This window comes from Pangasianodon hypophthalmus, chromosome 14 (assembly GCF_027358585.1).
Source record: "Pangasianodon hypophthalmus isolate fPanHyp1 chromosome 14, fPanHyp1.pri, whole genome shotgun sequence".
In the NCBI taxonomy this organism is placed as follows: domain Eukaryota; kingdom Metazoa; phylum Chordata; class Actinopteri; order Siluriformes; family Pangasiidae; genus Pangasianodon; species Pangasianodon hypophthalmus.
Genome location: NC_069723.1, coordinates 8,550,016 through 8,662,836, shown reverse-complemented (window position 1 = coordinate 8,662,836; position 112,821 = coordinate 8,550,016). Strand labels below are relative to the sequence as shown.

Below are 112,821 nucleotides of genomic sequence, written 5' to 3'. Positions count from 1 at the left end.
CCGATGGCCGGCAAAAAAAGCAGTCATAAGAAATTTCACTATGGGGGTCCTACCCAGCTTATGCATCACTGCACATCATGTAATGGTGCAGAATTAACAAGCATCTTGAACCTAATTCCCTGACAAGACAAGCAAAGGAAAGAGGCCAGCTGTGATGTAGCGGGGACCTTTTATACACCACCCATGTGAGGTCAGGGTAACAGTCACGGCAGCTATTGGTGATTGGTGAGGAAATGAGCAAACAGGAACATTCTAGCTCTGAAGGAAACCACCCTGGAGGTCTGGAACAAAAGAAAGTAAACGAATTGTAATCTTCCATACCTTTTTCTGCATACTGGTGGTTTAAAGCTGTAGTATTTAAATGCATGACATTCATCAGAACTTCTTGGAACTTCAGAAAGAAGAGTAATTGGTATCTTATAATAAAATGTGATCTCATTATGAATTGCATTTGTATCCAGTATATTTTACTATTTGATTTTGAATATTTTCTTTGAAGTTATCACAATATTGCCTTATATTTAGCTCAAATTAACTTCATATTGAAGCTACTCAACAATGTGACCTGCAGTTCCGAATAACACTTCCTTCTGTCTCTCATGGTTATTGAAATGGTGCAGCCATCCTAACTGTGTGAGAAAAAGTATGAGAAAATATTGAAAGAAATGTTACATAAAAATAGAAATATGTTTCTAAGAATCCAAAGCCCCAAAAAAGCATTTAACACTTTCCCAACAAGTTAATAATTACAGCAGTGGCAATAATATTGTAAATAATAGTAATGGTAGTTATAATATAGAGCATTAAATTTGAAAAAAAATTAAATGACAGGGATTATTATTTTGGTGATCAATTTTTATATTGTCCTGCATAGTTATTGTCCTCATCGTTAACCACAGCTATCCACAGTATGCCTCACTACACTTCCACACCTTATACAACAGTCTGGTTTTTTGTTTGTTAGGTTGGAAATTTTTTTTTTTTTTTTTTTAGAACTTGCTGGAAGCTTGATACATTTCAAACTTATGTACTATTTCAGTGAACCAATGGAAATATGATGCAAATGCTACCATCTAGTGGACAGCTGCAGCATTTCCATGGATTTGATCTTGCACTTTTGTCTGGTTTGGATTGCTGTGGCAGGGTTGGGCATTTGTGCATTCAACTGTTTTCTTGATTCTGATTCTGACAAGTAATGTAATAGAACAAAACATGGCATGTTTTGTCAGATTCTCAGAATCAGATTCTGCTTCTGGGCATTCCTTACCACATATCTGCCACTGATGGTGTGAAGTTGTGGGGTGGGGTGATGTGTAGAATGTTCTTGTGTGAAAAAAAAAGTAAAAACAATACAGTAACTGAAGTGAAATTGATTGTTTTGTGTTTTGTGCTTGCAGTGAGCTACACGGGATGTTAGTTAAAGCATCGCTGCTGCACAACAGTAGACGGGTCCATCTGTTTCCTCAGAAGTGGTTAGAACACAGGAGGAGCAGGCACGTCACACCAAGCCACCCTCCAGGACAAGGGGCAGATCACAGAGCAGAGCAAGATGCAGAGGATGATCTAAGGCCCTGTCCATACGGATATGGATATTTCTGAAAACAGCTTTTTTCTCTGTTTTTAAAAATATCCCATCCACACCAACACCAGCATATCTCCATCCACACAACCTGATATATCCCATGAGCACACCACCAGATATAAAACTGTCATAAACTGTTACGTCAAACACCTCAGGAATAACATTAAGAGCGTGCATATTGAGCGGCAGAGAAGGCTAAATGTGGAAAATACCAACATGGCCAGAAGTTTCAAAAACTAAAACTGAACATGAGTACAAAACACAGGGGAAAAAACCTACATGTCATTGTTCTTCAGCAATGACACGGTTCGAACCTTACACCCTGACCACACAAACAAGCTCTTAGGAATAAGGCAAAGGGGAAGAAGTACTCCTGGATTCACGTCACAATTCAGGAGTTTTATCATTTCATAGATCTTATCTTGCATTGTGCTTTGGAGAAGCTGGAAAATATCCAGGGTTACTAGAGAAAAACTTTTCCTCAGTGCTGTCTCTAGTGAATATTATTCCAAAGGACAGAGTTCAGGGTTATCTCATGGAACCTTCATATGAGTGATCCAGAGGATGGTGAGGAAAATGACAGAAAAACTGAGGTGAGACCCTTGAGCAACCCCCAACTTCTCCCCGGGCGCTGCAGCAAAAAAAAAAAAAACAAGGCTGCCCACTGCTCCAGGTGTGTATGTGTGTGTTTGTTTACTACTGTGTGTGTGTGCACTTGGATGGGTTAATTGCAGAGCACAAAGTATGGGTCACCATACTTGGCCACAAGTCACTTCACTTCACTTCACTTATTGATGTGATGATGATGGACACTTGCAAGGCTTTACACTATCCTCAGAAAACCTTTCCAAACTCACACTGCAATGACTCAGTATATGAAGGCTAAACCACCCAATTGCAGGTTCAAACTTTTCGCCTTGGCTCACAGCATTAATGGCTACACAGTAGCTATTTGTCACCAATAGGCTGCAGGAATCTACAGTCTGGGCTAGGAAGAAATCAGCCCCAGCCTCAGGGGAATGTTTTGACAGTCCATTAGCCTGTTTCCCCTTTCACTCTTCTCTGTACTATGTGCCCAGAGAATGCTTCATGCATGGTAGATCATTCTGCTACCTCATGTGTCCAATCGAAAGACAGAGCCTCACATCCACCTGATAGAGCCTCTGGGATCATTTTTCTTCAAAGCATTGGACTCAGTCTGGTGACATTTCCTTTCTGTTGTCTCTCAACCCGTGGTTACATATAGCTGGTACAGATGTTTTTTGTCAAGTGATTAGACAGAGTAACACTCCCCCTAGATATCATGTCCACATGTGAAATACAGGTGAGGGTGTAATGTACATGAAGACGGTGGATTATTTACTCTATCATCCTTTGTTAGTGCATACTGGTCACTAATAGCGGGCTCTTGCACAAAGAAAGGCAAGAGGAGTCTACATGACACACAAGGGGTTTCTGGAGGCACTTACAATCCAGATGTGTGAGACTACGGTGAAGGTTCCTCCAGAAAACCAACACTCGGACCACCTGCAGCATGACCAGATTGGGGTCATACAGGACGCTAGGTCGTAAAACCTGTGTCAACAGTAGGGGGAAAAATAACAATACCTATATGTTGTTTTACATTGACCCTGTGGAAATGCAATAAATGTAATGTGACCATTTTAGAGAATTATCTCAAGGTAGACTAATCAGACACCTTTTGGATCATTTGGGTTGTGTTCGTTATTTTTCCATTTTGAAAAATTGCAAACTTTGGCTTTAAACATTATGAAAATATATGGTATTTCTCCTTTGCTTATTTTTCATCATTTCAGATTCATCTGGGGCTAAAATTAATAAATGATCTTGAATGACCCAGATGTGTATCAGCAATTTGGCTACTGGGTTCATTAAAGATTGATGTACTGCTAATATGGATGGATCTCAGTGTGTTTTTTAAAAATACACTATATGGCCAAAAGTTTGTGGACACCTGACCATAACACTCGTATGCATTTGTTGAACAACCCATTCCAGATCTAGTCCCCCTTTGCTGTTATAATAACCTCATAATAAACTCTTCTGGGAAGGCTTTCCACTTGATTTTGGAGCATGGCTGTGGGGATTTGCTCATTCAACCACAAGAGCATTAGTGAGGTCAGGCATTGATGTTGGGTGAGGAGGCCTGGGGTGCAGTCAGCTTCCAGTTCATCCCAAAGGTGTTTTCTGTGCAGGACAAAATATGAAAAAAATATGAAAAGAACTCTACAAACCTGAGTGCACCCTTCCCCTTCTTTTTAAATCTAAATTTCAGTGTTAATTATTCTCTTTTTATTTTTACACAGTGATATTTTCCCCAGCTTTAATTGCGCAATCAGTTTATTTTCTTTGTCGGCTTTAGGTTGAGAATGAACAGGACTAAAACAAACATGAGAAGTAAAAAGGATACGGACTTTTTACAAAACTGCGTTTTTCCTTCCTGTCCAGTTTCCTTTGCTGATCTGGCTGTGTTGACCCCAAGCACAAGGCACGAGAAGTGCGTGATTCACTTTGCTGATTCGATTCTTACTAAGAATGCTGTTAAGTGATTCGAAATTTTTCGAGGTTTCAATTCATTTGATTTGTTTGACTCATTGATCCATGACTGAGTGCGGCGAGTCAAGATTCAAGATTCTTTTATTGCCAAAATGTGGGTACAGTGTGGGTACAGTGTGGTTACAGTGAGTGTACAGTGTTGGTACAGTGTTGTTAGAGTGAGTGTACAGTGTGGGTACAGTGAGTGTACAGTGTGGGTACAGTGAGTGTACAGTATGGGTACAGTGAGTGTACAGTGTGGTTACAGTGAGTGTACAGTGTTGGTACAGTGTTGTTAGAGTGAGTGTACAGTATGGGTACAGTGAGTGTACAGTGTGGTTACAGTGAGTGTACAGTGTTGGTACAGTGTTGTTAGAGTGAGTGTACAGTATGGGTACAGTGAGTGTACAGTGTTGGTACAGTGTTGTTAGAGTGAGTGTACAGTGTGAGTACAGTGTGAGTACAGTGTTGGTGCAGTGAGTGTACAGTGTGGGTACAGTGTTGTTAGAGTGAGTGTACAGTGTGAGTACAGTGTGAGTACAGTGTTGGTGCAGTGAGTGTACAGTGTGGGTACAGTGTTGTTAGAGTGAGTGAACAGTATGAGTACAGTGTTGGTACAGTGTTGGTACAGTGAGTGTACAGTGTTGGTACAGTGTGGGTACAGTGTTGGTACAGTGAGTGTGACAAGAGGTGGCACTAGCCCCACTGAAATTTGCTTAGCATCCACATGTGCATTCCTACTGAATTTGGTGGCAGTTGATACATTTATTAGGTTGTCAGTCATCAAACTGATGCTATGTATCCTCTTACACACTTTATTATCACTGCTGCTGGTATTTACACGACAGTTACATGGAGAATCCACGATTACGGAGAAACCACATAAAAATCCACACTTAAGTCATGAAGTCATCGTCTGATGGACTAAAAGCAACAATGCTGCCACACTGTGTATAATTTGCTTACACCTGAATTTCACTGAATTTTCTCATTTGAATTTCATTTCTCGCCACACACTGAGCCAGGAAAGTTGGCAAGCCAGTACTGTAAAATGTTCATGAACAGTCAGTTCTTTGGAAAAATCAGTTTATTCAGCTGGGCTAAAAGTGTCATTCCGCAGTTTAAAAAAAAAGTGTCATATTTTGTCAAAAAAAGTGTCATTATTATGTTGAAACACAAAATTATTGTTATAATACAAATGCATGATTGAGTATCTAAATTTAACAGAATAAGATCATGCACAATTTTTCACGTAATTGTAAATGTTACACAACCATGGCATATTATGAATGTGAAGTTACAGCATTCACTGACGGACCCTATGCCTAATGCATTGCCACCTTTCCTTCAAACCCCCTCCACCCTAAAATTGGCCCAGACACCCCAGTGCATCCATCACGGCTCTATCACTACAATCCAATACCCTGCATGCATTACACAAGTATGTTAACTCATCATTAGTGGTATAGAGTGGAGGATTATGGAAGGGGACAGTACAATGCTCCCTGTTGTAGTTTATTTGTAAATGTATTTGTGTCATCGGGAGGTATTTTCTCCCAGTATTCCAGCTGGGAAATCAGACACTAAAAGCTTCAATGCTGTATGGATGCATGTTTACAGCAGATTTCATTTTGGTTGTGGTTGTGTGGAGTGTTCCTTTAACTGCACAATTTGTGGGTCTGTTTTTTTTTTCCCTCATACCCTTCCATATAATCTAGGCTGAATTTCCCAGGATCATTCTTCATTCAGGGTTTTGTAAAATAACTTGCAAAAAAAAAAAAAATCTCAAGATCCTTAAACTTATCAGAGTACTATGAAACAAGAAGAAAAGTAGCAGAGGAGTTAGGTTCTCGTGCTGGTGTGCAACATCTGGCACACTTCTCACACAGTGCACACTATGTAGTGCTCTAGTATGCAGTGTGGGACATGAGGAGGATTGGAGGACTTTCTGCACCGCCACACTCTTCACTCTTCACTCTTTCTGCTTATCTGACAGCGCGACGTTTTCCTGGAGCTTTGGACACGACAGACTGTTGAAGTGCACTCCAGCATTGATGTAAATGAATATGTGGAGATGGATTTCATGAAGCTGATCGGAACTGTTTTGGCTGTTTGTTGTCATCCAGGCTGCGCACTAAAAGGCTTCTCCAGTAAGTAAGCGGATGTGTAGTAGACTGTGTGTGTGTGTGTGTGTGTGTGTGTGGAAAAAAAAAAACTGACGCTCAATAGGCCTATTCACTCTTAACAGCTGTCATGTGATGTTTTTCCCAGAGTTTAAAAATGATCAGATGTTATGGTGCTGCAAGTTGCATGGAAGAGTGAGAGTAAAAGTCACTGTTGCTGTCGCTTGTTTTTAAAGGAAGTCCTCCAGAGGAACTTCGCAAGTCGTTTTTATTTATAACATGTGGGAGTGAAGTTTCCTTTATTCCCTGTGAAGGACTGGCCTGCTATCAGGACATGTTTTTAGATAGGCAGAGCTCGTCCTGAGACGCGCACTAGGCTACCAGCCTGCTTTCCCGTGCCAAGTGCCCATGTGTACACTATTAACCACAGCTCCAGGCTTCTCTGTGCTAGAGGAATGTGCGATACTCCGGTCACATATCACTGATATCGCCTCATATCACTACAGAAATATAGCTATTTATAATTATGGAGGACGAGTCCATACAATAATGTACATGCTTTTTTTTTTTTTTTTTTTTACATTATCACAGGATGATGAACAGTGATACCCAATCTGATCTGTACAGGTCCGATTCTAAATCCGATCTGATTTCCTAATCCAATCTGTACAGGAACTGATTCTAAATCCGATCTGATTTCCTAATCCGATCTATACAGGAACCCGATTCTAAATCCGATCTGATTTCCTAATCCGATCTGTACATGAAGCGATTCTAAATCTGATCTGATTTCCTAATCCGATCTGTACAGGAACTGATTCTAAATCCGATCTGGTTTCCTAAACCAATCTATACAGGAACCCGATTCTAAATCCGATCTGATTTCCTAATCTGATCTGTACAGGAAGCGATTCGAAATCCAATCTGATTTCCTAATCCGATCTGTACAGGACCCAATTCTAAATCCCATCTGATTTCCTAATCCGATCCATACAGGGATTGATTCTGAATCCGATCTGTAAAAGAACCGATTCTGAATCCAATTTGGTTTTTTTTAATCTGATCTCTACAGGGAGTGATTCTGAATACATTCAGTACAGGAAATTGATTCTGAATCCGATCTGATTTCCTAATCCGATCTGTACAGGAACCTGATTCTAAATCTGATCTGATTTCCTAATCCGATCTGTACAGGAACTGATTCTAAATCCGATCTGATTTCCTAATCTGATCTATACAGGAACCGTTTCTAAATCCAATCTGATTTCCTAATCCGATCTGTACAGGACCCAATTCTAAATCTCGTCTGATTTCCTAATCCAATCTACTATACAGGGACTGCTTCTGAATCCAGAATGTACTGGAAATTGATTCTGAACCCGATTTGATTTCCTAACCCGATCCATACAGGGATTGATTCCGAATCCGATCTGTAAAAGAACCGATTCTGAATCCAATTTGATTTTCTAATCTGATCTCTACAGGGACTGCTTCTGAATCCAGTCTGTTCAGGAAATTGATTTTGAACCTGATTTGATTTCCTAATCCGATCCATACAGGGACTGATTCTGAATCCGATCTGATTATTTTGATCCGATCTCTTCAGGAACCAATTCTGAATCTGATCTGATTTCAGGATCTGACCTGTGCAGGAATCTTTTCTGAAGTTGATCTGTTTTTCTGATCCACTCTGTACAGGGACTGACTCTGAATCCAGTCCAATTTCCTGATCTGATCTGCATAAGAAGCGATTCTGAATCTGATCTGATTTCCTGAACCAATCTGTTTAGGAACCACTTCTGAATCCAATCTGACACTCTGATCTGATATCTAGAGGAACCAATTCTATTTTCCGACTTTATTTCCTGATCCGATCTGTATAAGAACCGGTTCTGAATTTGAACTGCTTTCTGATCCGATCTGTCCAGGAATGCTTTCAGTCTGCAGGAAAGTTGGTGCAGAGTTTGTATTACAATGCCTAAGTATTTGCATTGTATTTATCTATGCCTCTGGTGTATGCTATGGGCTTCAGTGATGGCATGATCAGGGTTCCCCACACATCCTGGAAAACCTGGACATTTATGGACTATTTTTTCCAGTTATGCAAGCACCTGAAAAAAAAAGAGATGGATAAACGGCCCTGTAAATAGTGAATGAGGTCCCGAGCTACTGAAATAGTATCTGAGGTGGGGCTTGTATGCTTATATACACAAAATATTTGCGTAAAACTTAGTTGAGTCATCTTAAAGTGTATTTTTCTCTGAATGAATAATTCATAGTAGTTACTAAATAATGCACTTTAAGATGACTTAACCAAGTAAAAGGAATTTCAGGACCTGCTCCTCTGAGTTTAAGAGTTTAAAGATGTTGGCAGATGTGAGTCATTCTAAGTTGACTTTCCTTGTGCAACAGCTGTTATGTATATAAGTCATGGAAAATGTCCTGGAAAAAGATTTTCTAAAAAACAACGGGAATGCATCTGATATTTAATTTACTCTGGAATTCACTTTAATTTCTTCAGTGGTGATTTATGTCCTGCTGAACTTACAGAAACACTGTGGGTGTTAATTAAGCAGTTAAATATTGTAAACGTTTTGCTGCACAGGTCAGCGCATATGCCGTCGGGGTACGGAGAGGCCGTGCTATAAGATTGCTTACCACCAGGACAGTGGGTACGGGGTGAGCTTTGAGGAGGCCAGGCGGACGTGCAGGGAAGACGACGGTGAGCTGCTCAGTATTGAAACAGAAAGCGAGCAGAGGCTAATGGAGATGTTTGTTCGAGACGCGCCAGGCGCTAAAGGTGACTTCTGGATTGGACTGCGAAGGAATCAAGGTTACAAAGAGTCAGCGGCTGCAGAGTGCTCATCACAGTATTACTGGCTGGATCACAGCCAGGCTACCTACAGGTATGACTTAGGCTATACGGCTTACATTTCTGGCCCAGAATCTATGGAAACACTGCAAGGTCTAGAGCAGTGGTGTCAAACGTACAGTGCAAAAGTCCGAGACCACTTTGAAATATTTAAAATGAAGAAAGTAAGTGTTCAATATCTTGCATATTTAATATTCAAGATCATGCACTATTTCTAGATCCCTATTTAAATGTGAGTAAATTTATGATATTGACCATATTAACTGCTTTGTACAAAAGGTCAAATTTTCCTCTTGCCTAATCTCTTCTACTGAAGCATGTGTTCAGACGACACTCTGATGAATTTCATATAAAATGGTTCATAAGATTTTGCACAAACTTGTGGAGTCCATGCCAGCTCGAGTGCACACTGTCATTAAAGCAAAAAGGAGACATACCAAATACTAAGAAACTCTGAAATTCATGTAAATATTTCTAAGATTCTACTTTTCACCCAGGTTGTTGTCAGTAATATCATTTGTAATGAAAATTGTTGTATTAAATTAGAAAAGAATGCAAAGTAGAAGCATTTTCACTAGTACTCTCAGTCTTTTGGACTCCACTGTATGGCCTGTGGGCCAGGGAGCGGTCTGATAAAGGTTCTAATCCATCCTAGGAAATGAATTTAGAATTTTTGTCCTAAATTAAAATGGTCTTGTGGACTGTAACTGAATTGAATGATTTGAAAAAAAAGCTAGTCTCTGTTATTCCACTAAGGGGCAGAATAGAGCAGTAAAAACAGGCCATAACCTCAGATACTGACATAATGTAAGAATGATATATAATCATATAGCAAGCTGAAGATTTGACTAAGTAAACTAACTTAGAATTTTCACTACAACAGGGTTGAATGCATATGCAATCTTTTTATTTGTAAATAATGTTAAAAACTATATTGATTTTATTCCCCCACTTCAATATTATGGGCTATTTTGTGTAGCTTCATGACATACATTATAATCATTTAATTCAATTTCAGTTCCAGGTTGTAACATGAAAATGTGGAAAAGTTCAAGGCATGATTCAGATAAATGTTGGTGAACACATTTAATAGGAATTGTTGATGTGGTATTGTACACTAAAATTATTTTTTGGTCCAGCTCACGTGACATTGGACGTGTAAAACATTACCTAAATGAGTTTGACAGCCCTGGTCTAGAGAAAACTAGCCAAACTGCTTGCACCATAGCTCTTAAAGGAGCAGGTTGCAATTTCCTAGAGCCCTCTGTCGCCTGCAAAGTGAACGACAATGAAAACACTAACAAGCCTTCACCTTTCCCGAGCTGGCGCCAGTTTCTCTGCTGAAACTATGTGTACCTTGTGATTTGTTTTTAAGGAAACGGGGCAGAGCTGAGCAGCTCTGTTCCAACTGCTGGTGGAGCAAATTTCCGTCCCAAAAATGTAAACAGAAGCCTGAAATATAGAAGCTCGTCTACTCTTCTGCATAGTTATATTGTAAATCAGATTTTATAAGGTATCTTTGGAATTATATGATTGTCTAGAAGCACTTTTAAACATTACAAAAGCAATTACCTAAGCTTTAAATATGTCCACATGTCTTGTCATGGAAGTTAAGACAATTAATAATAACATTGTCTTGTATTGGAAGACTTGTAATAATAGGCATATTAAACAGTCTGGCATAGTAAGAGAGTGTTACCAAGCACTAGCTTACTAGAATATTTATTTAATCTCATTCTGGATCTGTATGTACATTAAGGCTTCTCAACTCCAGCTCTGCACTTTATTGTACAGTTTGCATGGTTTTTATTGCTCCTAACACACATAATAATTTTACTGGCTAATTACTATGCCCTTGTTAAGGTATGTTAAGAGTAGGAAAACCCTGACATTGTGCAGGACACTGGATCCCCAGTAAAACCATATATTTGCATTTGTGATTTGTAACAATAAAATGCAACCACACACAGATGTGACTGTGTAGGCCTGGCCTTCTTATACCAGAAAAGGTCAAATGAGAGATTACAGGAACTAACTTGTCTCGTGAATGTTTAACAGCATTAAATGCAACTATAAATGAATAAAAATTACAATGTGTAGTTCTTTAAAGAATTAAATTTGCAGTGGTATAAGTGGAATAAAACACATTAGGATGTTGGAAAATAATCAAGATTAGGTGGTCCACTTTGCGTCAGGCCACATCACACCACCCCATCATTGAATATTTTCCTATAACAGCACACCCTGTCATGTTGTATGCCTTACTTAAGCAGTCTGATATGATCAGAGAGTGTTTCCACGTAGTCAGTTACTGGAAATATACTGTATACACCAGTTGTTTTGGATTAAAGCTTCTCAACTCCAGCTCTGAACTTACACTGTATTGCACAGTTTGCATGTTTTTTCATGCTCCTAACACGCCTGATAAGTTTATAAGTTTATTGGTTAATTACTAATCCCTTCAGGTATGTTAGGAGTAGCAAAACCCTGAAACTGTGCAGTGCATTGGAGCCCCAATAAAACCATATATTTCCCAGTATATTTAACAGTATGCCTAACTTAAAAAAAAGAAAAAACATACACTCTTCTCCGAAAGTATTGGAACAGCAAGGCCAATTCTTTTGTTTTTGCTCTACACTGAAGACAGTTGGGTTTGAGATCAAAAGATGAATATGAGATGATAGATCAGAATTTCAGCTTTTATTTGCTGATATTTACACCTAGAAGTGTTAAACAACTTAGAACATGGCACCTTTGGTGGAAGACCACCCAATTTCTATTTGAGCAAAAGTATAAGAATAGATGGGATTAAAATTAAATAACACTTAATATTTGGATGCATGTCCCTTGCTTGCAATAACTGCATCACCAAACTGTTGCATTCTTCTTTTGTGATGCTTTTTCCAGGCTTGTATTACAGCTTCTTTCAGTTGTTTTGCGGGGTTTCTCGTCTCAGTCTCCTCTTCAGGAGGTGAAATGCATGCTCAGTTGGGTTAAGGTCTGGTGATTTTCTTGCCCAGTCTAAAACCTTCCACTTTTTCTCCTGCTGAAGTCCTTTGTTGTGTTGGCAGTGTGTTTTGGGTTATTGTCTTGCTGCATGATGAAGTTCCTCCCAATTAGATTAGAAGCATTTCTCTGTAAATTGGCAGACAGAATGTTTCTGTAGACTTCTGAATTCATTCTGCTGCTACGTTCATGAGTTACATCACCAATAAAGATTAGTGAGCCCGTTCCAGAAGCAGCCATGCAAGCCCAAGCCATGTCACTACCTCCACCATGCTTGACCAATGAGCTTGTATGTTGTATATCATGAGCAGATCCTTTCTTTCTCCACACTTTGGCCTTTCCATCACTTTGGTAGAGGTTAATCTTGGTTCCAGACCTTTTGTGGCTCATCATTGTATTTCTTTGTGAATTCCAATCTGGCCAATTCTAATCTGATTCTTACTGCTGATGAGTGGTTTGCATCTTGTGGTATGGCCTCTATATTTCTGCTCTCAAAGTCTTCTTCAAGTGTTGGATTGTGATACCTTCACCATTGCCCTGTGGAGGTTGCTGGTGATGTCACTGACTGTTGTTTTTGGGTTTTTCTTCACAGATCTCACAATGTTTCTGACATCAACTCCTGCTGTTTTCCTTGGCCAATCTTTTGATGTCTGGTTGTTAGTACAACATTTTTTTTTCAGGACATTCCAAATTGTTGTATTGGTTTTGGCAAATGATTTTGCATTGTCCCTGAGTAATTTCCCCTCTTTTCTCATCTTCAAAACGGCTTGCTTTTCTCCCACAGACAGCTCTCTGGTCTTCATGTTGGTTTATCCTTTTTAACAACAAATGCAGTCTTCACATGCGAAAACCAGGGCTCAACCCAAGAGTAGACATTCAGAGCTATTAATTGTTTAAACACACCTGGGCAACAAGAAACACCTCTCAGTCACATGGGCCAATATTTTTATCACTTGAAAAATGTGTGGGTTCTAACAAAAGGTGCCATTTTCTAAGCTGTTTAACACATCTAGATGTAAATATCAGGAAATGACAGACATTCTGATCTATTGTCTCATATTCATCTTTTGACCTCAAACCCAAAACTCTTCAGTGTATAGCCAAAACAAAAGAATTGGCCTTGCTGTTCCAATACTTTTGGAGGGGTCTGTATATTGAGTTTATGATTTGTAACAATAAAATGAACAGATGTGACTGTGTAGGCCTGGTCTTCCTATACCAGAAACCAAAGTAACTTCAGGGACATGAGATAAAAGTTTTAGACCTAAATTAATGCTGACCCACCCACCAGAAATCCCTATGTGCACTAGAGCATTGGCTACACAAAGGAAACTTTATTTGAAGACACTCTTGCTGGTGTAATTATCTTATAAGATCTTGTCTCTTACAATAGCAGCAGTTATTCAGGGTCTGTGTTATGTTGCCCATTGCAGGAACTGGCTGTTGAAAGAACCCTCGTGTGGTTTTGACCAGTGTGTGGCCCTGCACTACAGACCCAATGCGCCTGCTTCTCTCAAGGGACGCAATATGTTCAAGTGGAGTGATATCAGATGCAACAGCAAAAATAACTTCATATGCAAATATGCAGAAGGTGTGTTACATAGATTTTAATTTATTATATAGATTCAGAGCTGTTTATTTTAGTCTAGACTATTAAGATATTCTATTATGATATGTAAAAGAAAATGTTTAAAAGATCCTCTATCCCTGCTTCTTTCTAATTTAGAAATAGCTCCGGTTCCTACTCCTGTTGGAAATTCCACTGCTCGCTCAGGTAAAAATGATCAAAAATCAGTCTGAATGGTCTAGGTGCTCTTTTACTTATTCTCTTCTGCAATTGTAATCAGCTTACCACAACAGCAAATCATTCCACCATTCAAACATGGAACTTTGTCTATTCCCTTGTTTTCTCACTGTTTTCTCATTTATTTAGAATACAAAAAACAGAACTGCACTGGAACAACACTGCTCCTAAATGAAGCCAAAGCTCAATGCATTGAAATTTTGGTCTAAAATTGGGCCCCTTTGTTTTTTGTTTTTTTAGAGGAAATAATTTGAATGAAGTCCATTGGTCATCCATTACATCTGTACAGATCAGGACCTTTGTTAGTGGGGAAAGTGTTGAGCAGACAAACGTTCCTTTTGTTGCCACTACTAACATATAAAAAAAGGCAATTTTTCCTATGTTTTGATATATTATGTGATAATAATGACTTCATTAAGAAGTCATTACTACATTAATAATGAATACAGAACCCATTTTAAGCATACAATCCCTTCCAAATATATACTTACAAAAAGTATTCTTTTGTTTCTGCTACACACTGAAGACATTTGGGTTTGAGATCAAAAGATGAATATGAGACCATAGATCAGAATTTCAGCTACCACAGATCAGATTTTCTGATATACCATCTCATACTCATAGTTTGATCTCAAACCCAAACGTCTTCAGTGCATAGCAAAAACAAATGAATTGGCCTTGGTGTTCCAATACTTTCAGAGGGGAGTGTATGTCTTTTTTTAAGAATTAAGAATTATGTTAATTAACATGCTCTATACCATCCTGTATGCTGAAAACTCTTAACACACTAACACTAACACTGGCAATAATTTGACAGATGGGATACATATATCAGGGTTAAAAGTAAAATGGTTCCTGCACACAAATGATTAAAAAAAAACATTCAATGCATAAGCAACTTATTAAAGAAATAGAAAAAAAGAACAAAAGCAAGGGTGGAAAATACTTGAGTAACTGTAACTTGTTACTTTAATTATTTTTGCATCAGTGGGTTGCAAGTCAAAGTCTAGCGAATGGTAAATATTGATTATTTACAAGAGATTTTACTTCTGAATAATAAATCATTAAACTACGTAGTGTTAGTTATGCATATGACCAGCAAACTTACAGAGACTGAATGAAAGATGGTGTAGTCGCTTTAAAACAAAAACATCTAACAGTTTTAAATAAGTAAGTAAGAAATAAGTAAAAGTTACTTTTCATGTGAAAACATGACATTAACTTAAAAAGATTTTTAATGCATGAGTTCATTTAAAAGTAGCAACTTTTTTTTTACTGTTACTTGAGTACATTTTTGACCGCATACGTCCACTTTTAATTAAGATTTTGACAGTCTATCTATACTTTCAATTAAGTATCATATCTCAGTGCTTTTCCACCCCCGTCACAAAGGATAACAATTGATAAAACCATCAGGAATGGGCGGGGCCAAAGTAACAAGCAGTATAATTGATCGTAAAATAGAACGTTCAGGAAAATAGGTGTTGCAGTCAGGAAAACATTGTGGCCTTATAAATGAATGAAATTGCTTGCAAACATTAGATAAGAATAACAAACCTCATCCATCATAGCTTCTGTTCTTGTACCTGAAGCATGTTTGTTTTCACAGGTTCAAGCTTATCTTTGTACTAATGCATCTGTCACAGACAGCACAGCTGCTAAAGCAATGGCGCAAACATTCACATGAAAAACATTTTGCTTGCCTTGTTCACTCAGTGGAGACCTATTTTGAAAATGGCTCATACTGTATATTGCAATACTGAGCACCTTTAACATTTTATACAGTAAAATAAGCATATTTATTATTATTGATTTATTGATTAATGTCATGTATATGTTAAAGTTACAACCAATATAATGCACACTCACCATCCACTTTATTAGGCGCACCTATACACCCGCTCATTTATGCAGTTATCTAATCAGCCAATCATGTGGCAGTAGTACAATGCATAAAAACATGCAGATACAGGTCAAGAACTTCAGTAAATGTTCACATCAAAGATCAGAATGGGGAAAAAGTGTGATCTCTGTAACTTTAACCGTGGCGTGGTTGTTGGTGCCAGATGGGCTGGTTTGAGTGTTTCAGAAACTGCTGATCTCCTATGAATTTCACACACAAGATGGTGGAGTTTGCACAGTATGATGCTAAAAACAAAAACATCCTGTGAGAGGAGGGTCTGCAGGCTTAAATATCTTGTTGATGAGAGAGATCAGAAGAGAATGACCAGGCTGGTTTGAGCTGACAGGAAGTCTATAGTAACTCAAATAAGCACTCTTTACAACCGTGGTGAACATAAAAGCATCTCAAAACGCACAACACATTAAACCTTGTGGTGGATGGGCTACAACAGCAGAAGACCACATCAGGTTCCACTCCTGTCAGCCAAGAACAAGAATCTGAGGCTATCATGAGCAAAGACACCCCAAAACTGGACAGTTGAAGTCTGGAAAAAGACCAGGTAATTTTTTTTTCAGAGGGAAATCTGTCCATTTTTCTCTGACTTCTCTTATCCACAAGGCATTTCCACCTTCAGAACTCAATGGTTTTTGTTTTTAGCACCATTCTGTGTAAACTCTAGAGATGTTGTGTGTGAAAATCCCAAGAGATCAGCAGTTTCTGAAATACTCAAACCAGCCCATTTGGCACCATCATCCATGTCATGATCAAAGTCAGAGATCACATTTTTTCTTCATTTTGATAGTTGATGTGTACATTAACTGAAGCTCTTGACCTGTATCCACATGATTTTTTGCATTGCACTGCTGCCACGTGATTAGCTGATTAGATAACTGCATGAATGTGCAGGTGCACGGGTGTTCCTAATGAAGTGGATGGTGAGTATAACACAACTGTATATAACATGCTTACACAACATATGGGATCTAATGGGAAATGCTAAATGTCTGCATGTAATTGTAGCTGTAAGTACAGTTGTTCACTGTTTAGGCTATGTGTGAATTACATTTCTTAAATGGACACTTTCTCTTCAGCTATACCAGCAGTAACTCTCAAACAAACTTCCTGTCACACTGAATAATGAAAAGATAAACACAGGATTTTCTGAATCATCAATTAACGTATTTGGCCAGTTTATTATAGCATTCTTTTTTGGTCTGAACTGAGTAAAACAACTTTGTATGGCTGATGCCATTCTTTTCTCAGTGTCTCTTTCAGATGAAGGCATCAATGTCTCCTACATCCTCCTGGCTACTGTACCTGTACTGCTTCTGATTATACTGGTGGTCTCTGGGGTCTTCTGTTATAGAGTCATGGCTAGGAAGTGAGTGAAAACTTCAAAAACAAACAAGACAACTCATGCAACTATTTGCATACTAAGTGATTAAAGCCGTTTCACCCGATCAAAAAAAAGGCTCTGTCTGTTGATCGCAGTCCATTGGGTATCCCTTTGAGCAGATGGACTCAAAAACAAATCTTCCAAACATTTCTGATTTAGGGTAGTTTTACGCTTGCATTTAAAGAGGTTTTCTGCTTGTTAGCTAGCTAACACTTCTCGCGTATGTTCTGTGAACTCCAGATAAGCACCAAGGGAGCGCATACATGATGAGACCTTCCAACAAAGTGAGGTAGTGATGTATAAATCAGTATTTGCAATAAATACCATCTTTCCTTGGAACTATCACTGCACTGGCACCAGTTCTTAAAGACAAGGAACTCTGGAAAGGTGTTCAGACCATCCTTTTTTACACTACTGGGAGGGGTAATGTTAACCTTGTAGAACCTGGAGAAAGTACACAGTGACCAGGAGGCAGAGAGTCTCATAGAATGGCAGGGTTCAGCACATCTGTAGTACCAGGCACTGCAATCAACACTCTGTAGCCTCAGCTTCATGGAACACTGCAAGGTCAATCAGCTGATTGAGTGCAAGGTCAAGCAAAAGACTGGGTCATATGACATTGGGCATAAATCCCATATTCAACTACAGTATCACTTCAGAGGTACACTATATGGCCAAAAGTACGTGGACACCTGACCATCACGCCCATATGGAGGTGTTTCGCAAACTGCTGCCACAAAGTTGGAAGCTCAGAATGGTATAGAATGCTTTTGTATGCTGTAGCATTACAGTTTCCCCTTCACTGGAACTAAAGGGCCTAAACATGACAGTGCACAAAGCAATAAAGACATGGTTTGTCAGGGTTGGAGCGGAAGAACTCAAGTGGCCTGCACTGAGCCCTGACCTCAAAGAACACTTTGGTATAAATTGGAACGCCTACTGCACTCCAGGCCTCCTTTTGTGGCTTCTTCTCAGAAGAATGGAGATTATTATAACAGCAAAAGGGGATTAATTCCAGAATGGGATGTTTAACAAGCACATATAGGTGTGATTGGTCAGGTGTCCACAAACTTTTGACCATATAGTGTATTTGATCACCAATGCCTGCAAGGCGAGCTTATTGCAAAAGTGAGCAAAGGTGTCAGAGACGCCCATTTCAGTTTGGCAACTTTCACAGGCCTTAAGGGACTCCACAACATGGTGTATTCCCTGGGTTCCCTTTCCTTTGTACTTTCTAATGAACAAATGGGAGAAATCCAGAGAGAGCTGTTGTGTGTAGGGAAAACCGACTCCAGTCCCAGAGCTATGTGTAATACACAAAAATACAACTAACTTAACAGACTCAGCTCATGGTATGGTGAGGGAAAATTACTTAAGTACTCTAGCGGCATAGGCCCGCTAGACAGCTAGATGGCTGTGGATGTGGAATACTCAGAGGAGATCAAGCCGAGGGAGAAAACCGACCCACTAGGGAGGATGAGAAGTAAACGCTGCTTAGTGCTGAGGGAAAAAATTATACCCTGCAAGTTCCTAGAGATAATATAGCAAACAGCAATATGTGTGATAGCTAGTAAAAGTAGTAATGTTCATAGCTGAACTTGAAGCTGGAGTTCTGTTGTGTTCCTTGGGAAAAACCTGCTTGTAATATATAAAAAAATATGATGAAAGATGGCTGTATGACAATGGTATTTATTGTAAATACTGCATCATATGTTACTATGATAATTCTGTTTGGTTAGCTTATTCTAGCTAACTGGCTAGCATTAGTAGTGTGGATTATGAAAATCTAAAAATGCTCTTAGAAATGATCTCAAAATGCTCTCAAAAATGCTGTCAGGTCAGCTCATGTTAGCTAGCCGGCTAGAAATATCTGCGAATATAAATGTGAGTGTACAATATATGAATTCCAATGGCATCTCTTCTGTAGTCTGCAGTGTGTATGCAGACTTTATTGCTCAAATGAAGTAACTTGGATGAGTGGTGAGATGATCGTGAGATGATACCATATGTCCAGTCACCTTGCCCTAGTACTACTAGATGTTTCAAAGACCCTTGAAATCATCTTAGATATTTACATGTGAGATTAATAACTATATCTTTTCAGGAGAAAGGAACAAAATGACATCTACGCTGTGCCTGGTCAATGGGTGTCTACTAGTGGGCTGAAAAACAGCAGTAGCCCAGTCCCCAAGGATGGTCCCAGCCGGAATGGGGCCCAGCTAGAATACATGAGCTCAGAAATCAGCAGAACATTCAGTGCAACGGACTATGAGAATGTTCCGAGCAATACTGCTGGTTTTGTCACGAATGAAATCTACGAGGCATGTCGCACTCCGGCCACCATGGAGGCAGGATGGGTGGATAATGACATTTATGGATACTGAACCTGTCCAGTGATGGGACAAAAATTTAATGACTTCTAACCCACCTGGCTCGAATTCATCTCAGCTTCTTCAGTGTCTGTGCTTGGACTTTAATGCAATCTGTATTAACCCAATGTGAAGGACATGGGATCCTGTGAATGCTCATCCCCCAAGGTGGACAGTAAGCCCACTTCTCTGAAATGGACAGTACAAAGAAACACAAAGGTGTCATCACCTCATAGCCACTTCCTCTGTGCACGCCGGTGTCCGGGAAGAAGACAGCGCACACGGAAACTTACACAATAATGCCCTGACCTTTCTGCCCATCTGAACAACGTCCTGTCCTGTATCTCCTGTTGAGGTCCACTTTGTTTTTCAGACACTGTTAATTCTGCAGTGGCATACCAGTTCAAAGGCAAAATAATGGCAGTTTTGCTTAGCTCGGATATTTTAAGGTGCTAAAAAATCCTGTTTCCAAAAGCATAAAACTGTCAATGTTTCATTCTTTTCCTGTTGTGCTTAAAATTATACTGAATGAAATATCATCAAAAATATCTCATAACAGTTTCATTACAAATAAGATAAGGATTTCCGGATTTCAGGATTTACGCATATGTGGAAATATATCCTGTTGGTTATGTTTAATACCTGTTACACTATGATTGATCTTTTCCTTCCAAAATTCCTTATAACTGTTGGCCGTATGATATGAGCTTACAAGAAGTCAGTTATCATCCATTCTGGATAGTGTTTACAGTAAGGTTTTAACAAGACAGCATTGTCAACATTTTGCACCTTGCTAGGACTCAGATAATATTTGCAGCTAAACGTACGGCAAGCTTTTAATGATGAACTTTTACATATACATAGCTCTCTTCATACAGGCTGACTGTATAGTAATCAGTACATTATATATTTATATAACACCAAACATGCTATAAGCATATGTGTTGAATGCCATCATAGCATTTTATTTAAGTTTACCTTATGACTAATAAACAAGTTATTGGTGCATTGTGGCTATCAGTTTTGGGTATTTCTGCCTTGTCAAAAATACTAGTATTGTCTAGTACAAAACCGATGTTGCATTTTGTAAAATACTGGTAAAATGTACTAAAATAAAGATGTAGAACTGTTGAACTAACAGGCCTTAGTAGTAATGTAATAATGAGCCTTGCCAGCAGATGTCCCTGTCTAATAATGTCAGTTTGAATGCAAGTGTCTATTGAGTTGGACATGACATTGTGTTAGATACAGCCTCTCCTGCGGGTGCATGCCAAACCCACATTACTCAACACAATACTGTCAGTTATTATACTGTCAGTTATTATTCTGTCTATTATTCAGTATGGTAGCATGCAGCTTAAGACGTAACTGTACTATTGTTTTCAGTACATACCTTCAGGCATATGGTATGTTAGAACCAACTGCGGAGTGCATGACTGTAGAACAACACTGCATGAATGCTATTGATTAAGAATTTATACAGTAATAAAAGTGATCAAACTTGTATTCAAAGGAAAGGGCTACCCTAAAAAAAATAATGTTTATACTGAAATATTTGTGGTGTGTTTAGTAGTTCTGGTGATATTTAATTGGTTGATGCTGTATTTTCATTATTCCGGTGAGAAGTTAGTAGTTGTGTGCCGCGCTGATGTCACAGGAGGACGTCAGCTGCTAGTACTATGCTGTGAAATAGGAGAGAAAAATTCAACAACCTGAAACTTAAGGCATAATGGTCAGGTTTTGGCATTAGCTCCTTAAAAAGTGCAATTCTCACTCACTATTTTTTAACAATGTTAATCCAACCATCCATTTTCCATAAAGATTATCCTACACAGGGTCACCCTGGAGCTTATCCCAGGGAGCTTGGGGCACAAGGCAGGTGACACCTTGGAAGGGGTGCCAACCCATCACAGGGCACGAACACACACATTACAGACAACACATGTCTTTGGACTGGGGGAGGAAACTGGAATATCCAGAGCAAGCTCCCAAAGCATGGGGAGAACATGCAAAATCCACGCACACAGGGTAGAGGCAGGATTTGAACCCCCCAACCCCGGAGAAGCGAGGCAACCGTGCAGACCACTAAGCCACCATGCCCCCCTAGCAATGTTAAACATCATATTAATGAGAGCTCCAACAAAGAAGAAGTGGAGACAGCAGAGGTTGGACTTAAAGTTCCTGAATGCAATGCAGCTACACAATGCAGTTGTGCTGAGCTGACGCAGAAACTTGGCTCAGATACAAGATGACAAACACAGTAGTGGTATTAATGGCGGTATTAAAGGCATTAAAGGTATTAAAGTTGAAGCTTGATCTGTTTGAGCGGAGCGTACAGATGAGGTGAGAGAATTCAGTGGATGAAAAGATTAAAGCGCTGCTGCATCGCTTTGCTTAGGTAGAAATGAAGCCGGATCGCACTCACACCACTATCAGCAGGTAGTCAGACAGCATTGTGGGTAATGTTCAAGATGAATATGTAAGTTGTTGTGGTGGATTTTGCCTTTAAGCCACTAGCAGGCTATAGCAGGTTGTGTTTAGAGACTGCATATGCCTTGAGGCTTATTAATGCATGATGTTAAACAGAGTTCTGGGAAGTGTGTGGAGTGCAGGTTCAATGCAGGCTGATTATAACAGTGTAATCAGGTCTTGTTTGCAGTTGTGTAGTGGAATTAGGGTCACTGTTGTTAAATATTGCAGATGCACAGTGAGCTGTGAGCTAATTGAGAAACTCTGATCAGATCTGAGAGCATGATTTGAGCGCGTGTCACACTTGCAGCGAGGCAGTTGGAGAAGTTGGTCGCAGTTGTGGCCGACATTACTTCACTGCTATCCAACTAGAAAGCAAACTTTTTTTTTTTTTTTTTTTTTTTTTTTGAAGAGCAACACTGCCGCTTGACGTCAGCAGTGGCGCTGGTCGCCCTGGCGACGAGTTTGGCACTGAAGTGTGGAAGCGCTTCAAAGCCCCGCCCCTCTCCGGTACAAATAACCCCCCTCGGCTCTGACGTCAATGCACGTCAGCACAGAGAACACGATGCCTCCCGCGAGTCAGCTCGCGCACTGGCGCTAATAAGAGCTGAAATATTATAGCTCTATTGTATCGGGGGAAAAAGAGAGGTGGAGAAGAGGAGGGAGGGGGGGACGCTTTTTTGGCGTGACACGTCGCACTTCTCCCAAACCTTTCCCAATTTCTCTCTCGCCTTTAGTTCGGCTACGGCGGCTGGCAGCGGTCAAAAGTGGCCGCGCGCGCGCTCTGGCGATTCCGTTTCGCTCATAGACATGATTCTTGTTTTTAGTTCTGGCGGCTCGGTGCGTTCCGACCACCGCAGTGTTTTGACTCGAGGCTGAAGTGTGCTGTGTGTTTGTTTGGTTTTTTTTCTCCTCTGTGTCCTGCTGTAAAGCATGGTCATGGCTGACTGTGAGCCGAAAGCGGCGCTCCGCGGGCCGGTGCGTGTGGGCTTCTACGACATCGAGCGCACGCTCGGCAAAGGAAACTTCGCTGTGGTCAAACTGGCGAGACACAGAATCACCAAAACTGAGGTGAGTGCAGAAGCTCGAGCACTCGAACAACCAGCAGCTGCAGCACTCAGACACCTGCTCATACCTGTGCAAACTTCATGCACAACTCTCTTACTGCTACTCTGCATTTCCAGTGCAACTTACTATCACTATCACTATCACTAAACTAATGTCCCACAAGAACACAAGTTTCACATTTCAGCTTTATTGCCATGTGCAGAAAGAGCATCTTGCTTGAGCATCTATATACCATCAGATTCTTGTGCTACAGTTGCACACGCCTACCCAGACACAGTGCAAACAGGATAATGAGCTCTTATGTAGTACAAAAAGTAGCAAGCTGTAAACATTGAACACAGACAAAAGACCATGCAGGATTATTAATGTGCTCTAAGCAAGTCAAAGTAATAATAAACTGTAATCATTGAACCATGCAGGATTATTAATGTGCTCTGAGCAAGTCAAAGTAATAATAAACTGTAAACACTGTAAACATTGCATTACTCTAAATAGTAATGTGCTCTAAGCATGTAAAATGATGATAAACTGTCAACACTGTATGCAGTGAAAAGTGCATATAAAAAGTGATATAGTGGGAGATATTGCACATACAGTACCCTGAATATTAATGTAAACGCTTAGCAAGTAAAAAATAATAATAAACTGTAAACACTGAACACAGACAAAAGACCATGCAAGATTATTAATGTGCTCTAAGCATGTAAAATGATGATAAACTGTAAACACTGTATGCAATGAAAAGTGCATATAAAAAGTTACAGTGGGAGATAATGCACATACAGTACTCTAAATATTAATGTAAAGTCTGAGCAAGTAAAAAATAATAAACTGTAAACATTGTAAACATTGCATTACTCTAAATATTAATGTGCTCTAAGCACGTAAAATAATAAACTGTAAACACTGTAAACGTTGCATTACTCTAGATATTAATGTGCTCTAAGCACGTAAAATAATAATAAACTGTATGCATTGTAAACGTTGTATGCAGTCAAAAAGTGATATAGTGGGAGATATTGCATATATAGTACTCTAAATATTAATGTAAACACTTAGCAAGTAAAAATAATAATAAACTGTAAACATTTAACACAAAAAAAGACCATGCAAGATTAATAATGTGCTTTAAGCATGTAAAAATAATAATAAACTGTAAGCATTGTATGCAGTCCAAAAGTGATATAGTGAGAGATATTGCACATAATATTACTCTGAGCAAGTAAAAAATAATAATAATCTGTAAACATTGTAAATGTAAAGTATCCACACTGTGTTATTTATGTTTATAACCGATCTCTGTGCTCTGGAAATGCTCGTGTGCACTTTTCCTGGGGTCTCTTTTACTTTGCATGCAAATCCTGCTAGACATGAAAAGAAATCGACCTCACTGCCATTGTTTCCTGCACAGCACTTTATCTGAAATGTGCTCAGCATGTGACAGTATTCATTCCCCGGTCAACAGTTTGTGTGAAACCTCTACAGCCCCGGTCCCATATTTCCACTTTTCCATAATACCAGTCAATACCTGATACTGAGCCGATACTGCAATCCTGTCAGAACCTGTGCTGACTATTTGCAAGCTTCTGCCGGAAGCTTAAATGAATATTACATGCGTCCTGCGTTCATGTGTATGAGCTGTGTAGCATCTGTCAGTCAACACGGCAAGAAGTATGCCTAATTGATTGAAATGGAAAATGTGTTAAATCCGAGTCCACTACTGTGTTCCGTAGTGAAAAAGTCCTTGTGTAAAACACACAACAGTTTATTGTTGCAAAACTGATAAAGATGATGGAGCGTGTGGATATGTGGAGCCTGCTGCTGAATTGTGTGGCGGTTGCGTAAGTGTGATTTTGTGATAATAGCTGCTGTTTTGTCCATATTCATCAACAAGCCCTCACTGGTAGCTGAGAGCTTTTTATCTCCAGTCTTTTTGCAGTGGCCGTCAGACAGACTTTTTTATTTTTGCTTGATAACAAAAACATGCTCATGATATCCATCAGAACGTTTTTATGGTTTCGGACAACTCGGCAAGAATCACGTCGGCAGTGGAGAAAGAGAGAGAGAGAGAGAGAGAGAGAGCAGTGCATCAGAGAATGATCACAGCTAAGAGGACTGTAAGAATGTTGTGCTCAATTGACACATTTCTTGATGTGACCTGAATGCTGCAGTTCACTATCAGGAGTGTTTATGGCTCAGAATGTCACCCCATACAAAGCGTCAGCTTTGTCCATGAACCCTGAGGTCATTTGGTGGTCAGCTGGCCAAGTCACCCCACTTACCACTAATGATGACATCCACAAACTGACGGATTCGTGAAATGTGATTAGGACAGGTCTAGTGAGAATGTTAAGCACTGACCTCAGCTTAACTCCTAGAGCAAGCATTTAAATAATACTGTGTGTGTACAGTCAACTCTGCAGGACGATTCATTTTTCTCTTCTCTGATGAGGTCGCACACAGCTTATTCGGCTTTTCCTTTCAAATGAAGCAGAGATGAATTAATCACTCAAGCAGCCCCAGAACATTAAAACGCAAAGTGTTTATGGAGACGTAACCTTATTTAATCTGCAGCGCCTCCTCAATCACCCGTCTGTAGCCTGAGGAAATTATTTGAAACATTAAAATTATTTAATCAGGCATGGAAGTCAGGTGTCTGTCATCTCCTCTCTCGTGTGATCTGACTTTGATTTTCACGAGGGCATGTGAGAACTGGATCTGAAAATTTCACGCACAGCTCAGACACACTCAGACACACACAGACTGCAGCCCTGGGCGTTAGACTGTCCCCTAACTATAGAGTGCTGCTGTGCCCTTCAACAGGTGGCCATAAAGATCATAGACAAGACCCAGCTGGATTCGGTAAACCTGGAGAAGATCTATCGCGAGGTGAAGATCATGAAAATGCTGGACCACCCACATATCATTAAGCTGTACCAGGTAACTTTGATCCCACTTCTTTTATCAGTCCACTACATTTTATGATAAGCCGATGATGTTTAACATATCAGGACAGAGTTAATGGCTAATCCTTCTCTCAGACTTACCTCATAGCCCCCTTATGTAAGATTGCGGGTCGCTACGGTTGTAGGGAATGTGAACAGCGCTTCATTATTGTACAACCAGTCCAAATGTGACCACGTAATCGCTGTGTATCATTATTTCCAACAGCTCTTCCATTCAGGCTGCATGGGTCAATTAGTCATTTCCTCTCGGGCCACATAAACAGAGGGCAGCTCGGCAGGCCCGCACTGTGTCATCTTAAACCCCCAGCTTCCCACAGCCCTGAAACCAGGATCCACACACACACACAAGCACGTTCACTCTGAGTTTGCCATATATGAGCAATATGGAATACATTTTCATAATGAAATGCTTTATTAACATAAGTAAAGTCCACAGCAACAGTGGAGGAAGAAAGACAGAAACACACTGCATGCATACATTCATACATAGACTTACAGTCATACATCAGACGTACATTCATACATAGACAAGTCCACACATATATAAAAAGTTATCTTTGGCTTTCTGTGTGCATCGAATTATCACTGAGGAAGACCTAGGCAGCTTAGTTAAGTCTGATTCCCAGAAATTATATTCTTTCCAATATTCTTTATTTATCTGTGATGGAATGATTTTACATTGAATTAAAAATATTAAAATATTATGTCTTTATAATTCAAGCTGATTTGACTAAACACTGACTTAGTGGTTTGTCACATAGAACACCAGCAGGACAATTGTGTAATCTAATTTACATGAGATGATTCAAGTGGTTTCCAGAGATTTGCATATTTGGCAGCTGACTTGGATCAGAAGTACTTTGTGGTCGGTGTGTTATGAAAATCTCCAGAAGACAATGCTTCCCGTCTAGGCAAGAAAAACAGCAGTAGAGCAGCAGTGGTTTGTTTGTCGAATGTAAGGAAAAAAACTCAACAGGTCATGCTGCTGTAGGAAAATAATCAGTGACAGGGTGATGTGATGCAACCCAGAGCAAAGCAGAGTTTTACTGGTCCTTCCCTGAAGTTGATTATTTACCAATGACAGCACATTGCGAAGTGTTTTATTCTTTTTATCCCACAACAATTTGCCAATGATTGCAATTTTTTAAATTAACAAATGACACATCGTACTTTTTATTTGTTTGTAGTTATGTTTAATGTTGTGTAACATTCCTGTCATCATGTGCGTTATAGCAGCTATATACAGTTTATAACCGAGATACCGCAAAACCCTCAGTCCTGAAGATTTTCCTGTGTTTAAAAGTTTAAGAAGTCCCTGTATAAGGCTGGCAGTTCTGTCTGAGCTATGCTGTTATAGAAAATTAATCAACACCCCCTGACCAATCAGAACATTCAACAGTGCTGTGGTATAGTAGCCAACATCATATCGTTCTTTCAGCTGCTCCTGTTAGGGGTCGCCACAGCAGATTATCTTCCATTGTCTGCATATTGATTTGGCAAAGGTTTTATTCCGGATGCCCTTCCTGAAGCGACTCTTCCCATTTACCCGGACTTGGGACTGGCCCTGAGAGTCCGCTAGCCTGAGCACCCCCACTGGCTGGGGTTGGTGCCTAGCATGAGGCTCAAACCCATGATCCTGAGATCATGAGCCCCATGCTCTACCAACTGACCTAGCCAACATTTGTACAACTTCCTACTTGATTTTCAAGTGACATTTTAAATACAATAGTATCCAACAGCATATTGTATTGAAAATGTCACCTGAAAATCAAGTAGGAAGTCGTACAAATAACCCTGCCAGTAAGAAAGAATGAACGAGTATCAGAATCCGTATCAGTAGCTCCCCAGTGTGTCTATGATTGGCTGTGTGCATCTGATTAATAATAGCTCGTCTCTGCCTCCCACTTTGTTAGCTGTATTCATCTTTTTGTTTTCTTCGGCTAATTTTGGAGTCCTCCCACATATCGCTGTCTTGGTCATGGCACTATGAATCAAGCTTACGGTGGAGCAGAGTACCAAGCAACCAGTCTGATTCATGCCTACACCATTGTATCGCCAACAGAGAGGCATGAATCCTGCTGCAGCGACAACACAAGGCCCTAAACCGTTTGTCCATTTTCATGAACCTCATGAAACGGCACACATGCCGTGTGCTTTGTTTGCCTTTTTTTCATTCAACCGGATCAGCTAGTGCAAGGCAGAAGGAAAGTACTGCGTGTGTAGTGTAAACATATAGTAGAGGCTGAATATTGAAAATGTTCTTTGTTCTTGCACAGGTCATGGAGACCAAGAATATGCTCTACTTGGTGACAGAATATGCCAAAAATGGGGAAATTTTTGGTAAGTGGCTCTTAGATTTCGCTTGATCATGTTATAAATAATACAATGTAGCAGTATTAAAGCTTTCCTAATCCAGAAGTACTTTTTTCCTGCTAGCTAAGTAGCAGTCAGAAGTGTTTTTTTTTTCTATTGCTGCATAAAAACTCCCTTTGTTGTAAAGGAGAAAGTGAAAGTAGTGCAGAGAAAAATGAAACTACCTGCAAACCTTATTGTTGCAAAATGTTCAGTTTCTGTCTAAACAGAGCATTGTGCTAAAAGTAAAGGGTGAAAACCTTAGTTAAATAGTTCAATTGTTTACTAGAATCACCACAATATAAATTTCATTAATCTCACTAGTCTCAGCCCAAATATGGCTCCAGTACATTTCATCTTTCACAATGTCGTACTCAACACATGGAAACATGTTTATCGTAGGTGATAATGTTCGAGGTCAGAATGGAGCAAACGCAAAGGCGAGACTAAACACGGAGAATGTATGCAGCCGTCATGGCCAAATAAGCAATCAGCTTTCTGTCTGCTCCATGTGCTCTCATTAGTCATGACTTTCATTACAATCTGAATACAATTACGTTACGCAACCTCTCAAAAAGACTCGGACTCTGCCTTTCAGAGTTCACAAGCAGGATCGAAAGCACTTTGAGTTTGCATTTACAGCACTTGGCTGACGTCATTATGCAAAACGATTTACGGAAGTGCTTTGCAGTCTCCGTAATAAACATATCCTCATCCTGGTACAAATAGGTCAGGGTTTACGAATAGTATCAAACTAAATTCCTGTAAGAAAGGAGCTAGTCCAGTGAGTTAGTACAGCAGCAGAACAGTGCGGTTAAGGATTTTTTCAAATTAGTGCTCATATCACTACTTGCTTCAGTATTTACCCCGGGGAATTTAAGGATGAGTAACACACCTGCTTGAGTTTGATTTTCTGGGTGAGCAATTCAGAATATGCAAATATGCATTTATTTCGCACTTCTGAGCTTGCCAGATTTTCTTGAGTTGAAGCATCCGAGGTGGTGTTTTTCAACTAGACTACAGCCTTTAAACACAAGCACTAGCCTTAAAGCCTGAAAAAAAATCAGGGATAGAAAATGCTGACTGAAGATGGAAATAGCATTTCTTTTCTTTGTTGTAATATGTCATCCATTGTAACATTTAAAAAATAAAAAAGACTAATATGATGATATACACTATATGGCCAAAAGTATGTGGACACCTGACCATTACAACCAGATGTGCTTGCTGAATATCTCATTCCAAAACCATATGGGGTTGGTCCCGCCTTTGCTGCTGGGAAGGCTGTCCGTTAGATTTTGGAGCGTGGCTGTGGGGATTTGTGTTTATTCAGCCACAAGAGCATTAATGAGGTCAGGCACTGATGTTGGGTGAGGAGGCCTGGGACTCAGTCAGCGTTTTAATTCATCCCAAAGGTGATCAGTGGGGTTGATGTCAGGGCTCTGTGCAGGCCACTCAAGTTCTTCCACACCAACATCGACAAACCATGTCTTCATGGCTCTCGCTTTGTGCACAGGGGCATTGTCATGCTGGAACAGGTTTGGTCTTGACCTCTTGGTTCCACTGAAGGGAAATTGTAATTCATAGACCCACATATGGACGTGATAGTCAGGTGTCCACAAACTTTGGGCCTTATAGTGTACGATATGCCGCTGCATGAATAGTCCTAGTTTCTAGTCCTTAGTTCACATCACTCACTGCAAATTTGGTTTAATTTACCACCTTCATTAATCGGTCAGTTATAAAATAGCACTTGATCCAGCACATCCTTTCATTTTGCATTGTATTTTCTATATCGTGCATCGACTGCTCCACGGTTTATTCCACCACCTGAGTACCAGTACCAGAGAAGAGTCTTGATGCATGTCTTGCTAGTGTCTTGAGGGATGGTGAGTCAATTTGAGCAGTGATGAAGGCTCAGAGGGAGCATGGTGCAGAGCTTCCAGTTAAAACTTGCCATCGGCATAGATCTCACTTACATAATGTTGTTTTCTTGTTCATGGTGCATGATCCTTTGTGGCTTTTTACCAAGAAGTCATAAAAAAACATTGATTCCTGCAGAGCTTGATTCCGATTCTCCAGGGTTTGACTCAGAGTGAAGCAATGTGGCATAGCGGAATTCCTTGTTGTTTTTGTTGGATTCTTCTGATATGGGTCGTATTCACAACAACCAAAAATTTCGCTTGTTGACAGTCACTGGAGGAAATGAAAGTCAGCTTTCGTGTATGGCCTCAGGGTTGAGACTGAAGCACTAATAATCATTTATCGTAATCATTGTCACTATTATGAGTATATCAGCCAGATATTATATCAGGCTTGTATTGATTTTATATATTGGTATTACTGTCAACTGAAGGTACAGACATTTACAGGAGCCTTCATATAGAACGGAAATCATTGTTGTGAGTCGGGGCAGTAGGATAAACCTGATATCTGTCAAAGAAAATGAAATTTCTACTTTCCATGCTTGATTAAGACTAATTTTGCCATAGGTTGTTATTCTGTTTTTATGTATTTCTGACAAATCAATACATTGAATTTAGAAAAAAGTGTGTTTTTCGTCATCTATATTCATATATCTACCATAACATGTTACTGAAACTACATGAAATAACAATACTGACTGAAATAAACAACCACATGAATAGAAACAGCCAACATGACAAACCAAGGTGATATGTTAGTCGTGTTTCCTAATATTGGGTAAAACTGAGTTTGTCTTGATTTTTATAATTTTAGAAAGTTAGTAATACTTGTTTTTTTAAAAAATTAAATGCTGGTAGTTGATCCACTGATCAACATAGCCTGACGCACTGCTCAGAAAAAAATTCGCAAAAAACATTCGCACTTGCACAAAACCTTTAACAGATGGAAAGAAATTGTGGTAACCTATCAACCTTGCACATAAAAATAACATCAGAGGATTGACTACTGGAGCTGAAATGGTAACTTATGCTGCGTTCGACTTGCCTTGTAAGTAGTAATTTGCAGGTTGGAATGATGCCATTTTCCACCTCAGCGTGTTTGATGCCTCCATATTTTGAAAAACCAAGCCAGCTAGCTGGAGTGATATATATTTTTCTTCTCAAACAGCGATCTGTTTAGTCAGTGTTTTCAATTTAACAAACAAATTTATCTGTACGTTGATTGATCTAAAGCAAATACTTGTATATACCGCATAACTCGTTTAAAGGTAAGAAGTGCTACTTTGTTTATTTCTGACGCTGTGTGCAGTCATGTTGATTTGGTGTTACTCCATAAAAGGGGAAGGAACTCATAGTTGAGAAGACTACCCTACGTTGACGAGTTGAAATTTCAAGCTGAGGGGCGTTTTCTTTGGCTTTTACTGGTTGGAGGTGGGGAATTACAAGTTCCAACTTCGTGTTGAACACAGCATTAATGTTGACATAAAATGACCTATAAAACCCAGGGGATTCAGCCTGTAGGGCACACCTCCAGGGGGTGTAAGGACTTGTTAAAAAAGGGGGAAGGTCATGAGATAAGGAGTTAAAATCAAACATGCAAGTTCAAGCAAGCTAAAAATGAAACAAATAGAGAGCGGGCAGCTGCCTAGAAAAGTTGAAATCCCAGGTATAGAAGCATTGATATTTAAAAATGTGGAATTCCACCATGTTTTCATATTTAAATTTAATGTTTAAATTACAAAACCGAAAAATATTGCTATCAGAACACTAAGCCCTCCACTGATGTTTATCTCAATGTAATGATAAACAAGTCATGATCATAGTATTCCAAGTTTCTAAAACCCAGCTAGAACCTTATAATACTGAGATAAAGAAATGTTCGTGACATTTGGACTGAAACGTGGCAGCAGCCCTTGTTTTGATAGAGCAGGATAAAGAACAGTGTCAGGGGTTGAACAGACTGATTGTAGTCCTCTTGTTTGTGGGGATTAAGACTGGAACAGGCATCCAATAGACACTCAGTGTGATGAAGTCACCTATATGGTCGAACTAGGTCAAAAGGGGAATACAGGAGAGATTGTGCAAGTCGTTCGCACAAACACTGTACCTAAGCCTGCCATAGATTGTAATAGACACTTTATCAGGAACACAACTGTGGGCGAACAATAAAAGTCATGAAACAAAGTCATGAGATTTAATTAGCATTATTTAGATTTTACAAGATCTACACCCACTTTCACTTATGAACACATTTGACACGAATGTAATTCACTGTGAGACCCAAAAGGCTGTCTATATATATATATAACTGTTTATGCTCACTACCTAGGGTATAACATATCTATATGGCTATTATATGTAGATATATAGATATTATTATATATTATTATATCTATTATATATAGATATATATCTACATATCTATAAGAGTCATGGAAAAAGAATGCTTTTTTTTTTTTTTTTTTTTTTTTCCCTCACAATTATACGACACATACTTTCATTTTGTGAGATTTAGTTAGAAAATGAATATGAATGGACAACATCATGAAAATAAAGCACCTCAGTGATTCACAGGCATTTTATTACACCCAGTGCTAAGGGTTACATGGATGAAAAGTTTATGGAAACATTTCTCAGTCAGTGACTGAAAGTAGCACATGGGATCCTGAACATTTGAATGTGGATTTTCTGCCTTCAGACATGTAAATCTTATGAAATAGTATTCAAAGACTGAAATTCATTTTACTAACTAATGGAAATACATCAAGCCTAGTGTTGTTTTTTATTTATTTTTATTTTTGGCAATGCATGGAAGTTGTGTTAAAAGCAGCAAGTGTTTATACTGGGGGAAAAAAAATTATATTTATATAAAATATAAAGTACATTTCCGCTGAATGTTTAAAGAGCTGGAAATCTGATTCAACAAAGATTTGCGTGGGAATCATTGTGAGGCTCAGAAGATTAAAGGAGTCAGAGGAGTTAATTATTATTATTATTTTTTTTAAAGGAAGCCCATGCTATGATTAATGGACATTTGAGAACCATTAAAATGTTATTATAGATATTAGATTTATGTCTTTATAACCAAAAGATGGTGTTGGGAGAGTATTTATGTTTTTCAGTATATTTTTTGGGTCTATCCATATGACCATTCACTAACTGTACCTGCTTAATTGAGATTTTGAATGGAAATGTGTTAAGAGCTTTTGTTTTATTTGCCTTTTCTTTATTTTATTAATTGTTTCATTTATTTACTAAGTGGGCGGTGCAGCGTGAAGCGTTACCATCAGCTTCATGGTCCAGTTTAGGTTCAATCCTAACCTGTCTGTTTGGAGTTTCATGTCTCGTCCTGGTCCCCCGGTTTCCTTCCATCTCCCTAAAACATGCCGGTAGGTGGATTGGCCTCTAGACGAACATGTTTGTGCACTGAGGATGACTGGCATCCCATCCACGGCTTATTCCTGCTTCACACCCAGTGTTCCTGGGGTAGCCTTCAGATCCACCACAACTCTGACTGAGATAAAGTGATCCATGAAGATGATTGAACGAAATAAATGAGTGAATGACTGAGGTCTTTTATAATTTATAATGTTAATAGGTTTCTTTGCAGTAGAGTTGATTTTAAAAGTGTGGCTTCTCTTTTCAGAGTGGTTTTTTTTATATAATATCTTTTTTGTAATTGATTTTGTTGCCGTATAACGACATGGAGAGCACAAAGTGGCAGAAAGGTACCAAAAATTTCCCAGCACTCAACAGTGAGGAGAATAATATCTTTCTTGTAAATGTTTCACTGCCGTATAACGACATGGAGAGTACAAAGTGGCAGAAAGGTACCGAAACTTTCCCAGCACTCAGCAATGAGGAGACCCACATTAGCCTGATGTTTTATGTTTTGGTCCATACTTCCTGAACAGCCAAAATGTATTTTTTTTTCCCCAGATTCCTTGTTTTGCAATGAACAAAAAGTTTCAAGGGCCATAAACTTGCACCATATTGGATTTTGAGCTATTTTGCAAAATATGTTTTTAAAAGCCTAGTAGACTTTCCATCAGAATTTCATGATATTTGGCGGGTATCAGATATAAAGCAATAATAATGGAAAAAAAAAGAATCCAGGAGAATCTTCCAAAGCTTGTGTGGGTTAGTAAATACCATCAAATACCAGCAAATTCAAATTCAAAGTGAGGCATCTTCAGGAGCCCAATGAAAATCCTATTGGATATCTGTTTGAATATTTGATGTGGAAGAAAAGCAAGATTTTTTATTTTATTTTTTTAAGTCTACTGTAAAAGTGTTCAAGCTGAAGCAGAGGTACCTGACTCCCTGATTTAATATGAACAAAGAGCAGTTCTTGCTAAAGGTGTGGTCAGGTGTGCAGGATCGTGTAGAACCCGGCTGTGAAGAAGTGTGCCAGGAAAGCTTCGTCAGACTGAACTGCTACAAAACCAGCTGAGCTGCTGCAGCAGAGGAACCTGGAAATTGGGTCAAGCTCGAATAATGAGCTGTGCCAAAGCAAAGAGAGAGAGAGAGAGAGAGAGAGAGAGCGCTCAAATACGGGGGTACCGGTTTGAAGCTGGAATCAGACTGGAATGTAGGCCATGCATATTTTAGAAATACAGAATCCTGGAGCTCAGCATAAGGAAGTGCATGTCATCTGAATCAGATCAATCACGACATTCACGTCAGCCTGCAGCTAATCTCCTCCGCCCTCCATCCCACCATCCACCTCGTTCTGGTTTCTAATTAAACCAGACGTTCACACTGCAGCTGGATGTTGGTGCTAGGTGTTGGGAAATAAGACTGCGCTCCAGCAGCGTTCATTTTTGGCGATGAAAACTAAGACGGCGGATTTTTATAAACCATTTTTATCAGTAATTACCCACCTTTCTGTTCAAAAGAAATGACGAAACGAAATGACATTTTAGTCATTGAATAAAAATGAGATGAAAATGTCAGCGATTGAACAAAGGTGGAAATTTCTCCCCACATCTTTCCACACTCAGTTTGAAAAGACAGCTATACTGGGGAATTAATTAAGATGTGCTGCTTGCTATGCTAATGCTATGCAGACCTGGCTTCCGCCTGTGGACCTGGTCGCTTCGTAGTGGGAGAAAGATGCTGATATTTGTTTTATCTCCTGGGGGAAAAAAAGGTTTCATATGTAGTGTAGGCTTCGTTAGGATAATACAATACTAGGCAGCTAGAACTAGCGTACATGGTGACACCCCACCATCAATAATGACCTGTAGCATCAAAAATATGGATGTTCAGAATACATATTCACCGTATATTGGGTATATTACTGTAGCCCTGTGGCAGAAGCACAGCGTTCACAATAAATCCCAGCACAAGATAACATACTCTTAGATAATAAAGTCTTTCGACATCAAGAGTGCTGTTGTCTCCTCTCCACTTTTAACAAGTGTGTCAGTCCACACCCGCTGCGGCAGATGTGCATTAGGGTTGTGTAGATCTCCAGCCTGCATGTCACGCTGCCATTGTTTTTCACTTCTCCTCTGTTATTTTTTCACTAACATACATAACCCTGCTGTAAAATCCTGACCAGCTTCCAGCTACCAAAACACAGGCTGAGCTGGTAAAGCAGGTCGTTATTTTCCAAGTTATTTTCCAGCTTCCTTGATACTGGATTTAAATGATCAATAAATGTTGGAGATTTATTATCTAATTGCTTTAGTGTTCTATTATTTTCTCATAATAATCCGTATCATTACTAGCGATGATTCAGAAACGGTTTCCTTTCCACCAGCACGTAGTAGGTGGTAAAGATTATCTACCAGGGAAATCCCACTGAAAAAGAACAACAACAAAAAAAAACCTTCCAGTTTAGGTCATGCCACATCAGGTATTAAATCTGATTACATTTGTAGCACAGTTACAGATAGTGGCTTTGTGTGAAACTCCTAATATACACTGATATGTAGTTTTCATAGACGTACGTGGCATTTATTTAAAAAGCAAAATAAAATTCTCTTTGATGGCATTAGGAACATCTTCTGCTGCTTGACGTCTCTGTCGTTCCTCACCATTGGTGACGGTGAAACAGTGCTGCAGTGCAGTGTATAACTTTTTAGGTCGGCTGAATGACGTGGACGTGGTAACTTTGACAAAGAGAACCCGTGCGTTTACCCATGGAGTTCACTCAGTCCCTGAGAGTAAATACACTTAAGATTAAGAAGAGTGCAGCTCTACACAAGCCCATACACCCTAGAAACTAATGTGAAACTGATATTCTGTAACATTGGTCAAAGGGCAGAGCATTTGCTAAATCGTTAGTGATTAGTGCTTTCCGAGGAGTGCAGAGAGAGAGAGAGAGGGAAAGAGAGAGAGAGAGAGAGAGAGAGAGCGCTGAGGGTGAGTGTAGTATTTTAGAAACGGCTCTGCTCGCCAGTTCAGAGGAGAATGAAACATTCCTGGGACTGGTGTGTTTTTGATTAGCGTGATCTGTCAGAAGAGACACTTGACAGAATGTCGCACCCTCTTTCTAATCAGTGACAAGTTAGTTGGAATTTCACAGAAATTTCCCTCCTTACCCATTGGGCTTCATATTTGCTAGTACTGGTAATGATTTCCTTGTTGCATCCAGGGACCCGTTTAATTTTATAAAATTTATGAAATATACAAACAATAGGCTTATTATTCATATGTGAACGATATCCTGGCTTCTTATTGGATCCATAAAGCTTTTCATTTTTGAACTTTCCACTAAGAGAACACATAGGTACTAGGTCATCAATTAACTAGTCAAGTAAGCTAATAACTATAATAATGCAATAATATTTGTAGGAGCTTTGATAATGTCGATTGTGATTTCTACCACTGTAACAAAAAAAGAATCCCAGACCCACTTTGAGAACCAATAGGGATGGTAAAAGTAAATTCTGATCTGTTGTCAATAACAATAAGAATCTTCTGTGTAAACAGATTCTTTTTTTTTTTTTGTCGTAAACAGAGCTATGATGTTCCTCCTGTGATAAAAGCTGTAGCTCTAGTATAAAACTTCTGAGCTGTAGTCACTTACTGCTTTTATCACAGGAGAGAAAACACCGGAGCTCTGTTTATGACACTGTTCATTGGTAAAACACTCAACTGAACACTGTAATTCCATATTTGGATAAAATCTACTCATGCATACCAGCTGTACACCTGTACCAACATGATAGATCAGGGTTCTTCAAATCTGGTCCTGGAGATCAGATGTCCTGCAGAGTTTAGCACCAACCCTAATCAAACACACCTGAACAAGCGAACCAAGGTCTTCAGGATTACTAGAACATTACAAGCAGGTGAGTTTGAAGGTTGGAGCTAAACTCTGCAGATTTTGAACTACAGTACTGTTCATTTGTATTATTTGTAACGCTTATATTACATCTGTTCATTTCTCAAAATGCATGAATAAAGTAGGATTTTCTCCAGACTTCTACTAGCCCTAGCTCTGGAACCAGTAGAATCTCAAACTCAAATTTTTTTCTTTTACAGCAGAATGACACTATAGAGGACTTATTTATTTCAGGCTCATTTCTGGTCCCTCACCAGAGATATTCAACCTAAAAATGGGAGGTATTTAAAAAAATTGCTCTTTCTCACCCTTAGCTTGTTGAAACTATTAAATTGTGTAATTAACAATTGGTGGCACAACAGGTAGCGCTGCCTTCACAGCTCATTCGTCCTGGCGTTGATCCTGAACTCGAGTCTTTGTGGAGTTTCACGTGTTCTTCCTGCGTCCATGTGGGTTCGTCCGAGTCGTCCGGTTTCCATCCGCATTGCAAAAATATGCCAGTTCCTAAACTGTAGGTCGCAACCCCAAGGTGTGAAGGGTGTATCCTTGCCTTGTGCTCAGTGTTCCCGGGATAGGCTCAACCCTAACCCAGGATAAAACAGTTACTGAAGATGAATGAAGAAATTAATATTTTATTTTAGGTTGAAGCAATACTCTAAGCCAATGAAGTAAAAAAGAAAAGCTAGTAATGTCACATGATTGAGTTTGAGATTGGCTTATTAAATACAACTTTGGGGTTTTTTGTGTATTTAATGTGCAAACAGCTGTAGGCTAGACCTGTTTTGCTAGGATAAATGACTCCTTTAGGTAACCACAGTAAGCACTTCTTAGACTCTGTGTGAAGTGGTTGGGGACAAAGCGTTTTCTGCTTTGTCATGTTTGCCCTGTTGTCTTGTGCTAGAAAAGGCTGTGACACGTTTTGAGCAGGTGGTGTGGTGTGCGCACTGTGGAGCCACATGCACTGTAAACACACTTCGTCTACAATCTTACCCACTTCCAGACTGCTTCCACACCAACCCATAGCACCCATGTGTTTGGAAGCAGGCTGAGGTGGGATTTACAGCTCGCAGGGTAAATATTATGAGCAAAGGCTGCGATGCAGGCCTGCGCCACGCTCTCTGTGCCCACCATAACCATTGTTTGTGAAACAGCTTTCATGGAGAGCGGTGCCCGGTGCTGCCAGGCTGACTCAGAGCTGGAATGTGTGAGTGCTGCGGGTTTTGGCCTCACCCAGCACTCCTGAACGTGAGCACAGCATGGTTTTGCCATTCAGGGGATGTTTACCCAACTCCCACACTACAGAGCCTCCCTATTGTGACTCTCTGTCACCCGTGCCAATTCGACATGCATCACTCTTTTCCCTGGCACAGCTAGAGGCATTGCTTTATCGATTGGTGAGAAGGTGTTGATTATTTTTCTCTAACTTCATGGCTCAGTAGTCCTGGCTGCAACAAAAATCGCTATCTTAGAATAGCCATCTTAATGCGCTCTTTCTTATACGTTATCACTTCCATAGTGACAGCCGATTCACAGCGGCTTGTACGGTGGACACTCCATATGACCTGATAATAAAAGGATTTTATAAGCATATTACTTAACAAAAGAAAGGAGATTTTATTTAACATTTATGGAACATTTATGGACACTGCAGTCGCCAGTGTCAGCTATGTAACAGTACGTTTTACTGTTACACAAGTTTTTATGTTAACTTCAAGAGAGAGAAAAACAAAGAGAGGTCATTGAAGGCATGACTGTTTATAGCTCATATAACGTAAGTGATAAGAGGAACTAACTTGTCTCGTGGACGTTACTTCAGGGCATGCACGTCCCATCATGTTTTGTTCTTTACATAATGAGCACATTGGTGAAATATTCTATTGTGCAATATTATGTGCATTTTAAATTATTGTTAAGATATGATGGGTATTAATGGGGATTGGGCTTTAAATTAGGGATGCACTGAAAGTTCAGCCAACAGCAACTTCCTGCCAGAAACAATTTTTTTGTTTTTTTTAGGAAAAGAATATAAAAGCTGCACATTTTGACAAAAAAAATGTATAGTTTGAATTTAAGATAAAATACAACAAGGTGACTCCTGAGCGTCGCGAAACAGAGTCGTCAGGGAATCGTGAGTTTGGATCCCAACAATGCCGTATCTATCCGTGGCCATCCAAAAGTGAAATTTAGACCGTGCTCTCTGGGTGGGAGGGATGGCATATTGTCTCTCCACTGTCAATCACAGGGTCACTAGTCAATCGTGGACATCTGTGAGCTCATGTATGTAGAAGAGGGTAGATAGCACTTTGCTCCGAGTGTGTTATGCTGCCCTGTGATGCTGTATGAGCAGCAGTTTGAAACGTTGCAAAGGTTTGCTTCACGTGTCTCGGAGGAAGCACGTGTTCACCTTTACCCTCCCCGGTTAGTGATTGTCGCGTGTTAGGGGGGAGCTGGCTTAGCTGACCTTAAACATTGTGGTTAAAATGACACTGCTCTTATACCTAACCATCACTGACATTTTCAACTTGTTCAATGTTGCCAGATCTTGAGATCTTAGCTTGAGCTGAAAAATTGACTAGGGGTGGTGGTTGTAATTTGTTCATCGCAGGCCTTGTTTACTGTAACATGAGGTGAATAGTAATTGGACTTTATTCATTGGATAATATTTGGACTGGAAACAGCATCCAGTCTGGCTAATAGGGCTGAAAAGGATCATGGTACTGAACAAGTGCCACAGTGTCTAATTACTGAAATGGGTACAATACTACTGTGGCTACTAGGCTTATGCAGTATAATGATGTTATCATCGCTATACGATATACCGCTGCCACGATATCCAGCGTTTGCTCCAGACATGCCAGCCTTTAGACATTTTGAGTTTAAAAATCACTCAAAAATATGCCAAAAGAGCAGTAGTTTTCTCCAATAATTATGGGCGATGAGCCAGTGAGCCAGTGTAATGATCTGTGCGGGTGTTTTGAACTTTTCAATATTAATTGACCCTGCCTGAAAGCTCGCTTTCTCACATGCTCTCATGAACGAGTGTCATTAATATAAAGCAAAATCTTTTAATGTATGTTAGACTTTGATAACATTAGACACATATATAGTTAACATCTGTATAACATCTGTTAACTATATTTATTAAAATGGCACCGAAAAATGGACAAAAATGACAAAAATTTACAAAACTGTTAACATAAAAAGCATTTTAAAAATAATAATTATACACTGTTTTTTTGAACCAGTGCTCTCTGGTGCTCTTCTGTGCCAGTTTGTAAAAGGATCATATAAGAAGTGTACTGTTATTATTATTTATTTATTTTTTTACTTTCCTTAAACATGAAATGGTGTAAATGCATGTTTTCCTGTCTCTTTTTAGACTATTGGTGCTGGACTAAATGAATTAAATCATTTATCGTGATTTTTAAAATGGAGAATTTTTAAAATGGAGAAGAAGGGAAAAGTCTATGATATCCTCCTGATCATATGTTTTCATAATAATAACAGGAGAACGTAGTCAGGTGAGCTGTGGACATTGTTTGCATACATGACATTCAATATGCATAATTTCATCTTTACAGTCAAAATGCTCTGTCGTCAAGCTGTAACTGCTTTTCTCTGTCTAAGGTTTTGAATTTAGAACTGGTTAGCATTGTTCCGTTGTGTAATACAGTAGTATTTACTGGTGAGTGAGCTATAAATTACTAAAACTAGTGTAAGCAACAGCCTGCCAAAGAAAAGGAAAAAACCCTGTCAGGTGACTTGAGGCCAAACAGAAACTCCAACACTATAAGCAATCAGAGTCAGCTGTTGTGTAAAGCCGGTAAACACACCACAGTGAGCTGGAAAAACACACACACACACACACACACACACACTGCAGAGGGACAGGTGCATACTCACATCATGACCATCATATGTAGCAATTTTTTGCTAACAGATTCATCTCAATTTTTATTGAAAACATACATACAGTTCCTGTGCATATTTTAATTTCTTAAATTATCTTTAAAATATTTTTATGCATTTTCAAATATTTTCCACTGTCGGTTTTCTCTGTACTTTTTTTTTTTTGGTGTTGTTATTGGAATGCTTGATGTAGAGTCCGAATCCAGCTCAAGAGCCACATTTTTTTGTGTCATTACCACACTACCTTCAAGCTGAGCTTGCTGCCTGATCTGCATCTGCTGTGGCTGATTTGCATCAAGCTCATGCCCCATTTTCACACGAGTAAAGCACATGTAAAACAGTGGCTCATGACAAGGCTAACTTGCTCACGTCTTTTGCAGTGCTGGGGTAGCATTTTATGCAACCGATGATAGTCTTGTAATTTTGTAGAACCTCACGGTTTCCTGAATATGTGTCATTAAAATCAAGTAAAAAGTTCTTTTTTTTTCTGTGGTACCAAACAAGCAAATTAATGACAAAAAAATTCACAGAACTCGGTTTATAGTTTAAGCTTATCTGTCTGGTTTGTCGAAATTTTTCATTTAAGCGTATCAGTGCTTTATATAAGCGTAGCATGCATTATTGGTGAGATGTACTACTGCAACAATGATATGCTGTACCTTATTAAATAACGACGATAACTTCATATACAGTGTTTATAAAAACAGAATCCAGAATTTATCAAAAATGAGCAAAAATGATAAGCATTGCAAGTTTTCCAGTCAGCATGATGGGAGAAACAATTTCTCTTTCTCGTTAGAACTATTTTTTTTTAAATAATAGAATTTTTTCTATTACTATAATAGCTCTGTTATTGCTTTTGTTAACCATGTCGTGTTTCCCTGGAGTTGGATATGAAGTCGTAGACATGTAAAATGTTTTTGTCATCCATTACCATGTGATGAACTAAACAACTTTCAACATAAAAGAGCACAAATCAGGTAATGGATATTAAAAAAACAATACATAAGTGGTTAAAAAATATCATTAAACACAATTAGGGACATAAAAAAAAGTTTCATATGCATGAAACAGTTAGAAAGTTGGACCCATTAGTGCACTGTTCCCCCCACACAGGGACTTAAGAGCCCAAAGGGAAATAAGAGCACAGTTTTTGAATTGCACACTTTAGCTGAATCTTGAGTTTCAAATTCAATTGTTAAACACCATTTTCGTATAAGCTGTTTAACACCAAGCAGCTTGGAATTGTTCCAAGACAGAAGCCCCTCCTTAGAGCGTCTTCCCCAAGTGTTATTTGAATTGCAGTTTGATCATTTGTGTTCTGCTCAGATGAGACCAGAGTCAGACTTTTTTTTGATCATGCACACCATCAGCATGTTCAAACAAGAAAAATAACATGATACCCATCGTAAGATATGTGTCTTATGTATCGTGTAATGCATCGATGCTTTGGGGCTGTTTTGGTTTGGAAGTTCTTGAGATGGTTGATGGATTAGTGAAATTTGCTAAAACTCTGCCAGGAGGTTAATTAATCAGAAGTGTGCTAATCATTTTGAAAAAATGTACTACTTAAAAATGTTTTGAAAATTTTTTGTAAAAAAAAATGTTGTAAATAAAAAGCATGTTTACATACTGTATGTTTGAGCTCAAGATAACACTTATTATTTCGATTTTTATTATTGATAAGATATACTATCCAAAAGTATTGGAACAGCAAGGCCAATTCTTTTGTTTTTGCTCTACACTGAAGACATATGGGTTTGAGATGATAGGTGAATATGAGAAGATGAATATGAGATGATCAATCAGAATTTAAGCTTTTATTTGCTGATATTTACAACCAGAAGTGTTAAACAACTTAGAACATGGCACCTTTGGTGGAAGACCACCCAATTTATATTTGAGAAAAAAGTGTAATAATAGACAGGCTTAAAGTAAATTAAAGTAAATAACACTTAATATTTGCTTGCATATCCCTTGCTTGCAATAACTACATCAAACTAGCAACGCACTGACATGACCAAACTGTTGCATTCTTCTTTTGTGTTGCTTTTCCAGACTTGTACCACAGCTTCTTTCAGTTATTATTTGTTTTGGGGGGGTTTCTCCCTTCAGTCTCCTCTTCGGGAGGTGAAATGCATGCTCAACTGGGTTAAGGTCTGGTGATTGACTTGTCCAGTCTAAAACCTTCCACTTTTTTCTCCTGCTGAAGTCCTTTGTTGTGTTGACAGTGTGTTTTGGGTTATTGTCTTGCTGCATGATGAAGTTCCTCCCAATTAGATTAGAAGCATTTCTCTGTAAATTGGCAGACAGAATGTTTCTGTAGACTTCTGAATTCATTCTGCTGCTACATCCATGAGTTACATCACCAATAAAGATTAGTGAGCCCGTTCCAGAAGCAGCCATGCAAGCCCAAGCCATGACACTACCTCCACCGTGCTTGAGCGATGAGCTTGTATGTTGTATATCATGAGCAGATCCTTTCTTTCTCCACACTTTGATAGAGATTAATCTTGGTTCCAAAACTTTTGTGGCTCATCTCTGTATTTCTTTGCAAATTCCTATCTGGCCAATTCCAGTCTGATTCTTACTGCTGATGAGTCGTTTGCATCTTGTGGTATGGCCTCTATATTTCTGCTCTTGAAGTCTTCCTCGAACAATGGATTGTGATACCATCAACCCTGCCCTATGGAGGTTGTTGGTGATGTCACTGTTGGTTTTGGGATTTTCTTTGCAGCTCTCACAATGTTTTTGTCATCAACTGCTGTTGTTTTCCTTGGCCAACCTGTGTGGTTGTTAGTACACCAGAGGTTTCTTTCTTTTTCTGATTGTAGTTAAAATTGAAATTGTCATTAAATTTGTCATCTTGGTTATGCCCAATTCTTGTGCAGTGGCTCTGATCGCTTTTCCCTCTTCTCTCAGCTTAAATGGATTGCTTTCCTCCCATAGACAGCTCTCTGGTCTTCATGTTGGTTTATCCTTTTTAACAAAAAAGTAGTCTTCACAGGTAAAACCCAGGGCTCAGACAAAGAGTAGACATTCATCACATCTATTAAGAGTAAAATTTAGGCAGCAAGATGTCATGTTCCGTGTTTTTTAACACATCTAGATCTAAATATCAGGAAATGAAAGCTGAAAATCTGATTTATCATCTCATATTCATCTTTTGATCTCAAACACAAATGTCTTCAGTGTAGACCAAAAACAAAAGAATTGGCCTTGCCTTTCCAATACTTTTAGAGGGGACTGTATATTATGTGCTTTAGAGATGACTGATTTAATCCTCACTTTTATCTTACAGACTATCTGGCCAAGCATGGACGGCTGAGTGAGCCTGAAGCCCGTCGCAAGTTCTGGCAGATTCTATCTGCAGTGGAATATTGCCACAACCGCAACGTTGTACACCGGGACCTGAAAGCTGAGAACCTGCTGCTGGACGGACACATGAACATCAAGATTGCAGGTAAAACAGGACCATCTGTGTTTCAGAAGCAGGCAACCGAGGACAAGAAGTAAGCAGTAGACATGCAAGGATTTATTCTATTATTTAAGTCCAAACTTTAGAATAAACCAGGAGTAGTTCTTAATTGTAAAATGGAATTAATGATGCACACTGACTATAAGTGGAGTGCAATAATTCTACTTATTAGAATGAATAATTAATACAACATGATGGGGTTTGCTATTATAGGAATATAATCATATAATGATGGCATATACTGTGACCACTCCAAAGTTGATTATTTTCCAATAAAAGCCCATCACAGAGTGTTTTATTCCTCTTAAACACTTATTTTTTTAAATAGCATGTTTTTAAATTCATTTATTATTAACCATATACATATTATGTGGCGCATCCACCATACAAGACCCTGTGAATTAGCTGTTACTATGGAAACAATGATATATTAGAACAAGCCCATTAATATAAACCTATGATTTGAATTACAGCCGGCATTACTATTAGACTAATCACCAAGACCTTATGACCAGTCAGATTGAAGAACTTAACAAAGTAAATCCTAATAAATAAATTTCTATGACTAAACTTCATCATGAAACTTCATTTTATTGTTGATCTGTAAAGCTCAGTGTAACTTCATGACAGTGTGGAAGAGTCATTCTCTGATATTAGTTCCACACCCTTGCATACAGTATTCCTTGGTCATGGTCATGTCTTCCTCCTTCGCCTATGATGTATGTGCGTGGGCGCTTTAAACCAAGCCCTCCTCTGATTATAATTGTGCCGCTGACTTCATCCGCGGCTGTGTATCCAGTGACTTCAGCGGATCTCCAGTCCTTTCTGGCTCAGTACCTTGGTTCCTCCAGGAACACTGCTTACAGTAAACACATGCTGCTGTTATTAATACAGATGATGCAAAATGATATGTGTGGAAGGGGATAATGACATGATAGGGGCACTTAAACACACACGGGCCAGACGCGTCTGGTTCCTGGTAGTGACTTTAACAAGAGCCAGATTCAAGCGAAATGATACTAGTGAGATACGTCCCTGCAAGATGAGGAAAGGGGGGCTTGATTTGATCTGACTCAGGTTCAGCCTGATGAGTAGGTGTGCTTTGATTAGGATGTGGAGCTCTAAGAAACGGATCTGATATTCTGGAGGTAATGAAGTCAGCAGGCAGTAACGGGCACATCCTGTGCTGACCAGACAGATACACACTGCCATGCACAAACAGTATTTACTCTCGGCTACAAGGCATTTAAGGCCACCAGTCCAGCTACGGCTCTATTCTCAGGATGACAGCTATATGAACTATCCAGCCAAGTGTTTTAGAGAGAGAGAGAGAGAGAGAGAGAGAGAGACTTGTACATGTACATCAGATTGCAACCTTTAAGATTCTGAAGGTCGTGGCCAGCTAAGTGTACAAAAACATAATAGGTGCGTGAGAAGAGTATCTGAGGCTAAGACTAATAGTTTAGTGCTCATTCCACCAGGCATCCCCAAAGGTCCTGTCTTATTTGGCCCTCTGTTTGATGCTTTAGCAAACCTTCAGAAGCCACCTAGATTTGCAGGCTCTCAGAGAAAGGTCATAGCATTAAGGTAGCTTTTTATCTGCAGCTTGAAAGAGCTGCATGTCTATATGTAGAGCTCAGGGAGAGTTCAAACTTAGCACTGGACACTCAAAGTGGTCAGCCATGTGCATTTACACTGTCCCATCAAAGCGTGGAACAGATGTGCTCCAGGTTGCCTCATCTGTTCTCCAAGGATCAATTACAGGTTTGGTCATCTTCTTAAGCAAACATGTAGGAGTGGAAGACACGTCATGGACATCGGACAGTTGTGAAACAGCTGAAAAGCATGTCATGACTGAATCCCCAGAGACTTGCGCAAGGTTGTTGTGCTCATGCTATGAGAGTCATAGTGAACCCAGTGCACATTTGGGTCCACAGGAGGGTTCCATTATGAAAGAGCTTACTGACCTCTGTACAAGCTTTTGTTAACACACCAACCAAGCTAGCTGTTATGTGCTTCTGCTTTAATAAGAGCTGCAGTCAGAGGGCTGGATAAGAATGAGTGATTGCAGTATGGAGCACTGAGGGACTCACCTCTGCAGTGTCACCCGGGGCAGCATTGACGTCAATCTCTACCGCTCGGCATTCGGCTTGTAAAGTGGGTCAGCTCTTCTCAGGAGTCTTCACCATTCCTGCCTCACACATCTCAGATGTTTTTTTTTTTCCACCTCCCCTTCGTACCTCTCACCTCCCTTTCGTATTAATCTCTCCATCATTTTGTCTCCTGGCCTCAGTCTCTTTTTCCATTACTCACAGGAATTGAGACAAAATTGCAGCACTGACACGCCATTCATCTTTTGACCTCCTCTGATTGAATCTACCTTTATAAATCATGCGTCCTGCATGGAGCAGAGTGAAGCTGAAGAACTAGTTCTGTTTGCAGTTTAACAGATTGTACGTCAAAAATGCCTTCATAAAGATCTGATAGGGTAAATAAACAGACAGAACGTCCGTGTTCAATGTTTATCCCAGAACAAATTAAATCAGCATGAATCTGTTTTGACGCGAAAAGTCTGCTGCACGAGAAACGAAAGGCCACAGATTAGGAAATCAGTACACAGCACTGACTATGTCAGTGGCTTGGTGGGTGAGATTTTATAGACATGGTATAGACTTTTTCAGACTACTTTCCATGCACCATATCTGCGATTACCATGGAGAAGAACTGAGACACCTCCTGTACTAAGAAAATAAAGGAAATGCCATTTACTCAAAAACTCAATGGCAGTTGTTGGGGCAGCCAATATACACAAATAAATTTGTAACACTTTCACGAGTTCTTGAGGCAAAAGCATTTTTAAATTATATTCTTAATTCGTCCTTTGAAAAATGGGGCTAGTTTTTTCATCATGAGGAATTTTTGGTTATACATTACCAAAGTACACACGTAAACACAGAAGAGCCTCAGTTTCTGTCTGATTGTATTTGAACACCACAAAAGCTTCAGGAAATATACTATATTGCTCCATTGTTGGGAATTTGACATCTACTCATATCTGTCTTATCCTAAGACCATTATTGTTGGGTTGTAGATTTGAATTTGTGTATGTTAAATGTCTTGTTGACTGATGTGAACAACTTCCATTATGACAGGAGTTTCGAGTAAATAGGACATCCAGTTTTTTTTTTAGTATAGGGAAATTTGTCAAAAATTCTCTTTGTGGTAATCACACAAAGTACACCGATGCACATTAGGAAGATTAGGTTGATTACACGCTGAGGTATTAACTTGTCACGAATTCCCCTTCTCAAAACAAAACGACGTGAAATCAGTGCTCATCATGCTGGGAATTGCGCCACGTGCGTTTGTGTTAAGGCTTGTCTTCCTGGCTGTGACCCTTGCTAGTGTTTAGTGTCTGGTTTAATTCAGTCTCCCACTCCGGACTATGACAGTGATTTTTGGATTGCTCCTAATAAACAGCACACTGTGTCTACGTACATGCGTCCTGCCTTCACTAACCACACAGGACATAACTCTTTTTATTTCAGATTCTGATTGTGCTGCACAAACACCTGGATAAACCAAGGCTGTTTTTTTTTTTTTTTTTTTTTTGGAATATTCTTTTATTTATGAGACGCATATGTCACTCCAAAACAAATGTCTTCGATTTCAAACACAATGCACTATTCAGATTAAGGTTCTCCAGTGTTATGAAGTACTATGAAGCGTTCAGGTTTTCTGGTACGGTACGATGAGGCATTCTCTTGTAGAGTTCATGATTTGTGAAGTCTATGAATTGGGCTTGGCACCAGTTTGTTGTACAACATTATCTGCTCTGCTTGACCTTCTGAAACAATACTGTTTCAGATTTTACTTATCAAGGCAGCATGTGTTTAATTAACTTTGTGTAACTCATTATAATTGTATACAACTGTGGTCATGGATCTCTGTGTTGTTATTGTATTACAGTTTATGGTTGATCCAGTGTCCTGCGGTGACACTATGGGAATTTTACTTTGCGGAGGGGTGGGGAATTTGATTAGTCTTTGCTCTGTTTGCATGCCATATTTGGCGACCTTGCCCCATTGTTCTGCCATGAACAGACTCTCTATCTAATCTGTAAGCACTTTGCCCAGCATGTCTGACCGTATAAAAAAAACTGGCTGCTGTTCTATGATATTACTGTACCAGCTTCCAGTCTCACTGCACATTCAGCTGATAGAACATTCAGGCTTGTTTTGCAGTCTAGAGTGTACTGTTATCGAGATGTGAGATGCTGATATACCAGCTGAATGTGCTGTGGCACATGCATGCCAGTTATCACGGGATAAAGCAGACGGAATGAGTGGCTTTATGTAATCAGGACGGCTTCTGTTACGTGGCGTTATAGCATGTTTTCAGTTTTTACTTCAAGTCAGTGCTGTATGAAAGGTCAAAGCTTGTGAAATAAAACTGGATTTGTTGTTAGATGTTCGCATAAGACTACTTAATGCCCTCAATTTGTGTTCTTATTACGGGTCATAACCTAGCCCAGGATGTTAATGACAACTTTAATGACAAAAATGGAGATTTACACTTAATTATGTTGGTCCCTAGTTCTGATTGTGGAGACAAGGGAACTGTAATGACATGACAGATTATTCATTATGCTCTGCAGCTCTGATTGAAAAACCCTCGTACGAGAGCAGGACCTTCTCCTGAAGGTCAAATGTGAAGCATTTGTCCTGCACTTGGTCCTGAAAGCCAAAGACACCGTCTCGCACAGGGGAATGAGGGTTAATGAGCATATGTCTCGCTGTAATTATCTCTCCCACCTCCTCATGACCTGATTCACACACGCACATACACACAAACGGTGCTGTAATTCAGGCTGCTGTCAGTCAGTGTGTGCTTCCTGTGAGTCAGGCTTCTAATCCTCCTCTGATTTGTGTGCCGCTGCTGGAGAGAATGATCTCGCTCTTCTCACTCATCTCCTTTCCACCAGTCCACCCCCTCATCCAAAACAGAGCAATCTGTCATGCATATCATCCATCCCTATACTCACATCTTGCCTTTCTCTCTCTCTCTCTCTCTCTCTCTCTCTCTCTCTCTCTCTCTTTACTACAGATTTTGGCTTCGCAAACTTCTTCCAGCCAGGAAAGCCTTTGGCCACGTGGTGTGGCAGTCCACCATACGCCGCCCCTGAAGTGTTTGAAGGACAGCAATACGAAGGACCACAGTTAGACATCTGGGTAAGCCTTTTATGGCTTTAAAAAAAAAAAAAAAAAAGATTCAAAAGTGAATGCCCCAACGATGAGATCACATTAGAGATATTACATCAGTAAATTCCTTTACAGATTCCAAAAAAGTAAAAATGTCTGAAAAAGATGTAAGCAAGTAGAATGCCATTACGCAAATTGATTTCCTTTGGAAAAAAAAAAAAAAAAAGACACAGGCACGTGGCTTAAAATGTTAAAACAAATGTGGTGCTGTTGCTTATGAGCCACAGTGAGTGTGCTATCCTTCTGTAATGGTGGTGAAAACACATAACTGATCACACGGGTGCCAATACTTACCTACTTTACCTTTGGGACTATGAAAACTATGAAAAGATGATATTGCACCACAAAAATGAAAGTATGCACTCTTTAATATCTGTCATGAAGTGAGCTATGTGCATTAAGTATTAAGCCTATGTATTAAGCCTAGATAGCGAAAAAGAAGCCATTTGGTGATGTATAGTAACATATTTATTAAGTAATTTAACTTTTGATGTTACGACAGTCACAAAACTACTACTGAACATTGCTTTTTTGTTATTGGATAGATAATGCTTTTTATCAGATGCGTTTCATTTTCAAAATGAAGGCTTTCTGACTCAAGTGACAGTTGTTATTATTGGATTTGAGCAATCAGTGGTCCGTACTATATAAAGCTCCGCCCCCACTTGCCCCTGTTCACTGCATTTGGTACCCTGGCAAGCTAGGTAATTTGCCTGAAAGTGACTCAACAACAGCAAATATTTATACCGGTTTAAACCTGTGTCCAGATTTCATACTCTCCTATAAAACACACTCTGATGGTATGCCTGTCTGCTGAGAATAAACAGAAAGAGATACTCTTCCTGATGTGTGTCTTATTTTGAGGAGTATTTCCATATTTGGTATGTTTGAAGTGGCCCTGAAAAGTATTACAAAGTATGGCATTTATTTAGAGGACACCTGAGCGGTTAATTAGTCATCTGACAAGCTGTTTGTGCGACCTCTTGAACTCGTCTGACGTCAGTGTGTAAACCAAACAGCCTCTACAGTGGATGAGAGATAGAGAGAAGGGTCATGTGAGAGCACCTGTACCTTGACACCTAATGCGTGGTGTGTATGTGCTGAGTTATCTGGTTATGCACTGTTAATGATTTTACTGTGTGTGTGCGTGCGTGCATGCACGTGTATGTGTGTGTACGTGTACGTGTGTGTGTGTGTGTGTGTGTGTCTTGCAGAGCTTGGGGGTGGTCCTTTACGTGCTGGTGTGTGGAGCCCTGCCTTTTGACGGTCCCTCTCTACCTGTGCTACGGCAGCGCGTGTTAGAAGGCCGCTTCCGAATCCCATACTTCATGACTGAAGGTGAGCACGTTTGAGTTTCTTTTTTACAGCCTCACTTGAAGACAAGTTAAATGAAAAAGGAAATGGAAAACTTGGATCCTGAATGTGCATCTGTGGAATCTCCGTGACGGGAAAGGAGGCTTGAGGCATGTGTTATGGAAAAGCAGAGAAACAAAGCACTCGAAATTGAATATATCAAGTTACCCAATTCCATGAGTGTTTTCCCCATTCAAGTGTTTTACACAATCTACCTAGCACGAGTCCACACACCAGCTGCTTCCTGGATGGGTTCTTGCATATATGGGCGGAGCTCCAGCCCCCACAACTCCTCTCAGTAAAGCAATTTGAGCCGTTCTCCGAATGCGAAGGGAAGAACATTGTGTGCTTTTACTTTACATTTCCTCCCTGCATGTCCTCATCGCACAGGACTGCATCCCCACAGAGCAAGCACATTCCATCTCTCTCTCACACACACACACTCACACACACACATGCACATACGCACACTGTTCCTCTACTGCAGACTTCACTACACATTCACTCAACACACCCGGAGGATCGTTTCCAGTTTTTCCGTTTATATGCCGCTCATAAGTTTGTATAAGTTCAAAAAAATTCCAGCTGTAAAATTATATTTACAGAATTACTTTTCAACTTAATGTTTATCCGTCGCCTCTGTAACATCTGTAGGACCAGAATTTCGACGTTTCCCGGTGTTGAGAACGGAAAACGTGTTTACTTGAAACACATTTGGAGTTGAGTGCAAAAGTTTGCAGACCCTCAGGCCAAAAATATGTATTCATAACAAGAAGACATTTAGTGTATTAAGTTTTACAGATGTTCATTATCATAAGTAATTAATTATTAATATATTAACATATTAATATAATAATAATAATAGTGGGAAAATAATGAAACATCAGTTCAAAAATTTTCATCTCCTATTCTGAATATAATATAAATATTCGCTAATGATTTTATATTCAGTAGTACTTAAAATATATAATTATATAATGCAAATTCTAAGCTATAACCATCACAGTCTAAAAATAAATCTCTCAGGATGAGACCTTTAGATGAATAGAAATTGAAAGTTTAAAGATTTAGAAAAACCTTTGAATGAAGAATTCAGTTTCCCTTTAAATGCTTATTGGCTCCAACAGCTGCACTGGACTTTTGAGTTTTGAGTAAACAGGCTTTTTTTTTTTTTTTTCTTATAATGTGTACAAAGAAAAGTGTTGTCTTTGATAATCACACACATGCTACAGCTTCGGGAAATTAGCTTGAAAACAACACTGGTGTATTCCTTTAATCTCTATCCCAGGCTGCTCTCCTAAAGGGCTCGTTATACTTCAGCAGGACGAACTCTGGAAAGCCGTGAGCTTTCACAGTCTTTCAGAACTGTCCATCAAACAAGGAGGCGGGTGTGATACGCGAAAGAAATTTCATTGTACGATCAAAGAAAATGCCAGCGCTTTCGACTGAGATGGAGATGTCGATGTTTTTATTCTGTCTTCAAATGAGAAAGATTATACAGAGTCGCTCTGCCTAATGGAAAGCATCATTTGAGGCTTTTGAACTTTTCTCAGCGCTTGATTAAAGCAGAACGCTCGTGTGACTCTTTTCCAGCTTGTCTCCTATTATGATTTAAACCTAAATGGGCACCTTCATTTTAAAATGTACTTAGCTGTTAAGTCTCTAAACACTGATTCCATATAAACAGCTCCACTGCGCTGACTCAAAAGAGAAAAGCAGCTCAAACTCATCTCACGCTCAACTAACTAAGGAATAACGCACTATAGGGTGTATGGTTAAAGGAAATTATACCACAGCTTGGGTGAATTCTCAAATCTGATTGGTTAGGAGGTTATTTTTGTTTAACAGCACGGAGCTGTAACATGAATGATTACATGATTGTAACATGAAGGTAATATTAATGTGCTTGTTCTAATATGTTATTGTTTCTATAGCAACAGCTCATTTATAGAGACTTGTATGGCGGACACACCACGTAATCTAAGAAGAATAATAAACAGATTTTTAAAACAATTTGTTTAACAAAGAAAAAGGTATAATTGTTGATGTGATGAAGTGTTTTTTTTTCCTTAGGTGGTGTTTATGTAACATTTGTGGAAGGAGTCTCAAGTGTAAGCACTTTGTAACAGTTATTGTTCTTTGTAAAAGAACAAAAAAGCACAAAAAAGTCTTCAGGACAGAGGAGTTTATGCTTTTTGCTTGGTAAAATAACAAGCTTTTTGAGAGAGAGAGAGAGAGAGAGAGAGAGAGAGACTCTGGTGAGGGAAAAACTTTTTATAGTTGTTGTATAATGTAAGTGAGAACAGGAACTAACTTGTCCTGTGGATGTTCAACAACACTAAATCTAACTATAAACTGTTACAAAGCGTGATGTCTCATTCATTTATAAATTAAATGTTGCACATTGCTGTGGTGTAAGCGGAATAACACACTTCAGACCGTGCAGTTAGACAAAAATAATACATTTCAGGGTATATTATTTGCGTATAACAGTCTGTTATGTGTTACTTCTTGTTACTTCTCGATGAGATGGTGTGATGTGGTCTGAAGTGAAGCAGATTTAATGTTACCCTCCCAAAGTTGATTATTTTCCGATCACAGCATGTCCTGAAGTGTTTTATTCCTCTTATACCACAGCAATTGACCTACACGTCATGACTTTTATAGTTACATTTAATGTGATGAAACGTCTTCAAAAAATGTTAGTTCCCGTTATCACTTACATTATAACATATAAAAAGAGCTGTTCCCTCACTAGCCTGCCGAGAAACCACAAAGCCCTCTGTCGAAAACATAAATCTACAGCTTTACCTCTGAATGTTACAATGCGCTGACACTGGAGACTCCTTCCAAACATCTCCTCCCAGAAAACATCACAATATCAACAATTACACACGTTTGTACACTACACATCCTTGTGCTTGTTGTTACTATAGAATCGAATACTATAGAATCGTATTAGAAGGAGTGCATTTATATAGATCGGTGATTCGCTCTCACTACTGTCAGAGCTGCTGTTATAGAACATTAATCAACACCTTCAATCAATCAGTAATGTTCAAGGATTTCAAGAGTGCTGTGGTATAAACTAGTTTAAATCATCCATCCAATCAAACAACTTCAAAAGGCTTTTGTTCAGACAAAAAAAATTATTCAAAGTAAAATATTCTCGGCACTTAGAAGCCGATTGGTTTAAAAGGAATCGCACTTCCACTTCACTGTGGGGAATGAAGTTAAACTGATAGATTTATTACAACAGGTACTTTCTGATAAGTGTGTTAGAGGACAGGGTGTGAGACATGCTGTCGGACCTCTCACCACTTTCCAGTTCACATTTATTCGCTACCAGCCAATCACAGTGAAGTTGGGCGGGCATTTCAGAGCTGCTGTGGCATCTGTAGACCTGTCGGGATGGAAGGTATAAGTGTCCCTATGTAAAGAGAAAGGGTCTCAGCTGTGGTAGATGTGGTAGCTCAGTGGTTAAGATGTTGGACTTCTGATCGGAAGGTTGTGAGTTCAAGGCCCTTAACCGTCAACTGCTTCGCTGTATAAATGAGATACACGTAAGTCGTTCTGGATAAGGGCGTCTGCCAAATGCCATAAATGTAAATGTGGATTTTTAAGCACGGGGTCATTCAGTGTTAAAATGAAGGGGGTGGAATAAAGTACCATGTGTTGAAGCTTAGTGACTCATAAAGGGGAGTGGACGAGCGAATGGAGATGTGCTTGAAAGAGCGGAGAACATTAACCCCTTCACTGTGCCAGCTCATAACATCAGGTTCACGAGTCACACGCAGCCGATGACACACAAAGGTCTCTGTAAATTCTGGGATGAGATAATGTGGAACATATCCATCCCGCTTTGTCTGGCTCCTCTACAGAGCAGAGTTTGTGAGCTTTTTCTCAGCTGCGCTTCACATAGACTGCATATTCCAGAGACAGTACGTGCTGTCACTGCTCCTGTGTGCTTCCTCAGTGTCTACATCACAGCCACACTGCCTGCTTCATACTTATAACTGTGGCCTTTTTATCACTGTCCTACAGGACACTTAGTGTTCTAGGCCTTTCCCCTATCTTCTTCTTGTTATATGCTCTTTTTTTTGTGTCTCTGTATGTCGTTCTGAATTACACTGTGAGAATTTTCAAAGAAAAAGAAAGGATGCGGAAATCAGAGCTGTCACTGGTGTCTCTTTTTATTGCGCTAATAAAGTCAGCAGTGTGGATTGATTTTAGTTTTTATAAGCCCCAGCAGTAGGGACATAAAACTGTTATTGATGCCAGACATGATAAAAACTCTTCTTTTTTTTTTTTTTTTCTTTTTTTTTTTTCAACCATATTGCTATCTCCTTTATGTGTAGTGTATGTGTGATTATCACAGACAATAATTTCACATTTCAACAGACAATAATTTCCCTGTACTGAGAGATGAAAAGATAATCTGTTTATACCGTCAATAAACGTTTAAAATGTGTGGTTATATAACGCAAATCGAAAACTACAACAATAAAGTCTAATAGTAAAGGAATTAGGATGAGACATGAAAGTCTTACCAAAGCTGTTATGTAAAAAAAAAAAAAAAAAAAAAAAAAAAAGTTACTTATGGTTTTTTTTAATTGTTTTTTTTTTAGTTCTGTGGCTTCGGCGAATGACCCAAGCATCTGTGTTCATAACATATGACCACAAATTGTACAGATTTATACCACAATGCTGTTGAATTTTCTAATACAGCACAACTAACAGCAATTCTAGCTCTGATTCAAATTGCATGTTTATTTTAATGTCCATCTTCTAATACGTTATTGTTTCTATAGTAACAGGGACTTGAATGGCAGATGCTCTACATAAACAGCTTTAAAAACCGTGAGATGTGTGATTGTCATTTATGGAAGAAGTTTCCGGTGTTAGAGATAAAGCTAAAGTTTTTTGACATGGGAAAGTCTACAGGACAGAAGGCATTGCATGTTCCTGCATTTTCCAAGCTGCATTTTTTTCTTATTAACTTCGAGGGAGGAAAAAAGATAGACTACTGTTTATAGCTGCTATTATGTAAGTGATATCTTGTAATTGCAACTTTAAGCAGATAAAACATATGACGTGTCATTCTTTAATAAATAACAGATTGTTGGCAAATAGCTGAGAAATAAAACGGTTCAGAATGTGCTGATATTGGAAAGTAATACACTTTTTGGTGGTAACAGTAACTCCATCACTGAGTATTTTCCTATAACAGCATGCCTCGCAGTGTTTTATTCATTACCTAAAGTTTAATTAATAATAGCTTTCATGTAGAATTCACAAAATTGTTATACAAAAAATATGTTTCGCAGGAACGTGAACTGAGTCAATAATTATTTTGAAGCTGACATGTTCTCGGTTCTTTTCTCAGTAAAGGGAAATGTGTTGAAATCACACTTACACTACAGATGTGGTCGACTGAAATTAGGCTCAGAGTGGAGTATTCCTTTAAGCTCTTTCTCTTAACTAATCATACTGGGGCTTGCTGTTGTATGTTTAATGTTCACCCACTACTGTAAAACTGCACATAATATAATATAAAATCAAAGATTTTTAATGTCACGTCTTCTTCCACCTCCTTTTCAGACTGCGAGCATCTGATCAGGAGGATGCTGGTGTTGGACCCGTCCAAGCGGCTCTCGGTGGCTCAGATTAAGGAGCACAAGTGGATGGTGCTGGAGGTTCCCGTACAGAGACCCCTCCTCTACCAGCAGTCCAGCACGGCAGAGGACGACGCCGGACTGGGAGAGTACAGCGAGCAGGTCCTGAGGCTCATGCACAGCCTCGGCATCGACCAGCACAAGACTGTAGAGGTGAGGGACGTGATCTAGAGTCCAGAGTGGCTTTTCTGATACGAACCAACCATATCCATGCAAGTGTGTGTCATGTTCTCTTTTTCAGGCTCTCATTCATGTTCAAATTTTGGTCATAAGTATGACCTCTGTACCCTGCATTTGATATTTAGTCAAACACTGCAAGGAAATTGGTCAGACTAGAGCAATGCCCAAGAAATGACATCTAATTAAGTTCATAATAAATATTATTTATTTATTTATTTATATAGTACATTATTCAATTCAAATTTATTTGTATAGCGCTTTTAACAATGGACATTGTCACAAAGCAGCTTTACAGAAATAATTGTTCTGGTTTATATTACGTACAAAAAAAGCAAACAATGCCAAAGAGGAACAACAGTAGCATAATCTGGAAAATATATAACATTTAGCACAATGTGAAGAGACACGGAAAATGTGTAAAAGAAAAATAATAATGAAAACAAGTCAAAAATAATGTGGCAATGATTTATAACAACCGGAATTACTTCTATAACAGAGGTGCTGTTATGGAAAATTATACTTCTGACCACAGTCCTGTTGAATCCTGTTGAATGAATTGAATGTAAGTTCTCAGAACGTGTTGATTAATTTTCTTTAACAATAGCTCAGGCTGCCAGACAAATTGCAGGTACATATTCGCTCACTTTAATATGTTACTGTTTCTATAGTAACTCAGATGTCAGACGAATAATAAACGAATAACAAATGTGGTGTTATTTTACAGAGCAAAACATATAATCATTTATACGGTAAAGTTTTCTGTAAGGAGACATTTATTTAACATTTATGGAAGGATGTCAGTGCGTTTGGAACGGTCAGGAAATTATCCACCACAGGAAAGGTCTTCAGGACAGAGGACTTTGTGGTACTCAGTGTCTCGCTGCTTTTTATTTTGTCTTATTAATTTCAATAACAATAAAGAGAAGTTAGTGAGGGAATGACTATTTATAGCTGCTATAATGTAAGGGATAGCTAACTCATTTCTCAGACAATCCTCAACATTAAATGTAACTTTAAACGGTTAAAAAAAACATGATGCGTCATTTGTCAGTAAATTAAAAATTGTAATCATTGGCAGTTTGCTGTGGTATAACAGGGACTTCAAAGTGTGTTGTTGTAAGAAAAGTAACTCCGCTTCCTGTTGGGCTGCATTATACCACTGATTATACATCGTTGATTATTTTCCTATAACTGCATGCCCCTTTGTGTTTTAATCCTTACATAGATGGAGTCTGACCAATATCAATAGTTTGTATGTTCCAAATATTCAGATAGCCTGGAGCAACGCAAAGTGAAAGTTTACAAAGTTCAGGATGTTTTTTTTTATGCTAGGTTTTGACAATCCTGCTAAAGGGGGTTACTAAATCCTGCTAAACTAAAATTTCTTACTATGAACTGAATTGCACAGTTACTGAGGGCCAGTGTTTCATTGCTAGTTCTCACCCGCTAGCTAGTTTAAGACAAGCCTGAGAAGGTGAAGGCCGAATCATGCACCATCACAGTGCAGCTAAATGAGCTTGGAGGGAAGAGGTAACTGTCCATTTCCATAAACATGACCTGATGAATGCCTGTGATTGGCTAGTGTTTGACTGGGGAAAGAGGAAGGGCATATTTCCCATCCACAGAGCAGGGTCAGTTATGCTGTCTTGGACTCATGCCCAGTGGCATTGTCAGATTCAACCACATGATCTCCCAACAATAGGATGAATGCTTCAACTCGTGCCAGGGGCCAAAGTCCTGTTCTGCAGGGACGGATTTCAGCACAGTTTGGTCATTTTCCTACTCAGAAACACCTCAGTAGGTGTGTTACAGCAGGGAAATCTCTGAACTGTGCTTAACTCCGTGCCTGATTAAGCAGAGCATTGCAAGAATTTACAAATAAAAATATATGTGAGGTTTCTTGCTATGTTTTGCAGTCTCTCCAAAACAAAAGCTATAACCACTTTGCTGCAATTTACTACCTGCTGGTGGAGAGACTGAGAGCGCACAGATCCAGTTTCCCCGTGGAGCCGCGTCTGGATGCTCGCCAGCGCAGACCCAGCACCATCGCTGATCAGACCATGGTGAAGGTGAACCCATCCTCATGATTTATAATATCAGCTTTTTTATTTTATGTCGTATATTAAATTGTATTTTTTGTATTTGTATTTTATGTCATAAGCTCATATGGACTGATTATGTCTCTCGGTGTTGCAGTCGAGCAGCGGCGCTCCCCAGGTGAGCCTAATGCCCCAAAATGTGCGTCTGCTGCGTTCGCTGGCTGTGCCTCAGGCCGGCGCCGACTCCTACGCCTACCCACAATCCTCCTGTGCGCCCGATCACAGCCTCATGGAGGAGGAGGTGGGAACTCCCAAAGTGAGTGCGGGCTGTTTTATCTCTTCATCGCACTGCGGGACAGAAACTTTCAACACTCATGTCTGGGCTTTTTTTGTCCTAAGGGCACTTTTATCATATGTTGCAAAAGACAACATGGCGTTGCTCAGTGCTCCCAGTTCAGTTGAATGATTGCAGCTTGTTGCAGGCAGGAACTGAGACTCCATCCTTGTGTGTGCATCGCCCAGACACTTATTTCCACATTCAGCGTTGGTCAGGCCACTTAGCAACTGCCAGTTTTGCCAAAAAATGCGCTCCAGGAGGTTCTTTGTCTTCGGAGGATCTTTTGAAGGCTGTTTGATGCCCACGGCTTTCATATCTCTCTCTGTCTCTCTCTGTCTCTCTTTTCTGAATCTTCCTCCTTCTCTCCACTCGAAGCTAGAAGCAGGGTGAGAGATATAGAGACAGTGCAATTCCCAAACCAGCCTTCAGTCCACACACAGCTGCCAGACTTGCATAAGAGACACATTGCTGGCTGCAGCGTGCGTCGGACGTGACAGCTGACCATTCGTCCCAGCCCAGGCATCCTCCCCTGTCTCCCAACACACACACACACACACACACACACACACACACACACAAATACTCAGCGTGTCCATGTGACTTACCACACAAACAGACTGTCTGCCTTCACTCACGTCCTTCTGGCCTAGCTATGGAGACAAACAGACAGATACACAGAAGGTGGCTGGTGTTGTCTATTACTGTTGTTGTTTTAGAAAGCTTTCATATGTTAGATGTGTGTTTTAGAGCTCAAAGTACAACATGATGTAGATACTAGGGATACATTATCCGGGATTGAACAGATAAAGCGTCCTAAATGAAAATGAATACAGGTACAACAAAAACCCTAGACTTTCTCAGTTCTATCCTTTCTATAGTAGCAGCCTACACATGGACTTGCATGTCTGATGCTTCACATAAACTTTAAAAAAAAAAAAACATGTAATTGTTGATATGGTGATGTTTTCTGTGAGGAGACATTTATTTAGCCTTTTTTTAATGGAAGGAGTCTCCAGTGTCAGCTCTTTGTTACAGTCAGATATAAAGCTGTTCCTGACATGGGAAAGTCTTCAAGATGGAGGGCTTTGTGGTTTATCAGTAACATGACAAGCTGCATTTTTTGTATTAAAGAAAGGCTGGTGAGGGAGCGACAGTTTATAGCTGGTATAATGCAAGTGGCAACAGGAATTAACTTGTTTCCTGGACATTCCACAACATTAACTGTAACCGTAAATGGATAAAAAGTATGCCATGTTTCGAGTAACATTTCGGGATGTGCTGTCATAGGAAAAACGTAAGGGATAACTCTGCTTCATGTCAGGCTGAATCACACTACTGACTCATTGATCATTTTCCTATAGCAGAGTGTATTCTTTACATATTCCAGAAATGCTGGCATGTTAGTGAGGGCTTTTAAAAACCTTCATTATTACTGATTATTTGTAATAAATATGAAAAGTAACACTTATAATATCATCAGACAGAGCAGTGAGTCTCCTCTCATGAGAATTACATAATTTGTCCCATGATGGGAATAACTTCGATCAGAAATGCCGCGAGCGTGTGTGCGCCTCATGATGCATCTGTGAGAGAGGGGGGGGTCAGTGACTCACCCCGTACTCTTTTTCTCATTCAGTGTGTTGAGTAACAGCATTTCTGGCCCAGTACGCTGCAGGAAACTGTGATCAGGAATCATACAAAAGCTGCTCTCTCTCTCAAGCAGCTTCAGGGCTTCGGTTTCCCTGGCAACACATCCAGATGATCCATGCCAGTTACGGATGTGTGTGTCTGTGTGTGTGTGTGTGTGTGTGTGAGCACAAGCATGTGTGCGTGTGTGCGAAAGATTGCATGTCTCAGTTGATTCTGGCCTGAATAGAGTTCTGACCAGCCTTTCAGCCAAAACACACTTCCTGTCCCTGCATTCCAGACTTCCACCCCACCCCCATCCCCAAACTCACACACTTGCATAAGCAACGAGAGAGAGAGAGAGAGAGAGAGAGGAAGAGAGAGGAGAAGAAGAAGAAGGGGTTCCAGACATTTGTTTCCTTACTCAACCCCACAACCATGCATTAGCTCATGTCTTCCCAAATCTTCTGCTGTCAGCTTTAAGCTCATAATTCCACATAAGTCTTGATGTGTGATTGGGCAGTGGTGTGTGTGTGTGTGTGTGTGTGTGTGTGTGTGTGAACAGTGTATGATGGACAAGGACTAATGGTGATAATGAGTATTTCTTACACAAGGCATTTTTACAGCCATGTGGGTGAAGCATCACAGTTCTTTCAAAACGGTCTGTTTTCAAAGGTCATGGCTAAAGGAAATACATACAGTTCTTAACAAAGGCTTGGATATGATGCAATGCTATAATATAGGATGGCCAATGTGGCAAAATATCATATCAAGATACTCAAAGATGTTTCACGATACATGATATGTCACATAACGTTTCGTTTTGTTAAAACCGAAGTTGGAACAAGTATTAAACACTAGCAAGGCAGTAGTGGTATGTCCAGTGAAAAAGAAGTAATTTAACAAGGATGAAAGGAGAACATCAAAGAATCGACAAAGAAATCGATGATAACGTCTAATTAGATACATGTTCTAGAAATGCACACTGTACCCATGATGCTCTCACATGGTCATATTGGTTTCAAGCCAAAGCAAGTTTGTGTCCACTCCAGAACTGTGTATAGCTGAACAGAAAATAAGCAGGTATACACAAAGCAGCAAACACTTTAACAGGTTTCTTTCTCATTGTCTTCAGGTGGACGGCTGCATGCTGGACCCTCTGCCTCCGGTGGCGGTGCGGAAGTCCAGCACGTCGTCCCCCAGTAACATGATGGAGACGTCTATAGACGAAGGCATCGAGACGGAGGACCCGGATGCTGAAGAGGAAGCTGCACACGCCTTCAATGCCTACCAGACAACCCGCTTTGGCCAGCGCAGACACACACTGTCCGAGGTCACCAACCAGCCGGGAGTGCTGAGCAGCGCAGGTCAGCTGATGTTCAAAATGTCACGGCATAACCGTATTAAATGGGTACCTCCTCTTGGGTGGCTCATTGCGATTAGGGACAGCAGGTGTTTCTACTTTGCATCTCATGCATATTCATACTCATTATGAGAGGAAAGCAGAGGTGACTACGTCTATGGTTTAGCCATGGCACTCGACTCCTTGCTACAGTCACACGGGTGACAAAATTCATACAGCAAAGCCTGTTTACTGAAGGGGAAAGGACGCTGGTTGCATGTGCTTCTGGTAGTGTTTACGTTCGCTGATTTGGGGCTGATTTTATCTAGAACTTTAATATGTGAAGAAGGCATGACTCTTCTCATTTGCTGGTAAAAAAAAAAAAAAACGTAAAGATGCTTCTAATTATTAAGTAGCAGTCACACTGGACTTTTGCCTCACTGATTTCTTACTGTTGCTTGGCACAAAAAAAACAAATTAGCTAACTAATGTTATCCCTAAATTCTCGATTAAAATCAACATACTATATAAAGTAAGCTTATATACTCAGCTGGTTGTTTATAAATCCAAACATGTCAACATATCGCAGTTAAATGTTAGTTCATCCAGTACATGCTTTACTATTTATGTTGTTACCATGGAGTCATCCCATAATCTGACATACACTGGGGGTTTCTGTGTTTTTTCCTCTCTGCCCACTAGGACTTTCTTGTCAGTGATGTTGGTTCTGGTAAAATGAGCAGAGTTGCCCATGCTGTCTGAGTGGGAGGGATGGCATTACTGTTTCTCCCCTGTCAGTCAGAGCAGCACTAATCTGTTAACGAATCATAGGCATCTCTGAGTTTATTTATGCAGAAGAGGGCAGATAGCCCTTTCCTCTGAGTGTGTTACGCCACCTTGTGACATAGCATGAGCAGCAGTTGGAAAAGATGTGGAGGTTGGCTTCACGTGTCTCGAAAGAAGAATGCGTTTGCTTCACCCTTCCATGGTTGGTAGTTTTTGTGTGTTAGCGGAGAGTTAGCTAGTCGTTAAGAATCTGCAAGACCAAATTGGGGAGAAAATAGTGGGGTGGGGGGTGGACATGTTTAGGGAGACATTAATACAAAAACTAGACAATATGTCAGCATGAGTAATAAAAGCTGAGTAATAGGAGGTGGGCTATACATCACCAGAAGAGTTTGATGTTTGAATTTGCTCTCTGTAAATCCAGCTGGTGTTGAAGCTCTGCTTATACTGTATATTGTGAATGTTTTGTAGGGAAGTTGTTCTCGCTAGGCAGCATGGACTCTGAGTACGACACCGGCTCCATGCACAGTGATCTGAGCCTGCTGGAGGATGCGTCCTCCATTAACGAAGCCGTTCTAGCCAACGCGTCCATCAGCCGCGTGACTCCACCTTTTATCAGCCGCGTGACTCCGCCCAACCCGGCCATGCATGTGCTGAGCTCACAGAGGAGAGAGACTCACAACCGCTCACCTGTCAGCTTCCGAGAGGGACGCCGGGCATCGGATACGTCACTCACACAAGGTCGGCATTCCTACTTTCATTCCCCCTTTCTTTCAAATGCAATACTGTATCTCTGCACCATTGCTGTCAAAATTTTAATTTCAGTTCTAATACTACTCAATTAAAAAAAAAACTTGCATACTAATATATAGGTAAGGTGAAAATCCACACTCAGATTTTTTAGATGCCTTGTGCTTGTGACACTTGATGCAGGAAAAGACAATAAATGCATAAAATGTGTTTTTTTTTCCCCACATATTTTAAAAATATAAATACCACCAGCTAACATTTAACATCAGTCATGTTGAATCTCAAATGGTGTTCAACTGAGCATATAGTGTATTACTAGAACACCGTTATGTCACACCCTAGACCCTAGTAATCATGCATAGTGAATAAGCAGACATTTGGGATTCAGTCTAACTTGGAGATGCGTAAATAAAAAATATTTCTGAATGAAAGCATCTTATCATTTAATATCTTCTAGATATTGTGCAAAATACCTCTTTTGCACAATTTCATTTACAGTCTCTATGTAAAGTACCTATGTAAAGTCTTTGTATAGTTTTTGTAAAGTATGTATAGTCAACTGAATTGTTTTTCTTATACTTCTATGTTCATATTTATGTTTAACTTGTATGTAGCACCGTGGTCCTGCGAGACACGACATTTTGTTCCACTATATGTCCACACATGCAGCAGAATGACAATAAAGCTCAACTTGAACTGGAACTAATTGACAAAAAAACTAAAAACTAAAGCCAAACATTTTTATTTCTCCAAATTTCATTGATATGCTCTTAGGTTTATGAAACACAAATGCATTAATTTAATGTTTTAATTCCTTCAGAAATGGAAGGTCAGAACCCTTTACATATGCACCAGATCACCATCAGTGGCTTCTCAATCACTTTCTCCTTCTTTAAAATTCTGCACAGCTCTGAGTGTGTCTCTAAGACGCATCAGCTCCTTCATAGGGAATTTAATAACGTTACTCTAACGAGCACATTCAGTGCACCGCATGCACTTGATAAGTAAGGCATAAAACATGATGGGGTGTGCTGTTATAGGAAAATAATCAAAGACGGTGTGGTGTGATACGGCCTGGCATGAAGAGCGAAGCTGCTTGTTCTCCTATAATAATACATCTCTGAGTGTTTTATTCCTCTTATACCACAGCAGTGGGCCAACAATTACAATTTTAATTATAGAACAACTCACCGTACTGTTTCTGTATATCTGTTCATATCTACGTTTATAGTTATAGAACATCCACAAGACAAGTTGGTTCTTGTTTCAACTTACGTTATAGCAGCTATAAACAGTCATTCCCTCATCTTTCTCTCTCTCTCTCTTATTAAATGCAACATTCTAACCGATGAATCGGAAAACACTTTCCTATAGAGGAACTGTCTGGCCTCAAAGCATTGACATTGTCTAAACTCTTCTTTCATGAATGGTTAAAAAACATCTCCTTACAGAAAGCTTCACCAGAGTGACCTTTATAGATTTTTTTTGCTTAATAACAACATTTTTTTTTTCAATCTGTTAATCATTAGGCTTCAATTTCCTTAATTAAAGTCCTTGTGTTAGTTGTTACTGTAGAAATGATACCTTTAATTTGCCCTGTAGCTGGAACTACTGTCAGGGCTGCTGTTACAGAACATGAATCCACACCTTTTGACCAATCAGATTTAAGAATTCAACAGCGCTGTGGTATAAAAGTCAATTCTTTTCAGCTGTACTAGTTTTAAATAGATAGTATTATTTTTATTAGTGAATAAAACATTTTATCACAATGTAACTGTAGTCGTAAATGTTGATAATGTATAAAGCTTTAACTTTAGTATACATACACAGATGAGAGAAGGAGACAGGTCTGGAGCTTAGCTAGCAGTGCACACAACCACAGATGGGTCCTTTCATCACGTGACAGTATAGTACAGGGAGTGTCAAGTGAATCTCTCGTGTAATCGCTTGCAATCTTTACGACTTTGGCAGCTCTAGTAAATAGCAGGATGAGCTATCATGGCTCTAGGACAGTGCACCGTTAAAGGCAATGCAGCACTATGTAAATATTGTGAGAAGTGTTGTTCATTGTGCCGCTGCTGCTGAATGCTGGGAGCAGGTCTGAACCTGAGCAACACCGTATAGAGGCGCTTTTAACTTCTCAATACGTGGTTCTTCTGACTCAGCCACCGAAGCCCATTCTGATCCTTATCTAAATAAAGGTGTTTAGTAGCACACTCATATTTTCCTGCTTCTCTTTTTTTCTGTCACCCCAACCACCCTCCTCTCAACAGTCTGATGATTCATTGAGTGAATCAGAGGCAGTGCTGCAGCCTGGTCCCATGTCGTCCCGTTAAGCTTGCCTGTATAATTATCCTCAATCACTTCAGCAGCCAAAAATAACCAGAGAATATATTATCAGCTCCGCTAGCCGCTTCTTTCCAAACCATGTAGGAGTGAAGAGACCCTGAAAAGAAGAAGTGGCATCAAAGCGAAGGTGAATCACTCGTGCTGTGTGAACGCAGGCCACAGGCCATCCTGAAATAACCCGATTAGCACTGTGAGTCGGGTCACATGAGGCAGCAGCAGAGGAGCGCTGACAGTTGGCATGGGCTCAGACAGTCTACTTGAAAGCATGATCTGCCGTTTTATAGAACCATGCCATGTAAATCAGAGATTAAAAATAGTGACTCGTGTAATCCTAGATGTCCAATAATTATTTATCTCATCTTTCCTCCGTTTCTCTCTCTCTCTGTCTCTCTCTCTCTTTAGGTATGGTGGCATTTCGGCAGCATTTACAAAATCTGGCTCGTGCAAAAGGCATCCTGGAGCTCAACAAGGTTTATGAGCAGATGGGCTCTGGGGAGAATCCCTCGCTAGGACCGTTGAACCCCCAGACACACCCACACAACCCTCTGGATCCCTTACTGCAGGTCAGCCCTGACTCTTCTACACTAGCATTAAAGGGTTAAAGGTTAAGACTCAGAAAGCAGACACAGTCCTGAGGTCAGTGTTTAAGGATAATAAGCAGCTGGCTCACCTCTTTCTACACACACACACTTACGTAATAGCTGAAGTAGAAGCAGCCAACTGCTGGTTGTTTACTGTCCGTCCCGAGAGCACGGTGAATGCTGTCATTGTTGGTGTAATAGGTTTCATACTGGTGGCTAGTGCCCACTGCTCCAAAAAGCTGTTCACTCAACACAGGGGTTGATGGTTAGAGATTTTGTAGAAAATGAAAATAACAAGCAAACGTGTTTATTCATCAGACTGGGGGAAAGTCCACGCATTTTGCAAGGGAGGAAGGAAAGAAAGTGTAAATTCCGAGGATCTTTTAGTGAGATGATTATTTCTTTATGTCGAATTGTATGAGATTCACAAGATACCACTGGCTCTGCACACTGATGCATGTTTGATGAAGTCCTTTCAGTGCCTTGTCTCTTTTGGCAAAACAGACATCCATATCGTTCTTCAGAAGATAATCTCACATGGATGCTGGATACTGTAGACTCTGGTACATAACAACTGCTGCTGTAATCATAAAGACTGTCAAGCTCACCCTGAATATCTGACTTTATAGTACAGTAGGACCCATGTATCCATGGGGGATAGGTTCCAAGCCCCCCAGTGCATATATATATATATATATATATATATATGTGTGTGTGTGTGTGTGTGTGTGTGTGTGTGTGTGTGTGTGTATATACACAAAGGGTTGATTAACTTCCTGGACGGGACTACACGAGATTTCATCACATAACTCAGAACAGCGAGCAATTTAAATTATGAATGTTTACTGTATTTCTGGAATTTTCTATTTAATTTTTTTGGATCACGGTCAACCACAGTTAAATGTAACCTCAGTAACTGAAACAGCAGATCCTGGGGTTTTATTGTATACAGTTATAGAAGAGTACTGATTTATAATCTCACTATCAGTGGCACAGAGAAGAGGACAGGTTCCCTTTTGAGTCTGGTTCCTCTCAAGGTTTCTTCCTCATGTCGTCTCAGGAAGTTGTTTTAAGTGTAAATTTACATTAGGATTCCTGTAAAGCTGTGACAAGTGCTACGGTTAAATGCACTATACAAATAAACCTGAACTGAATTGAATGTGTGTGTGTACGGATGCAGGGAGGTGGATGCCACCAGCATGACATGGCGCTGTACTCAGGTGGACCTTCACTGTCCAGGAGACAGAGTCTGGAGCCGCAGTACCCCTCACACAGAATGCCGGTAACGCTGCAGTATTTCATCACTGTAGTGTCTGTTTATTACTGATCTACTGTATTAATGAGTGGTCTAAAAGGAATACTTCAACATGATTCAACGTATTTTCTTTCCACAGTCTCTGTAGCATATAGATGATTACCAGTGACAAGAATTTTTACATTTCCCTGTACCGCAAATCAAACAGAAAACCTGTTTATTTGAAACTTGCATGTAATAAAAGCTTAAAGGCATTTCTTGAACTAAAATGTATGACTGTATAATGCAGATTCTTACCAAAGCTGTTCTTATCTTATTGAGATAATCCCGCTCTATAAAACTGGGTTTATCCAGTTTTATGAGGCAATACATTCATTAATTTATTTTTTCATCTTCAGTAAGTGCTTAATCCTGGCCAGGGTTACACGTTATAGATTAGGTTGAAAAAATACTGAATTATTCCTTTAAGGTTCTCAGATGATAAATTTTGCATCTGTTTATTCATTCACTTATCTTCTCACCCCTCGACAGAAAGCGAACCTGATGGCCAGCCCCGGGAGCTGCCATATGTTCTGTAAAGAGACTCCTCGCAGCCTAGAACAGCAGCTGGCTGAGCACAGGTACACACACTTCACTTCGCTGCTTCTATCATGCTTATATGTCTTATTTTCACTCAGCAAACACTTAATTAGGAACACCTTTACACCTGCGCATTCATGCAATTAGCCAATCAAATACATAAAATCATGCAGACGAAGCTTGCAGGAACCGGACAGTTGAAGATCAACTGTCAACTGGTGAACCTGAGCCCACTGCAGCTTCAGATTCCTGTTTATGGCTGACAGCATCGGGAACCATGATGTGGTCTTCTGCTGTTGTGGCCCATCCGCCTCAAGCTTTGGCATGTTGTGCATTCTGCTGTTGTGAGATGCTTTTCTGCTCATCACGGTTGTAAAGAGTGGTTAATTTGAGTTACCACAGCCTTCCTGTCACCTTGAACCAGTTTGGCCATTTTCTTTTGGCCTCTTTTTGACTTCTAATTGCATGAATGAAAAGGTGTACAGATGCTGCTAATAAAGTGGTCAGTGAGTGTATAATATTAAAAAATAAAGTCTATATATAATAAAGTCTGTATGTCCCCAGGTTGCAGCAGAAGAGGCTGTATCTTCAGAAGCAGTCTCAAATGCAAGCCTATTTTAACCAGATGCACATAGTGGACGGGACGTATGCCTCTTGCCCACCAATAAGCCACCAGGACTCTCAGGCCCAAAGCTCGATATCACACCAGCAGCAGAATACGCAGCCTTTCGGTCCTATGATGGAGCCTGGCAGTGACACCCTGACCTATGACCCCTACCTGGGTCATTACCCCCAGCTGCAGCACTCCTCTCTTCCCCCTGGCATTCCCACCCAGCTCCAGAGTCAGCAGCCCTACAGCTACCAACCGCATGAGCCGGGCCATTGCCAGCTGGGTGAGGTTCTGTACCAGGAGCAATACGATCCCCCGCTGGAGCCTGGCCAGCCTCCTCCCCTGTGTGCAGCAGCAGGGGTGCCAACTCCGGCACCGGGGTACGAAGGCCTCAAAATGGCAGACGCCTTTGCAGACAGTGAGATGATGGAGACGGTGGACTCGCAGCACGGCTTCGTGCTGGTCAAATAAGCCTGATCGATTGTGAGAGGTACACAGTATTACCTTGAGTTCTGATTTCGGAATAGGGAGAAAGGAGGAAAAAGATACAGGTACAGCAATTGACCACAGTTTGCGTAAAACAAGAACTTTTTGGTCACATTCTTTTGTTTTTCAACCTGAATCCTCCCGAACTCCTCGAACGCTCTCCAGTGACTGTGTTCTCCCAGGAAAACGCTATTGGAGGAGCATGGTTGGAACTGTGAAAGCTCTCTTCTCATCCTGGACTGACAAACAGCCATGTTAGTTCAAGCTGGATGTTTTCGTGTAGCATACACAGCTGAGATACGCCCAGCGGAGCCTGGCCAAGAGCACAAACTCATGACACGTTTGGTATTGACACAGAACAAATGTTTCACTCTTGTCATCTTTAGTTTGTGGGCTGTCTTTTGAGGATGAAACTTGTTCAATTTGCACGCTTGTTAAGTGCAGTGTTAGAACTTCTACAGCAATACTGAAGCAATAGAATCATGCTGGATTGAACAAAGCCATACTTTTGGGACAAGATGCAGTTCAAACATTGGATGGTGGGAATGATTGTCACATGTCACAGCCCGCTTTGGTTTCATCCCACAGTCCATAAGTACGCATTTTCTATTCTGTAGTATTGTTGCTTGCTGGTAGGAACAGTGCAGAAACAAATTCACTACTGTTTTATTACAGCAAAGCAATGTGGGATGAATCACAATATCCTTCTTACACTGTTGATTAACAGGGAGGAGCTGTATCGTGGATGACACTACCGTCTGGGTGTGTTCACCACGTGAGCATGGCGTTTTCCATTGAACTCCTCCAATTATGATTGACACTACATGGATATCTGAAGGAATGTGTTAATATAAAAGGTTTCATTGGAAATTTTAGTCAACACTGGATTATGGCCAACTGATCATGTTCATTCTTTTTTTTCAGCACTCAGCAAATCTACTTGAATAGGGTATGTGATTACAGAATTCTGGTAAATAGGAGAAAGAAGGTTGGTAAACGTTGAGGCTTTGCAGCAGAGGTCAGCTTCTGGCCAACATGATCCTGGAGCACTTTTTGTTTTGTTTTTTTTTTTCCCAAGGAAGCAAAAGGAAATGTAGCGAATGTGGATGTAGCAGTCCAACCTGCTCTGCTAGTCCTGTCAAATAAAACCAAGAGACATCAAATTCTGCTCTCGCCAGTTACGTAAACGACAAGCCGCTCCATCTGACGCTGCAGGAGTCTGACGCTCCACTCAGTGCTTGTTGTAGGCTGTGTATAAATTAGGGGCAAGACGCCGTTGAAGAGCTTTCACAACATAAGGAATCCTTTTTAGCGTGATAGTGTTCAGTGTGCCTTTTCTTTATTCTTTCTAAATTAAGATCCAAATAACTATTTTTCGGTTTGATTCTCTTGCTGGTCTGGTATAAATAACAGGATTTAAGTAGAACCAGGTTTTTTAAAAGGTACAAAACCAAAGTCCTCTCCGAAGTTTCCCTGTACAAGGCCACCATGTGAAGTTTGGCGCTTATTGTTTAGTTAATAGACAGTGCTTTTCTTTGTCAATCAGTATACACAGATGAAAAGAATTAAGAGCAATATTTGTTATGAATACTTATAAAAGAATCATGAATGTGTTACAGTATCATAATCACATTTCCAGCTGCCAAATACCGTTCTTTAGAAATCCAGTTCTATATTTAGGCTCATCGTTGTGACCACACATAAGCTAACCTGCAGTCGAGATTAAAAAGGTTTGTGAACAACAGTGTTGCATGTTATTTGTGTGTGTGTTTAAGAATCCAATGATTAAATGCCTTTGGGGATGATTTGGGGAACAGTTTTTATATTCAGTAGTATGAAAAGAACTGTTGATCATATTGCCATTGTATAGCTGCGAGGATGCACCACTTTCTCCCCACCCACTAGCTAAAACTCCCCAATCAGACGACAGTTACCAACCAGGGAGGTTAAAGGCTAACGAATGCTTCCCCTGAAACACATGAAGCCAACCTCTGCATCTTTTTCAACTGCTGCTCATGCTGCATCACAGGGCAGTGTAACACCCTTGGAAAAAAGCGCTATCTACCCTCTTCTACATACATGAGCTCATTAGGATTTAAACTTGCAATCTCTGGAGAATAGGACAACAACTTTTTTCCTACTCCCGAACAAACTCTGACCAATCCTGCTCACTCCCGCAGTTAGTATTATTTCTAATATTTAGTTGGTTCTAATCCCCAAATTATAAACAAACTAGTATTTAAACCACTGTGACCCTGACCAAGCTAACACCGTTAATGAATGAATGAATCCAGTAAATGTGTTGCTAAGCACCCAGTACACTCCCATGTAATGAATGGGTTTCTTTGCCCCCTGAGCCTCAAATCTGACTGCTAGCGTAAAGCTAAAAACTCCTGCAGCTTTTTTTTTGTTTCACAGGATCTCTGTCCTAATTCACACATCTAGTCTGTGCCTGTTCTAAAACAGAACAAAAATCACACATTACAACATCTGAAGGAGTTCAGCTGAGATCATTCATCAAACTGTGTTCCTCAAACATTCACTTGACACTGAACTTTGCCACTTTTATTGAGAAATGAAACCAAAGGCCTCCGAGTGCTTTAACTGCTCCCACAGAAGCCCTGACAGCTTGAGATAAAGTCAGTAAGCAGTGAGGCAAAAGTCACAACTCCAGGCATCTTCATGTTCCAGACAAGAACGCTCAAAACAGACTTCACAAACCGAAGAGGAAAATATTTGTTTCTCCCATTACATTCTTAGTGACACCTCAAGGTGCCTTTCTTTTAAACATCTCACTCATAGAGCAGGTGGAATGACAAATTCTCATATCTAACATCACCTGCACTGTTTCAAATAAGTCAAATATTTATAGAATTGTTTCTATTGTCAAATCTAACTAACATGAAACAGTGTATGTGGGTAGCATAACTTAGACACCTAGCGATTCTGTACAAGCTAACCCAATGAGATTTTATCTCTATTTACCACATTTGTAGTGCAATTACCCCCAAGATCATTCTGATACGTTACCCTGTAATGAGAAGAACGGTAAACATGTTTACTTCAAACTTACGTAATGAAGTATAAGGGCAGTTGTTGGGGCATCAACAAACATTTATCCAAAACACCTATTTGTGAATTCTTCAAAGGTGTTCGTAAACTGTATAATGTGTCTCTTGAGAGATAGGACTAGTTTTCCACTGGAAAGATCTGAAAGTGTTACAAGGTAAACAACAAACAGAGGGGTGACAATTAAAGGAAAAACTGGTGGCTCTGTTACACTGTCAGAGGTGCCATGGTTCAAGTCCACCTAAAGAGGTGTGAGACTGCAAATCAATTCAATGTCATTTTGACTGATCACTTTTATCCTATGAGGAAACGTTTCTATCCTGATGGGAGTGGTCTCTTCCAGGGTGACTCCACCCCCTGGACAAGGGCAATAGGGTTCACTGAACGATTTGATGAGGATGAAAATGATGTAAATAACATCTATGAGAGGGCCAGCATTGGCAAAGTGGATTTAAAGGTGGATGAAAATCTGGTGGCCCAACGTTGACCCAATGGACAAACCAGTGTTGGCCCAACAGAATGGCTGATGTTGCCCAACAAGAGTTTGCTACCTGGGAAGTAAATGCCAGTAAAAGTGTTTTGTGTGAAACTCTGTAGCTCATTTGAAACTCTGTTCATTTGAAATCTCATGCGCTGTTCTGTAGGTAACAGTGAAGTTGTCCTCTCCCTGGAGCTTTTATCTTGCTTGATGTGCTCAGCGCTGTGGGGGTGCAATAACTACAACAGTTGTTCCCAGAACAAATCACTCGCAGCCCAAATAATTGCATCCAAGCCCCAGGTCCTAGCTATTCCTGGCTATTCCAGTGGCACCCAATGGTATATTCTAATTAAACAAGTAAATGATCTTGAATCCAAAGAGCCTTATAGAAATTTGGTGCCGTTCATTAACACTTCTGATTTAACGTCCCACTGCGTCCCAATTGCACAATGTTGTAAGCAGCATTTCACTATTCAAAGTATTTAATGCAAGCACAATTCCACTGCGCTGGTTTAATTGCTTGTGCTACAAAAAGCTCTCGCTCTCTCCCTCTCTCTCTGTCCCTCATCGACCTCCACACGGCATCCTCCAGCCCCACCAGTAATTAATCTTACATCAACTGTCTCACCATGGCAACAGGCCAGCAAGTAACCAAACCAACTGGTACACTTTACCAAGACAAGAGAGAAACCTGTCAGATGGATCGTGCCATATTTCATCACTGCTGTACAAAGAACTGGCAAGAGATTAGGCCAAATAAAATCTAACCTTAATGTCAGAAGAGAAAGAAGCCAAAGGGAAAGGACATGACATTACTGTGATGAGCAACATTTTCACAGAAACTAAAATTACAGGAATCCTCGAATAGACGGGAGGTAGCATGCGCATGTTAGAAAACACGTATGCTTTGGAAAGAGGGACGCAGGGAAACAGTGGAATGGGTAGAGAGAGCTGTCCTTATCGCTTCAGATTAATGACAGGAAGGAGGGAGAAACTTAAATAAATAAATTGTTCTGCCATCTACCATTCTGTGAGCAGCAAAGCAAGACAATTCCTAACAGAGTTTACATTCTGAGTCCTGGCACAATAAATTATGGTCAGGTCAGTCACATACTTCTATGTTCAACAATCTTTACTAGGATTTAAATCCAAGGCATCTGATTATGTTATTGCATCATATTTTATACTATGTTAGGAATAAATCCTGTCAGGTCATGCTGTTAAATAATCCACAACAATAATAGCATGTCCCAGAGTTTTATTCCTCTTATACCACAGCAATTTGCCAACGATTACACTTTACTTCTCTTCACGGGGCTTTGCTGCTTGCCAGGCCACCAGTGTAAATAAGAATTTGTTTTTAATGGCTTGCATTTATAAATTTAAGTTTAAATAAAAGAATAATAAATAAAATTCTTGCTTTCGGTGCAAGAATGAACACTATAAAATCACACAAAACATTGACTTCATCATATGACAATAATGCATGAAGACAGCAAGGTAAGTTGCCTACTCTGATTAGAAACACTTTGATCAGTACACTGCAAGCGGAACGAAAATGCTACGCATGTACTTCTTTGGGTAGTTTTACTCAGGTATATAATAGCTTGTGGTATAAAAGATGATTTGCCTTATATATAAAGGTACATAACAAAGGCAGGAGACTGAAACCTGCAGACAAGTAGCAAACCAAAGATCTTTTCTAACAGATCTAGGTTTGTGTCTCTGAATCACTCTCAGCACAGCTATCATTGTGTAACGCTGAAGCAGACAGAAACATCTGAAAACAATCGGCCACGGTGGCCCATCCCAAGCTGACAGGAAGTAGAAGGCCAGATTGCTGATGTGAGCTGGGCACTCACTCACTCACTCACTCACTCACTCACTCACTCACTCACTCACTCACTCACTCACTCACTCACTCACTCACTCACTCACTCACTCACTCACTCACTCACTCACTCACTCACTCACTCACTCACTCACTCACTCACTCACTCACTCACTCACTCACTCACTACACTACTTGCACTAAGACTTCATCAGTGCACAAATGTTTCATTCTATATAATCTGTAGTAATTGAAATAGTGTAAGAAGCATCCCTGAATAGAGGAGCTGCTGAAGGCAGAAATCTGATCGGTTTAGACAATGCGTTGAATACAACCTGCCAAATTCAGTGACGAAAATGTGTGAGCACATGCAGATGATAAGATCATCCACTGTAACAGTATCTGGACATCAAACACTCGACTAACCATCAATTTTTAACACGTATATAGAATATCAAATCAGTGACGCAAAGGTTGCCAAGGGATTATTTAAATGTGGGTACACATGCAAAGACTAGAGTACACTCCAAATGATTTGAAGGGCAGGACCCATGTTTATTGACTTTATTTGGTTCCAAAAGTACAGTAAATAGTTTAAAAAGGGGTACTCATGATACTGAACATGAACAAAAGGTTTACGTAGGATCCGATGCTATGGTCGTTTATACTGGTAAAATAATACATCCTTTCCCACTGTCCCCTTTAAAAGAACTTAACAGCCTTCCAGTGGTTATGTATAAAGTATTTTCATGACCCGTTCTTTAATAAGAGCGCTGATGTTGAACAGTATTTTCCTTTCACATTCTGGTGATCATCATCAGTACTCAATCATCTTAATGCATGCAGACCCAAGAGAGCAAAAAGCTTTCCCATCTGTCCAATGCTATACAGGAGGTGCATTTCTCTTTACATTGAAACCTAACAGTCACACGCTTCCACTGAAGAAAAAAAAAAATTCATGATTAAACCTAAACATACAAACTATTAAAAATCTATGTGCATTCCTAGGCATCTCTGGCACACAAGACCCAGATGGCTGGAAAAAGGAGCACAAAACAAAACAAATGAAAACTAAACCAGCAAAACTAATGCAAGGAGGAAATCTGTCGCAGGAGAAATTACACATTGCGATGGTCCCATGTTGAATAGTGGAGCACCACGTGCTGAGAGCTCTACCAAAACAAACAAACTGGCATTTCACATCATCAACTGCATGAGTACGTGCTCCAGTCTGTGAAATCCGGGCTTCAAAGTGGATGTGTTCTGGATGTTAGCTAAGAAACAGCTCTTTAAAGAAGACAGAGGTAGCTGGGAGGATTTTACTTACAGAGAATTAATTTACTAAAGCACATGCAAGACAGGTCCAGTAGTACAAAATCACTAAAATGGTCAACAAGCTGTTCATTCATTTTCCAAAATCTAATTATTGACCATGTTACTGAAAACACATGAACTGTGTTCTTGTGCTAAATGCTTTGATAAATGTTGTCTAATCCTGGTCCTTAAGTCCTGCACATTTTAGAGTTTTCCCTGCTGCCGCCACACCCATCTCAACTCGCTGGCATTTTATGAGTGAAAGCGAGGAGAACACGAACATGTGGTGCAGTTGGAATCCAGGAGAACACACTATCCATCATGCATTACCTAATTCCAGTGTCACTGTGGTTGAAGCAGAGATCTACAGCACGAGCATCGGTGCACCCTTTGATCATTCAATATCATTGAGAGTAAATACAAGCTACACAGACATTAAGACAACCAATCAAAATCACCAATAAATAGAATGTAATAAGTCTTGCTTTGTCGTGGTTGTTCTGGTAAACCCAAGGAGAGATGTTCAGGCCAAGGCAAGAACTGGGGAGAGAAGCAGAAAGAAGTGAGATGGATGAAAGAAGAAGAAAAAAAAAGTTATAGGTAGTCAAGGAGAGTAGTACAAGAAACGTACCACTTATAGCTTCCTGAGCAAAGTACTTTACGTCTATATCTTGGTCTGTGGCGAGTTTCTCTAAAACTGGCTTCACCTCCGTCTGCAGGGAGCTGAGAAACACACAGCGGTGAGTGCGACTTCTTTCAAAGGAAAGTAAAGTGGAAAGTGGATTTACAATCAACTTACTTGCTGTCTACAACTGGTCCGATTTTCTGTAGGCATTTGGCTACGTTGAAGCGCACGTTGGCAACCTGGTCGTTGGACATCTTTAGGACAACTGGCAGCATGTGCTTGGTGGTGATCTCCTGCCCACATGCCTCAGAAAGGGCCTAACAGACACACACATGAAACAGAACAAGTTTCCTTTAAACAAATTACTTGCTGCACAAATGGGGCAAACACAGAAGTTCTGAACTGCTTCAAATCAGCATCCATAATAATTATGGTCTTTGCATCTCTCATCTTAGCCACCCTGCAAAGGGTACGACATTCATGTCTCGTAAATGTTTCACATATGTGAGACCACTGCGCGACCTCTGCACAGCTCCGACTGTCATGAAGGCACATGACATGACTTTAAAAAGGAAATTTGCTTTTGAAGGTTAAGACACGTGTAATTTAGCTGAAATTTATTTGCCTCTCAGTGTTTATTCTTGCAATACGTTTCCATAAAAAAAATGTGTCAGCCACGATGTTCTCTACATGGCCAAAAGTTTGTAGACACCTGACCACCACCCTCATATGTGGGCTGTCCCCAAAGTGTTGCCACAAAGTAGGAAGCACACAACTGTCCTGGAGGTCTTTGTATGCTAGATTCTTCCCTAAGATTCTTCCCTTCACTGGAACTAAGAAGCCTATCCCCAAACCTGTTCCAGCATGAAGCCATGAATACACGGTTTGTCAAGGCTGGAGTGGAAGAACCTGAGTGACCTGCACTGAGCCCTGACCTCAACCCACTGAACACCTTTAGGATGAACTGGAACGCTGACTGCACCCCAGGCCTCCTCACCCAACATCAGTGCCTGAGCTCGCTAATGCTCTTGTGGCTGAATAAGCACACATACCCACAGCCACGCTTCAAAATCTAGTGGAAAGCCTTCCCAGAAGCGTGGAGGTTACAGCAAGAGTAAAGAGGGACTAAATATAGAATGGAATGCTCAACAAGCCCATATGGATGTGATGGTCAAGTGTCCACAAACTTCTGGCCATATAGTGTGAAACTATTTTCACTATTTTGTGAAAATAGTAAAACAAGCATTGTGACAGGATTAAACCTAACTAGCTGAAAACTCAATACCAAAATATAAGGAGAGGGGACTTTATAATGAAAGCCTCCTTCATAAGCATTGTTCCTGATAAAACATTAACTCACATTGATGCAGAAAAGAGTGGTCATCCTGTGCAGGTAGTTGGGGTCGTTAGCCATGCCGAGCACTTTTGGCACAATGGTGTTCTGAGCCCACTCTGCTCCAAACTTCTCCACCAGCTTCATCAGGTTACAGGTGGCTGCCTCCCGGATTGCGTAAACTGATGCGTGTTAAAACAGAAAACCACATACATGTGAAGCAGTGTGCCTTTAACTGTTATATAGAAGAAGCAGAAAACTGTGGCCCAGTCTGCTGCTCTGACTCTGCTGTGCTTATGCAAGAGGTCTGGCCTGCTGCGACTGACAGACAGGAACATTCCTGTGATCTAACCCATCTGGTCCTGTGTGGATGCCCATAGAAAACTGGTTGTTTTACAGATACAAGCAACATAAATCTGCAAAATGTTGAGCAGACCACTCAGTCAGGCACATATGAATGTGATGTGTACAGAAATAAAGTAGAGTATGATAATCAATCCATTAACATGACCTTAAACAAAACTTTGAACAAAATAGTAAAGCATTAATCTCAGTGTTTAGTGAGTCATAAGCAACTCTGACCAGAAATAATTTAAGTGAGAAAGAAAAAAAAAAGAAAAGAAAAGAAAGGAAAACAGTGTATGAAATCAAGGTCAGATCCAAATTTGACCTTGATTCACATCTACACTGTGAAAACGCTTGCGATGGAGCCAATGCGGCTCTTCAAAGCTACTGAAGCAGAGAAGCCAAGCCGGGCCAACGAGCTGACCTACATACTGAGCAGTGGCTTTTCCTGTGGGCCGACCACACAGCAGCCAGGAAAGCAGTTAGGGAAAGGGGTACGAGGCAGTGTCAGAGAGAGAAAAGGGAAACAAGACAAGAGAAATAAGAACAAGAAGAAAAAACCCAAAACAAAACAGGATGAGAAAATTAACAAAAGAGCAAGAGGGCAGTACACATTTCCAATGGAAAGAGACTGAGGGGAAAAAGGCAGAGCTCTCTGCCATTTCCTGGGTGCTGCAGGATTCTTATCAGCCTCGCAGAGTGCAGAGGGTGAAAGCTGCCGAGAAGCACGTCGCCCTCTTTCTCCTTTCTTTGGCAGGAGTGGGGAAAAGGGAGGATCCAGGCAGAAGAAACAGCAGCTCTCTTTGGTAATCCAATCAGTAATGCGCCAAGTATGCTAGTGTGTGAGAAACGTGTCTACTATGGGGCTATGGATTCAATACGCTCTTCCTACAAAAAAAATAAGAGTAAGGAGAGGCACAAGTACTGCACTACTGGAACTGACAACAAAATAAATGCACTTTTTTTAAATTATCTAAAATTATTGATTTATTTATTTAAATTTTTTTTTTTTTTTACATCAATGGAAATCCAGCACCAAACAGTAAAACATAATCCTGTCCAGAAATGCAGTTCCAATCTACATTTATAAATTTTGTCACTGGTGACAAGTGGCATTTTGGGCACCAAGTGGTTAGCGACCAATTAGGTCTGCACCAGATGACAGATTCTCACTGCCTTATTTTAGGGCAGTGCTGCGCCACCAAATATTTAAAAAAAAAAAAAAAAAAAAAAACACAGTGACAAACTGACAAATTAAAAAAAAAAAAAAAAAAAAAAAAAAAAAAAAAAAAACACACAGTAAAACTTTCTTGTACTCATACATTGCACCTTCAACTTGCATTTAACAACAGTGAGAACTGAGCCTTTTACCACAGTGCAAGACTTACCGTGGTCTACCAGCCATGCCATGCACAGAGAATTCAGCTTCTCATCAAAGAACTCCACTCCCTATAAATATGGGAATTTTAAAAAACAAAAACAAACAAAAAAAGTTATGCAACTTGCTGTTCTAATCATTCCAAATTTAAAAAAAGAGAAAACTAAAACATAGAACAAGAAATACCAAATATGCTACAGACATCAAAGTTAAAGATACGCTGCTTCTGTGTAACAAAATAGACCTTTTCCCACCATGATTAAAAGATTTTTTGAGGAAGTACAGGCTGAAAATCTAATCATTTTCAGGAAAGTTTGTGTCTGTCCCATCAGCGATGTTCAGTTCATGATCTACATAAACTACCGCTTGAGTAGAACTTAAAAGGAATAGAGATTAAGGCTAATGAACCAAATCAGTTGCTCCAAACAGGAAGCAAATACTGTGGTGAGAAAAGACAACTAGAAGTAAAGCTGAAAAAACACTGGACTAACATGTTTGAAGCAATTCTGGTTCATGTTCAAATTTACTCTGCAGCACAGGTGTGAAAGGTGGGATGAACTCACCAGCTGGCCTGCCAGCAGCGGCATGTACTCAATGATGGCCAGACGCACCCGCCATTTGGCATCTTCTGCCAGTTCCACAATAGCGGGCAGCAGAGACTGAGAAAGCTGGCGAATGCCTATCACCTCGTTCACACAGTCCAGGTTGGAGATGATATTCAGACGCACTTCAGGACACTGTAGGCACACATGCAAGAATTTTTTACATCACCCAGTTTAAACAGCATGGTATCCTGATAAACAAAAATCCTGTACGCGAGACAATATATGGATTATTATTTTAGAAATTTAAAAAAAAAAAAAAGTTTTAGTCAAACACCACACGGCTCATAACATTTTTTTCTATTTTGTCCTATATTTAGGCTAAGATATAAATATCAGAACATGTGGATGTGGTAGCAAGCCACATGGTTTACTCATGAAATATGGCTTGTATATTAGAGAATACAACTAAACATACTTCTTACATGTAGGAGCTTTAAAACATTCCTCTTTTTATCCAAAGTGACAAAATGTGTGTAGTCGTCTGCTAAACAAAACCAAAAAGGCCTTAATATTTCCTTAAAAGGCTGCTTGAGGACTCAACTCCAGATTTTGTTGCAGCTCTTGCGTATATTTGCCAGACCTCGGATGACTTGCTACCAAACGTGATATTGTGATGAGTGACTCAAACCCAGACATCACTTCAGTTTGCCAAACACGAGGTTGGACATAAGCAGCCAATGGAAACATGCTGCAGGACAGAATTTGTGGACTCCAGGTCTAAACATTTTCAGAGCAAATGTTTGACATTCAAGAGTAAGCCAATAAAACAGAGTAAAACACAAACATAGGAGGCAGGCTTTTGGAAAGGACCTCTTCTAAATGTTTTGATTTTGGCAATCAACCAACTTCACAACAGGGTCAAAGTTCAATGCAGTTTCAAAAGGAAGGAAAAAAAAAAATTTCATTCTGTGTCAATTTCTTACGTGCAACAAATTCTTTGACCGTGATATTCCTCAAAGTGTAATGCTTGTCGCTAAGACTAATTCAGGAGCCAAGAGGTAATTAAGGTTACATCGATCAGGAGCATTAGGGATGAGAACAGTCATTAAACCTCCAAACAGACTTTTTCTACACTTACACCGCTTTCCGAGGCTGCCGGTGACTGTTTCACAACTGACGCTCCATACTGTGCAATTTATTTGATGAAGTTACTGTTGCCCTCAGTACAAATGGCCAACAGCTCCTTCAGCTCTAAAATTACTTTCCAGACCTCTTTCATGCTATTCTTTGATAAATAATTAGTATTAATTTTTAAAATGACACACTGTTAAATTACAATAAAGATAGTCATGAAAGCAGTAACGTATTAGCTTCTTTCAGTACCTTCAATAAACATCTGCTGTGCCAAATGTCTTGGAATTTCACTGCACAACCTTAATTTTAATGACTGTTAAATTACATTAATTAAATTAATATAAAGGGGCTTATGGGAGAAAACAGAGCCTACATGTGCTCGCAATACATGCGGAAGATGGAGACAGAGAGTGGGCAGAGGGCCCAGTGTACTACCTCGTCCTTCAGCTGGGCCAGGAAAAGGGGGAGCAGATGCTCCACAGTGTTGTCCTTGCCCAGGATAGTGGAGAGGCCCATGATGACAGAGGCCAGGGCAGACTTCACATGCTGATTTGTGTCTGACACCAGCTCCTTTTGGACAAGCATGAGGAGAGAGATGAGGAGAAAACAAATTAGCCAATTCATTCTCAAGTGGTTCTAATCAGAGACATGTTGATTACCTTCTAGCTGAAGAGCACATCCTGACATAACACTTGACAACCTTTCATTGCAAATCACAACATTACTTGGAAAACATGTAAGAGCAGGATTGGACACAGGGGGGAAAAATAACTAATCTCCATTAGCGCTATGTTGAAGAGGGAAAAACAATCAGGAGTTCAAACCAGGAAGTCTAGCCTACTGGTCATGTTTCACCAAGCAGCATAGGGGCTAAAGTTGACTGCTTATCGGCTTTGATGACAAGCTAAGCTGGAATCTGTTTAGAATAGGAAAGATTCACTCTTACATAAGCAAGCTAATAGATATCAAACATCAGGCAGCTGAGCCTTCAGGCTAACTGTGACCAAAAACACATCCCATATCTCCAGCAAAAAAAAAATGTAATGCATCTACTGCTTCTGTTAAGACTATTCTGTCTTAGCTTATTGTCAATTAATCCAGCACAAAAAGGAGAGCCCAATTCATCCTACCGTAAGCTGACAGGCCATAAAAAAAAAAAAAAAACTATCCATTTTATCAGGATATGTAAGTGGCACAGAAATTATAATTCAAAGCGCTAGTCATGCATGTCAAACACCTTTGTTTTAGAGACTTTTTTTGACTACTCACTTGTCATGAATTAATGTGAATATATATATATATATATATATATATATATATATATATATATATATATATATATATATATATATATATATATATATATATATATATATATCTCAGTGTCAAATAAAATTTTAATGGCAGTTTTAAATTTGACAGAATTCACAGTTCTTGCGACTCCCAGAGCATTGTAGAAAAGAGTGTTGAATTTGTTATGCCACGCAGCAGCGAACAGCGTTAAGACCTCGCTACATTTCATCAAAACTGCAGCCGAGAGTGAACTGAAACACTATGGAAAGCCCTGAGCCTTCAGCGCCTTTCAGAACAGTAGGAGGAACTTAGCTGTCCATCAAATAAGGAGTGTACAGCAAAGCTTGATGCGAAAGGGCACGTTGTATCGTCTGTTAAATAAAAAAAAGCAGCATTTTGACTGAAATGAAGATGTTGCTGTTTTTGCTGAAGAAAGATTATACAGGCTCATATTTTACAGATTACAGAAACAATGATTGGAACTTATTTGAAATCAGAGCTCAGGGTTTTCTTAACTTCTGCTGTAGCCAAGGTTTCCACTGACTGACAGATTAAGCAAGTCAGTCTAATACTCTACTAAAAACCTGATTCCAGTCTGAGGACGTACAGCGTAGCAGCCTGAACTTGGAAATTAGACGGTAATATTTAGTAATGCAGTATCAACAGTGACCCCTGCTGCCCAGGGACGCCAGGGAACATGAACACTGTGGCCTAGTAATAACTAGTTGACCTCGAAGCGGTCAGATGTGGGAGAGAGGAGGGGAAATGCAGTAAACATGTAAAACACGTCTGAAGTGGAAAAAAACATGAACTAGAGAAAACACTTGCTTACACCAGGGATTTAGCCTTACACAACCCTGCTCTTTCACATGCTGTGACCTCATGCGATTTGTTTTATAGGCTTTGATGCTTAAAAAGTTACATCATGCAGCCCATCTGACACTAATACAATAAAAGAAACACTGAAAGCAGTTTACCTTGACACAAGGCAGGACATGATTCATGATCATATTCTCCCGGTTGTCTTCTGGCAAATTTTCACAGAATTCTGTGTAAGGGGAAAAAAAAAAAAAAAAAACATAAGTATGTATCCCAAACAGGGTATTTCTCTCTATTATTTTTGCTTCTTGCCTGGTATTTGGCACAAGAGGACAGTCTCACTTACCTTTCACCTTATTTGCAGCTGCAGCCCGCACCTCTGCCTCACAATCTTTCAGTAAACTCTGAAATGCTGGGACCAGATCGTTCTTGGTGATTTCTGGACCCACTGCTTTTTGCAACTTAAAAAAGAAAGAAAAAAAAGAAAGAAAAACACCACAAAAAGAGAGTTATTTCACTCAGTGTTAACTGTCAGAGTTCCCAACTTTGCTATCATGATAATCCTAACCACAAAAACACCTAGCATACGCAAGTGGACGAGACGGCACCATGTTAACAGCATAATGAACATGTACTGGTTCAACTGATATTTAATGGTATTCTGCAGAAATGTTTGAATTTATATAATAGCGGCAAAATGTGGCACTGCCTACAACTGCAGAGAAAGATTTACTGTTGATCAGTTCACTTACTTGTAGTGATGTATAGATCTAAGCATCAATGAAGTATAATAATTGATCAAATCATACTTATCTGCCCCAATAGGCACACAAAATACACACTATATTTAAAAATCATTTAAGAAAATGATGATAGCCTACACACTGACAAAGAAAATATTAAATGAGACGCAGCACGTCCTACCATGCACTTTTGATCTCTTGATACAGAAATGCAAAATATTTTTTTATACTATTTTTAAAGACAAAAAAAAAGCACATTCCACCTCTTTACAAAGAAATAAGCCATTTCAATTTCCTCCACTCAGATCCAGCCAGCCTTTTCTGTAGCATGTAGACTGACCGATTACATGATACCATCGAGTTGCATGCAACAACAGCATGTTGGTTCTGGTGGGTCTGATTTTGGAGGGAATGTAGGAGTAAAGTTTGTTCGTTCCACCAAAGGTGTGTGCCAAGCAAAAAAATAAATAAATAAATAGATAGATAAATAAATAAATAAATCTGGTGGGACCGCTTCTTAATAATTGTCAGCTGCTTATTGTATCTACTGGCTCACAAGACAAACATTTCAGCACAGTTTTGAGGGCCTACCTCAGAGAACTTGTCCGCTACCATGTAGCGCACCCTCCATGACTTATCCTCAGCAGCCTGGCGCAACGTGGGCATCACAAGACCCTCCAAGTCTTCCTGGAGCAGCAGGGTGGCGATGCTGACGCAAGCTTCGACTGCTAGAAGCCGCACAGAGTCCTAAAATATAGCAGAGGACACAACACTGTTTAATTTATATTTAAAAAAAAAAAAAAAAAAAAACACTGTACAGTTGGATGTGTGTAAAGGAAGAGCTGGAGTATGATATGTTAATAATAGAGATAATTTAAGTTACAAAACAATTTTGTAAGACATCGAGATATCGCCAGGACTTTAACTGCACAAACTTCACCGTTACTGACAGTAACATACAGATGATTGGACACCTTTATACCAAATTTTTTAAATACCATAATATATACATTGTGCATAATGAAACCCAATTATTGATTCAAAATATTGTAATGTAATATTTTTGCCTTAGTGCTCATTCGACCCAAGTGTGTAAGCATGTGTGTTTACCTGCTCATCAGAAGCCAGTGCCGTAAAAAGTGGGATGATGTCACTCTTTACGTAGTCCAGCTCCAGCACCTTGGCAAACTCGCCCAGTTTGGAAGCAGCAGCACGTCTCACCATGGGCGTATCATCCGAGCAAAGGGTACGGAAGTACCTATGGAAATGATACCAGTACCTCAGCACACCTTCAGTTTATACCGCAACATCAAAACTTACTGCAAGAAAGGCATGATTTCGTCACGCATAAATGCAATGAGTAAACATGGGGGGTGCTCACTGGCGGATCTCGGCCTTGACAGAGCTGGAGACACGTGGGTAGCAGACGCTGAACAGGCCACAGGCAGAGGTGCGTGATGTGAACCAGTCGCCGCTGGCCAGTCGTTTCACCAGGGGCTCGAAGTGCACCTCTAGGTCTACAGGTGAGTGCTCCTGAGAGATCTTGCGCAGTGACTCCACAGCTTTGTCTCGAACCACCGTCTCCTCCACAGTGGCCAGGCTCTCCAGCGGTGGCTGGGGAAAAGCAAGCGGTGTACTGAATTAAAGAGACATACTGACTGACAGGAGGCACCATTGTTCCTTTGTTTACTAATTTTAAATAAATCATAAAAAAAGTTCTAGCAGCTTATTAGATAACTGACAGACCATTAAACAGAGTAATTTTAAATCCTGTTTATTTACTTTTGCTTCATATTAATATTTTTATATTTGGCATTTTACAGATTCAGTTTAACCATTCTTTTCAGTGTCACAGGTTAAAAGTCTTACCAGGAGGCAGTGCACATACTCCGGCCCTCCGACCAGCATGGTGAAGTTCCCCAGCTGCTCAGCCAGGGCAAGAAGCACCTCATCCTCATCGTAAATAGTGTCTGCATGAAAACAGAGGAGAATGCTTTAGCATGTCAGGCACTGATTACTACTGAGCTAGCGAAATTTCCTAAAGCATTTTCATTAGTCCAGCCTTAGTTACATACATTATGTAGGTAACGAAGACCAAAAATCTCAGCGCGGAGAAAAAAAACGACATACCAGTAAGGAAGGGTAGGAGCTCTGTGCGTGTCCTCTCAACACCCAGGGCCAAGGCGATAGTAGAAAGCTTTTTGATGCTGTTCAAGCGCAACTGCAGATACAAAGAATGTGAGACTTTAAATCAGACTCCATACAAAACTTCAAGACATGGGATATACAGTCTATCCTTCTCTCCAATTCTTTGTAGGCTCATATTAAAAAAAAAATTATTTATGACATGCAATAGGATAATTAACATGGGAAAGTTTCTCCCTGATTACACTTGCTCTTTTTTTTTTTTTTTGAGAAGCAAAATGCCTTTTTATTCTCCCCAGATATGATTATTTCTGGAAAACACGGCCCAAACTGCACTGTGAAGCCTCGGTGCAAGAAAGCTCTTTACCTGTATCCCATGAAATGGCACAGCTACACAAAAAACACTTTTCTCAAACCCATATCAGGCCTGAAACATGACAGCACAGAATCTCAACTCTGGTCCTGGAGGTGCCTGCTTCCAACCCCCACGAATCAACTAATTAGCAACCGTTTCAGAGCTGAAGTGGGTGTGTTAGCGTAGGGAAAACACTGAAATGTGCAGGAGAGGGGGGACTCAATACCAGGGGAAATCTGCACACTAGAGCAGTGTCAGATTTGATAGTTTCTGATCTAATGACATTTTATGCTGTTTACTGTTAGCTGTTTCCTCACACCACATATCTTGCACAGCAAAACAGGACAATTGATTTTAAATCTGTCTTCACAAAACGTGGCAACTGCAGCTTGTCTTGATTACTACGTGCAGGTGAATCCTGGATCAGTATTAGCCCATACTCAGTGCCCTAACATCAGTAGCGGGGAAGAAGAAAAATTATACTGGTGCCTTAGTAGTGTCTCTCTCTCTCTCTCTCTCTCTCTCTCTCTCTTTCCCCTCTCAGAATTAAGACAGCACTTAGCTTCAGCATTTTGCAAATAGAGCAGCACAGTGGTGCAGAGGGTAGCGTTTTCACATTAAAGCTCCAGGATCCCTGCTTCAATCCTGAACTCAGGTGACTGTCAGTGCGGCGTTTCTCCCACCTGGCTGCACTAAACTGCCCCTAGTGCTGCGTTCATGACCAAGTGGGAACTTTGGCTTCCCGGCAGGTAAGATCCGTTTGAGCACCAATTCATAATTTCTACTCAGAATATCAGAGTTTTTTGAAAGCTCCGAATTCTCTGAGCTGCGAATCTGAGATGCCACTTCAACATGGTGGCACCCATAGTGAAAAGTAAGAACAAGAAATTACAGCGAGATTTAAGGTTTTTAAGCCGTCTTTCTGTTTATGTTCCTATTTAAAATCACTGAATACTGCGTGATACTTTGATAATTGAAATTCGCTTTCTGCAAGTTTTTTTAATCAGATTGCTCTTATGTAATTTCCAGGGCTATTCACAGTGAATTATCACATCCACTTACTCACTAAACAACTCTTTAATTCCAGCTTTGTAGACAGCGACGAGAGACTGTTTGGGTATTTATTTTACTTCTCAGCCGTGTGAAAGCAGCAAAGTTCCCAGATATCGTGAATGCAGTATAGGTCACAGGTTCCCAGCCCTGGTCCTGGAGCAGGCCTGGGTATCACATTTATGTGCTTTCTCTGCTTGCAACACACCTTATTTAACTAATCAGCTAATGAACAGACCTTCCTGAGTTGAAATACTTCACCTGTGCCCTAGCTGAATGTGTGTGTGTGTGTGTGTGTGTGTGTGAATAGTGATCCAGGGTGTTCCTGGGATTCCTGTGGATCCACCTAGATCCTGACCAGGGCCAAGACTAAAGCGCTTACTGAAAAACGAATGAATTACCACATCTATATTCCTTGTGGTCTTCAGGATTGACGATACCTGTTAGTGATGATCATATTTTGTAATCCTAATCTCCATGAGAATGAGCCTAAGGAAGTATCCTGACTACAGTCTCACACCTTTGCCATAATTGTATTGTGGATTCAGGTAAATCCCGCCCCTGATGCTAGGATTGGCTCGGAAAGGGCCTGGATTTGTCGGAATGTAAGTGATGAAATCCGTTTTAATCCAGAATAACCCGATTCAGACATCAGTGTGATGTTAGCTAATTAGCCCTGCTTTAAATCTGTCACAGATTAGCTCCATTCCAGCTGAGTAACCGGCTAACAGCTTAGCATAGCGCTCACACGGAAACATAATAAACAGCTAGCTAGCTGAATGGTTTGAAATCTTGACATAAAATGCGAAAACACAACAAACCTCGAAAAAAAACTAATTTAACTATTACTGAGAAGCGCAACGGGACTGGTGTATCCCACAGTTTATAGCCAAGGCGCTTTTTATAATATTTAAGCTAAACACACAGACGCCGGGCTTTTCAATGCTAACTAACTAGCCCTAGTAGCGTTAGCTAGCTAACATTAGTAACCGTTTCTCTATCTTAAACAACAATTTTTAAAAGCTGAATTTCTTCATAAGTGTTATTATACAATGTTATATATCTGTTTCTCTTATACCTGGACATCCTCATTCCTTAATTCGTCGATTAAAACTGCAATAGGATACAGCGAATCGTCTCCTTCGGCTCCGGCCATTTTGGATTTTAGGCTTGGTTCCGCTTCTACTGCGCATGCGCAACTTCAACCCTGCTCAGCAGTGGTCTGGGAAAGAAACCCCGCCAAATTAAAAGAGCTTTATACCAAATGCTGGATAGAAAAATGATTCATTTAGAATTCCATATTTTTTAAATAAAAAAGTAGTTCAGAATATTTTTCCTTACCTGACTAGGTATACTTATTTCTTCATGAGAGCAATAAATTAATTGCTGATGTTTACATTATAAATAGGTAGCAACATAGCTAGGAGCAACAACAAAGAACAAACAGCAGCTTTGTCCTAAGCCCATAAAATAGATGTTCAGGTAACTGAGCTTAAAAAAAAAAAAAAAAAATCTGTTACCTTTTATGGACCTATACTGTGAAATGTTTAATGTTGTCATGTTGAACAGGATAAATTTCCTCCTTTACCATTTCACGTTCTCATCGAGTACATAAGAAAACTAAATAGTGCTTGAAATGTCAAATATTTTGTGACTGGTTGGATGCAAGGTTGCAAAACATCAACAACCCACTCCAGAATTATTGGCACCCTATAAAAGAATGGGCAATAAATTATTGCATAAAATAAACATTAATTCCTTCTTCAAACATTTGTAGAAACTGCTTACTTTTCCTATAACAAAATGACATTCTCATAAGAATTTATAAAGTGAAAATGGGTAGGATGTTTTGTTAAAAATAAAAAAAAGGGTTGTTTGTCAGTGGACAAAAACAATCTGTAATAGTCATCCACAAGAGCTGTGCCAGGGGTGGCAGGTCGGAACTGGAGGGAACTTTGCACATGCATCATAAGCCAGCTTGTATATATCAAACATAAAGACATCCCAAATTTAGACTCAGGGCACAAGGCAGGGGACACCCTGGACGGGAAACCAAGCCATCGCAGGGCACAATCGCACACTACAGACAATTTGGAAATGCCAATCAGCCTACAGTGCATGTCTTTGGACTGGGGGAGGAAACCAGAGTACCCGGAGGAAACCCCCGAAGCACTGGGAGAACATGTAAACTCCACACACACAGGGTGGAGGTGGGATTCAAACCCCCAACCCCGGAGGTGCGAGGCAAGAGTGCTAACCGCTAAGCCCCCCATTTTTCTAGTAGAAATTCTGTTTTGAGATCTCTACTATTTAAATTTTTACTAGTCAGAAGACAAATTGAAGATATCAGCAATTACATTTTTAGTATTAAAAATACAAAATATCTCGAATATAATTATGACTCATCCCTAATATGTATTCAAGATATCTTTGGTTATAGAGCTCTAAAATGTAGTTTTAGATATGTAAAAATATGTCTTAACTAGTCATAAATACATTATATATATATACACTATATGGCCAAAAATATGTGGTCACCTGACCAATCAAACCAATATGTGCTTGTTGAACATCCCATTTCAGATTTAGTCCTCCCTTTGCTGTTATAATACCCTCCACTCTTCTGGGAAGGCTTTCCGCTTGATTCTGGAGCGTGGCTGTGTGGATTTGTGCTCATTCAGCCACAAGAGCATTAGTGAGGTCAGGCACTGATGTTGGGTGAGGAGGTCTGGGGTGCAGTCGGCATTCCAGTTCATCTCAAAGGTCTTCAGTGGGGTTGAGGTCAGGGCTCTGTGCAGGTCACTCGAGTTTTTGCACACCAACGTGGCAAACAATGTCTTCATGGAGCTCACTTTGTGCACAGGAGCATCGTCATGCTGGAACATCAGTTTTAAAGCTACAGCATACAGACATTCTATACGATTGCATGCTTCCAACTTTGTGGCAACAGTTTGGGGAAAAACCACATATGGGTGTGATGGTCAGCTGTCCACAAACCTTTGGCCATGTAGTGTATCTAAAAGTACAAAATCAACTAAATGCATTTACAACTATTTAAAAACATTTGTTAAATATAGATATCTTTTATTACCTTTTGACAAGTAAGTTTTTTTTTTTTTTTTTTTTACATATTGTCAATTTCTTTTAAGATATTTAACAATTATAATATAATTAGTCATAAATGCTTTAAAAAAAATTCCTAAACAAAGTTCTAGAGAGCCAAAATATAATTTCAGACATCAAAAATTCTTACTAGTCCAATATAGTTTTAGATCTCTCCTACTAATTATTTAAACCATTGTAAAATCTGCATATGCATATTTATGAGCCTAGGCAGGAAAAGGGTAGTGTGCTTGTGCAAGATGGAGATGGAGGAGACAGGAATATAGGAAGTGTAATAAAAATTGAAACTTTTTCAAATAAACAGTGGGAATTATCTAACAGTGGGAATTGTCTATCAAAAACCCTTATATATAGTAACTCTCTCTCTCAGTTATGTGTAAGAAGAATCCTTTTTAAACTTTTCTTAGTGTTTCACTACTGTACTGTAAGTTACAACACTTTCTTTCTTTCTTAAGGCCTAATCTTCCAGGTAGAATATTAATATCACAACTAATATTCTTCTCATACACTTAGGAAATCAGATATACTGAAATATAACAAAATATACTTCAGATATACTAAAAAGGCCTTTCAGTAATGCATAATGCCATTCTCTGTGTACAGTTGTGGTCTTAAAATTAACTGCACTGATGCACAGTAAACCAGACATTGTGATAAAGAAAATATTATATGGTTTATTAAAATATTCTGAAGATGAAATTTATGAATTATTATTAAGTCAACAGAATATTGACTTTATTTGTTTCAAAAGATATACTGGACCTCCTGTATGGGACACCAGTCCATTACTGTTTTTTCTCATTATGCTTTTTTAATATTGAAGAAAGTTCAGTAAATACTTGTATAAACACACCATTGGTGTCTATTACTATTTTTTTGTGGTTGTGATTGTGTGGTTTGGGATGCAACCCTGAATTCTCTCTGAATGTGTACAAACTTGGCAATGGCAGCCATGAGATTAATAACACTTCCATTTAAATGATCATTCTTGATGAAATTAACCTTTCTAAATTACTCCTAATCTCCAGAAATCCAGTTGTTCCTGGGAGGAACTCACAAAACACAGTGGCTGAAATTCATCATCTGCAGTTGGAGTCGTGTGTTATCATCGGATAAGACCAAAAACAAAAGATGGTCTGGGGTTAAAAGATGGTTTTGTGGCTCAGGGCATGTATGGCTGCCAATGGAACGGGCTCACTGGTGTTTACTGATGATGTGACTGCTGACAGAAGTAGCAAGGTGAATTCTGAGGTGTATAGAGCTATACTCTCTGCTCACATTCAGCCAAATGCTACAAAACTGATAGGACGCTGTATCACAGTGCAGGTGGATAATGACCCTAAACATACTGCGAAAGCAACTCGAGACTTTTTGAAGGCAAAGAAATGGAATATTCTTCAATGGTCAAGTCAGTCGCCTGATCTCAACCCAATAGAGCATGCTTTTCACTTACTGAAGACAAGATTGAAGGCAGAAAGACCCACAAACAAGCAGCAACTGAAGGTGGCTGCAGTGAAGGCCTGGCAAAGCATCTCCAGGGAGGAAACTCAGAATCTGAGTTTTGAGAACATTAGCTCCAGACTTCAGGCAGTCATTGACTGCAAAGGATTTTCATCCAAGTATTAAAATTATGGTTATATTTACAGTTATGTCACTTTGTCCAAATACCTTAGACAATACCTTTGGCTTTTGCAGAGAAAAAGTGCATTATGAATTCTAGTAAGTACAAGAATATTTATAGCCCAAAAACCTGGTTGCCTTTACCAGGAGGTTATCATCAGTGATCTTTTAACAAGATAATGACCTCAAGCATACTGTACATCCAAATCAACAAATGGTGGTAGGACACAAAATCAAAAAGTGCACTAAGCATCTTGCATACAGATTTGCATCCTACTGAAAACCTGGCGTCTGACTTGAAGAGGAGAGTCTGCATACACCAACCTAAGAATACAGGAGCTTGAAATGAGAAGTGGACCGAAACCCTCTAACAATGATCTCCTATACTGTTAGAATATTATTGTTAATGTAAGAGGCTCAATACCGTTACTCTCTCCAGGAGCGGCATCACCAAATATGAATTGTTGAGTGCTGATAATTGTGAAACCAATGATTTTCAGAAAAAAAAACAACAACATTGCACTGCTTCAGGGATCTTTTTGTTCAACGAAATTATACAGCCTCCCCTTATATTGAAGCTCAAACTATTACTCATTGCAAATATTCATTTTTGCTCAATTTCCTGAAGCACTAGGCAATTGAGACGACATAACCTTCAATAAACATGATTCAGAAATGACCAGGATTAATCTTATTACTATATATGATTAATAATTCTCCAAACCCTGTTAAATGGTTTAAATTATACTGAGATATTACGATTTGCTCTCTTCAACCCCATTGCCTCTGTGCTTCATGGAATAAATGTTTGCAAGGAGACTAGAAGGGGACATGCTGAGAAGAGGAGGAGGGGGACTGTCAGCTGTAAATAATCAAGGAGCTGGAGGCCAATGCGAGTGACGTCAAGCATTCCCGTCTCACAACACGCTCCCTCTGATCCACCCGCGCTACCAATGAACCATACTCTTCTCTTCACATGCCTCCCTCATACTTTCCATCCGGAGCTTATTAATGTCAATGTGCAATTCCTTTACACTCGTCCTCCCCGAGGTCAAGGTGTACCAAGGCCACCACACCCTTCTGTTTGTATAACATCCAGCTAAGCTCTTTTATCTGCTCTGCCTCTGGTGATCAAAATAAAGCAGCTTGAAGGGGAAACTGTCTGCATTAAAAACAGGGTTATGGTTTTGCACTCGACTTCTCATGTCATATTGTTAAGCACAGGAAATTGTACTGTCTCATATGCCAGATTCAGTGATTAAAAATAACTACTGCACAGCTGAGGAAATGCTACACAGAACGATTATAACGTGAGAAATACATTACAGTTACAGTGCATTACAGTGGCATTAGCATCATCAATAGTCCTTTCATGATTTGGAGTAATTTCTATTTTTAGTTTCATTAGTTTTATAGATTCATATGTGACTATTTCAGTAATGTACTGTTTTAGCCTATCTATCTATCTATCTATCTATCTATCTATCTATCTATCTATCTATCTACCTGTCTGTCTGTCTGTCTGTCTATCTATCTCTGTCTCTATCTATCTATCTATCTATTTTATTTACAGTACTGTTCTTTGCTTCATTATTCCTGAGGCCACACTCTTATGTGTAAATGTTCCTCAATGTTCCAGCAATGAAGAGTTACACTGATTATTTCATAATGTCATGAAATAATGAAACCTGCCTCCCCTACTGTGCATGCCTTATTACCTTGAAGAGAACATTTGCTCTCCAAATAAGTCTGTTTGTTGTTCTTTTTCCCCCTAATGCACTGCCTCAAAAAATATGAAAGCCCCCGAAGAGCAATTTTCTCCAATTTTACAATGTAATTTTCTCAGCATAGTCAAGTGAGTTTTACTTTTGCAAATGGCATGTTGTACTTGGAATAATACAAACAAGTAGTCAGGGGTGAGTGGTCTCAGGACTGGCTTGTGTTATCAGTGTAGGAAAGAAGCTCAATGTAATCTTAATCTCGATGTAAGAATTCAGGAATTGATTAGAACCCGTCTACCCATTTAGTCCTCTGTATAGATCATGAAGTAGCTTGTTATCATGGTCAGAGGTATTTTGCTTCTTATGTTCATAATACAAGGTGTCCACTGTAGAAAGAACATTATACAGTTCCCAGTATATACATACGGTGTGTGTGTGTGTTTATATATATATATATATATATATATATATATATATATATATATATATATATATATACAGTTAGGTCCGGAAGTATTTGGACAATGGCGGAGTTTTTGTGATTTTGCCTTTATACACCACCACAATGGATTTGAAATAAAACAATCAAGATGTGATCGAAGTTTAGACTTTCAGCTTTATTTTAAGAGGTTGCAAAAAAATATGGCATTTACCATTTAGGAATTACAGCCATTATCAACAAAGTACTTCCATTTTCAGGGGCTCAAAGGTATTTGGACAAAGTGACATAATTGTAAATATAACCATAATTTTAATATTTGGATGAAAATCCTTTGCAGTCGATGACTGCCTGAAGTCTGGTGCCCATGTTCTCAAAACTTAAATTCTGAGTTTCCTCCCTGGAGATGCTTTGCCAGGCCTTCACTGCAGCCATCTTCACTTGTCTATGGGTCTTTCTGCCTTCAGTCTTGTCTTCAGTAAGTGAAAAGCATGCTATGTTGGGTTGAGATCAGGCAAAAAGTCTTGAGTTGCTTTTGCAGTATGTTTAGGGTCATTATCCACCTGTACTGTGAAGCGACATCCTATCAGTTTTGTAGAATTTGAATTCATCTTGCTACTTCTGTCAGCAGTCACATCATCAATACCCTCTGTAACAGAAGTCAAAAATATTCTGGAGAAGGTAGGCGTATCATTGTCAAAATCTACAATCAAGAGATGCCTTCAGGAATGTAAATACAGAAGGTTTACAACAAGGTGCCAACCACTAGTAACATTCTGCTTTTATTGATGATGTGACTGCTGACAGAAGTAGCAAGATGAATTCTGAGGTGCAGCAACTCAAGACTTTTTGAAGGGAAAGAAATGGAATATTCTTCAATGGCCAAGTCAGTCGCCTGATCTAAACCCAATAGAGCATGCTTTTCACTTACTGAAGACAAGACTGAAGGCAGAAAGACCCACAAACAAGCAGCAACTGAAGGTGGCTGCAGGGAAGGCCTGGCAAAGCATCTCCAGGGAGGAAACTCACAATTTGACTTCAGGCAGTCACTGACTGCAAGGGATTTTCATCCAAGTATTAAAATTATGGTTATATTTACAAGTATGTCACTTTGTCCAAATACCTTTGAGCCCCTGAAAATGGAGGTACTTTGTTGAAAATGGCTGTAATTCCTACATGGTAAATGCCATATTTTTTTGGAAACTCTTAAAATAAAACTGAAAGTCTACACTTTTGAAACTGGAAATATATATATATAATTTTTTTTCTTCTGAAAGTGGTGAGTAGTGGTTAGCCTGAAAGTTCTTATGAACATAAACAAAATACATCTGGTTATGAGAACATGCTGCTTCATCCAGGGTAGACTGATTGAGTAAATAATCTCAATAAAGCCAGTGAAGATCAAATATCACAAGACTGAAATCAGCAAACAATGGCAAATTGTTGATTTAAAAGCCATGCTGTTTGACAAATGGATAATATAATATTATACAACATGACTGAAGACACAAAGACAAAGGAGTTAAAATACAGGCTACGGTTCTCAGTAGACGGAGTGTCATAAGGACCTAAAGGATTTGACCCCAAAACACATTGTGCAAAATTTGGTGAAGTTTCCTTTAAATTCTGATGGCTCCAGTTCGTGTGGCTACCCAAGAGAACTAACAACTGATGTGGACCAATAACATCCAACCATTCAGGACAAGGAGACCTCTCTGTTTGCCTGTCAGCCGTGTTGTATTCATGTTGGTGGTGTGCCATTGTGGTGAACACTGAAATGCAAGCGTTGTATTTTTTCCAGTTTCAAAATTGCTAGCTTCAGCTTACTTCTGCTGACTAAACTCAAACAACAAACTAGGTGTGTATACCTACACCACTGAACAGCAAGGAACTCCTCTATCTCATTTTTATGTTATCAGCAAATTGTTTAGAAACAGCCATTTTTCCCTTTTTTATGTTTTAGGTGGTAGTCGTGGATCTAGAGACTATAGAGAAATATACCCCGGGATGCTGCTCCATCACAGGGCACCTAGGGCAATTTATTTTATCCAGTCCTTCTGGCATGTTTTTTTTTGAGAAGTGGGAAGCAACCAGAGAACACAAAGAAAAACCATGTGGATACGAGAAGAACACACAAAATACAAAAAAAAAACAGGCATTAACCCAATCACAGGAACGAACCAGGGGCTCTGGATCCTGCTGTGCCACCATGATGCCCAGTCCTGCAACAGTGTTTCTGTACCCTTTCCTGGAAGCTAAAAACCCTAAATTATCCAATGAACCCTTTTTTTTCTAAGAACATCGTCTTATTTTTAGTTGTAGGTGCAGTTTCATTATCCATAGTCACAAATATAAAGTATGCTATAAAAATCCTTGGCATCTTAAATGGATATTTTGTTTATTGTACAAAATCTCAGGAACGTTTCTTACTTCAAGTTACAAGTTAGTGTTTTTGCCTCATGCTTTTTTCTTTTTTCGAATAGCTGTAAATTTGGTGTGAATTGGGCCAGGGTTAAGGTGACAGTTTAACCATGGTGTTAACAGCCAAAGATTCATCAACACAACTTCAAAAAGTAAAACAATCTGGTTATTCTTAGATGAAGTAAACTCATGAATCTTCTCCTTTAACATGTCACAATATACGAGAAACTGTGAGTCACCACAGAGAGGCACGTAACCCAACATCCTGAAGCAGCCACCCATTACCACCTATAAACAACCTCCAACAGTGTATGTTTGGTCTTCCAACACACATCACAGAGAACACTTAAGGGCCTGTATCAGATGCTGCTTTGGCCATGGCTCCTCCCTTGTGTTTATACAGACTCTGAAAATGGGCCGTTATGTTTGTTTCTTGACGTGAGTGGTGTGTCATTTAGCAACACTTAGCACGAGTTGAGCAGAGGGTATAACTCAATGACCTCATGTGACCATGTAGGTAGAAGTGTCAATATGTCATACTGATATTATGTTATTGCTATATGACATCATGGAACACTTTTCTGAGCATTACAGGTATTGTCAATACTTTTATAACTCCATTGTTACATTTTATGCTTTTTCTGGTTAAACACCTTGATTTGTTGTAACTTACAGTTTTCATAATGTGGCATAATGTGCTTTGCTAGCAAAAATATCACCCACCCTATATTTTACCATATCTACCTCCCTTACTATATTATATAGGCTATATGAAAAAGATGTAACACTTTTTCCCCGGATCTTGCACGGGCAGTTGAGTTATTATTGCACCCAGTGGTCAAAAATGAGAACTAAAACAAATGCTAATAGAGGCCCATTGGGACACGAACCACGCTGCCCCATGTTAAGCCGAGGAGCAGTGGACAGGACCATTAATTACAGGGTTGACAGTTATAACTGAGGTAGTTTGTAATGCTCTACAGCCACAAAGATCTTGTTTAATAGCAAATAATCACAATTAAATCTAATACATTTCTGCAAACAAAGGCAAACTATAAGTGCAGACGATGTGTCTATGATATAAAGAACCATTTCTGATTTAAGGCGAATTATGGAAAGAATAATGTCCACACATGAGAAATACGTGTGCACCATGGTGACCTAGGTGGGCTAGGTTCATGTTTTGTGTGGTTTTACGCTGGACATTTTGCTGAAACCTAGCAACCCTGGTTAATGATGTTAGCTCTTCTGTGTGTGCCTCGTTGGTGATGGGAAACACACCTGCTATATCGAACACAGCTGAAAGAATTACGTCTAAAACCACTCGAAATAAGCTGCTAGATTGTATGCTGGATGACTCTTAACTGCCTATTAAGGGTTTCTATTAAAAAAACACACACACAAGATAGTAACCTATAGCATAAGTCAGCTTTGATAGCTTCTCCACATAATTGTGGCTACTATTTTGTAATTAATGTCGTACTTCCCCACCAAAATCTAGGGTGTGCAACAGCTCAGGGTGCATGTTATTGCAAACACATCATTTGAGATGACAGACATGCTGTGCACTTAAAGGCCACGTACTAAATACATTTCTCTAGAACACAAGAAGCTTATTTTGTTATGCAATTCACCTCTCTTGAAAGGCTTTATGCCTTCTGAAACAGCATAACAGTTTGTCATACCCCAAGCAAAGGTCAGTGCTGTGCAGTTACAAAAGCCAGCATGTAAGCAGGTCTCCTCTGAATAGATGATTTTCAACAACAGATGCAGTTGCAGGAAACTTGTGAGGCAATAGTAAAGAAAAAAAACAACTTTATCTGTTCCCTTTGTTGGTCTGTTCATGATGTATTTCTCTTTAATATTCTATGTAATCTTAGTCTCTTATGTGAGTACAAACTTTCTATGCTCTTTCCCTTTAATTCCCCCACATTTTAAAAAAGATTTCACCCCCCCATTAACACTGTCATGAGCACCTTGCACACCGCATCATGTGCAAATCACCAGGCTGTGAAACTGGTGACGTCTGAGCTTGTGTCACCTCGTGTTCCCATGGTAACCGCCTAGACTTCACGTAGATGGTTCATTGAGGCAAAAAGCATGTGAAAGCATGTTTGATCATTTAACAGGTGCAGAAAAATGGTTTAGCAAAGAGTAAATGAACAGAGCAATCTGTCATATATATAAACTCAACCAGTATAGAGAGTTTGTATATAGAGTATAAAGTTTTAATCCACGGATCAGGTGAAATGGGGCAGACTTTAAAGGGATTTCCAACGAAGTAAAACACACTAACATTAATCTAATCTACTCTTGTTGTATTATAAGCCAACCCTAACTCTCATACATTTATTGCAAAGTAGAATGGTCTTAAGGAGACAGACAGAGATGCAGGAAGACAGTGAGACAAAAAGAGAGTGCAAATAGTATATAGAGATTTTTACTTAATGTACTGTGTACATATAATTTTAGAGATCAGTTTGGAAGTTTATATTTATTATTTGTATATTTATTTCTATATTTATTATTATTATAATTGATTATGCTGCTATTGGAAGAAACTAATTATAAATTTTTGGATTTTTTTTTCCCCAAACCATTTGACTGGAATTTGATGGACTGATGCCATTAATAAGTATTTATAAGAAGCACATTTAATAACCTTTTTAAACATATCACTGAGGATGAAAGTAAAGTTCTAAACCAGTCAAGACAAAATGTCTTAAATGTGTCCCAAACAAATTACAATTAAAAATGGTTTTCAGTCAGTTTTGACAAAATAGTAAGCCATGCTACTTTAGAATATGATACAGATTTTTTTCCTTCTCATGTAGCTAGTCAACGCCTCTCAGAAATGTATCATACGTTGGGGAATTTTGTTTTTTATTAATGGCAAAAAAAAAAAACGTAGACAAAGTGGAAGTTCAAAAACATTCCCAATATATCTGAATTCCCCCTTTACATGTCTTATAGCAAATGAACAATGATCCACTGCTGGTTTACACTTACTGCTTCATCTGGCAAACATAGCACTGAGGAATGATATCATCTGTATCTGGTTGCCAAATAACCACAATAGAGCCGTGATAAGAAAGAGCTTAGGCAACTTTCAGCCCAAAATTGAAACAGCAATCATGAGTTTTGTTGCATTTGGGCCATTGCAACTGGCTTTGATATGTTATGGTCTGGAATCAATTCAGTTACATTCCATAGTATTTAAATATCATTTTTAACAATAAGTATTGTCCAAAGCAGTTTAGCAGAAACTTTAGCACCACGGCGAGCAAAAACTCCCTGAAATGGATGACGTGAGTGGAATTATTCAGTAAATCACTACTCTGTGACTGTATACTGAAAAGTCAAACAGTACTGTTGAAAGGATGTTCAGTATGAGCATACTGTGAACATTGTGTGAGGCCTGGAATTGTTATGGTTACAGAAGCAGTGTGCAGTATCAAGGTGAAATTATCCACTGAAGCAAGGGTGAGACTTGGGCATAGACTGTTTTTGGGAAGTGCAAATCTTTAAGTTACAGTAAGGGGAATTATACATTATATTAGAACACTTGTTATTTAATATACCTCCAGTGCATACAATGTATTCACTTCACACTTCAATTTATACACATAATGTCTTTTGACTTTGTATTTAAAATTATGAACAAAAAAGGATGTATTCATAAGTATAAACAAAGATATTCTTAAAAAATGAAATTGATAAGGGGGAAAGTATTCAGACATGACAAATGAACAACATTAGTACATTGCTGCAAAGCTGTTGTTGGCAATTATAGCTACAACCGCAGTTACAACAGTGTCAAGTAGCATCGTGGTTCATCGTGTAGCATCGTGGTTCAATTTTGGACAAAGTTCCTGGACAAAGTTCCTTCTGACGGACTCGCAATTTCAAAATCTTACATAAATTTTCAATAGGATTCAAGTCAGGAGATTGGCTAAGCCATACAAGGCTTTTTGGTTGTATGTTTGGGATCACCGTCTTACTGAAAAATCCCTTTTCTCCCCAGATCCAGTTTCCTGGAGTATGAGATAAAATTTTCCTCCAATATGTCCCAATACATCAATCCATACATGTTTCCTTGGAAGACATGACGCTGTTCATTGTTTGTTTGTTTGTTTATTTATTTATATAGCACAATTTAATACAACTTGCGTTGCCCAAAGTGCTTTACAATCACATACTATGAAATATAATAAAAATACAATAATAGACACACAAACATCACCTGCACATACACACACACTATAACTTCATCCAATGAGCTCCCCATTTGTATTTAAAAGATGTTGTTTTAACATACATTTAAACATAGGTAAAGATTTAATAGATCGAATAGAAAGAGGGAGATCGTTCCACGATTTAGGGCCTGCTCGACAAAAGGCTCTATCTCCTCTATGTTTGTATTTTGTCCTAGTAGCACATAACAGATGTCGATTTTCTGATCTCAGAGATCTAGAAGGAAAGCAGAATGACACCATAATGGACAAATACACAGGAGCTAGATTGTGCAGGGCCTTGAAAACCAGTACAAGATTCTTATAGATATCTCTAAGTCATACTGGCAGCCATTTTAATGAAATTAATAACGGAGTTACCGATTCATATTTCTTTGCCGACTTTATCATTTTTGCTGCTGCATCATTGCTTGTTGTTCTCTGTGTAATTGTTGTTCTTGCTGCTTTCAGGTCATCCTGCAACTCTTGTCAAATGACTGCTGGCTTCTTTCTTATCTTTATCATTAGTCTGAAAGGGTGTTTTGAAATCTTGCACGGCACAACCGTCCAGAGAAAATTAGTTTCTACCTGCAAATTATCAAAGCAGTTGTACTGACAGGAATATTTAAGGTCTTTGCTCTTTGTTATATCTTTGCTGTATCTTTTCCATTCAAGGGCTGTTGAATAATGTTGTCCCTGAGAACTTTAGGAAGCTACTTCACCTTCACTATGATTGCTACTTGGTGTAGGAAATTACCAATGACTTTTATAATATTTGCACAAAAGACATTTTTTGCAACATTGATATCTAGAACCTGATTTATTTTTATGTATCGATTACATGTACTATACTGTATATATTTTTTTAACATAGTGTCCAAATACTATAATTTTCCCTGATTAATTTTGCAATGAAACATAGCTTTGTTTATGCTTAGGAACACATATAGTACTTTTACTTATTTTCTCTCACTGTATTCATATGGGACCATTCACAAGACTCACAAGACTCCTCTGCTAACTAGGACATTTTATCTTTCACTCTACTGTTTTCTCCCATAAGATTGTCCTATTTCAAGTACTTTCATTATTTAAAATAATCCCCATGTTACCAGTGTGAAATGGGAATAAAGGCTGATGTATTCAGGCTCAGATGAACAGTGGAAGTGTCACACTTTTAGACCGGCTGTTAGGATGTGTCACACTTCCTCTCGTTGGCCCACGATCATTACTCAGCATCTGATGTCCATTTTCCAAATCACTGCACCAGAACAGGCCTCATTAAAGGTCAGCCACAAAAAAAAATTAAAAAAAAATAAAAGGATATACTGCTATTTAGTCTCATCAAAATTCTCTTCATGTAGAATTCAAAATAGTTAAATAAATTCCATCATTTGACATGCAAATAATAATAAATAATAAATATCATGGGTATTTTAATTTCTACATCAATTGTCTGCAGTGGAGTTGCATCTCATCCAGGCTGTGTTCCCACCTCATGCCCAGTGTTCCTGGGATAGGCTCCGGATGCACCATGACCCTGACCAGGATAAGCAATTAGTTTAAATACTGTGATACATAGTGTGCATTGTTGGAAACTTGGAAGTATTGTGGTAACTTTTAGCCACAATGACCACCTCTGCCTACATCCAAAAAAAGCCTGCACTAACTAACACTAACCCGAATCTGACTCATCATCCCTCTGGGAAGTTGGTTTACGAGAGCTTTTAGACCAAATTGTTTAAAAGAAAGGAGCTCTGTGAGCCCCGTGTCACTTTACAGCTTATTTACACCTTCAGTAGTGATACTACTGTTGGGAGTTAAAAAAGTTCAAAACTATCAGTGCTTGATATCCTTATATTCGGAGAGACAAATTCATGAAGTGTGCACTTGAACAAGTCAGCCTAACTGACCAGTGTGGCTTTTTTCCTCAGAGCAGTGATACCTGTGATAGTACATTTTACTAAAGAGACAGAACAAAATGATCACTCTTAATTAAAGCTGCCTGTGTTTCATTTGATTTGCTTCCATCTTAGGATCATGTGATAATCTGCTGATTTGTGTTTCTGTCCCAGGCACTTTGGAAATGCCCAGTGTTCTTTACCATGAGCACACAATGTTCTCTAGCCTGGACATCCTGTGTTTACACGTGAAAGTGGCAACCAGTGATCTGGATAACGAACCGTCAGTACACACAGCCACATCACGTACAGCATAACACTCTATACACGCTTGATGTAATCGCAAAAACCAAAACGGGGACATGCAAAGAAAAAGCCCTTCTCTGCTGAACATTTCTATTCAAAGCCAAAGCAAAAGCCAAATACATAGAAAAATAGGCTTTTTTTCAGGTATCTCACAGCTGATGCTGTCAGACGTCAAGCAGATTTCAAAGTTCAACCTGCAAAGAGCCTGATAATTATGTACAAAGAAGGGTGCATAGTAAAAGGCAGCTTTCTAATATCCTTCTAATATCCTTCCCAATAAAAAGTAGATTAAACTCAAGCCAGCTAAACAACAAACTAATCAGGTACACTGTAGAACAGAGACTAGTTATTTATGGATGAACAATGCAACAGCGCCACCTTCTGGATGTTTTCAGCTCTTTTTTTTGCACCAGTATAGCATTCCTGTTCCTGATTGGATACCAGGCCATTGCAGGGCACCATGCATACACACATTCATACACACATTCACACACAGTGGCAATTTTAAGACGCCAAAACCACCCGTGTAACCACCCAGACAGTAACCCAAGCTCAGGATAGAACTGGGCGTCCTACAGCTGCGAGTCGGCAACGCCACCCTCTGCACCACCGTATCACCCTCAGTGTACTGAAAGGACAAAATAAAAACCACACAACACACTGATTCTTTGTAAACCCAATGCTCTTGGGCATTTCTTTTATCTTCCATTCGGCTAAAATACCTGAGTTTTGGTTTAAAAAATAGTTTTGTCAAAATGTATACAAAAACTACAAAGCATATACAACCACATGTCTAAATCATTAAAATGATATAAAATCATATCACATAATTACAAAAAAGCTCTATCAAGTGTCCCGTTGGTGAGGTATGAAGATCAGATTGCACACTAATGGAGAGCTGACAGAGTGAATGGTGCAAATTGGTGTTGTTTGTTTTAAACACTACTGACTGACTGACTGAACTGTGAGGATCATGGTGGAGTACGTCAGTCCTCAGAGCTCTCCTCTGATTTCTCTTCATTCGCTGCTTTCCAGTTCTTCCTTTTTTTCCTTTCGGGCTCTGTTTGCTTGTCTATTACAGTTCTGCGTCTTCTCTTCCTGTGTGTCTTTTCTTGCCCTCTGTCTGATTCACTGTCGTCTGTGCTGCTGTCCTCCTCCGTCGCTTTGTGTTTGTGCGCCTTTTTCCTACGGTGTTTGCTTTTACCGCTCTTCCTCTTCGGCTTCCTTTTGGTGCCGTCTGTCGCGCTGCTGTCTGACTCAGAGTCTGACCCTTCAGTCCTCTGCTTCTTTTTCTTTTTCTTCTTCTTTCGCTTGGAGGATTTCTTGGTCTTCTTTTGTTTCTCAGCAGACATTTTGTCCTTGCCGTTTCTTCTGTGTTTAGCATCATCTGCCTCTCTGGGTTAAGAAAAAGTACAGTTTAAGAAAAGTTAAATGTAATAATCGCACATTTCAAATTACTTAGAATAAATATCTCTGGTATTATGCTACATAGCATTAACAAATGTGAGAGGAAATATTGGGTCAAAGATGAAAATGTTTTATAGTCATACAGCATATCGGCACAATTTTTATTAAAATAAAAAATTGTATTCACTCAAAATAAAATATTAATTAAAAATTAATGTTGATTTGAAAAATTAATATTATTTTAAATAAATGTAGGCTTAAAACTATCAGCAAAGTATGTTTGGTTGCATATACAGTAGCTTGCAAAAGTATTCAACCCCCCTGAAACTGATCAGATTTGTCTGCTGAACAAATGGTAAATACACATACAGTTATGGGAAAAACAAAGTACACCCTCCTTCAATTCTATTTTTTTTTTTTATCAGGGCCTAAATAACAATGGTGTGGTCTTCATTAACCTCAGGTGACAAAAAATAACACAACAGATTTCAATAATGTAGTCATTTTTTGAAAAAAGTAAACCACCATTCAGAAACCAGGTGGGAAATAAATAAGTACACCCTATAATTTAGTAACATGTAGAACCACCTTTGGCAACAATAACTTGAATAAATGTTTTCTGTAGGAGTTCATCAGTCTTGATTGGTGGTCACTGAATTAAAGGGTGTACTTATTTTTCCCCCATCTGGTTTCTTAATGTTGGTTTATTTTTTGGAAAAAAATGACTACATATTGAAATCTGTCGTGGTTTTTTTTGTTGTTGTTACCTGAGGTTATTTGTTTGTTTATAGAAGTTGGCGAGGACCACACAACTGTTATTTAGGCCCTGATGAATAAAAACCTAGACTTGAAGAAAGGTATTTTCCCCCATGACTCTATTCTTCCTGTCAGTATTTTTACTGCAAACTCAAGTTCTCTTACAGCAATGACAAAATTAATTATAGGTCAACAAATATTTGAAAGAAAACCGATAAACTGCAAACTGCTGCTTTCATAAGTATTCAACCTTCTAGGTTATGGAAGCTCCAGAAGAAAGATAGTCTTAACAGGGACCGCAACTGACTTATTATTGGTCTTTACCTGTAAATTTTATAACAGTTCTCATTTCCCAAACAAAAACCACCTCAGATGAACTGTCATTGAAGAGACTGTCAGGCTGAAGGAAAGGAGTGAAAAATGAAGACTAAGGAACATTCTAAGGAAGTTAAAGATAAGGTAATAGAATTTCATAACTTAGGAATAGGATGGAAGTGGAAGCTGCATCACACCACTCTAGATGCAGGTATCAGCACTACCTAGACAAGACCATCCCTCAAAACTCAAGACAAAGACTTGGTGAGGGAAGTCACAGTGAGGCCAACAGTGACTCTGAAGGATTTACAGAGTACAGTGGCTGAGAGTGGAGCGATGGTGCACCAGACAACCATTTCAAGAGCTCTGCATAACTGAAGACTGTATGGCAAGGTGGAAGACGTGGGGATGTGTTTTTCTGGTGTGATGAGACCAAGATCGAGATATACGTTCAGGACGAGTTTCAAAGTGCTATGTGTGGCGCAAACATAACAAAGGCCAACCTCAATTAGCACCATCCCTATGGTGAAACATGGTGGTGGCAGCATCATGTTCTGGGGATTCTCAGAACCTGGGTTCTTGTTAAAATTGAAGGGAAAATTGACGGAGCGAAATACAGGGGGTTATTACAAGAGAAGCTGCTTCAGTCTGCTAAAAAAAAAAAACTAAAGCTTGGGAGAAACTTCACCTGTCAGCAGGACACTGGTCCCAAACACAAGGTGAAAGCAACGCAGGAGTGTTTAAAAAATAAAACGGTGAATGTTCTACAGTGGCCAAGTCAAAGTCCATGATTCCCACTGAGAATCTGTGGCACTGTTTTAAAATTGCAGGAAGAATGGGCAAAAATTACTCCCAAACAGTGTGCAAAGCTGGTAGACACTTCTCTCAATAGACTTAAAGCAGTTATTGCATCAAAAGATGGCTCTTCCAAAATACTAATGTGTAGGGGTTGAATACTTATGCAAGCAGCATTTTCCATTTTTTAAATTTATTTGAAATATGTCCTGACCAATAATTAATTTTGACTTGTGTTTGCAATAAAAATATAGACATGAACAATATGTGTATATATCATTTGTTATTCAGAAAAGTCTGATTTAAAAAAAAAAAAAAAAAAAAAAACCTTTTTGACCCAAAATGGAAGCTGCATACCTATGAGCTGAATTAAATGACTTGACTCTTACCTGTCTGATTGAAACTCCTCTGGATAAAGCTCCTTAAAACCACTATGACCCCATCTGATAAAGTAAAATCAAATCAGTAGTTCATATGGTAATTATAGGATTCATATAATCCAAATACACTGCGATTAATAATTAATAACCTGGCATAGCCACTGACCTGTCTGGATCATTGGCCTCAAATTCATAGAGTTTTCGTGTCCAGTACCGAGCCTCTCGCTCATCTCTCTCAGAAAGACATGCTCTTTCTCCAAGCCTGCCACGCGTGGATCCTTCTGACTCTTTCAGGTATCGGTCACAGTGCATGCTGCTTCTAGAAAACAGGACAAATAAGCGTCAGGTATCAGCTGAAATTCACAGTGTGTAGTGACAAACAGAGTGGACTTGAACCTTGTGCTCCAGCTGTGCTTTGATTCACGAGGAGACGAGGTCTGTAGCTCCATGTCTCTCAGCTTCCACATCTCTGACTCCTCCTGTATCTGCAATTACACAACACACAACATAAAATAGAGGTTAAAAAAAATACAAAAAATTACACGTATATAAAAGTAAGGAGTCAAAAGTATATTGACTAAAGATTTACAATGTGCCCATGAGCATTACTATTCATTTACAACTGAAAAAAGTTAGCAAAACATATTTTAACAAAAAGTGTTCATTGTAACTAAAACTAGATGTCAGATTTAGTGATGCAAATCATTTTTTTCTCTTTTCCTTTCTTTTTTAATGTATGAAGTGCAATTGAGCCTAATATGCAGATCTTTTGCAAAGATGATCACTTCTGTAAGTCGCTCTGGCCAAGCCATAAATGTAAAAGGTTTTATTTATGGTATCCATATAACTGGTATGAATGAGTGAATGTTTTAAGTAAGGAATAAAACGCAATGGGGCGTACTGTTATAGGAAACTTTCACAACAGGGAAACACACAAATTAGTCTCTGTTACAGCAGCTATGAAGGGCCATTCCTTCACAGTGTCTCTTTTTCTCCCTGTCTCTTTAAGTTAATAACACACACAAAAAAAAACCCTTCACCATATTAACAATGAGACTTTTTTTTTTTTTTTAAATCTGTTTATTATGAAAGCCCTAAGTGGCCATGCATTATTTTTTCTTTCTTTTCTCGTGATCTCCACTTAATTTTCTCAAGATCTCAACATAACAAAATAGCTATTTTCTCATGATATCAACATAACAAAAGTCTGGTCATGATCACAACTTAATGTTTCTGTGTACTCGATATAACATGTTGTTTTTATTGTTCTGAAGGCAGCAAAAGCTTAGCGCAATCCTGCAGCATCATGGATGAACAAATTCATTTTTACTTTGATCAGGAACTCACTCAAGCTGAAACAGCTTTGTGTCTGTCAGTGATTCACAACAATTGACAAAGTTATTAAAATTATGATGGTGGCCATTCACAGTTCCATTCACAAGGCACGAGATTTTCTCATGATAAAATTACGTGATGAGAAAAGAAGCTTTTTATTATGTCAAGATCACGAGAAAACAACTTCTGTTATGTCAAGATCATGAGAAACTCAAGTTGTGATCATGAAAAAAAATAATAATGCATGACCTCTTAAGGCTTCCGTAGTTTATAGAGTGTCTGCTCACAATTCCCTGCGAATGAGTTATTTCAGAAACAATAATGTATTAGAACAAGATCATTAATAAAAACCTGTGATTTGAATTACAGCCAGCATTACTGTCAAAGCTGCTGTTATAGAAAATTAATCAACACCTTCTGACCAATCAGAATTGAGAATTCAAAACAGCTGTGGCACAAATATAATTAATTTTTTAATTATTAAAATAAGACTGGGTGAAATGTTTCAGGTAAAATACAAATTCCTTAAACTGATCCGTAAAAAGTAGGAAGTACTGATATTTTTGGTACTTTCTCGTCTATTATAGCACACATCAGCATTATTTGAGCCCAAATGCAAAGACAACAACAAAAAAAAAGGGAGAGGAATAAAAGTCTGGAGGTGATGACGAGCCTTGTTGTGGGCGTCTGTGTGCCTGATGACATTGCGAAGCAGCACTTTACCCACAGGAACCTTCGCCATGAAGCTTCACCTACAATCACAGAACCACAAATTCAAAATTCTGTCACATTTCATGACATGAATGACAACAAGGACACTTTATTAGGGTTTCAGGTTTCAGTGTGAAACCCAGTAATGAGCTATTTCAGGTACAGAAATTTTGACAAACACATTTGACAATATTTTTTTAATGTCTTGCTATTAGATTTGAACAGATGACCAAGAAAGACTGGGGGAAATAAGCAAGAAAGCTAGTTTTTACAGCCTTTCAGAGATATCTGAGCACACAGGCTGAATCCTAAATGACTGACGCTCACTTCATAGGGTGCACGAGCCTTTATTCTAATCTTATTCAGTCCTTGTTTATTCAGGACTGGCGCTAGCTGCTGTTTTGCTAATTTCTCCACATGCTAACAAGCTCTTTGCTAATTCTCTACATGAACTCCTGAACATTCGTTACGCACACATTATCATATACAAATATGACACATTACTTACGAAACAGAGACAAAATATAACTATAAAGTTGTCTGCGTGTTTACCTACACAAGTTGGAAACCACCGAGCCTTCAGGTTTCAATACAAACTTCGTCTTTTTTTTTTTCCTTCTTCTTTTCTCCTTTAATGGCGGTTGACAAACAACATTTGAGGTAAAATACCGCCATCTGCTGTGCTGGAGTAGCATCACTGTGGAGAGACAGTCACATCATTCATTCATTCATTCATTCATTCATCTGTTCGTTCATTCATTCATCTGTTAATTCATCTGTTCATTCATTCATTCATCTGTTCATTCATTCATTCGTTCGTTCATTCGTTCATCTGTTCGTTCGTTCATTCATTCATTCATTCATCTGTCCATCCATCCATCCTTCTGTTCATTCATTTATTCATTCTCCTGTCAATTCATTTGTTCATTCATTCATCTGTTAATTAATCAATTAATTAATTAATCTGATAATTAATCTGTTCATTCATTCATTCTTTCATCTGTTCATTTGTTCATTCATCTGTTCGTTCATTCAGCCATTCATTCATTAATCTGTTCATTCATTAATTCATTCATTTATTCATTCACCTGTCAATTCGTTCATTCATTCATTCATTCGTTCGTTCATTCATCTGTTCATTCATTCATTCAGCCATTCATTCATTCATTCATTCAGCCATTCATTCATCCATTCATTTGAATGAATTTTGTTTAGTGCACCTTTGTTTTGTTTTGTTTCGTTGTTTTGTTTCGTGCACCTTTGTTTTGTTTTGTTGTTTTGTTTAGTGCACCTTTGCTTCAGTTCTACTCAAGTAAGCCACGCACTGACTTCTACTGCCTCCTGTACTTTCAGTTTCATTTTCTCTAAGCACTGAAAGACTAACAGAAACATTATTAATGCCATTATTGCCAAACACATTCAGTGATTCATCTTCAGTATCTGCTTTATCCTGGTCAGGGTCACAGTGGATCTGGAACTCTGTGAGCAAGGCTGAGATACACCTTGTATTACGTTTCCATACAAACTCTCTGAAAAAGAGAATACAAGCAGATGCAGTTTGTAATATTTAAAAGTGTTTTAAGACCTATAGTTCATTCATTCATGCATCCATGCATCTTCAGTAAGTACTTCATCCTGGTCAGCTTTCACTTTGTTAAAAGTGAAAGTACATGCTTTCTCATGTCCCCTCATGTTCTTGTGTGAGTTCCTGTCAGGTGTCCCATCCAGGGGATATTTCTGTTTTGCATCCAGAGTTATCTGGATCTGGTGACTATTCAGTTAACACTGGATGCAAGCCAGGAATACACCCTGGATGGGACACCTGAAGGAAACTCACACAAGAACATGAGGGGACATGAGAAACTCTGCACATACAGAGCAGATAAAAGAAACCCACACATACCCACACAATTACGTACTATGAGGCAGAGGTAGGAGAGTATCTCTGAGGAACAATGAAACTTTTCAGTTGAGACTGAGAAAGAGCATTCCAAAGTTTGCACCCTAGACATATAGTAGTCATATAATCTCTAAGATATCTGAAATAAGATAAACATATGTGATTCAGAATAGTGGCATGCAATGTATCTGGCTAGTCTTCATAATAAATGCTCCTGTTGACATTCTTCTGTAATGGGATCTGGCTCTTGATAGAACAGTAGTAAATTCATAAGGCAAAAGGTACAGTTCAAGATTGGAAACAAATCAGGCACGTTTTTTTTTTTTAAATCTTCAACTGTCCAACTCGATATGTTGTGCATTCTGAGATGCTTTTCTGATCACCATGGTTGTAAAGAGTGGTTATTTGAGTTACCATACACCATACCGTCAGCTGGAACCAGTCTGGCCATTCTCCTCTGACCTCTCTCATCAACAAGGCATTTCCACTCTCAGACCTGCCACGCACTGGGTGAATAAACAGGGGTACAGGTGTTTCTAAGAACCGGGGCAAGGAGTGTGTACATATAGTGTAATAGAAGTGTAATGCACTGCCACAATCTGTATCTGTATCTATATATTTAGTGCTACATATATACAAATACTTGCATCTGTATTCAGATTTACACCTGAAGTGGCTGTGGTCTTTTTTTTTGTTTGTTTTTTCGTATAAATATGAA

At 39.4% G+C, this 112,821-nt stretch overlaps 4 protein-coding genes across 8 annotated transcripts; 2 read left to right on the top strand and 2 right to left on the bottom strand.

Annotated features, from left to right (window-relative positions):
- Positions 1-5,807: 5,807 nt before the first annotated feature.
- On the top strand, positions 5,808-20,619 carry laynb (layilin b). 2 transcript variants are annotated; one of them, XM_026923992.3, is made up of 6 exons: positions 5,808-6,288; positions 8,867-9,167; positions 13,573-13,730; positions 13,866-13,913; positions 17,122-17,227; positions 19,347-20,619. In XM_026923992.3, exons 1-6 carry the CDS (start codon positions 6,213-6,215, stop codon positions 19,624-19,626), a joined length of 969 nt encoding a protein of 322 aa, XP_026779793.2. In that variant the 5' UTR covers positions 5,808-6,212; the 3' UTR covers positions 19,627-20,619. The 2 variants fall into 2 exon arrangements, with proteins under 2 accessions (XP_026779793.2, XP_026779792.2); XM_026923991.3 differs by having other exon boundaries at positions 5,812-6,288; positions 17,110-17,227.
- Positions 20,620-22,647: 2,028 nt separating this feature from the next.
- sik2b (salt-inducible kinase 2b) lies at positions 22,648-72,028 on the top strand. Of its 2 annotated transcripts, XM_026923898.3 has the most exons (15): positions 22,648-23,151; positions 25,972-26,088; positions 28,391-28,454; positions 44,899-45,060; positions 50,182-50,306; positions 51,551-51,674; positions 57,291-57,517; positions 59,461-59,613; positions 59,741-59,899; positions 62,682-62,913; positions 64,146-64,415; positions 67,176-67,336; positions 68,535-68,636; positions 69,141-69,229; positions 69,753-72,028. In XM_026923898.3, exons 1-15 carry the CDS (start codon positions 23,014-23,016, stop codon positions 70,267-70,269), a joined length of 2,640 nt encoding a protein of 879 aa, XP_026779699.3. In that variant the 5' UTR covers positions 22,648-23,013; the 3' UTR covers positions 70,270-72,028. The 2 variants fall into 2 exon arrangements, with proteins under 2 accessions (XP_026779699.3, XP_053095964.1); XM_053239989.1 differs by lacking the exon at positions 28,391-28,454 and having other exon boundaries at positions 23,135-23,151.
- Positions 72,029-76,193: 4,165 nt separating this feature from the next.
- ppp2r1bb (protein phosphatase 2, regulatory subunit A, beta b) lies at positions 76,194-89,963 on the bottom strand. Its single transcript, XM_026924514.3, has 15 exons — positions 89,820-89,963; positions 87,322-87,412; positions 87,061-87,161; positions 86,573-86,805; positions 86,302-86,449; positions 85,783-85,938; positions 84,795-84,909; positions 84,607-84,677; positions 82,772-82,906; positions 81,221-81,394; positions 80,668-80,728; positions 78,962-79,116; positions 77,776-77,918; positions 77,608-77,699; positions 76,194-77,516 (listed from the first exon to the last, which is right to left on the bottom strand). Exons 1-15 carry the CDS (start codon positions 89,895-89,897, stop codon positions 77,500-77,502), a joined length of 1,770 nt encoding a protein of 589 aa, XP_026780315.1. The 5' UTR covers positions 89,898-89,963; the 3' UTR covers positions 76,194-77,499.
- A 15,205-nt stretch (positions 89,964-105,168) lies between these two features.
- nkapd1 (NKAP domain containing 1) lies at positions 105,169-110,878 on the bottom strand. 3 transcript variants are annotated; one of them, XM_026923963.3, is made up of 6 exons: positions 110,756-110,878; positions 110,166-110,244; positions 108,554-108,642; positions 108,324-108,476; positions 108,167-108,220; positions 105,169-105,899 (listed from the first exon to the last, which is right to left on the bottom strand). In XM_026923963.3, the coding sequence occupies exons 2-6, from the start codon at positions 110,232-110,234 to the stop codon at positions 105,491-105,493; spliced, it is 774 nt and encodes a 257-aa protein (XP_026779764.1). In that variant the 5' UTR covers positions 110,235-110,244; positions 110,756-110,878; the 3' UTR covers positions 105,169-105,490. The 3 variants fall into 3 exon arrangements, with proteins under 3 accessions (XP_026779764.1, XP_026779765.1, XP_053095523.1); XM_026923964.3 differs by having other exon boundaries at positions 110,760-110,864; XM_053239548.1 differs by lacking the exons at positions 110,166-110,244; positions 110,756-110,878 and adding an exon at positions 109,742-110,158.
- Positions 110,879-112,821: the final 1,943 nt, after the last annotated feature.

Bases quoted from the DNA above. Each gene is read 5' to 3' on its own strand.
- laynb (XM_026923991.3), top strand. From the start codon at position 6,213: ATGGATTTCATGAAGCTGATCGGAACTGTTTTGGCTGTTTGTTGTCAT. The intron at 13,914-17,109 runs GTAAAAATGATC...TTCTTTTCTCAG, and splicing joins AAATTCCACTGCTCGCTCAG to TGTCTCTTTCAGATGAAGGC. The intron at 17,228-19,346 runs GTGAGTGAAAAC...ATATCTTTTCAG, and splicing joins TATAGAGTCATGGCTAGGAA to GAGAAAGGAACAAAATGACA.
- sik2b (XM_026923898.3), top strand. From the start codon at position 23,014: ATGGTCATGGCTGACTGTGAGCCGAAAGCGGCGCTCCGCGGGCCGGTG. The intron at 26,089-28,390 runs GTAACTTTGATC...GTTCTTGCACAG, and splicing joins ATATCATTAAGCTGTACCAG to GTCATGGAGACCAAGAATAT. The intron at 50,307-51,550 runs GTAAGCCTTTTA...TGTGTCTTGCAG, and splicing joins GACCACAGTTAGACATCTGG to AGCTTGGGGGTGGTCCTTTA.
- ppp2r1bb (XM_026924514.3), bottom strand. From the start codon at position 89,897: ATGGCCGGAGCCGAAGGAGACGATTCGCTGTATCCTATTGCAGTTTTA. The intron at 84,678-84,794 runs GTAAGTGAGACT...CCCCTTACACAG, and splicing joins AGCTGCAAATAAGGTGAAAG to AATTCTGTGAAAATTTGCCA. The intron at 81,395-82,771 runs GTAGTACACTGG...GTGTGCCTACAG, and splicing joins TGGCCCAGCTGAAGGACGAG to TGTCCTGAAGTGCGTCTGAA.
- nkapd1 (XM_026923963.3), bottom strand. From the start codon at position 110,234: ATGGCGAAGGTTCCTGTGGGTAAAGTGCTGCTTCGCAATGTCATCAGG. The intron at 108,477-108,553 runs GTTCAAGTCCAC...CCTGTTTTCTAG, and splicing joins AAGCACAGCTGGAGCACAAG to AAGCAGCATGCACTGTGACC. The intron at 105,900-108,166 runs GTAAGAGTCAAG...TTCTTAACCCAG, and splicing joins GAGGAGTTTCAATCAGACAG to AGAGGCAGATGATGCTAAAC.